General features: G+C 38.5%; 1 protein-coding gene across 1 annotated transcript; it reads left to right on the top strand.

Moving 5' to 3' along the window:
* Positions 1-7734: 7734 nt before the first annotated feature.
* On the top strand, positions 7735-114292 carry inppl1b (inositol polyphosphate phosphatase-like 1b). The gene is made up of 27 exons (XM_028815817.2): positions 7735-9026; positions 33975-34038; positions 48026-48170; positions 58013-58163; positions 63846-63986; positions 64069-64150; positions 73568-73657; positions 77832-77942; positions 78024-78138; positions 78991-79091; positions 82180-82282; positions 90922-91118; positions 91265-91382; positions 92086-92182; positions 96416-96554; positions 96662-96761; positions 98197-98285; positions 100387-100468; positions 101598-101687; positions 101813-101926; positions 102018-102106; positions 102193-102280; positions 105238-105393; positions 105953-106019; positions 109798-110644; positions 110734-110849; positions 113662-114292. Exons 1-27 carry the CDS (start codon positions 8890-8892, stop codon positions 113753-113755), a joined length of 3723 nt encoding a protein of 1240 aa, XP_028671650.2. The 5' UTR covers positions 7735-8889; the 3' UTR covers positions 113756-114292.
* The last annotated feature ends 13483 nt before the right edge of the window (positions 114293-127775 follow it).

Raw genomic sequence — 127775 nt, 5'->3', positions numbered from 1 at the left:
TGAAAATATATTGATGATATTGGTTTCCGCGAAATAATGTTCGTGGCCCTGAAAAAATTTATTAGATTAGGCAGCCTGTTAAAACTGGGACATTTTGATATGCTTTTTTCACTGGGACATCTGGTCACCCTAATAAATTACAGTGTCAGTGAAATAGTCAAGTCACTGGGTATGTCATTCATATTTAGATAATGTTTTGTTTTCCTTGCTAATATTATAGAATTTTACAATTTGGAAGATGCTTTAGGTGACAGTGTTTTTCAACTTTGTCAAGTAGACCATTTTTATTTAGAGAATTTCTTTGTGAAATTCTTAGTGATTCTCTGTGGTGTTTTGAGCAGCTTGGGGCACAGCTTGGGATAGGGGGTAGATATTGTATTTGCCAGGTTTGAGAGGGAGTCCCTTTCAGTGTGCAGAGTGTCTGCTCCTTGACTTACTACAATGTTGCACAATGAGTAACTTTATACCCTTGCACAAAGTCTGCTGGTGTTTGATTAACTTGTATTGGGGATCTGTTCGCCATCAGTAGTAGCTATCAGAGGTACAAAAGAGGAAAATATGCAATAAAAAAGTTTGTGTAACCACTTTTAAGGTAATTTTGAAATAATAAACTAATTTGATGTTTAAGTCACATGAAATGTTTTTTTTTCTGTTTTAAGATAGACAAGTTTGCAGATTCAGAAATGCTTATCAATGGAGGATTTTGAAATTTCCAAACTTTGTGCAAGGTGATCAGTTTGAGATATCTAAATGAAAAATGAACCATCAAGACAAATTTCCTTGAAAAATAATTGTGCCACATTCTAACAAAATTGGTCCACTTGGGACTGAGGTGTTTCATGTGGAAAGAAGGATGAACAGACAGACATGGACTATTGCAATAGGTGCTTCACACATCATATGCAAACGCACCTAATAAGGTTACAAGAAATTATATTTTTGGCATTTGTTTTAATAAATGAATGAATAAGCAAACAATGCAGTCCTGCATCTTTACCTTGTGTTCAGTTCTGACACCCCTGTAAAAAAGGCTTTGCATTCAGGCGTAACATCAGAAGGAAGTGATATTCAAATATTTATGACACTGCAGAATGATGAAGCGTAACAGGTGTGCAAATGTGCTTCCAAAGATATCCTTTGGTGCTAAAGATAAATATTTAAATTATGATGATTATTTGGTGGTGGGGGGGTGAATTTCAGCAAATACCTTAGTCAGATGATGAAGAGTGGGCTCATCAGTGTGGCAAGCCAAATTAACATTTAGAGATGTCTCATAATAGCTCATGTAAGTGAAAAGGAGCATTAACTAGGTATTAACATATGATTAGGCTCCATGTGACCGATCCAAAGCAGTGCTGTAGTAAAGATTGCAGAGCTCCATTAATCTGCAAACTATTATGTGACAATCTGATTACTTACAGTGACATCCTAAATCTTTAAAATAACAAAACCCTAAGAAATGTAATTTTAATGCTGAGTTTACCTACTTACACTCAGAGTTCAAGATATTATGTTATTTGAAAATCATATCTGGAGCCATGCAGAAAAGCCTCAGAATTCTAATTGCATTAATATTGTTAATTAAATTAATAAAATTAAATTAAATTGCAAATGGAACTATTTTGACATCTAAGCTCCATCTACCAGTGGCTGTAAAAAGTTTGATATGTAAATAAACTGATTTCAAAACAAAGATAACACCAGGACAAATTTAACAGGGGACACTGAATTTTTTTATGGAGGCTGTAGATGCCACAGGGGCTGGACGGGCATCCCGGCCAGAAGAGGGGATGGTTCCTTACCTGGATGGGGAGCTCCTAACAGGCAAACAGGCATCCCAGCAAAGGAGGAGAAAGGGATTCGACCTCGAATTGAGGACCAGATAAAGATGGACGAACAGCCCACTGGAACTGGAAGATGTCTCTGGGGACTTTTTACTCCCCCAGCACATTAGATGGCAGTTGTCCTAAATAGTGGTGCCCAGTACAGAACCAGTAAGGCATGCTGGGAAGTGTAGTCCAACAACACAGCCCTGCTGGAGCCCCTGGGTGCCACAAGTGGGTGGTGCAGGAAGATGTGCCCCTAAAATGGGACTTCCGTATGACCCAAAAGTACTTCCATCAGGCAGTAGCCTTGGCATCGGAAACACTCCTGGGTCCTTAATAAAAGGGTTAGTCGGAGCTGGGAGGTAGGAAGGCAACACTCAACTGGAGGAGGGCAGTGCCATGGTGAGAGGAGTTGGAAGAAGAGATTGTTGTGGGGAAGAGAGAGAGAAACCTGTGCTTGTGCTACTTTGAAGTATTGTGAGAAGGAATTCTGGTTAATAAACCATTCTTTATTTGGACTCTTGATGTGTTTGTGTTGGGATTTTTGGGTCATTGTTGGCCCAGTATCCTTCACAAGGCCTAATACATGTTTACAATTACAAATATAAAAAGAAAAAAGCCACATTATTTTCAGTTCATAACAAATATCTCTAATTGTGAATAAGAAACAAATTACAGTAAACAGACCTTGAGCCTGCACAGTGCAACATCTCAGGACTGCACTGTAACAAGCCACAAGCCAAACACAAATTCCCTTTCATCTCACAAGATCACACAGCTCTGGGGTGGGGTTCGATTAGTTTTCAAATTTGTTGGGTTATAAATTGATCTGTTTGTATGGAATGATTACAATGAAAATTAATAAAATAAAAATATTAAAAAAAAAAAAAAAAGATCACACAGCTCTGCTACAGCTGTATTAAAGCATGTCAGCCTTTCCATAAAATGTTAATCTTGTTCCTTACAAATTATTGAAGTTCCAAGTTTCCAAGTGTAGTCAGGTAACTGAAATATGGAAGATGTGGTCAGAGATAAACTGCATTAAGGAGAGTTTGCCAGCACAGCTTTCCACAGGTGAAAAAAGTGTATCCACTCTTAACAAGCAGAAATTAAACTTCATACCTGACCCCATCTGCACCTTTTAAAGTTCCTTCAATTCCAGCTTTAAACCAAACATTAGACTTACAGTAAATTATAGTGCCTGAATCATCACTTTTAACATGCTAGTAAATAAATAAATAAATAAATAAATAAAGTAAAACCATTGCCTTGCATACATTAAAGTATGGATAATTGTATGCATCCTCCTCATATACTGTATTACATAATATTGCATAACTTAATTTAACAATATTAAACCAGCTTAATCCAATTAAGTGTTACACAGGGCCTGGAGATTTTCCTACCAGTGTTGGGAACAAAACAGGAACCAGCTATGCATGGAATGCCATTCTATGTAGAGCCCATTCCCATGCACAAAGGGAACATTTAGAACTGCCAATTAACACACGTGTTTTGAGGATGTGAGAGGAAAATTGGAGCAGTCCAAGGAAAATCCACCCAAACATGGGGCGAGTGTGGAACATCAACATTAAAATATCATCTGGTTGAGGATGCAGGAACTGTGAGACAGTAGGTCTCCTTTAATTACAATTGCAACCATCAGTCTGCAAAGGAAACAAATAATTATTCATGTACTATTCACATATTAGAAAATTTAAACTTTCAAGATGAGAATTTAACAAATGGTTTATTGTTCAGCTAATCAGTTTAAAGCATTGACTTAAATCATGTAATCAGATATTTGCAATGACTTATTTCTTAGTTCCTGTTATTTAATGGACTGGTATGGGATCTGTATGCCAGTTACTATATGAGAAAAACAAGACCAAATATAAAAGTGACACATCTGTCCAAACAAAAGTGTTAGTTTTTATTTAAGAAGAATGCTTAAGAAGCTTACTATATTAATGTCAAGAAATCAAAACTGGCAAACAATGTATCCAACAAAGACTGATCATTGCTGATTTGCTGTTCCAACACACCAATACTGGGAACAAAATTAATGAATGTATTGGGTTCAACATTGTAGGACACCTTGATACCTCAGCATGAGGACATAAATATATTCTCGCCTTCGTAGATCATGCTACCTGCTATCGCAAGGTTATCCTATTCAGGGTAGCCAATTCGAAAGGTAATGCATGGGAACTTGTAGGGTTTTTGTGCCCATCACCAAAAACATCTTAAAAGACCAAGGGAAGCTTTTTACCTCAGAGACGTTCAGGAAAGTTGCCATGTTGCTCAAAATCAAACACCATCAAACTGTTGGTCTCTTAGAGAGTTTTAACCAGACTCTTAAGCAAATGTTACATAAGGTGGTCAGAGACGACGTGAGGAACTGGGATCAGCTTCATACTTTTTGCCTATCAGGAGGTGCCTCAGGCCTAATCGGGCTTCTCTCCTTTTCAATTACTATATCGATGTCAACCCCAAAGAATATTGGGCATTCTAAAAGAAGGATGGGAGGAACAGGCTCTCCCTTCCACTAACATTCTGGTGTATGTTGCACAATCAAATGATAGATTCAACAAAATTAGACCAACATTTAAAAGAGAATATGGAAAAGGGACAAGCAAGGAAAGGCCCAGTGTTAAGATCATGGAACAGTACTTCTGGAGTTCCACCCTGGAGACTGTGTCATGGTACTTGTTCCTACCTCACACTCCAAATTAATGGCTCATTGGTAAGGCCCATGTAAAGTTAAGGAAACAAAAGGGCTTGTTGATTATCTGGTTAATAACCAAATCATCAACTGAGTGAACGGATTTGTCACGTCAATCTGCTGAAGCTGTGGAGGGACAGGAAGCCCAATCCTTACTTCAGCCAGCCCCGTTCTCTTTTTTCCTGTAAAAACAACCTGAATGTCAGTCCTAATTTAACGCCCTGACAGAAACAGGAGCTTGAAGCAGTAATCCTGTCTATCCCTGAGGTAGTGAGTGAGAAACCTGGTTGGACCTTGCTGATTGAGCATTATATTATAATAGACTCCAGGGTGATCGTCCAGGAGCACCCTTACTGCCTCCCGGAAGCAAAACGTGATGAAGAAGAGCTTAAAATCAAATGTATGTTGGAACTAGGTGTAATTGAGGAAAGCCATACTCTCTAATCCAGTCCAATTCTATCGGTCCCTAAGCCCAACAGAAGCTGAAGGTTCTGCAACAACTTATGTCGCCATAATGAAGTCTCTCGATTCAACGCTTATCCAATGCCACAAGTGGATGACCTCCTTGAGCAGCTCAGAAAGGTGAAATATTTGGCCAACACTTGACATGACGAAGGGGTACTAGCAGGTCCCTTTAATGGATTCCGTGTGGGCCAAGACGGCATTTTGTGACTTGAAGCAGGCCCTTATGTTGTCACCTGTTTTAAATGGCTCCTAACTTCTCTTTGCCTTTTATACTCCAGACCGACGCTTCGGACATAGGACTGGGTGCTGTGCTAAGCCAAAGCATTGATGATGTTGAACACTTGGTCTTGTTCCTGAACTGGAAACTACTAGACAGGAAAAACAGGTATGCGGAGGTGGAACAGGGGGCCTTGGAGATCAAATAGGTAGTAACACAACTGAGGTACTACCTCTTGGATGATGAGTTTACCCATGTCACTGATCATGCCATTTTACAGTGGATGGAAGTGCACAAGGAGTCCAATCCAAGCATCACTTGTTGGTTTTTAGACCACCAACCTTATAAATTTTCTGTCCTTTATCGTTGGGGTTCTCTCCAGGGCAACACCAATACTCTTCCTTGGGTTCATGCTTCCAAAACCGATGGATCTGGGCTGATTTGTGTCAAACACGTGTTCCTGGGAAATGTTTACAGGCTCAAATAGTGTTATTTCTTAGCCAGACCAGGGGTTGGCACTGTCATCTGATTCTTTCTCCTATTGTCCCTCTGCAGTCCAGCCAAAGACCATGCCTCTCAGTGACATCACCACCAGTCTACCCACTGATGACTTCACGTCCGGCGTCTTCTGATGGCATCACTTCTGGTACCCAGACCCATCTACCTGCCACATCAGTTCCTGCTCCAGCCTCCATGGCTCCACCACTTCCTCTAAATTAGTGCCCAGATTCATCCTGTTAGTTAGTTCAGTTTTGAACTTTGCATTTTAAACACTGTGGCAAGTGGCTGGGGGCGGTACCCAGCCGGGATGCCCGAAAGGACCGGAAGAGAGACTACACCTCCTCCGGACCATGAGAGGGCAGCTGACCTGGATGGAATGGGGACCACGGGAACAGAGCTTGGAAGCTCAACCCTATAGGTGCCCGTGGTCACCGCCAGGGGGCGCCCGGATGCCTGAAGAGTCCTGGCCCTCAGCACTTCCATCACACCCGGAAGTGCTGGGGGGACGAAGAACAGGGACACCCAGAGTGCTTCCAGGTGCGCAGTCGGTACTTCCGCCACACCAGGAAGGGCCGGAGGAAGCTCATCGGGTGGCACCTGGAGCACGTCTAGCTGGGGATAAAAGGGGCCGCCTCCCTCCATTCGATGGCTGGAGTTGGGAGCGGAGAAAGACAGAGCTCGGAGGAGAGGAGTGGAGGCAGACCTGACTAAAAGGCATTGAGGAAAGAGGCCTGGACTTTGGGGTGAAGTGGGTTGTGTGTGTTTTCACTTGATATTGTAAATAATGTAAATGTGTTGTGGTGCTTTAAACGATGTCTGCCTGTCTGTGTCCGGACCATGCTCCACAACATGATTTTTCAGTATATGGGATGGCTATCCCAAAACCTTTTTCTGTCTGCTGCCTATTTTTTAGTACAATAGATAGATAGATAGATAGATAGATAGATAGATAGATAGATAGATAGATAGATAGATAGATAGATAGATAGATAGATAGATAGATAGATAGATAGATAGATAGATAGATAGATAGATAACTTTATTTGTCCCCCAAGAAGAAAGAAAAACTTTAGAGAAGCTTGAGATAGTGAGAAGAAAATATATACAGTTTAAATAATAGATATAATGAAACAAATAAACAAACAACAGCCCCCCCAAACACACATAAGAACTTCAGGCTTAGATACTGGAAAGCTGCTGCTGTAAATAACAGACTTGTAAGTGGCAGTAAGATACCATTTAGAAAACAGCAGGTCCAGCTTGTTGTGTCCACACAAGGAACATGCCATGCTAACAATAGTGCTAACTACTGTACTATCCCAAAAATATGCTATCAGTGAACCTTTATTAAAAATGTATTTTAAATGTTGTTGACTTTTGGCTAATTTAATTAAATAATATGGCTGTTTATTTCAGAGTTAAAGAGTTAAAACTTTCAGCCAGTGCTGTGTGCCTCTCAAGAGTTTGGTAGAAGAAGTTGTGTGTGTGTGTTTTAAGGGGGGTGTACTTCACTCCAGAGATGAGGAGGAATAAAGAGAGGGTCAATACACACCAGGACAGTCTGCATGGCGAGTAGCCAGACTTCCTGTAGTAACTAAAATGGGAGTCAGGAAGAAAGTGAGAGCAAACAGCCAGAAATCCATGTGTGGTGAGTGTGTGCGTGTGAGGGATGGGGATAGGCGGTGGGGTTGTGGGCTACAGACGGAAATAGAGGGGTTAAGACAAGAGAAAAAAATGCGTTATATGGATGCAGACAGGGAAGATAATCAAAAAGCAGACAGAAAGTCTCACTGGAGAAAAATTGTTGGTCTTTAATGTAAAGATCAAATCAGCAGCAGGAAACGGGGCTGGGAAATGTTAAAGAGAGAAATAAAAAGTGAAAATTTATGAGGATTAGTATTCAAAAGAACTGGCAGTAAGAAAGAAAGAAAGAAAGAAAGAAAGAAAGAAAGAAAGAAAGAAAGAAAGAAAGAAAGAAAGAAAGAAAGAAAGAAAGAAAGAAAGAAAGAAAGAAGGGGGTTGTGAGCACATTGTGCACATCTGGCTTTGTCATAATGACTGCTTGGGGGAGTGGAAAGCGGCTGGTCCAAGCAGAGAGGAGGAGGAGGAGGAGGAGGAGGAGGAGGCTGACTCGGGGAGGAGTCTTCATGCTCTCTGTGATGCTTTTGTAAACTCATGACTGTTTTTTTTTTCATTGTTTGCTTCCTTAATATTTGCTCTGCCGCCTGTAACATCTGCTAGTGGAGGGTGCTGACGAGGTGGGGAGGGGGAAAACTGGTTGTCCTCTTTGCTTGATTTAAAAAAAAAGGAAAGAAAAAAAAAACAGCAAAGGCAACCTGATGAGCAGACTGCTGCTGGATGAAGGAAAGTAAGGAGAGAAAAAAATAAAATAATTGAAGAAATGCATTAGCGCTTACTCATTTCCTTGGATACCAAAGGCGGCATTTTACTGGGCTTGGTGAGGCCTCTGCCTGTTTTATTGCTAATCCCCAAACTTTGTTTCTTTACTTAGCTTCAATGAAGTTCAGACATGATATACTAACTTTGGCATAAACGGCGTGTGGCAGCAGAGATTTGACATTGCAGGACCAAATCAGTTCTACCTTTTTAGCTTTTGATTTTTTTGATTTTTTGATTTTTTTTTATTTCAGTCAGCAAGAGGAATCTGTCTTGGCTGTCTCAAATTACTCCTTTAAGAATGCCAGTTGTACAGTCCAAAGTAAAGGCAGCAGGACTGGCCCTTGTTTGTACCAGGAATGAGGGCCAGTAAAGCTCGGAGGTTGTTTTGCATTTTAGGAAGGAGCTGCATGGAGCCAGGCAAGCTATGTAGCTGCAACCAAATTTCTGCTATTGGACACAAACCTGCTCTTCCAATCTGTTGCATGTCATCAATAATGGACCATCTGTATGTGTTGCCTTTCAAATGTGCGTCACCTAAAACCTGGCCTTGGTACAAAAGCCAGAGATCCTGCTGTTAAAGAAACTGGAGCTTTCAGTGTGAATTAAGGAGCTACACATCCTACCCTTAAAGTGAATCAGTTTACCTACACACCTTGGAGCATCACCTTCTCTGTGTTCTTGAGCAGATGGCCACCCCCTACTGGATGGTTCCGCAGCAATTCAGGGATTGCTATTGGATTAAGTGAGAATTGAGCATGACAACTGCAGCCTGGTACCACCGTGATATCAGCCGAGTGCATGCAGAAGATCTTCTGGCCAAAGCTGGCAGGGATGGCAGTTTCTTGGTGCGGGATAGTGAGTCTGTGCCTGGTGCCTATGCACTCTGCCTGTTGTAAGTAAAGTTTGTTCTCTCTGTGCATGTGTCCCAGTGTCGTCATCATTATACTCAAAACAAATTTACTGGCTTCTTTGCTTTAGCTGTCAAGTGGACAGTCTGGCTGCAAAATTTTAACCAATAATCAGTGAATGAGTTGTGTCTTTAATGCTTTTCTGATCCATCTTACAGTATATGTTGTTATTAAAAAGTGCCTGTTAAGTTTTAAACTTAAGGGTATGAGACTTGGATTTGCTTGGGCACATGCAGGAGGTCTTGTAACTCCAAACTGGCCAGTCCAAGAGGTAACAGGCTTGTTTTGTGAGTTTTCTCTATGATGTACTGGTGCCCCACCCAGTTTTGCACCCACCATTGGCAGTATAGTGTCAAGTTCGCTGCAACTCTGTAATGGAAAAAGTGAATAGAGAAAAAGAATGAAGTTCATAGGAATGGTAGCCACAAAGCTGAATGACCTAATGGTCTAGTGTAGGGAGTCCTAGTACTATGAGTGTTACACAGATGTTTATGAAGGAAACAGTGAAGATGTTATCTAGCCAGTGTCCCATTCCATTGACAGGCTTCGTAATTAGGAGCAGAGTTTGGCGGAGGATTTAGAAATAAGCAACAGAAATGTAGAGCAGTCCTCGGTGTGGTTACATGCATCACGCAGATTCAGGGCTCAATAAGCAGTGATGCTTTGTACGAATTGTAGCTTAATTCTTTTAAATTTTCTTGGAGTAAGAGCCAACTCATATAGGAGGCAATATGAGCGGATTTTGTAATGTTGGGTTTTATTCGTTTTTCTGATATTGATTATCTTGGTATCTTTTATTTTAACAATGCAGTTTCTAGCCATTAGATGTTCTTTGTGTCTTTTAAAAGTAGTCAAACTAATTTCAAGAAAGAGGGTGCTAAAATGTAATAATAATAATAATAATAATAATAATAATTCTATATATTAATTTAATTTTAAAAATGCAATAAGATAATCAGTCTCCGAAACAGCACTCTCCCTCTACTTTTCTTGTTTCATTTTACTTTCATCGAAGAACTGACTCATAAATCCTCTTATTATTTTGCCCTTTAGTTTCATTACAAAAATCTTTAGTCATTTTGTTTGCAATTTCCTACACTTTAACAAAAGTTAAGATTTCAGAATTCAGTCTCAATCCTCTTTGCTTCCTGCTTCATCAGCATGAGTCTGTGTGTAACGTCACATCTTGAATTCCTAAGACACAGCAAGCATGAATGTCCACAGGGGCAGGAGGACCTTAGTGTTTTTTACTTTCTGTTGATTCTTAGAATTAAAAACTTGTGTCAGAATTACATTGTGATCCAAAGTATGTATATTACTTATTTCCATTCCAGCAATGTTTAAACAAAAAAACACACCAAACCATATTCAAAGTCCACTTAATCCAGAAGCTGAACCCAGCAGGCTCAGGATACAAAGCAGGAACAATCCCTCGGACATCGTGCCAGTCCAGCGCAGGGCAACACACACACACACATTTGTGCCAGTCCACCTAACCTGCCTGTGTTTGGACTGTGGGAGGAAACCCATGCAGACACGGGGAGAACATGCAAACTCCATGCAAGGAGAACCCAAGAGGTGAACCCTGGTCTCCTTACAGTAAATTAGCAGCGCTATCACTGCGTTAACAAAAAAAAAAAGAAAATTTACAAAAAAATGGAGATGTTCATTAGAATAGCTTGAACAATGATTTCAACATTCAAACTATTCTTTAAATGTCCATTATCAATTTGTTTCAAGGTTTTAGAACCAAAATGTGAAATGGCCCTAATACAATTTTGAGTGCTCTTCTTTTGAGCTCACAATTGTATCTGTAGATCGTAATGGCCTATCCATAGAGATTGTCTCATTGCCCACTTGTCTGCAGAAAACCTGTGATCTGTTGATCTGTTCAAGCTGGTGCGTTCCTTGCTATTCAATAGGACTGCCTCATTCAGAGTGCTTATAAACCATGCTGTTTTGAAATCCCTTGCACTGTGTTTTGTTTTATGTGCATATGGTATTCCCTTTACACATCGATAGACAGGTGGCACCCATATCTGTGCTTGCTGTCTGTCCAGTCCAGTTTAACCACTTTATGTTATGCAGTGCTGTACAAGAGATGCCCATCAGACACCTCTGAAGGTTAACCCTCAACTTTTCTTCTTTCCCCTTTCTTCTTTTCTCTTCAGAGGAATAATTGCTGTCTTTTGGATGCTGGTTCATTTGCAGGTAGCTTGTCCACCCAGGATTGGTTCCTCTACTGGGCTTTCTAAGTCTTTTAATGGTAACTTCTCAGTCACTCCTTTGCTCACTGTGTTTTGCTGGCAGGCACCTGTTGGTTCAAATACTTGCTTTGAGAGTGTAATCAAAGGATGATTAACAGCAATCGTACCAGATAAAAAGTGGACAAGTTTGCCTGGTACTAAGCATTTAGTATTTTTATTATTAGTAGTGGCAGTGGCGGTAGTGATGTACTGAGTCCAGTGAGATTCTGACTTGCATGCCCAACCAGCGTAAAACACAGAGCCACTCTCTGGCATCATGGTATACAAGTTAAAACAGACTCAATATTACATTTATAAAAAGCAGATACATAAAAATTAAATCAACATTAAGACTTAATGTATGAGAAAATATTAAACCCATAACATAAAACCTGTGGACATTCAAATAAAATTTATTATTAAGGAGATTATCTGCAGCTGGAATGAAGATGTATTTGAAACGGTTGTTTTTTGCTTTCAGCACCTTGAACCTGTGGCTTGATGTCAAGCACTAGAATTTTGAGCATAGTGGATGAGTTCATGCTTGCTTATTAAACAGGTTTTAACCTCTGACCAGGTTAGACTTTCAGTATTGCTCAGGGTGAATCTAAAGAAAAAGCATTTTATTTTTATTATCTGAAAGTTTAGCATGCTACAATGAAGATAAAGGTGAAAAGCCACTGCCCATTTATTGACGATGTTGAAGACCTTTTGCTGGGATAAACAATCAAATTAAGCAACATGTTTTAATAGAGCTATTATTAATTCAAATAAAAATTAATAACTGATTGGAGACAGTCCTATGAGGGTAGATACTTTGTGTGTGGATTCTGGCAACCAAGCAATGTTAACAGAAGTAAAATAAATGAAGAAAGACTACAAAAGCGTAATAATTAGGTATAACTGTGTAAACAGTAGCTTTACGCCACTTGGGTTTAAGGCTTGTTCCTACAGCTTTGGGCACAAAGAAGGACTCAGCACTAGTCTACCTCAGGACACACTCACGTATGAACACCCACACTCACTCATACAGAGTCTCTGATTAACATAACAACATGACATGCATGGCTAAATAAAAAAATATTTTTTTTTTTTTACATTTTTCATAGTTGAAGTAAAGAATACCTTTGAAAACTACATTTCAAGCCTCTTTAGTATTATATTACATTAAAAGGTATTGTATAGTAATAGGGAGTAGAAAACGCCTAATTTGTAGTCATGTTTGATCTTAACAAACAAACCTTTATTTTGTAAAATGCTTTTCAATTGTGAAAATCATTCCAAGTTATTTTTGAAGTACAGATAGAGACTGCAACTGCTTATATACAAAGACATTTTTTACATCTGGAGCACAGGAATTTCAAATGACTGGATCTGTGGGGCACAGTGTGCCAGATGTGGTAACTCAACAAGTAACCTTGGAGTTTAAAGTCCACTTGCATAGCCACAAGGCCACATGGTGTCTGGCAAAACAACTAAACCGCTCATCCTAGAAACGTACTCAATAAGCAGTCCATGTAGCAAATAAAGCTATTTGTTGCCTTACAGTTTCATTATATTCTCATTATTATAACACTTTGCAAAATTGTACTTTTAAAAAGAACTGTAGAATGTACATTGTTATGTCATGTTTGATAGACATTTTCCCTCACAGCAGGGACTGAACTCAGGACCAACACATTAACCACTAGGCCAGACAGCTTGAAACCACAGCATATGGAGCTGTGTACCTTGACAGCTCATGCACATTGGCCTATGACGAGTGTACTCTTGATGGGTGCTTCTAATGAATAACGTGGCAACACTTCAACTGAATTGATATATTCATACCACATTAGTCTGCTCCACTACCTCATTGTTTAATATTGACAATAGTTCAACTACAGAAGAAAAATGAAAAGAATATAATTTAATGGGGGGCGGCACGGTGGCACAGTGGGTAGCGCTGCTGCCTCACAGTTAGGAGACCTGGGTTTGTTTCCTGGGTCCTCCCTGCATGGAGTTTGCATGTTCTCCTTGTGTCTGTGTGGATTTCCTCCAGGTGCTCCGGTTTCCTCCCACAGTCCAAAGACATGCAGGTTAGGTGTGCTTGGTGTGTGTGCCCTGCGGTGGGCTGGCACCCTGCCCAGGGTTTGTTTCCTGCCTTGCGCCCTGTGTTGGCTGGGATTGGCTCCAGCAGACCCCCGTGACCCTGTAGTTAGGGTTGGATAATGGATGGATGGATAATGTAATGGACAGCAGACATGGACCGGCATTCTGGCCTGGACTAAACAAGGATTCTTACCCGGCTTGGATGAGAGTGCAATGGAAGTACCCCTAAATATTTTCTCCCCCAGTAAGTTAGGTGGCAGAATCCCTGGGTTGGGATTCCCACATGAAAACCCACGGGGCATGCTAGGACCTGTAGTACCATGGGGCAGCCCTGCTGGGCTCTGCCGGGGCCTCTAGGGGGAGCTGCTGGGATTCACAGTCCCTACTTTCAGGTTCTTCCATTTGATCCGGAAGAACCTTCACTGGAACTGCTCAACCTCATCCAGGCCAGTTGGAGTCGGGTGTGGAGGATGGATAAAGCTCACCTGGAAGGTGTGGAGTAGAAGAAAAGAGAGAGAAGAAGATTTGTATTGTATTTATCTTACTTTTGAAGCCTTTTGGAAAGGTATTTGTGAGAATAAACCTTTTATTTAAACCGGGACTTGTTTCTGTAAGGTTGTGCCTGGGGTTTGAGGTGCTGCAATGCCCCCTACTGCTCACAATAATTAATGATATCTGATTGAAAGCATCAAATACTGTAAGTAATAATAATAATAATAATTCATTACATTTATATAGCGCTTTTCTCAGTACTCAAAGTGCTATCCACACAGGGAGGAACTGGGAAGCAAACCCACAATCTTCCATAGTCTCCTTACTGCAAAGCAGCAGCACTACCACTGCGCCACCTGTGAGGTAAATTAATACAATGTATTGTGGTAGTATTTGGTTATACAGTACTTTTTTTATTCATATATTCATATTATAATCTGTGCATGCTAAAATATAAGACCAGCCATACTTAATAAATATGCTTATTTATTTCCCATTTTTAAGACAAAAATCCACCCATGTATTCATTTTCCAAACCTGCCTATACCACAACAGGGTCATAGTGAGTCAGAGCTTAATCTGAAAACAAACAAGAGATGGAAAGTAGAAATCAAACTTGGACCTGGAGCCAGCACACCATGCCCACTCATACCAAGTCAATGATGGTTTGCCCATCAGCTTAGTGGGATATGGGTGGCAGAACAGGTGTACAGGAGAAGAATCCTCAAATTCATGAGGAAAATATGCAGAATGCAAACACATAATTCATTTGATTGGAAGCCATTCTTCTGGAGCAGTGTTTGAATTTAATACATTATACTTGTGATGCTCTTGCAATCAGCCTGGTCCACTATATTTACACAAAAATCTGTAATGGAGGGTAAAACAGCATGGACTTTAGTAGGCATAGAAAAGATCAGTGGCTACTGACTGCAGTTTTATTTATTTTGTTCATTTGTTGTCCAAAAGAAAATATAATGTTGAGCAGCAATAGTTGCTTAGTTAATTGTATTTATTAATTTAATTATTAACAGAACAGAGCATAAATTAAATTACATTTCTAATCATGAAGACTGGAGTGTGCACTCACTATGGAGCAGAGCATAATGGTGGATTTCATGTATTAATAAATGTTTATGAACATTTGCCAGCTACATAATATGGGAAAAAATGTGATTAAGAGCCAGGTAATCATTAGGCTTTTGAAATCTGTCCAGCATTGCAAGGGCAACAGAAAATTTGCTAAAATAATTTTTTATAAAACAGCTGTTGGGAAAGATAGAAATGCTATAAATGAAAAATGGCTATGGAAAGTGAAGATTGAAGAAAAATATACCAGTAGATGAATATTTACTGGTGCAGGAAATGGGACTTTGAGCACTGTGAAGAATTTAAGAAACAAGGGTGCAAGGGTTCAGAGTATCAGGCCAGATAGCTCTCTTTAAATGACAGAAAATAGCTTACTGGGTTCAACAGTAGTAATAATAAGAAAAGGAAAAAAGTGTTGTTGAAAAAGGTGCACTTGTTAATTGGAAAAAACTATACTGAATAGCAGGTCCAAAAGTGAGTAGGTCTTCTAGTTAAATAGGTCCAAGTCCTGAAGAGGCATACTTTGGAAGGTGCATCAGGGGTAGAGTTAGGCATCATCTTTCTGGGGTTGTTCAAAGCGGCAGAGGAAACAGGAGATGCGGTTAGTGACAGCGTCCCTTCTTTCTTTGGAGCGGTGTTGACAGGCTTATCTGAACCTTCCAGGTGGTCCCAATGTGTACGTGCATGACAGCGTGTAGCTGAGCCTATTCGCCTCTGTTTCCTCTGTGCTGTGGTGAGAGGCCCACTGAGACCTCTCCAGCTCTGTGAATGTTGAGATGGTAAAGAACGGTCATTGTAAGCTGCCATATGTTCAGGGAGGTAATCATTTCATTTCATTTTCATTTCACTGGAGTGGGCTTAAAGCTCAGTGTTTACAAATGGAGCTTTTAGTGTGAATTGAACTTGTGCAGTTATCAATGGATCTGAAATCTGTCTAACAGTTTAATCATATCTAAAACATGTCTAACAATTCCTAACAAAATGAAATGTTCCCTGTCGTTTCCCTCTAATTCAAAATGTAATAAAGAAAGGAGTATTTCTTTAAAAGAGGAACAAAAAATAACATCATAAAGTAGTAAAACAGACTGGGGCAAAGCATTGGGCTATACTGTATATACTGCTCAAAAAAATTAAAGGAACACTTTTTAATCAGAGTACAGCATCAAGCCAATGAAACTTCTGGGCTATTGATTTGGTCAGTTACTGTAAGTAGCAGAAGGGGTTGTTAATCAGATTCAGCTGCTTTGGTGTTAATGAACTTAAAAACAGGTACACTAGAGGGGCAACAATGAAATGACCCCCAAAACAGGAATGGTTTAACAGGTGGAGGCCACTGACATTTTTCCCTCCTCATCTTTCCTGACTTTTTTTTCACTAGTTTTGCATTTGGCTACAGTCAGTGTCACTACTGGTAGCATGAGGTGATACCTGGACCCTACAGAGGTTGCACAGGTAGTCCGACTTCTCCAGGATGGCACATCAGTACTTGCCATTGCCAGAAGGTTTGCTGTGTCTCCCAGCACAGTCTCAAAGGCATGGAGGAGATTCCAGGAGACCGTCAGTTATTCTAGGAGAACTGGACAGGGCCATAGAAAGTCCTTAACCCATCAGCAGGACCAATATCTGCTCCTTTGGGCAAGGAGGAACAATACGAGCACTGCCAGAGCCCAACAAAATGACCTCCAGCAGGCCACTGGTGTGAATGTCTCTGACCGAACAATTACAAACAGATTTCATGAGGGTGGCCTTAGGGCCCGACATCCTCTAGTGGGCCCTGTGCTTACTGCCCAGCACCATGAAGCTCGATTGGCATTTGCCATAGAATACCAGAATTGGCAGGTCCACCACTGTCACCCTGTGCTTTTCATAGATGAGAGCAGGTTCACCCTAAGCACATGTGACAGACATGAAAGGGTCTGGAGAAGTAGTGAAGAACGTTATGCTGCCTGTAACATTGTTCAGCATGACCGGTTTGGTGGTGGGTCAGTGATGGTCTGGGGAGGCATATCCATGGAGGGACGCACAGACCTCTACAGGCTAGACAATGGCACCTTGACTGCAATTAGGTATCGGGATGAAATCTTTGGACCCATTGTCAGACCCTATTCTGGTGTAATGGGTCCTGGATTCCTCCTGGTGCAGTTCCTGGAGGATGAAGGAATTGATACTATTGTACAACTGAACACCAGCAAAACCATGGAGCTGATGGTGGATTTTAGGAGGACCAGGCTCCTCATGGACCCCATGACTATCAGAGGTGACTGTGTGCAGAGGGTGCAGACCTATAAATACCTGGGAGTGCAGCTGGATGATAAATTGGACTGGACTGCCAATACTGATGCTCTGTGCAAGAAAGGCAGAGCCGACTATACTTCCTTAGAAGGCTGGCGTCTTTCAACATCTGCAGTAAGATGCTGCAGGTGTTCTATCAGACGGTTGTGGCGAGTGCCCTCTTCTAAGCGGTGTGGGGAGGCAGCATAAAGAAGAGGGACACCTCACGCCTGGACAAACTGGTGAGGAAGGCAGGCTCTATTGTAGGCATGGAGCTGGACAGTTTGACATCCATGGCAGAGCGACGGACGCTGAGCAGGCTCCTGTCAATCACGGAGAATCCACTGCATCCACTAAACAGTATCATCTCCAGACAGAGGAGCAGCTTCAGTGAAAGACTGCTGTCACTGTCCTGCTCCACTGACAGACTGAGGAGATCGTTCCTCCCCCAAACTATGCGACTCTTCAATTCCACTCGGGGGGGGTAAACGTTAACATTATACAAAGTTATTGTCTGTTATACCTGCATTTTTATCACTGTTTAATTTAATATTGTTTTTTATAAATATGTTGCTGCTGGAGTATGTGAATTTCCCCTTGGGATTAATAAAGTATCTATCTATCTATCTATCTATCTATCTATCTATCTATCTATCTATCTATCTATCTATCTATCTATCTATCTATCTATCTATCTATCTATCTATCTATCTATCTATCTATCTATCTATCTATCTATCTATCTATCTATCTATCTATTGACTGGCCCCCATGCTCGCCTGATCTAAATGCAATAGAACACCTCTGGAACATTATGTTTCTGTCCATCTGACACCGCCAGGTTGCACCTCACACTGTCCAAGAGCTCAGTGATGCCCTGGTCCAGCACCTGAGTGAGTTTGATAGCGGCTGAAATGATTGGTCTTCATGTGGCCTCTTTGTGATCTTAATACACAGTGTCACATATGTGAAGGTGGGACACCTGTTTTATCGTGGAAAAGTTTTGGGCTAAACTTTGTGTGTTACACTTACCCTTCTGAAAGATGACATAGCCGAAAGCCACAATGCACTTGTAGTCAGGTATACAGCCTAATATCACCCAGGACGAAGTGCTACCATGACTCTTATTTATAGGAGGCATCTCTCCTTTTATTAAACCCTAGATCAGCAGAATGGAGCAACATGGCAAGTATGGCAGCAGGATTAGTTACTGTATTCCATCACTTATAGTCATTAACATCACTCCCTATACCAAAAGTGGAACCAAAGCAAGTGAGTGTGATAATTCACACCATGCAGCATGGATGTTTAGCAGCTTTTCATGGACAGTGATGACCAAAGCACCCAATACACAACTGTAATCTCATTCTTGTGATTACTTAGATTACTTGGATTTTCTTCATTTCTGTTCTTAATTTTGAATGTTGGATTGCATATTCTGCGGTGGGCTGGTGCCCTGCCCGGGTTTTGTTTCCTGCCTTGCGCCCTGTTTTTTGGGTGGGATTAGCTCCAGCAGACCCCAGTGACCCTGTAGTTAGGATATAGTGGGTTGGATAATGGATGGATGGATTGCATATTGAAACGTGGTTGCTCTAAATTTCCTTTGTGGCCAAATCCTTTTGCCTTATTTGTTCACCTTTTTGAGCTTCTTTTGTGATTTTCAAATAAATATCTTTACTTATTAAAATTCCTCATTGGCTTTATGTTTCCAAGACAGAGGTTTTAATGGTTCCTCTTCCTTGAAATGCACTTTTAATATACAGTATTTTGGAACATTAAAGTAATTTTAGAACTCAGAGTTCCATTTTAGGCCATTATAGGCTGAAGCCTGGCTGTGGAGTTTGGGGACTGCCTGGTGTGAGACCTGCTTGTGAGGCTTTTAGAGGCCTCACACCATTTTGCTATTGACAGCACACTTGAATCATGATAATGGTGTGGAGATCTCTTAGTGGCTATTTTCTTCCTGCACCTGCTGCGATCAGTTCATTGTCTAACCTTATAAAGCTGGTCTAACGTGGTTCTCTTCCTGAGACTGTGCACTCTTTTTTTTTATAGAATTGCTGTGCCAAACCATGCTTCTGACAGTAGTCACCAGCTAATTGACATATTTGGTGCTTGTGTAACTAGGTAGGTATACATACTGAGCAGCTTCCACCAAGCAAACAATTCTGCTTAATCAGCTGGTTCAGACCAGTTCTTACATTAACAAACACATCAAAGGACTCAAGTGGTCAATGCACACTTCACAAAATCTAAAAATATGGTAGTGGAGAGAGCTTACCTCCATATGACCTACAAAACGAATCATCTTTATATTTCCAAAATCTTAATGCTGAAAAAGAATAGCTAAAATACATTGTTAATAATATCATACTTCACATCAACACCCATTAAGGGATCTGGGAAGCTGATATCAAGAACACTAATAGAAAAAAATGTAGATATCTGCATGTGATAGGCTAAGATACTGACTCCATCATTGCTCCTCCATCGATTAAAGGGTAATGGCATGGATCACAGAACAACAGCTTTTAAAGTGTGGGACTCCATTCATGTTATTTTTTATAACATCTGCTCTTGACTGTGTCTAGACTGGTGATTGGATGAATCAATCTGAAATAGCATTTCACCTTCCACAAAGAGCTCCACTCCTCTTGAAGCTGATCAATGTTAGAACTCTATATGGAGATGATGCTGATAACTTTTCACAGTTACACGGCATTTGTTACTGAAAAACATTTGGCACCTGTATGACTCAATGCAACTTATATCAACAAGCACAAAGGTTTACTATTGTCAAGGACACTCCTTATAGCCCCAGCTCCAATGAAAGAATCGTTCTATATATTGCTTTTTATGCTTAGTGGAGCACTGTTTATTTTTTTTAAATCACACATTGCATCTAGTTTTCCTTTTCCAACTTTGCATATTCCAATGCATTTTTATATCTACAAGCTTGTTAATATAATGAAAATATACAAAACAGGATGTGATCATGATACCTAGATAATCAAGCTGCTTGAGTTTTTTCTTCTTTTGGGGCTGTTAAATGCTAAATGAGAATAACAAGTTATCAATTAAAACAGGCTATCATGGTATGGGGGATGTTTTAATTTTTACCTTTAAAAGCTTTAATTTTTCTCTAATTTTCAGTAATGGGGATATGTGATACTGGGATGAGATGCTGAGAACTGATGGGATACTATAAATTCCTCAAGAGATTTAAAGTTTTTTTATGTTTTGAAATATATTTGAATTAATAAAGTCCGTATGCTGAATCATCTTGATGTCATTATATTAAAGTCAGGGGTTGTACCCTGGCTTAAGTTTATCTTTCTTTTGTTGTTACTGGTTTGAATTAGTATTTTTATATTGTTTGAATATTTTTTGTTATCATGTATCATCATTTTATGTTTATTTACTATTTAGTATTTATGTATTGTGTATTTCCTTATATTCCTGGTGTTTTGTGGGTGGTACCCCAAGAGGCAGGGCCACCATGATGTCACTGCTGAGGGACCGCCCTCGGCTTGTATATTTCAGGCTGCAGGCGTAGGTCCGTCAGAGATTCATTGTGCATTGAGAAGCTCAGACCAAGTGTCATGTAAGTTTCATTTTGATTTGTGGTTACTTATTTTACCTGTGTTCATTGGATTTTTCCTTTTGCTTTTATATTTGGATTTTTTTGGTATTGGTTTCCTTTTTAGGTAAATCCTTTTGCCTCTTTTTGCTTTTTTTCCTGTTTCTTTCATGCCAGAGGTTTTACAGTTTTACCTTCTCCCTTGAAAGACATTTTTGTGCATTTTGAGTATTTAAAGTAATTTTTGAACCCTTAAAGTCTATTCGCAATTTTTAATTATGCCTTACGCATGTTATTCAGGTTGCAGTGCTGACAGTTTTAATGTGTATCTTCATATTTTCTAATAAAATTTTCTTTCACAATTGCTTATGTTTTTTTCTTAATTTTTGTGTTTGCTGTTGAAGTTCCTTGTGTCTCAGTTAAAAATGAACGAGATTATTAGACTTTCAGTTCTACAGTATGAAAAATAAAGAAAAATCAAGCTACTGTTATCAGTTTTTTATTCTCATTAATGATATTAAAAATGAGGGCCTAAACCTGTCTCAACAGTACTGAACATAAGACAGGAATGAAACCTGGACAGGGTGTCAGTTCATTGCAGAGTACACTCATGCATACAAGGCCACCTTAGAATTACCAGGCAGCCTAACATCAATGTCTTTGGAAGAGTGAGGAGAAACTGAAGTACCTGGAGAAAAACCCACACAAACACAGAAATCTGCAAACTCCATACAGCTAACAAGCAGTCACTTTACTTGACCCAAAGGGGCGGTGTGGTGGCTCTGAGGTTAAGGATCTGTGCTGGTATCCCAAAGGTTACCGGTTTGAATCCCCGTCACTGCCAAAAGAGATGCTACTCTGCTGGGCCCTTGAGCAAGGGGCACTGTACAATGGCTGAACCTGCGCTCTGACCCCAAGGGGTATGCGAAAACTAACAAATTCCTAATACAAGAAATTGTATAAGGCGAAACAAAGAACAAAAAAAATAGCACTATGTCCGTACATTCACAGACAACAGCCACTGAAGGCTTTGCAGTGCTACTGCTTGAAGTTGGCTCATGGAGTCACTGTGCACTCAGTGGCTCTTACATTCACCAATATACAGTTAAACATTATAGAGCTTTGTCTAAGAGACTCTCTGCCAGACAGTAGAACATGGACTCTGCTGCCATGCACTAGTGCATCCAGACCTTGACTTGGGCTGATGTTTTTCACACTGGGCATAGAAAATGTGGGGAAAGGATCAAATTAATGTTCCACATGCCTCAAGCATGGCAGATGAAGGAGGAAGCTTGTACTTGAACATATTTTGAAAAAAGCTGTCATTTCTTTGAGATGGAATGTGTTTTGGGTGGGAGTTAACTGTGTGTTATACATTAATGTGTACTTTACAGAAATTATTTCATTGGGAAAGTTCAGGATTTGAACACATAAAATCAATAACATATGGCTACTTTCTTGGTAACTTGGGTACCTTGTATGAAAAAACTGAACTGAACTGTAACGTTTCTGTACTCAACTGCAGTTTAAGGAGCAGACATACCAGAATTTCTATGAATAGTTTGCCCTACGTGGAATCCTCAAATAAGACCACAGTATTCATCTCTTGGTTGTGAATGTGCAAAATACCCAATAAGATTGATGTGACATACACCTCTCAAGATATAGTCAGTTTTTCACCATAATCACTCCTTACTGCTGCACTTACAAAAACTGAAGGAGTAATTCTGAGTGTCCGCCTTATTAAATACAAGATCTAAACCCCAGTTACTCTGGTGACTCTGCATCTGATGTGCAAATTAAAGAATAATTGAGGCTAGGATTTTGTCCTGGTATATCTTCTATATTACTGAGGTTTCCCATTTCATGACCAGAAATCTTCTTTCCCAATTAACTATTCAGAGATTTGACATTTATGTTTCTGTAGTTCACTTTTACTCTATAGAATACTGAATGTTTTAGTCACTAATAATCAGCAGGACCACAGAAGCCATGAGACGACTAAAGTTCAAGCTTTTCTGTCTCCTAAAATATTTACAGCAAGAAAAAGACAGCCTCTTAAAATTTTATAGACAGACATAGTCTGTTATTATTGCAGCAGAAGAGACCCTCCCTCCATAGCAAACTGCATCCACAGCTGCCTAAGGACGTCTAATAATTTTACATTACCTTGGCAATGGCAAGAGAAAATCACTCCAAGTCAATGCGGCACACTTTCCACAAAAACACTTTCCAGATGCCTGCATTCTTGTTTTTTGCAGAGCACTTTTGGAAAACTGTCTTTTGTTAATTTTATTGCTCTTGAAAATGTGCAAGAGTTGCATTGGCAAAAAAAGCATGATTAAATAAAAGTTCAGCAGGACTCTTTAAAAATAACAACATCATGCACAGAAACAATTGAGGCCAAATAATGTTAGATACACCTAAAGAAAAAGTCATAGTGCACATATAACGTTTGGCATTGTTCATCAATGGATGTATTTTAGTATTCTATGTATTTTATTAAATTATATAATCCCAAACACTTTAAGAAACTCATTTTTACAAATGTATGCTAGAAGCTTTAGTTACTTTTTCTTTGCATATTGCACTTAGGACATGCATATTTGAACAAAGCAAATATTTTAATATTGCAAGAGCTGAAAATGTTTAAATCCTTATTAAAAAGGAAACCTTATTTTACATATTCTTTAACTCTCATTACTAGTTTAATAAAGCAATTAATGATTATTCCATAAATGTAGGAAATATAGGTATACAATAAAATAAAACAAAAAAGTGTAAATATCCAAAGTTTTATGTTGTATTGTTTTAAATTACTGAACATGCATTTGGTATTGGATACTGGACACACTTTATTTACACTTAATGTGTAAATGGGCGCTGAAGTAAAATCCTTGAATCCTTGACTGAAATCAAATGTAATAATTCATGAATGACTGCTGAAATTATATCATGTCTCCTGTCTGCAGCATGGACTGAACCCACACATGCTCTTCAAGAATGGTGAAAACTGCTTCCACTTCTAAATGAAGACTGTGGCCTTCTTATAAATGACTTATTATGTCGCGTTTGGGTTATACATGTATACCAGTTATCTCATGACACCCCTCCAAAAAATGATGTGTCATGTTGTCTGCACCTTATTTAGGTGAACAGATCTACCTTCCCCAAAGAATGGAGCTATCTTATATTAAGGATTCAATTACAGTGAAAAAATTACAAACAATTAATATTTGCACTATTACATTTTGCACAGATCATGTCAGGTATTGTCTTGAACTCTCACTGTAGACAGCAGCAAAAGAAAATATATTAATATAAAATGACAACTCAAAACTACAGATTACTTTTTAAAGTAACAAGTGACCTACCACAATACTTATATTATTAAATTAAAATACCATGTTATTATTATCCCAGCTGCACTGAGTGTAATACAAGAAGTACCGATACAGCACTCCTTGCAGCGCTCAGTCATGCAGAAAAGTAGAAAAGAGTGAGCCACATGCAATCCAGTAATAGAAACATATTAATTAAGTGTCATCCTATTTTTAATCCTACTATTTGCTATAGATATGTTGAGACAGTGTGATCAGTTGACACAGCAGGCAGTACTCATACCACCAATCATCGATGGCTCATGTCGAGAATGTGAAAGGGGGCTGAATGGGATTTACTTCACAGTACATGTATTTATAAAACACAGGAAAATGATCACAACTGGCTGTGTTTCTGGTCTGCTTCTTGAAGGTTCATGTATAGGCTTAGGATTTAATAGCAAATGCTGGCAAGTCAGAAGTGCAGTTTTTCATAGAAAAGAAGAAAAAATAGCACAAAAGTAGTACACTGTACCACATTATATTTTATAATAAGTAACTATATCACATTTGTAGTTACATTTTTGTAACTTATGGGTAATGTAACTACTGTAAGTTACTTTTAAATGCAATGTTTCCCAAACTGCTTTGGAAAATGTTGGCATCGGCTCGATGCTTGTTTTCAAACTGATGCTGGAGGGTTGATGCTGACTCATTTTTCAGCGCATTTCTATGACATTGAAGTGTTTTGCAAACGGTGGACACTATAGTGGGACTTGTGCCTGTGAATAGGGGTGTTTAAGAAAGCAGATTTCTGCGTTAACTGAGTAATTTACCTTTTCCTGGGTTTTGTGTGTGCATGTAAATGTACTCAATGCCAGGTGGTCGGAGCCTTTGAAGAATACAACAATATTTATCCATCCATCCATCCATCCATCCATTTTCCATTGAATCTGAACACAGGGTCACGGGGGTCTGCTGGATCCAATCCCAGCCAACACAGGGCACAAGGCAGGAACCAATCCCGGGCAGGGTGCCAACCCACTGCAGACAATATTTAAGACTTTGAATTAAAAAGGTGTGACCAGTGCTGTGTCCATGGGCAGAGAATGACAAAAACATTGCAGTAGTTTTCCTCTTTTTATTAAACTGATTCCTTAAGTTCAGGGATGTGGAAAAATGTATGCTTTTTGGCAGGTATGTGAAGGTGTCTGTGGTGACTGTTTTAATAATACACTAGCCAACCCGCGGCGTAACATACGCCGCATAATTATGTATTGATGGGTGAACACTTGCTGAACGACACAGTTGTCCAAATGGGGTGGGTTTGTGGATACCACTGTGAGTGAATGAAAAGATGGACCTCTGGAGAGAGCAACATACAATTGTCCGTGACTGAAAGCGGGATCGTCTGTGACGATGGAGGCCACGCTGGTGAAAGTTACTTCGTCGGTAGGGATAAGTTTCAGCACTTGTTCATTAAGGTGTAGCGAGTCTTCGTTGTTGACGCTTAATATAGCTTGCGTAGTGAGTTGTTCCGGAGTCACAGTTGAGAAACACTTTTTTAATGTCTTTTAAGCACAGGGAAAAAAATTAACATGTGAAACATCCGTAATGTAATAAGCCACCAAGAAAAGTAACATTGCAACCATGAATGCTACGATCCGATTGCTGTAAACAGAAGTGAAAACAAAATCGAGGCCGGTGCATTCTTTAACTGCCTTGTAGCGCAATGGTAGTGCTGCTGTTTTGCAGTAAGGAGACTGTGGAAGATTTTGGGTTCGCTTCCCGGTTTCTCCCTGTGTGGATAGTGCTTTGAATACTGAAAACACCGGTATATCAATGTAATGAAGTATTATTATTCTTATGCGTCCAGCGCTCTCTCTCTCTCTCCCGCGCCTGTATGCGTGTGTGTGTCGCTCGCTCTCTCTCGCTCGCTGCACGTGTTCCTGCAGGCATACCAGTAAGTGAATGAAAAGATGGAACTCTGGAGAGAGCAACATACAACTGTCCGTGACTGAAAACTGGTTTTGGCAGATACATGCACATCTTTTTGAAAGTTTGGCCCTGTGCCTTATCAATTGTCATCGCAAAGGCAAATCTAACAGGAAATTGTCTTCGTGTTAAAGTAAAAGGCAAATTATCCGCGACAAACTGTTTTACACGCTGCATACCAACCCGCGACGTAGTATACGCCGCATAATCACGCTGCTTTTTTAATGTTTTTTAAGCAGAGGGAAAAAAATGAACATTTGCAAAATCCGTAACGCCACTTTCAGTAAGTACAATGCACACGCGTTTAATTTGTCAGCCACTTTTTGCCAGCAGTCTTTTCTGGTTTGGGCTACTATTGCAGTGTTACCACTTGTGCATATTAAATCTTGAAATCCTTCGAGTAACTAATTAACTAACTAACACCCACCCAGCTTGTGAGAAAAAAATGTGCCCGTTCTTTCATCATTTTGTTGCAGCCTATCAAAGACTTGCTGATCATGTTTTCTAGACTCAATATACAGTGGAACCTTGGTTCACAACCATAATTCGTTCCAAACCTCTGGTCGTAAACCAATTTGGTCGTGAACCGAAGCAATTTCCCCCATAGGATTGCATGTAAATACAATTAATCCATTCCAGACCATACGAACTGTATGTAAATATATTTTTTAAAATATTTTTAAGCACAAATATAGTTAATTATTACACCATAGAATGCACAGTGTAATAGTAAAAACATTGAATAACACTGACATAAACACCCAGGCTCCCTGCTCAGCTGCATGGCATGTGCAGTGCATGCGCAGGCTCTCTCTCTCAGCAGCATGCAAGCCTCCCCAGCCCCCCCACCCCCTCTCTCTCAGCAGCACGCGAGCCCCCTCCCCCTCTCTCAGCAGCACCCGAGCCTCCGCAGCCCCCCCTCTCTCTCAGCAGCACGAGAGCCTCCCCAGCCCCCCCCTCTCTCAGCAGCATGCAAGCCTCCCCAGCACCCCCCCTCTCTCTCTCTCTCACTCTCAGCAGCACTGCGAGCCCCCCCTCTCTCTCTCAGCAGCACGCGAGCCTCCCCAGCCCCCCCCTCCCTCTCTCCTCTCTCTCTCAGCAGCACGCAGCCTCCCCAGCCCCCCTCTCTCTCAGCAGCACGTGAGCCTCCCCAGCCCCTCCCTCTCCCTCTCTCTCTCAGCAGCACGCGAGCCCCCTCCCCCTCTCTCAGCAGCACGTGAGCCTCCCCAGCCCCCCCCTCTCTTTCTCAGCAGCACGCGAGCCCCCTCCCCCTCTGTCTCTCAGAAGCACGTGAGCCCTCTCTCTCTCCCCCAGCAGCACGCAGCCTCCCCAGCCCCCCCTCTCTCTCAGCAGCACGTGAGCCTCCCCAGCCCCTCCCTCTCCCTCTCTCTCTCAGCAGCACTCGAGCCTCCCCAGCCTCCCTCTCCCTCTCTCTCTCTCAGCAGCACGTGAGCCTCCCCAGCCCCTCCCTCTCCCTCTCTCTCTCAGCAGCACGCGAGCCCCCTCCCCCTCTGTCTCTCAGAAGCACACGAGCCCTCTGTCTCTCTCAGCAGCACACGAGCCCCCACCCCCTCTGTCTCTCTGCTTCGGACATTTCTCCCCTGTGTAGTGTGTGGAGCGAGTGAGGAGAGAGAGAGAGAGCAAGCCAGTACCTTACAGTGAGCGAGAGCAGGCTCGAAGGCAATGTGTTCCTGTGGTATAGCTGGTCCATAGCTCCCCTTCAAAAGGCCATTTTTTATCAGGCGACTGACAGTAGTGGAGTCAGGCACAGAGAAGGGCTTATTGGTTTTTAAAGACTGCTTCCTTCATTGTGTTTTAACTTCAGTTTTAAAGGATTGCGCGGCTCTCTCTTGCGCTGCCTGTGTGTGCCTCTGTCTCTCTCTGGTGTTGCCTCTCTGTGTGTGTGTGCGCACCCCTCTGTCTCTCTGGCGCTGCCTGTGTGTGCACGGCTCTCGCACTGCCTGTGTGTGAAGCAAGGTTCCACTGAGGTTGACTAATGAAAAGTCAACGTGGCTCAGAGCTGCAAGTGTACTGTGGCACAGACAAACAGAAATGACGGCATGTTTCCCTTGGCGTCGCGTCCGAGTTGGTGGGCGTGGCTCTGTAATTCTTTTGTCGTATCCAATGGTCTAAGAGTTGGTGGGCGTGGCTCCTTCCTGCGTGCGCCATTGGCGTCTTACTTGTCGGCGGTTTAGTGAATCCATGCCCCTTCCGGCGTGCTTTCCATGGTCGGCTACTTGTCTTCTGGCTTAGTGAATTATATATATAGATTTTTCATTGTGAGGTGCAACTAAAGAAAGAAAATTCTTTATTATGTCTTTTTAAGAAAGGGGGAAAAGGTATATTATATATAAAAGGTGATTATATCATGGTTATTTAGGACTGTCAGTTTAATGCTAATTAAATTTATTTAAATTTAATTGTATAACTTTTTTAGACTAAAAAATTATTCTTATAAATCTTATTTTAGATGCGTTTTATTATAGTGTTTTAAGATCTGAGCATCTCTGGTGCAACTGCATTTTCCTTTTATTAATCCTAAGTAAAATCTAAGAGTGTAATTTTCATCCAACATTTTCTTTTTCTCTGAACCTTCACTGTTTAAATATTAACAAAGGAATTTTAAAAGTAAATACATATAGGTGCCTATCTAGGTGTGGCATGGTGGCGCAGTGGCAGAGCTGCTGCCACACAAAAAGGTGACCAGGGTTCATGCCCTGGATGCTACGTGCATGGAGCTTGCATGTTCTTCCAAAGTCTACTTGGGTTTGCATCTGCGTCCCCCCAAAGACATGCTGCTTATGTGAATTGGTGCTGATAAATTGACCCATGTGTTGTTCCTGCCTTGTGTCTGATGATTGTTGTGATAAGCGGGTTAAGTAAATAGATGGATGGATGATACCTGTCTAATTTACATTTTCATCTGCTGTTGAAGATTCTGTGAACAAATAACAAAAAACAGGGAGCAAAGCATAGTGACATAAAATGCAGCCAGAGCATTAGTGGAGGCTTTAACACAAATGCTGCATGCTACAACACTCACGGCTAGTCCACTGGATGAGTGCTGTGGCTTTCAACTACACAACTGAACATGCAAAATATGAAATTAACTTAGGTTATATGGTTACATGTAGTGAACTGCATTTATAATTATTGATTTATGTTAACAGTTAACCTGTGAATTTTGTTTTTGGAATAAACTTAATTTTGTATAATACAAAATTTTAAAAATATTTTATGGAACTGCAGTAAGGGAGACAATGTACTGGTAGCAGAGGATGCTAGGTGATCTTTTCCCTTAGAATTGGTTAACCACATTTAATCACCAATCATTTTCACTCTATTCAAATCAGACCAAAGATCCAACCAATCAGATGTCCATGTGAAAAGATTACATCAAATGTAAGAGATAGGTGCCTGCACAAAAACACACAGGTACTTGTGCTTTGGCTGTGGTCTTTGCATGTTTTTTATGCAGTTTGTCATAAAAGCAAGTCTTGCACGAAACAAAACAAAGGGAACCTCTGTAAATGCAGAGAAATAATGTGGAGCATAAAGCAAATCAATTATGTGGGCTGTAACCAGTAAATGACCAGAATGCTGTCACAGTATCCTTGAGGTATTCCTAGGCCAGGACAGGGTCCACATAACGTACTGCTGGTGAAGATTTGCATGCAAAATATTTGCAGTGCAATGTCAGCATTAGAGATATGAATAAGAAACTACACACACTTAAAATACACGTCATGCGAAATCTTTTTTAAAAGAAAAAGTCTATGCACCTAAACAGAGTTTCAAAGATTGAACAGTTCAGGGAAAAATAACGGGACATGTGGACTTCATAATCAGCAACTATATGGAGGTGATGAGTCCTTGGGGTAGAAAATGTTTATACTTCTCCTGAAAGTTGAAAGGTCCCTTGGATGGAGAAAGCAGTATGCAGAATAATGAGAAGTGCATTAATAACATACAGTATATGGAGTATAATTACACGTGGGAGCGAGTCTCTGTAGTAGCACTGTATTCTGACTCTTTTGGTTTTCTTCTCTTGGAAAGACTGTAACAATCAGGTCTGTATCAGAGTCACTCAGCTGTAACTGCAATGGAGGCTTAAATGACACTAAGTCACTCAGCTCCTGAGCTAAAATTCTGTTTGAAGCAAGCGATAAAGCTCCACATTTTCTTTTCTAAACCTTATCTCCAGCATACATAATACTAATTTATTTTAATTTCTTTTTCAAATACTAAATAGGTCTGTCAACTTGCATACATTTTTGTGAGCTTCTTTTCTTAATATTCTATGCTTTTTCATCTAATTAAGGGTTTTACTCCAGACATGACAACTCACGCTTTTAAACTTAAAATAATGCACTGGGACTTTTATACATTAAGTATTGTAACTGTTGTGACCACTAGGGAGTGCTGCAGAATTCCAAACCCCAGACACAACTACTCGGACACTAGTCCTGCGTTCAAATCAAAGCATTATTAGAACAAATTACCTTAACAAAGTCTTGTTTTTCATATAATAACCTTAAGACAAGCACAAGCACAATTACTATTCTTTTTCTTTTCTTCATTCCTCCTCCACTCTTGAGCTTTGTTCATCCTCCAAACCTGACTCCAACTCCTCTAGATGAGGTCAAGCGGTTCCTTTTGTCTTGAACCCAGGAGTATTTCTGGTGCTAGGGCATAGGCCATTGGAAGCACTTATGGACCAAACAGAAGCCCCACAAAGTAGGGATCACGTATCCCTGCAGCAGCCCCAGAATCCAACAAGGCTGCCCTATGGGACTACAATTCCCAGTATGCCTTGTGGGTGTCCGTAGAGGTAACGTCGCCTAAGAATGCTGCCACCTAGCGTGTCGGGGGAGCATGTAGCCCTGCCAGGTTGTCTCCCCCTGTCCTTCCATCACACTGGCCATCCTGATAGGGACACCAACCCATGCATGCTGTCCATCACACTGTGCATTGCATATTGCTAGTTTTCACAGTGTCACATTTATATAACTTACTTTAATATGCTTTCATCTGAAATACAGATTCATTGAAACCTTAGTGATTTTTCCAGCATCTGTTAAGTACAAATATATTAAAATGGTGTTAACAGGCTTTAGAACTAAGCTCTACAAATACTGTTTATATTAACTGCCTGAACTGAAATGTCCTATTTATATTTTTTGCTGATAGAGCTCCAGAACAGCATTATAGTAGCTTTAAAACTGAATGGATTTTGAATTTAACAGAAATTGAAGATTGTGGATTATGAACATAAAATGATATTTTAGAGATGCCTTTGCTAAAGTAACAAATCTCCTGCTTTCACAATATTTTAACAATTATCATTAGACATTCCTAATGATGTGGCCACATAATGTATTCATTTTTCTCTTAATTTACAAAGTTTAATTAATTTTGGACAACATGATGCCACAGGGGTTAGGGCTTGTATTACTCATCATCTCACACTGTTTATGTTTAAAATCCTGACCTGAGCACTGTAGACTTTATACATTATTTCAAATTTGGGTGTTTGTTTCTTAATATTCAGTTTTTATCCCATATCCCAAAATTGTGCACCATCCATCCTCTTCCGCTTATCCGAGGTCGGGTCACGGGGGCAGCAGCTTGAGCAGAGATGCCAGACTTCCCTCTCCCCGGCCACTTCTTCTAGCTCTTCTGGGAGAATCCCGAGGCGTTCCCAGGCCAGCCGAGAGACATAGTCCCTCCAGCGTGTCCTGGGTCTTCCCCGGGGCCTCCTCCCGGTTAGACGTGCCCGGAACACTTCACCAGGGAGGCGTCCAGGAGGCATCCTGATCAGATGCCCAAGCCACCTCATCTGACTCCTCTCGATGCGGAGGAGCAGCGGCTCTACTCTGAGCCCCTCCCGGATGACTGAGCTTCTCACCCTATCTTTAAGGGAGAGCCCAGACACCCTGCGGAGGAAACTCATTTCAGCCGCTTGTATTCGCGATCTTGTTCTTTCAGTAACTACCCAGAGCTCATGACCATAGGTGAGGGTAGGAACATAGATCGACTGGTAAATTGAGAGCTTTTTCACCACGACAGACCGATGAAGAGCCCTCATTACTGCGGATGCCGCACCGATCCGCCTGTCGATCACACGTTCCATTCTTCCCTCACTCGTGAACAAGACCCTGAGATACTTGAACTCCTCCACTTGGGGCAGGATCTCGCTACCAACCCTGAGAGGGCACTCCACCCTTTTCCGGCTGAGGACCATGGTCTCGGATTTGGAGGTGCTGATTCCCATCCCATCCGCTTCACACTCGAATGCGAACCGATCTAGAGAGAGCTGAAGATCACGGCCTGATGAAGCAAACAGGACAGCATCATCTGCAAAAAGCAGTGACCCAATCCTGAGTTGTCCTGAATTGTGCACCAAGTAGGTTAAAAAAATAGATGGTGTCTCTGATGAGGTATCCATTCATGACAACTTCAGTCTCAAAGACTCAGTCTCTCTGAGACTACAGCAATTTGAGGACTTTGAATTACAGAACAGTCCTTTTCAGCCACTGTTCCAATTAGAACTCCTCTGACCCAGCGACCAGTAATGGCTTCTGTCTGTGATGGTGCCATTTACACACTCTCCCTCTTTCAGCCACACTCTGCCCAACCTTCACATTGCATTCATCCCCTAAGTGAATGTGGATCACAGCATTCGTCTCTGCCCAGGAAACTGTTCCAGATGACTTTCCTTGACTAATCCCCCCACCTTCCATATTCAACCCTAGAAGACCTCATCCCATCTATGCATGCTCTCTGAGACAACAATGACAGAGCCTGAACTCAGTGGTGATGAACATACAGAACAGCCTTCATAGCCAGCTGCACAGAAACAGAACTCACTTGATGTGCAGTGCAGAAGGCTGCTGTCAGGGAGGAAGAGCACAGTGGGGACTGGGAGGGTATCTCAGCTGATGGTGGGGGTATTGCCCTGAGTTAATTCCATAGCAGAAACAGATGAGATTTATTTTTATCATTTTTTTAAACCATTTGTAAGTGAAAATGGGAGACATAATAATTTGGTTAATGCTGCTGCTAGTGCCTTAGCATCCAGTCCTAGCCCAACTCAGGAGTTATCTTTGTGTAATAAAATGGTTCTCCTTCTCCGTATTGATTTATTTCCAGGTTTATTGTACCAGTTTATTCCCACATCCTTAAAATGTATATGTAGAGCAGGTTGAGAGGTAACTCTAAACTGGACCTGTACAAAGTGTATGCGTATCAGCGTGTTCTGTGATAGACTGATTCTTCATCCGGGATTGGTTCTTGGTTTGCACTCAGTGCTGCAATGAAATAAGAGGCAATGGAAAAAAAAAAAATATTTAGACAAACCGAAATTGGAGCGACATGGTGGTGCAGTGATAGCGCTGCTGCCTCGCAGTAAGGAGACCCAGGTTCGCTTCCTGGGTCCTCCCTGCGTGGAGTTTGCATGTTCTCCCCGTGTCTTTGTGGGTTTCCTCCAGTTGCTCCGGTTTCCTCCCACAGTCAAAAGACATGCAGGTTAGGTGCATTGGCGATCCTAAATTGTCCCGTGTGTGTGTGCCCTGCGGTGGGCTGGCGCACTTCCCAGGATTTGACCCCTTGACCCTGTGTTAGGATATAGCAGGTTGGATAATGACTGACTGACTGACAAACTGAAATTTGTCAGAACAGGATAGGAACAGAAATTACTCTTGCATAATCTAAATTGCTATCTAATCTCTTCTCTCGCTTGTGTTTATGAGCATGTTTTTTCCAAATGTAGATGAAAGTTTCTATTTTTGGACATTTTATTTAAGTTGGCTTGGGATAAGTTTGTAATGCAATGTGTTTCTCCTGCAGATTCCAGCGTCATGTTCACACATACCGAATTCTCCCTGATGAGGACGGATTGCTGGCAGTGCAGGTGAGTTTGCCTTAACAAGACCATCTCTTTTATCAGTTTTTGCAATTCACTGAAAAAAGAGACTTTAAAATACAAAAATTACAATAAGGTCTTTACAGATCTTATAAACAACAGTCTAAATTGCCCATAATTCTCATTTAGCCACACAGGCTTAGTCTTAAACATCAACCAGTCCAAGATGAAACATCTGATATACATAGTAATGTATATATTTATTGTAAATTCAAGCTCAGATTTCTTGGCAAAAAAACATTCCAGAAATGTCACAAAACTAAAGGTGCAAGGGAAAATAATGGAGGGGTGGGGTGGTGGTTTTGTTGATGAAGCATGATTTTTTTGCCCTAGTGAACCTGTATGGATGCCATTTGAAAACAGGCCATTTTCATTTTCACTCAAATTTTTCATTTAATTTTTCTAACTCCAGACCGGGCAAAGCCATTTAGTGCATTTCAATTATTAAATAGATATAAAAGTGTGTGCATTTGTATAGTCCAGGGGTAGGCAACGTCGGTCCTGGTGAGCCGCAGTGGCTACAGGTTTTCATTCCAACCCAATTGCTTAATTAGAAACCAATCATTGCCAATCTCAGACCTTATTTAATTTTATGGCTTGTTAGTCTGTGCAATGTAAGGCTCTTATATCATAGATTTTTTTCCTTTCCAAAGATATCATCCAAATGATATGAAGCCTAAAACAGATCATTTTCAGTCTGTCACATTTTTCTATTAAGTGTTTTATTAAATCAAACAGTGCATGATGAACACACACAGATGTAACTGGAAAAAAGCTAGCTGGAGAACTGCTGGCTGCTTTGTCTTTTACATCTTATTGCTAATAAGGAGCAATTAAAACACTGAATGCAGCAGTTTAAGATTGAAATAAGCAATTAAGGTTGGAGAACCTTAACAAGCGAGACCACTAAAATGAAGCATCAAAATGTCACTTAAGCAATATGTGCTTCATCAGCAATAATTGAGTTCTCGTTAAGGAACTGGGTTGGAACAAAAACCTGCACATACTGCGGCTCACCAGGACCGACGTTGCCTACCCCTGGTATAGTCAGATATCAAAGAAGTATTACAGTTTATAATGTGACTTAATCAAGAACATGGGGTTCTCAGTCAGATAAGGGGCAGAATTAGGCAACAGAAAAGCATGGAATCCTTATAACCAGAAAAGTATGGAATCCTTACAACCAAAGAACCATGAGAAGAATTTATTGGCGCATGGCTTTACTTTGAGTGATAGTTACAGAAGGGGCACCCTGAAGAATAGATTAGTGGCCAAATATCAGACAGGGAAAGAGAGCTGAATCAACATTTGTTTTTGGATGCATTTCCATAAAATCCTAAAGTGCCTATAGTATCTTCATCATGTACTGTATGTCTGTCCAACTGTCTGTATGTCTGCATGAAACAACTCAGCTGACAGTGGACTAGTGTAGAATTTTGACTTTGGTGTTGATGCCCGCTTTTGGACTTATCCACTGCACAACAGAATCATGTGCTTCCCAGTTGCAGTGCATAAATGCCTCCCTGCCTTGCTGCACTCTACGCGTCCCATTTTGAATAGTATACTGGTATACTGTGAAACCCTACAGTGGACTGGTTTTGCTGGAATTCGGTACTATTATCTTCATGAAAATGCATTTTTCCTTGTGATATTGTAAGTAGAGCAAATCCATCCATCTATCCATCCATCCATTATCCAACCCACTATATCCTCACTACAGGGTCACGGGGGCCTGCTGGAGCCAATCCCAGCTAGCACAGGGCACAAGGCAGAAAACAAACCCCGGGCAGGATGCCAGCCCACCGCAGTAACGCAAATCATCACAAAAATTCAATTTTCCTAGTAATATTGCAGGTAGAGAAAATCACAAGTGTTTCTGAAAAACTCAAATTTTAAAAAACATTAATGAATTTTCTAAGTCATCTCATTTAAATCAGGGAAACATTATCTGCAACCTCAATTATTGATTGATTTACTCTTTCAAATCTACCTTGACAGGTATTATTTCAGCTTGTATATTTTCCTCTTTGACATCTGATAACCACTCCTGCCAGTAAAAGTATAAGTTAACGAAATTGAAACAGAAACAACCAAGGACTCACCATAACTTCAGCTACTTGCTTGTGCACCAGCAGGCCTTAACCTACATTTTTAGTATAAATTGGGTACTTCATCGAATAATTTCATGTGTAAGAATTTTAAACTATAATTAGCCATATAACGTCTACAATAATCAGCTAAAATTCATACATCAAATGATGGAATTTTTATATGACTTCAGCTGGAATCTGCTGTCAATGAAAGCTATTTCAGTTACCATAAAGCTATTTGAGCTGGTTTATACAGTAACTGTGTGATACTGTACATTTTGAATAAGAAGCATGTATTTTATGCACTTTACCAAATCACATAATCACATTCTATTTATTCTGTTACTTTTAAATATGAGTCATTGTACCAAAAAATGCTTAGTGCACAAAAACATTGTACCCTTGTCTCTGAACCCACCTGAATGTTATAAATTAGTTTATTCATGGCATAAGAGACCAATCAAACTGCTATACTATAGTTCTGTTGCATTGGCCTTACAGTATTGCTTAAGGGCAATGTGATAGAACACCGTTGTCCCCACCCACTCTAAGCACTTTAAAGGAGTTCTCCCCTTGTATTAGTGACTATATGTGGATCTCACTAAAGTGTCGGCGACATCTCGCAATTTGTAACAGACTCATGTATACAGTATGAGCTTGATGTCACTTTCCCATTGGGATTAATAAAGTATCTATCTATCTATCTATCTATCTATCTATCTATCTATCTATCTATCTATCTATCTATCTATCTATCTATCTATCTATCTATCTATCTATCTATCTATCTATCTATCTATCTATCTATCTATCTATCTATCTATCTATCTATCTATCTATCTCCTGTGCATCTCCAGCAGACATTCTTTCTGACCTGATAACTCTGAATTCCACAACTAAACACACATTGCCTTGTACATATGGATAGCACACTAGGAGGCAAACTCGGGTCCTGTGCTCCATGAGAAGCTTAAAAAACAGGCCTTTTAACAACACACCAAAGACAATGTCAGACGCTTCTAAGAATACAATTAAATCATGCTAAATTTGTGTGTTTCTGAACGTAAACTTATATTCAAAGTATCCATCCATCCATCCATTGTCTCCCGCTTATCCGAGGTCGGGTCGCGGGGGCAGCAGCTTGAGCAGAGATGCCCAGACTTCCCTCTCCCCGGCCACTTCTTCTAGCTCTTCCGGGAGAATCCCAAGGCGTTCCCAGGCCAGTCGAGAGACATAGTCCCTCCAGCGTGTCCTGGGTCTTCCCCGGGGCCTCCTCCCGGTTGGACGTGCCCGGAACACCTCACCAGGGAGTCGTCCAGGAGGCATCCTGATCAGATGCCCGAGCCACCTCATCTGACTCCTCTCGATGCGGAGGAGCAGCGGCTCTACTCTGAGCCCCTCCCGGATGACTGAGCTTCTCACCCTATCTTTAAGGGAAAGCCCAGACACCCTGCGGAGGAAACTCATTTCAGATGCTTGTATTCACGATCTCATTCTTTCGGTCACTACCCATAGCTCATGACCATAGGTGAGGGTAGGAACATAGATCGACTGGTAAATTGAGAGCTGAGCCTTGCGGCTCAGCTCCTTTTTCACCACGACAGACCGATGCAGAGCCCGCATTACTGCGGATGCCGCACCGATCCGCCTGTCAATCTCAAGCTCCATTCTTCCCTCACTCGTGAACAAGACCCCGAGATACTTGAACTCCTCCACTTGGGGCAGGATCTCGCTACCAACCCTGAGAGGGCACTCCACCCTTTTCCGGATGAGGACCATGGTCTCGGATTTGGAAGTGCTGATTCTCATCCCAGCCACTTCACACTCGGCTGCGAACCGATCCAGAGAGAGCTGAAGATCACGGCCTGATGAAGCAAACAGGACAACATCATCTGCAAAAAGCAGTGACCCAATCCTGAGCCCACCAAACCGGACCCCCTCAACACCCTGGCTGCGCCTAGAAATTCTGTCCATAATAGTTATGAACAGAATCGGTGACAAAGGGCAGCCCTGGCGGAGTCCAACTCTCACTGGAAATGGGTTCGACTTACTGCCAGCAATGCGGACCAGGCTCTGGCAATGATCGTACAGGGACCGAACAGCCCTTATCAGGGGGGCCGGTACCCCATACTTTCGGAGTACCCCCCACAGGATTCCCCGAGGGACACGGTCGAATGCCTTTTCCAAGTCCACAAAACACATGTAGACTGGTTAGGCAAACTCCCATGCACCCTCCAGGACCCTGCTAAGGGTATAGAGCTGGTCCACTGTTCCACGACCAGGACGAAAACCACACTGTTCCTCCTGAATCCGAGGCTCGACTATCCGACGGACCCTCCTCTCCAGGACCCCTGAATAGACTTTTCCAGGGAGGCTGAGGAGTGTGATCCCTCCCTATTCAAAGTATTATACCACTATATTTTTTAAGGAAACCCACATCCATGCTACTAGTCTTCTAAATGATCTTTTTAAATGGTATATTGAGGGTTAAGTTGTTGGATGTTAATTGATGTTTATATGGAAATAAGTCATTCAAAGTGATTCATATACTTTGGCTTTCCACAGAAACCCCAGAATTCCCAGGAAGTAACAAGAAGAATCCTCTGGAATGAAAAACCTCTAATAGAAAGCACATGTGCAATGACGAGCCTCCAGGACAGGCCTTTTAATGTGAAACAGACAAAAGTAAAAAAGACAATTATGAATCTGATGCTGCTAACTGCAGAACTACTGAATAATGACACATAAGATTTATGAAAATTAATATTTATAGCCAATTTATGTTTCCATAACATTATACATAGAGGACTTCCTGAGGGTGCTGCAAATAGAAAAATATCAACCACTTGAGAAATTCAATCAAACAAAAAGACAAAAACAAAAAGCATATAGAATACACTACAGACTGGATAGCAGTGGAGAACAGGGAGTTCACAACATGACCTCTTACAGACCTTTAGTCGCACCTAGAGCAAATGACGGACTGCTGCAGTGTCCAAAACTGACACAGTGACATATTTGTCAGGGAGATTGTTCAGTTCAGAAATCAGTTTGTAATGACACCATTTTTTCAAAATGCCATCCACAGGTAGAAGAAGTGGAGGATTTCCTAAATCTGTAAAACAAGGATAGTTATTGTAGTATCGTTTCTGACCAAGACTTGTCCAATTGTTTAAATAAATTAAGTTTCAGGTAGAAAATAATCAAAACATAATTCCCTTCACTGTATCTGCCTGTGTGTTTCTCTCTTTTATGGGTATTTATTATTTCAAACAGAAAAAGTGTAATTATGTCAAACACCTTGATTTTTCCAGTGATTTTCAGTTGCAAACTTCATTTATGTAATCTTAGATAGCCTGAGGCAGTCATTGCACAGTGCTGTGATCATGGCCATGTAGTCTGACATCCCAAGTGAGTCAGTCCAACCAGTTTGTAACTCTTAAGTCGTAGGAGCAGGCTCTGTGCATGCAAGGGCTGACAACCAAGAAATATAATGCATACAATGTGGTACCAAGGAAACGGGAGAAGCATACATTTTGGACCTTCCACATTGAAGAAATGTTCATTTTTCTGATGTATCATATTTTATGCTCCACAGCAGTATGGAAAAAAGAAAAGAAAAGAAAAGAAAGGGCTGAGGTTTTGGCTGAATTTGCTGTACCTGGAAAGCATTCCTATAGCACAGGTGTGGTCAGGTAGAACATAACAAGTTGTCCGAAGAAGGGGCAAGCACACAATACTTAGGAAATGTGAAACTGCGCTGCAAAGTTGTCACAGAGTCATGCAGCAATTCTGAGCCATGTAATGTGACATGCTTGGGTGATGACAACAGCAATTGTAATCATCAACTTTGACATTCCCTCTATACACGGATGTAGAGCCAATCAAAATGAATGCAGATGGGGCTCCTGGACCATTGTCTTGGAAGGCTAAATCTAAGATAATGAAATCAATGTGCCAGATAAGAAGAACAAAAGAAACAGTAGAAATAGCAGAACTGCATTATCATTATTTTCAAAATACTGAAAGAGTGTAGGAGCTTTGTCAATCACAGTGGGTCAGTCAGATACCTAAAGAAGTTACTGGAACACACACTCAAGAGCTTGATCACTAAAATGCAATCCAACCGGTCAATCATTTAAAAATGTGTCTGCCACATGGTCACAGTAGTACCTTGAAGTCAGCTTCATTAGTTGCAACAGCAAAAAATGTAAAATGTATTTTATTTTTCCTATTATTTTGATGGATATACATTATTAGGAAAATAAATATGATTTTCTCATTGAATTCAGATGATTTGAAACTTCATGTAATGTGGTTAAAAGCGTAGCATAATGGTACAATGTACAGAGTTGCGTTTGGGATTAAATGGGAATATAGGGTCCAGCTCCCCTATCCAGTACAAGCAAAATCAGAACATACAGTAAGTCATCATTTTTTAGTGCCATTTCCAAACTCTAGTTTACTGGTTCAGAGTTCATGTACTCATTTTCAGCATATCTAGTCTCCTAATCACATAATACCATAACCAAGTTATGAACCTACTTTCTCTAGCACTGTGTTGAAGGGAGCTGTGTCTACTGCATCAATAACCAAAGATGTATGAAAAAGTCTGGTGAACACAGAGTGGCCATGCAAACTCTATACTGGAGATGGGAATGAAGTGACCAAATTATCTGCCGCACCATCTCGCTGTCCTCTAAATAAAACACCAAATAAAGCTGATGACAGCAATGCAGCTGCTTAGGACCTATGGATCATCCTTCTCTTGTTTAGGTCATTTCCGCGTGCTGACCCATTAAAGTGAAGAAAGTTTTTTTCAATGTCATGAACTGGACTTGGAACTTGTGATGAGCTGCCCAGTGTGTAAGGAGTTGCTAAGCAGGAACAGTTAGGACAGGGTCCCTAGGGCTAGAAGACAATGAGAAAATGTGCACTGGCAGTAGCAATGTTACTTTTTATGCCAGCACAATGGCAGGTCCTGTGCATGTGCTGACTGCCCCCAAAATGACATTAGGCAGAGGCACCACTGAAGGAGAGATTTGTGAACAAACGATGTTAACCCGGGACACTGGAAGCAAGATTACGCATCAGGTTTTACAAATGCCTGTCTGTTAAAATAGATCAGAGTTGGTAGGAGTTCACAATTAGCGCTGTCATATACTGGGCACTACATGCCCCAGCTGATTATTGGGACTTTACTGTATTTTTAAAGGTGGGCTGGGTAGATTTGTTCTTTTTTTGTCTTTTGTTGAACTTATCCCTTATGTTTCTGTAATAAACGCACCGTTTTCATATTCTAATCTCCTTGGCATTTATTCTGCCTGCTGAGTGTTGACATTAAATCCCCTCTTATCTGTTGATTTTAAAGCTACTTCCTAAAAATTTTGTATTGCCTGGCAACCCTTTAGAATAAAAGTAACCAGCTGTTACTGAGCACCATTACTACTAAATAAATGTTTAAAAGTCTTTCCGGGTCACATGTGTAGTGAAAAAAGTTTTCTTTTGTGTTCATCATAGGTTGACTAAAAGCAACATGTTTTATCAGGAGACTCCTAGTTTTTAGCTTCATGTTTTGGAGTCCTGACATGTTACTGAAAACTGGTGGATTGTCACAAACTTCATACATTTTCAGCACATAGGATGCCTAACTAGCAATCAAACTTTTGTGAGATTGTTGAGCTAGTAACAGTAGGTGCTGTCCATAACCTTCATGATGCTTGGGTTACTGGCATAAGAAAAGGGTAAAAGGGTCTTTGTTAGATACTGCAGTTTGGAATCATCCAATGTAATCACCACAAGTCCTCAGCAATCTGTGGCTGGAAATTTCTTTATAAAACTATAACCCCACCTAATCGATTGCCTAAAATCGTATCTTCGTTTTAATACACCAGTTATCAGTGTTTACAGTGTTTAAATCTGAGCTAGGGTCTCATTTACAAAGGTAATAACATCAGAGGCAGTGGCATGCAGCAACTCTATCTTGTATGCTCATAATTCTGAATGCATTGGACTGTGGGAGAAGCATTTGTGTCAGTAATTTTCTAAAGAAACAATCGTTTTTGAGGTGCACGTAATTACTGTTGTATAAAGCAATCACAGAGAGGCCATTTTTCTAACCACATGAAAGAATGCAGGAATTTACTTAAGAATGTTATGTTACTTCCCTATGCCTTCCCTGTGCTAAGTCTGATTATTTTCATCCATCCATCCATTTTCCAACCTGCTGAATCCAAACACAGGGTCACGGGGGTCTGCTGGAGCCAATCCCAGCCAACACAGGGCACAAGGCAGGAACCAGGGTGCCAACTCACCGCAGGACACACACAAACGCACCCACACACAAAGCACACACTAGGGACAATTTAGAATCGCCAATCCACCTAACCTACATGTATTTGGACTGTGGGAGGAAACCGGAGCACCAGGAGGAAACCCACGCAGACACGGGGAGAACATGCAAACTCCACGCAGGGAGGACCCAGGAAGCGAACCCAGGTCTTCTAACTGCGAGGCAGCAGGACTACCCACTGCACCACCATGCCACCCTCTGATTATTTTGTGATGCTATTTTCTTAAAAATCTAATCATTGTATTTCATGAGGAATTTGCAGGATGTCAAATGAATCTTCTGATTCAACTCTGAGTTGATCAAATGTAGACAAGTGCTGACTGCTTAAAAAGTTCTCCTAGTGACACTGGCTGGTTCTCCTTGCTCCATTTCTTCACTGGTCTTGTTTAGCAGGTGTTAAATGAATTTTTGTTGCAACTAACACTCAGACTGTTAGTTACATCTATCAAATGAACTCTAACAAGAGAAGTTAAAACATGCTAATCCAGATAGGTTTACATTAAAAACATAATAATAATAATAATAATAATAATAATAATAACACCAGGTACCACCAGTTGAACATCTTTAAGCAGTAGGTTGACAGCACATGTAGAATGTGAGGTCAGGCTGAGTAGACAATCAGCCATGTCATCACTGGATGTTCAATGCTGGCTTTTACTGAACACATAAACAGGTACATAAAGGTTGCCAGCTAACTGCACTGGTTAATCTTTGGAGCTACTGTATGTGGACAAATCCCTGAGAAATGATACCAATGCATGCTGACTCTACCATCATGTGGACATGGCAATGCCAGCTGCTTGAAAATTTTTTGGCTAACCATCATGATATGATTGTCCATTGAAAGAAGGAAAAGCAATGTCTGCTGATTGAGATAGTAGTCCTAAATGAAAATGGCATCATCCAAAAATAAGCTGAAAAGTAGAGCAAATATATAGATATGGAGATTGAGATCAGCAGGATGTGCCATCAAGAAAGGATTCAACAAGAACAACACACAGTCCAAGAAGTGCAGAAGATTGCAAGGATCGCAATCGCACACATTTTCAGAAAATGATGGATTAAACCGTAGTCCTCCAAACACAGACACTGCAGCTATGATGCCATGAATAAAAATAATAATAATAACAATAATGCATTTCATAATATGACTCTTTTACTATGTCGAAAGCGCTTCACAAAATTTCAAATAAGAGTACAGTTGACTGATTTATGAACTCACTCACTCACTCACTCATCAACAAAACCACTACTTCCCATTTAGTTAAAAGCTGAAATTTGGCGGTATAGTACATTTAATTCAGTAGGTATCTGCTAAGAAAGGATATTTCAAAATATAAATATTTTGGAGGAACACTCCTACAAAAATAGAAAAACTAAATGCCCCAAAATCTCAAAAATGCCTTGATGGATATTAATGAAATTTGGTGATGATATAGAAAAAAGAAAATTAACCAGGACATATTTTTTATTTCTTGATATTTGTCTGTAATAATGCTGTAGTGAGTAGGTATCCTTGGGAAATTTGTCTTTTTTTAGCTTCGGGGTGATCACATGGAAAATGGGGTGTGCAGTTAGGGTTAGGGTTAGGGTTAGGGTTAGGGCAAATGAACACCAAAAGCAGAACATTGTCACTGTACAAACTGACAGAGAGAAATGGAGCTGCTGGCAAGTGAAAGAAAGGCCACTGCCCTGCACAGGAAAATGAAATGAAGTGGCGAGCTGCATGGAAAATGAGCTGTGAATTGGACGAAAGAAAGTTAGGCAAAAATCAAAGCAGACATGGTTATCAGGTGGCCTCCTTGGGTACACGGAGCACTCCCTATTCTGTGAATTTATATAAATACGCTTCAAAGAACCAGGCGATGTGTTGCAGCTTGGTGGCAAAATACATACAATATTGCAGAGAACTGGGGAGTCCCCTTGTGCCACTGCGCTTTGGATCACAAAGCACAAACAAAGATCTGCTTAAACAGCACATTAGCCCACTCCAAGCCCTAAAAACACAAGCCAAAATAACTGAACCAAAATAATACACCGCGTTCTTTGCACTTTCTACTTTAAAATTATGTTTCAGACTTTTGGAAAAGTAGTAATAAATATATAAGACTGACACGTAAGTGTTGTTATCATCTACAGACTAGATCCCATTCGACTGTCTAACCTTAAAGAGTGCTTTACTTCTTGCTGACCTAAACTCATCCTTGGCTCTTTCATGTCACTCGGGACTTCTCATCCACAGCACCTCCTTAGCTGCTACAACTCACCTTGCAGAAAATCTATTTGTAGTCCTAAATCCTTTACCTCCTATATGAAAAGCAAAATGCCTCAATACTTATAAGCATTGTCTTCAGCTTTGGTCTCTCTTGTCACTTATATTTTTAAAAGAAGTGCCTGTTGAGGGAAATTAAAAAATTTTTCTGTCCCAGAAGCAATCATGTTTTTTTTAACATCCAGATACATCAAACATTGCTAATACCCACTGCAGTCTTTTTCATCTGTTCTTTAACTATTCCAACTATTAATTTTGATTTCCCTATCAAAAGTTTTCTTGAGAGCCAACATTTTCTTTGCTTCATGAAATTCAAGCATTTAATTATGGGTTGAAGGAAGCAACGACAGATGTTAGCAACATACAGTATAATGGTCCACATATGGCACTTTGTAGTACAACAAGACTTAGCATAATATTAACAAATGCACTTTGTTGAGATTATTTTTAAGGAGTGACCAGAGTCCATCCTGGAAGCACTGGACTCCCAGGCAGAAAACAGCCCAGAACAGGGCCGACTTGCATGCACCCACACCTACACTCATACAGGGACGTGTTTGGGAATGTGGGAGGAAAATTGGAGTATCCAGAGGAAACCCCATTCAGACAAGGGACAAAGTGCAAACTGTACTCAGTCAACAACCAGGAGCAAGGTTAAGGCGTAAGATGCTGGATCTGTAAAGAAGCAATACTAACCACTGCACTGCTCAGATACCCTGTATCATAAAATATTTATTTATAAACTAGGTTACTCCCGATTCCACCTCAACCTCAGTTGTCATATGCATGTCACTAATCAACATGCTGGAATTTCATATGAATTTCTGATGCCTGAATAGCATTGCTGCAAAAGTTGTTGTTTACTTCTTTTTCTTCAGCATTTGGCTTTTAAGTTTATATTATGTATGCTCATTCTGGTATTTCTGATGTTTATAAAAGACGCTACTAACCCCACCTCCTTTCCTGCTGATTCTATCAATAGTACAGAAATGTATTTACCACAGCTCTGTTTCTTCATTCCTGCAAGCTGTTTGTTAACAGTGCCAAGATACTCAGCTGCAACCAATGGAAGGCACTATTGGGATATAAATTTTAAATACAGCCCACAAGAAAAGTACATGAGCAATGTTTTTACTGAACAAACTCTAGGCACGCATGACAATTGTATCTTAAAGCTTTTCACATTTTTAAAAACCACAGAGACTTCATTTCTTCTTTTATTAATTAAACTTTGCTTTAGAACAAACAAGCTCTTATTTTTGTCTCCCAGCTGAATTACAATAACAGCACTCTAAAAACTAATCAACTTGAATACATTTTGCACAGAGCCATTACCCTGCATTCTGGATGTCATCACTTTAATTACTTTTCTGTTTCAGAATATTGGTACCCCTTGAATACACTATATTTTTAACACCAAATATACTTATTATTGTCTTCTTGCTGTAATTACATTATAGATAATGATACCCCTATGTAGGATTTGGTGTCTCTCCATTTCTGTCTTTTTGTTCTCTGGATATGATTCCCAAAAAATTCTGCTTTATCAGACTTTTTGGTAGAGGAGAGAGAGAGAGAGAGAGAGAGAGAGAGAGAGTGAGAGAGAGAGGTTGGGAGCATGCACTAATACAGCGTGTTGCCATACCCACCACACGACAATCCACCTCAACATCTCAAATTTGGACTCGAGTGTAGCCAGGCAACAGGTGAACGTTTGCACCACACTAGGTTGAATGGAATGGAACAATGTAAGATTTATTTAGTGGCTAGAGTGCCAGTCCTACCACCATCCACTAAGTTTTCCCTACAAGTTGGAGGACCTGCTTGCAGGGCTGGATGGAAGTTAACGTCACACTCAGGATGGAGCAATTGCAGGTTAAGGACCTTGCTCAAGGGCCCAATGGAGTGGAATCACTTCTGGCATTTACAGGATTTAAACCAGCAGCTTTCTGATTGCCAGAGCAGATCCCTAGCCTCAGAGCCATCACTCCACCTTTGATGGTAAACAATAAAAAATTATAAAAGCTAGTTGAATGCCTTCAAAAGTTACTTAAGCCAGTTTCACATTATGCAATGTCAAGGCTTGGGGTATGTCAGCCTACCACAGTTGCTGATCTCGTTGCCTGACCATATCAGTTTGAACGAATGAAAATCTCTGCCCATACCATGTTTACCGACTGAATGCCAATCTTCCAGTACAGTTGTGCTTTCTTCTCACAGCCTAAAGCGAGCTGCCTGACAGAACCAGAAGTGTACAAAGGATTAACAGGTGTGGCATGTTCAAGCACGATCTCTGCCTTTTATTTCTTTTTCCATTTCTGTCATTGTATATAACACACACAACATCAGACAAACAGGCTTCTTTTCTGTTGGCAAAGCCCAAAACACCCACGTTAAGCATTCTTCATCAGTGCATTCTATGCATTGTACTTCTAGATGAGCATTTATTGGTTGTCAGCTCTCATGCACACAGAGTCCATTTGTACGAATAAAGACAAAATCAAACCTGAGTGAGTTATGGACAAGTTGGAGTGAGTCACTGGTATGTCACATTATGCAATTGAATTCACAGATGCTTATAGATGACTGCCTCCAGTTTGCTGAGACTTTGTAAATGAAGGCTATGACTGAAAACTCACTGGAAATGTTGCGTAACATGACATAGTCTTTAATGGTCACAAGGGGTGAAGCCAAGGAGGGAAAATTTTTCCAGCTTTCAGACACCTGAAGTCACTTGTAACGACTGGAAGTCACACGTTTTCTAAGCAGTGACATATTGAAGGCCCTCACCTATGGAATACCTTTGGGCTATGAACGTCTCAGAACATAGGCTTTAAAATAAGCCATTTACATATCTATAAAATCATACACGTGTACACTTTGGTTAGTTATATTACAGAATATGATTATGTTACACAATTATTCAAAATCTTGATAAACTGAGTCTTCATAAGCATAGTATGAAATTCCTGATGTGACTAGTGGCATGTCAAAGAATCCACCAAAAGACAAAAGTCATGCTCAGTGGACCTGGTTAACAAAAACTGCCTTTAGGATTGACACAGGAAGGGAAATTTTATGTAAAGGGCCAAGGTCTGCATCCAGTTTGACAGCCACGTTGAAGCAAATACCATGACTTCCAATTTTAGATAGTACTAAGTGAAATATTTTAGAATTAGGAAGATCTCATATTTTTAAACTTTTGCAGCTTACAGACAAAAAGTTCAAATCTTTGTTTTTTTGTTCCAAACTTACCAGACTTCACAAGGAATTCAAGTCAACTGCTTCAGGACGCTGGCGGACTTAGTCTTAGGGTACCAGCAACCTCATAAAGGTCTGATAACCCCTTTGTTGTATCCAGTGCTTCGCGAGACTGATCCTGGAGATGAAGGAGGCAGTTCAGGTGAGTTGTTCCCAAGTTTGACTTTACTATTGATAAAACCTTAATATGAAGTACTGTAGCATAATTTCATTTTAGCAGAACCTTTAGTTTATAGTCTGATACATTTAAATTGATGTATATGTAAAAATGTGATGTAAATCTGTGTATGTGAGAGTGTGTCTGGGATGAATGGGTTTAGGCTAAGACAGACATGGCTCCCTGAAGTGCTATTACGGTATGGACTATTTCTGGAAAATGGATACTTCTTAATGTTGTTCTGAGCCTAATGATAATAAACAAACATCCAAAGTAAGGTGTTATTGTGGTGATTAGATCTGCTATATCAAAGCTTCCAGAACTCAAGTTTGATTCCTGGCTCACTTGCTGTCCTGGCAAGAGCTGGAATATTTTACCAAAGACGACTGACAGATTGCCAACTGTAAAATGGTCTATGAATAAGTGTTGGTAAAAGGATGACCAGGACAGTTTTTTTTTCTTTGCCTTATAGCAAATTCTGCTGGTATAGCCTCTGTGTTTATGCAATGCTATAATGGAAATTGGTGGAGTACTCCACAAGGCAGTGAGCTAGATAGTGAAAAAGAGAGAAAAAAAACTCAAATGTGTTATTTACATACTGAGACTGTAGAGACTATAAATAGTTCATCAGCCATTCAAAGTCAGTGCATCAAAGAGATAAATTCTGCCTAATGAAAGTTCCCATCTATTCCTTTTGTCAACCAACACTCATTACAGGCTAATTGAACTGATAGAGACTGAACCTTATTCTTTGAAGAATAAACACGATCAGTAAAAAATATTAATACTTACCTTTGGAAAACAGGAAAGATGTCCAGTAGAATACAAGGAACTTTTAAGCAGTTTTCATCTTCAGTGTTTGCTTTTTATTAATGTCTGCATGTAAAACAAATTACTGTAATGGGGCTAATAACACAATTACTTCCTCTGTGCAGCTGAAAAAAATTACCTTGATAAAATCTTTTAGGAAAGTATTTATAAATTAAAAAAACCTGTTTAACAGTTTGGTGTGATTTCAATACTGTTCCCAATTTATTATGGTTCATTATAAAAAAAAGCACATTTGGATATGGATATCACCGTCAGTGCACTGTTCAAGTTATCATCAGAATGGTTTCTCACCCATGGCCCTGATCTGGATTAGGTGCATTGCAGAATGGATGGATGGATGACTGGATGAATGGATAATACTGAATGCACCACAAGTCAACCCCCATGTTTTTGTGTTCAGATCTTACTGGCTCACTGGTCGATCCCTAAACAAGCTACTTGGGGTATAAGAGTATAGATATGTATTTTCTCAAAAAACAAGGCACATATAAAGCTCTTGGGTTTGTATAAACCATGTGAAGAAGTAAATAAATAAAGCATGCCATTTTATAGTAGTTTGAGTTCAGCCTGAGCTTTAATATAAAACCTTTCAATCGGACTATCCCAGACAGCTGCTCTTGACCACATAATTAATGCCACCATGCAAAATAAAAAATAAAAAAACAGTCAAAGACAAATTAAAGAAATAAAAAACATACCACACACACCAAAAACCAAATACTTGGCAAAGCAGAAAATAAAAAACTTCATCATGAAGTGTATACTGGAGAAAACATGTCCTGGAGTGTAATGTCTAGATTTCTACAATCTGCAGTTTAGCAACAGGCAGGAATTACATTAGAGCTTGATGGACTGTTGTGTGAAACCTAGAAATGTCAGCTCGATGGAAATGTGTTGTTGTTAAAGGACTACACAAAATTAGTATGTATAAATACAATTTTAATGAAAAGTGTAGGCCCCCTATCATGTCATATTTAGTCCATTGACACATTTTGTTTCTCGCATGTTACCAAGAAGGGGAAAAGGCTGAAAAGGACTGAAAGATACAACTGCCAAGGACCAGAAAGGGAGGCCAAAAAAATCATAATTTTTTAAACGTGCCATGGTTCAAATGCCAGAAAATCAAAACAAAACTGAAAGTGCCAAAGCCAAAAGACATACCAGAAATCGTATTTAAAGAAAAACAGGCAAGGTTCTTAATCCCTATATATTTGCCAGAAACTAACTGCACACACTGGATGAAACTGTTTTTATTATCCAGAAACATGGACGTCGATCAAAGAACACCACCAGTTTATGTAGAAAATGGAGTGTGACATGATCCCCATGATGACAACCTCCAGTCACATGACAGCAACAGCCCAAGCAGAAAAAACAACATGGCCGCTACCATGAAAAAATTGCATTCAAAATTAGTAAATTATGACACTTAGCACCTATCATATCTTTATTTTAGCCCTGTGATCTGCCTCTTTTCATTTTGCTCCAGTGCTAGCTAAAAATATGTGTTAAAATTTGTAAAATAAAAAATGAATTGGTTTGCAGACAGGTCTACAAAAAAAAATAGAACTCAGGTTAAATTCAAATCTTTTTTTTTAATGAACAATAATGGTCACCTATAGTATGCAGAGTGAACAGAACAGTTTATTAAAATCACTACATTTAAATTAATTTCTTGTCCATACTCAAGACTTTTTGTCCAGCTGTTGTTTGCCTTTAAACAAAATATAAAATCTAGGAGTACTTCACACAAAAATGCAATTCAAAACAGCAAAATAAACAGCGTAAAGGAAAACCCATGCTGTGTAGTAGGACAGCATAGAAAATAAGGACATAAGCCTTTTTTAAATATGTAAATTTAATTAAACTGACCCTTAAATGCTGAGAAAATTTAGTATGTAATTGTGGTCTTTAAAGTCTACTAATGAAGATTCGGCTTAAAAATGAGAAAATGCATGGAAGAAGAAGTGAGTTTTCAGGTACAATCTAAAGGTGCCTCACAAACATGCCTAGTTTCACTACTCAGCTGGCAGAATAAATTATTATTATTATTATTATTAGTAGTAGTAGTAGTGGTAGTAGTAGTAGTATAACATTTTGGAGGCAGAGACTATGTATGCTTCTGGTTTGACTGGGTTTAACAGTGTTGGAGAGACAAAACAAAAATACAGCATGTAGTGTTTTGCTTTAGAAATTCCAACCACTAAGTTGAAAACAAGAAGTAAGTTGAAATTCTACCAAAGAACCTGTGAGGGTTTACTATTCTCAACCAGCTTTGAATATCCTGAAATGAGGTGCCTGCTCATGACTACCTCCAAAACCAGCACAAATCAACACCACAGTGCTAAAAATAATGAAAAGCAAAATAATAAATAAGAGCTGACAATCTTACTATGCTTCAATGCCTCTTTTTGCGATTAGAAACAGCCATCTTAATGGCTGCATATTGTCTCACATAGCCATGCCCTGTGACTTCACAATTGCTTAGCCATCATAGATCCTAAAAGAAAGTGGAAAATCTTCAGAGAGACAAACAAAATGGAAACACTAAAACAATGAACTGGCTGTAGAACCTCAGAACCAAGCAAAGTATCCCAGAAAATAGGAGCCACAAAGCTAAATGACCTAAATATGCCATCAGCAACTATCTGGCTCTAAAAGCACTTACTCAGCAAAGGACACAATGACCACACTTACATCTGGTTATTTGTATAAACAGCAAAAGAATTGCAACATATTACCACTTGTACAACATACCATAAATTAATTAGAATTAATTAATCCAATTCAGAGGTGTAGGACATCAGAACTGATCCTGGCAGCATTAGCTGAATGGCAGGGACAAGCCCTGAAGTGTGTGAATTCATTCTGGAGCATAGCATCGCCTATATAAGCATGTCATTTTTAACAGGCCAGAATTTGCAAGTAATTATTTAAAAATAATACTTCCAAAATTATAGGTCTTAAAAATAATTCCTAATTTTCCACATTTACTGCAAGTGGTTATCATGTCTATATACCCACAGGAAAATTTTACTTCTCACAGGTTGATCTTTGATGGCTCACAAAATTTAAAAGAGATTCGCATTTATGTTTCATGTAAGAATCATCTTTGTCACAGGTGTTTCGTGTAGAACTCCTTATGAGAAATAGTTTGTGACAAAAAGGAGACATGAGATGCAACGGAGGGAAAAGGAGTCAAAATAAAGAACTTATTTCGAAGAGCATGGTATATTATGTGAGATCTCATTCTAGTCTTGTTTTAAACTCTTTCAAGACTTCATATTTTATTTATTGCTGGACTCATGCCTTTATCCAGGTGACTTAGAACATATGAGATATGATTACAGTAATCCCTCGCTACTTCGCGGTTCACTTTTCGCGGATTCACGACTTCGCTGGTTTTTAAATACAAGTGATTGCCCGCCTATCACGGAAGTTATGTTCCAGACCCATCAGCAACAGGAGAAAATCCGCGATATAGAAAGACCATATAAATAAACATTTTTATAGTTTAAGCCTTAAAATACCCATCCCACATGCTTTAAACACATGTAAACTTATAAAACACACTTTGTTAACACATATGATATGTGGATGTCGGGCTAAGCATATGAGTAACATCTCACTATTATAAAACATTTTAACTTCACGCAAGACAAGACAGTGAGACAGGAAAATTGGTGATGTACAGGCTTTTAAATTATTGACACGCAGAGCGACAAGCAGCACAAAGCCAGCACAAAGTCGACTTCTCCTTAGCGTTCATTCAGCTCCCCACCCCCTTGACAATGCGAAGTGGCAGGAGCTACTGCGCCTCCGGGGAGGGGGGTTTGAGCGAACGTGCGTTCAGCCCTCACACCCCCACACACACACACTCCTCCTCCTCCTTCCGAACGCGCAGAGCGACAAGCAGGCATTTTGGCAGAAGCAGCACAAAGTCCATTTCTGCTCTGCTCAGAGTTCAGCTGCCCCCCTTCACAAAGCGAGTGCAGACACATCGACATCTGATCGCTGCGTGCAGTGTGCAGTGTTGGTCTGCAGTGTTTAAGAATGCAGAAAGTGTTTAAGAGCATAGGAAGTGTTTATAAGAGCGTGGGAAAGGTTAACAAGAGAGTGAGAAAGGTTTATAAGAGTGTGGGAAGGGTTTATAAAGCCTTAAAATATGTATAAATAATAAAATAAATATAGGTCGCTACTTCGCGGATTTTCACCTATCGCGGGGGGCTCTGGAACGTAACCCCCGCGATAGGTGAGGGATTACTGTAGTTACATTTCTTTTGTTTTGCTAATTAGAGCACAGGCAGGTGAAGTGACTTGCTCATAGTCATCAGTGGTGTCAGTAGTGGGATTTAAACCCACAACCTCAGGGTTTAAAGCCTGAAAGTCTTAACCACTATGCCACACTGCCTACCTTTTCTTCTAGAATAAGTATGATCTAACTGGAGCAGAGCAATAGACTGAATATTAGTGTAACTAATAGTATTATTCAAGGACAACAGCTTTGTAATCATAGTAAAGTGTTTTATTACTACCGATAATACATTTTACCATATACAGTATTACTGAGCACACAATGGAAAAACTTTGCAAAAACAATGTCAAAACACCACTTGGAAGATCTGAGACCACTCTTTGACTTTGCTAAGATCTCTGCTGAAACTCAAGAGGAGACCCTTATGAGAACACCAGGGTATTTTTTCTCAGAAGAAAAATCTGAGAAGCAAGAGACAAAAGGCATTGCCCACATTTTATTTCTTTATGATTTCATTGTTGTCGAGAAGAAACCAAAAAATATATTACAGAGATTTCTTTTTGATTTTTCACTCCTATGGGTGATATTGTGTCACTTTGGCATCACATTACCATTACATGTGCATATTTTAGTAGCATACAATTAAGGTAAAAACTGACTGAGGCCCTGAGTATAATGAATCAAAAAAAGCTGACAAATGATTTGACTAAATCCAAACATTTTTCTGGAACAAGCAGGAGTCAATCAGTGTTTCAGGAATCTTACTAGGACCAAAGTTAAATATGAGCATTAAACCAGTAAAGCAGTCAAAATCACATGAGGTACAAAAAAAGTTTTTTAAAAAAACTGAGAAAACTTTAGTATGCAAAGCATTAAGACTGAGCAACCAGAAAGCAAGAAAGGCTCCTTTAAAAACTACTCTAATGAGCAATTAAATTAGCATGATTTGCCTGAGAAAGCCACAAACAATGTCAAATGCACTAAATTTGCTTCATTTTCCTCTCTGCAACTGTATTACCCTGGGTTGAGTAGATGTCACTAAATTTGTTATGGATTGGGCTATTCTCACGCACCTTTTACTATGTTCACATTACAAGCCTCATTGTTCAATTCCAATTTTTTGCCCAGATCGGATTTGCTGATAGATCTTGATGGTTCACATTCATAACAGAACAAGTGGCCTGTATCTAACTATAATGTGAACACATCTGTCATTCGAAACAGAACATGTGCGAAAATTGATATGTTTGAGCACAAGTCATCTACATCACCAACAATAAAAAAATGTCATATTGATGTGACAACTCATGGTATAAAATTGACTTGCTAGTCGCTAGTGTGCATCCCATTTTGCTCTGGGGACAGTTCGTCAACTGTATATCGAGAAGGCGAAAAAAGACAAACAGCTAGCTTTTGCTGTTTTCTCAGATATTGCTTACATTGCTACATCAACAGATATCTTGGTATTGTAAAGGAAGCAGCAAGTGTGGGATTGTGACTGTTGTCACACCTGTAGCTCTCCTCCATTGTTGTATTGCTGCCCTGCTGGTGCTGACTGATGATGACAGCACTCAGCCAACGCATATACTGTAGGTAAAAAAACAAATTAATTCTTTACTGTCCGTTCTCATTCATGTCACGTGGCCACAAATCAGATACATATCCGATCAATGGACCACATTTGAAACTGACTCAAATCAGATTTGAATAGATCATCATTTCTGTGTCCACACAGTCCTGAAGACATCTGATTTGTGTCACATTAAGGTGAAAAATCAGATCTGAGTCACTTCAACCTTGTAATATGAGTGTAGTCTAAGATTAACACATACAGTACACACAGACTGACACATACACATACTAAAGCAATGAGTGAATCATAGAGTAACTTTAGATTAGATGTGAGTTTTATACCGAGATAAAGTCTTCTTCTTCTTTTGGCTGCTCCCGTTAGGGGTTGCCACAGTGGATCATCTTCTTCCATATCTTTCTGTCCTCTGCATTTTGTTCTGTTACACCCATCACCTGCATGTCCTCTCTCACCACATCCATAAACCTTCTCTTAGGCCTTCCTCTTTTCTTCTTTCCTTGACAGCTCTATCCTTAGCATCCTTCTCCCAATATACTCAGTATCTCTCCTCTGCACATGTCAAAACCAACGCAATCTCGCCTCTCTGACTTTGTCTCCCAACCATCCAACTTGAGCTGACCCTCTAATGTACTCATTTCTAATCCTATCCATTCTTGTCATACCCAATGCAAATCTTAGCATCTTTAACTCTGCCACCTCCAGCTCTGTCTCCTGCTTTCTGCTCAGTGCCACCATCTCCAACCCATATAACATAGCTGGTCTCACTACCATCCTGTAGACCTTCCCTTTCACTCTTGCTGATACCCATCTGTCACAAATCACTCCTGACACTCTTCTCCACCCACTCAACCCTGCCTGCACTCTCTTTTTCACCTCTATTCCACAATTCCCATTACTCTATACTATTGAACCCAAGTATTTAAACTCATCCACCTTCGCCAACTCTACTTCTTGCATCCTCACCATTCCACTGACCTCCCTCTCATTTATACACATGTATTCAGTCTTGTTCCTACTGACTTTCATTTCTCTCCTCTCTAGAGCATATCTCCATCTCTCCAGGGTCTCCTCAACCTGCTCCCTACTATCGCTACAGATCACAATGTCATCAGCAAACATCGTAGTCCACAGGGACTCCTGTCTAATCTCGTCTGTCAACCTATCCATCACCATTGCAAATAAGAAAGGGCTCAGAGCTGATCCCTGATGTAATCCCACCTCCACGTTGAATACATCTGTCACTCCTACTGCAGACCTCACCACATTCACACTTCCTTCGTACATATCCTGTACAACTCTTACATACTTCTCTGCCACTCCTGGCTTCCTCATATAATACCACAACTCCTCTCGAGGCACCCTGTCATATGCTTTCTCCAGGTCCACAAAGACACAATGCAACTCCTTCTGGCCTTCTCTAAACTTCTCCATCAACACCCACAGAGCAAACATCGCATCTCTGGTGCTCTTTCTTGGCATGAAACCATACTGCTGCTCACTAATCATCACCTCACTTCTTAACCTAGCTTCAACTATTCTTTCCATTAACTTCATGCTGTGGCTCATCAATTTTATTCCCCTGTAGTTACTGCAGTCCTGCACATCCCCCTTATTCTTAAATATCGGCACCAGTACACTTCTTCTCCACTCCTCAGGCATCCTCTCACTTTCCAAAATTCCATTAAACAATCTGGTTAAAAACTCCACTGCCATCTCTCCTAAACACCTCCATGCTTCCACATGTATATCATCTGGACCAACAGCCATTCCATTTTTCATCCTCTTCTTTGAGATAAATGATACACTGAGATAAAGTAAATCAGAAATATGTGTAGACTTAGACAAAAATACAAACAGTGATAAACTAAAGCAGAGTTTCACCATGTTGCTCTTAATGAAACATCTGTGAGTAAAATCCCAGATCTGTAGATAAAAAAAAGTTCAGATTTAAGTTACAGTTCACCATAGTTCATCTCAGCATAACCTGTAGCCAGAAACAGTCAGTTGTGGTTTTTAATATTTGTCATCACAACTACATTCAAACATTGGCACACCTAGGCCAGTAGACTGGCTCCTTCCTTGGCGCTGTAATACACAAATAAAACCATAATGACAATTACTGAACTGCTGTCTCAGGAGTTTTTTTTTTTTTTCACTAAGGCAACTTATAATGCATAACACAATTTTCAACATTTTACCTCTAGGAATCATGATAAGAAAGCCCTTACAAAGTCTCTCATATTCCTAAATATAAGAAAACACTTGCAGTTATATTAGCATTTAAAAATGTAACTGTGGGAAGTTGAACTACCTTGAGCTGCATAATGAACACCCATACAATTAATCACAACACTGGAACATAATGTTAAAATTACAAGAGCACCCTTTTCGTTGTATCGGCATCCTGTCCATTTTTTTCTTATTGCTAGAAATGTGTATGTGGATCAAAGCTAGTCCTTAATGGACATTCTGTGCTTTGATTTTGACAAACATCTTACATTAATGTGAATGTGCAAAGCAATTTTAATGGAATCTACTGTCAAATCATAGTTGCAGGATTATTGTTCAGCTGTACGTGGCTGACTATTAGTGCTCCAGAAGGTTCTAGTCTCCTCATATTTGAGGAAAAGCCTTAATACCTTCGGAAATGCTCTTATAAGTACATGTATGGTTTAAGGCTAATGCCTAATGATGTGCTATGCCTTAGTTATTTTCACCATATTAATTTAAATTCATGGAGGTAATAGGACCTTAGCACATGGAAGACTCAGTCATTCTAGGTTTACCAGATTAATATCATTGGGACAGAGATACTGAAAAGAGCACATTTCTCAATATGCTTGTTGAAAGACCCCAGCAATCGGGCCTAGTTCTGCTCATGTGGCCTAATTCCTATCATGTAGCCATACAGGTGGAAACCACCAAAAAAAAAAATTAGTAATCTTTACTTCTGCATAGTAAAAATGCAAAAGTTAAAGGCAAGATTTGATTAACAAGAAGTGACATATTCTGTTAACATACTTATGTTTATAGACTTTTACAAAAAATCGTTTTGCCTTTTCTTGCATTACATAAATTTTAATTCAATAGCTTTTTTAACTATTTAACAACTTCCTGCTCTTGGTTTCTCTTCACTCCCCCATTCCTTAGATGTTGACGATGACCGTGCTGTACCTACTACATCCCAGAATGTAATACAAGTGACATCAAGTATGAGGGTTACATCTGAGCAGCCACCAAGCAGTAGAGTGCCTCTACCCCACATCCTTCAACAGAGGCTCCAAGATCTCTCAAGCACTAGGTACTGTGCCTGTGTTAGTAAGACTCTGGACTGTTTGTTTTTATAGAAAAATAAAATGGAAAAATGTGTTAATCTCACAAATAATGCATCAAAAAATATGTTTAGCAATAAAATTATTTATGTCATTTCAATGGATTTAGCAATGAGATTTATGTACAAAAAAATTTCCATTTTTAATTTGGAGACTGTAGTAGGACAGTGTCATAGGAATTGTCTGAATGGCCTTTCTTTCTCCTCTATGACCCATAGAAATGCTCATGAACAAAATCCTACACCCTCAACAACAACTGATGGAGTTCAGAAATCTGAAATAATAGGGATTATTGGGAGAAATATTAAGGGTTTAGAAGAGAGAAAACAGGAAAGTTGTGACACAAATAAAACACAGCATAAACATAGCTAAGCCACTTTGAGCCTTACTAGATAAACCTAACTGGCACCTAATGAGAGTTCCAATCTAATCTCTCATATCCTTTTCAACATGCTTCCTCACACCCCTGAAACTTCTTTTCCAAAACACTAGCTTCATTTCCATCTCATCCTCCATGTCAGACAAGCCCTTGCCTCCACATCCACCAGACTCTAACTTCACCTGGATGAGGGCTAGGGGGACATTTTAAGACTTGACACTGAAGTACTTCTGGTTAGCATGAGAAGCTCTTCTGGGTCAGCCTGACTTCCACTAAAATAAAATAGATTGGCTGCAGTATTGTAACTCTAAGGTGAAAAATCAGATCTGAGTCACTTCAACCTTGTAATACAGTATAAGTGTAGTCTAAGATTAACACATACAGTACACACAGACTGACACATACACATACTAAAGCAATGAGTGAATCATAGAGTAACTTTAGATTAGATGTGAGTTTTACACAAAGATAAAGTCTTCTTCTTCTTTTGGCTGCTCCCATTAGGGGATCTTACAAAAGTGTCCCTCGCAGCATCTGTCTAATTGGCTACAGGAGTCTAAAGTGAAGTTGCATGTGCCGGTTACTGCCATTTAGGTACTTGGAGGATGGGTAACTCCTTAGGCCAAGTCCTCCAGCCTTTATTTATTTTACCATCCTGTCTGGGGAGTGTATCAATGCACATCCCCGAGGGGTCTTAGGCATGCTTTTCTGAACCACATCCTAGACTGGATGCAAAACGTATTGCAATAAGTTCCTCTAGCCTGCTGTTTTCCACATCCTAGTTCTGGACTTGAGAAATTTAGGATAGAGAAGAAAATGAACAAAAAAAGTAAAAAGGGACTAGTTAGAAGTGGAATTGAAATTATTCTTATGTCTTATGCATACATGAGTGTGGAGGGATCACAATTTTACCACTGGACACTTGGTAGTGGGCTTGGAACAATGCTGTATGTGCTCTGCTGAATTGTTCAGCTCTTTTTTACTGTTCAAATTACCATCTCTTCCTGTGCCAGGTTTGGTTATAAGCTGTGGTGAGCAGTGACTAAAAAGATAATAACTTTTACAGGCAGAAATAAAGAGTTTTTAGACAAGGTTGCTCAATTAAACTCTGTGTAAAATAGAATGAGAATAGCTCTTCAAAATTGCAACCTCTGGCTGAGCCACTGCTTCTGGAAATTGAGTGGAACTATTTCAGGTTGTCTGGGTGTTTGGTGATTGTACCCCTTTGTTGTTTAATAATCCTCCAACAGAAAACCTAGGGAAAGGTTAGGCATGCCGGAAGGATAGTACCTCAAAACTAGCCCAAGAACAGCTAGAAAATCCCCAGGTATAAATGTAATCAATTACTAGAGAAAAGAATGTTTGTCAACTCTGCTGAACGTTCACTAAGTCCAAATTTCAAAATATGAATAATTTAATAGATAGAAATAAAATGATTAATTCATAAATTCCCAATATTTTTCAGAGTATAGATATTGTTTCAATTATTAAGGTCTAATGAAACCTTAATCAGTGTATGGCACTGATCTGGCATTGCTCCCAAACCTTTTGTTTCAGCTTCTGGGTGGTAAGCTCACATTTTGGCACCATGTGGGTTTTGAGTTCTGTGGGTCAGTCTGACACTACATATATGCCAATCAACACAACTGTAGGTAGGAGTGCCACCCGATATGTCTTGTCTTTCCGAGGTTCAAATATATTTCTTTAGACCATCACAGGGGTCTCATTTTTCAGTTGCTGTTTTTGCCTAGCAGAAATGTACTGCGCCTGACAACAAAGCTCATAGAATCATTTGGGGCAAGCAAGTTCCAAACACAACCTAAGGTCACAATCTATTTTCCCAACCTCACCTGTCATTTTGGGCTCTGGGTTGTAAAGGAAAGAATGACATAAAGGGGGTAAGCTGCAAAAATTAAGTTCTCTCTTTTTATGCCAACTGTCTGTGAGAGGGTGAGTTGGTAGGACCTTGAAATAAAATCACTGCTCCTCTGGATCTGGAGGAGTAACTCGCAGTGGTTAAAGCAGGTGGTATGGACCCCTCCTGTGTACCTCCTTTGGGGTGTTAACAGGCATAGACCTCTGGAAGAAGACCCAAACTGTTGTTTGGCTTCAGAGGTCCTTGAAATTCCCCAGAAGGAGCTGGAGGCTGTGTCCTCGGATAGGGTAGCCTAGGGTGTTCAAGCAGGAGTATCGCTTCAACTGCTCTCACTGCAAAAAATACATATGCAAAAAACTAGGGAAAAAGAGTTGTTTTGCTTTAATGTATCAAAAAAATCTATAACAAGGAAAACTAGTTCTAATGGCTTGAGCACCTAAAAAAGTAGGTATCCGTCAATAAGGGCGTGCACATAAAGGCGACCTTCAAAAGGGCGACCTCAATTGGGTGCGGCGAATAAAAGCGCACATAAATAAAAGCGATCTTCATAAGGGCGACCTCAATTGAACGCCGAATAAAGGCACGCATAAATAAAGGCGAGCTTCAAAAGGATGACCTCAATTGAGCGCCGAATAACTGCGCGCATAAATAAAAGAGTGCTTCAAAAGGGTGACGTATACGAATAAGCGAATAAAGGCAAACGCAACAAAATTATTACAGAAAATTTATTAGATAAAGGCAATGATTGAACGTATAAAAAGGTGAAAGCAAGAATATTAAAACATCCAATTAATTAATGCATGCACTTCTAACGAACTACTTCTAACGAACTATTTCTAAAGCTCTCTATATTTCGTTGTTTTCAAAATTACAGAAAATTAGATTAAGGCAATGACTGAATGTATAAAAAGGTGAAAGCAAGTTTATGTGCAATGCCACGTAGATATTCGAGATGCGGTCTATTAGCATAATCAAGGACAATTAATTTAATTCGCTCCGAAGGTCATCCTTTTGAAGCTCGCCTTTAGTTACGCACGCCTTTATTCGGCGCTCAATTGAGGTCGCTCTTTTGAAGATCGCTTTTATTTATGTGCGCTTTTATTCTCCGAGCCCAATTGAGGTCGCCCTTTTGAAGGTCGCCTTTTTGTGCGCGCCCTTATTGAATAGAACCAAAAAAGTAAAATACATAGAAACAAACATGGTTTATTTTACATGGCATCTTTATATTGAATGTAAACTATAAAGAAACAAACATGGATTATTTTAGATGGCATCTTTATATTGAATGCCATGCCAAGCCATTTTACCAGTACGTTACCAGTTTTATCTCACTCAGGGTCAGATAGAGAGTCACAGTGTGAGACTAAATTTAAATCCTTGTGGTTTAAAGTTGAGAGCCTTAGTCAAAAGATCACACTGTGGTTATTTTTTAATAAGGTAAGCACAGTAACCACTTCATTCCTAGTTCCTGAACCCATTTTAAAATGTGTTGATGTGTTTCTGAAATGTCGCTTCATGTTACAAATTGCTCTCCACCCATATCGAGCTCTACATCATGTCACTCCAAAATGAAATATCCACTGCTCCTCTTGTACTCATGTGCTTGTCCTTTCCATATAAAATACAGCAGTAAAGTTGATGTGAAGATGAGGACATAGACTGGCTGGTAGGCCTAGAGCTTTATGCCAAACCTCAGCTGTGCCACAAGCTGACACAGGGCCAGGCAGTCTGAATGTCATCTCACACACCCGCTATTTACCCTTGGAAACATATCCTAAGAAATGTTTTTCTCTTCCACTAAGGATAGGTGATTTTGCCACCAAGGATAAATCAATCAATCAAAGAATATTTTATACTGTGCCACACAAAGCATCACAAGGTAATTGAATGAAAGTATGAATACAATACAAATGAACACACAAAGACAAGTAGAAATGTTTACCTCACCTAAACATAACTACAAAATCATGTTTTTCACTGGCAAAGGAGTGCTGTGTAATTTAATAAGAGCTGAAGAGAATACTGAAAATTTTAAGGATACTTGCAGGTTAAAAAAAGGCATCTAGCTGTATTCAGATGTACATTTGCAGGTCTCAAGGTAGAGTTTAGTCCAATGGTAAGCAGAAACACTCATTTACTGTACCTGACAGATAATGACCTGATTTTCATTCTCTCCAACTTTTCAGAATCATTTTAAACGAGCGACGAGATGGTCATATTTTGCAGTCCCACACTTATACAAGCAATATGTTTTGAATCAAATGCCCTTTACAATCATTCAATAATAATAATCCAACAAATAATACATTTTAAATAACTAAATTTACAGCACTTGTATGTGAATATTCTCACAGAGCATTCTACTCATAAACTCATAAATTGGATTGATATGAACATTAAGGGATAAAATTAATTATACTAAAAATTGCACACATAAGTCTGAAAAGTAGCTTCTCATATTTTGCCATGTACTGTTCAAGTAATTTTGATTTTTAACCTGAGGGCTTCTTATAAGCACTGCTAACTTAAAACTCTCATTGCCCTTAAATCAAATTTTACTGGGACTCCTTCCCAGTGAAGTGCACATTTGCAAAGAGGGCGCCTTAAGTTTAATGCTCTTTTAGATGGAAAAAGCATGACTGAAACACGAGCACATATGGACATGCAAATCCAAGTACTGTAGGTGTTGTCCAGTTTCAATTTTATGTCAGTAATGCAAAGGCGGCATTGGTCATGTACATCTGGTGAGGGGCATGTGCTTTACACTTGAAACAGCTAAGCTAAGATCCAAATATTTAAATTTGACTCCTGCCATATTGGGAGCACCACTTGACTTAAAAACATTTCTTGCTTTGTGTTTATGGGCGTTCTTAATGTATATCTAATATGTGAAGAACTGCAGTTATGCAATGTAGCAATGACACTGTACTTTCAAAAAGACCACCCACTAGATTGCTCGGTGACGAATATCTGTTATGTGTGTGTATGTGTTTTTTAATGTCCTGTAAAAGATGTTTCTACAGTAATGCTGTGCGACCTGAATGTATTCTGACATACTGTCTATATGGATGGATTTTTCATGGATTAATAATAAAAACCAGTCATAACTTTAGGGCAAAATCTAAAAGTCCCTCAGTAAAAGAGAACAGTGAGAAAGATTTGTCTTTGAGAATTGACAGGTACTTAAATGCTAGAAAGACATTGTTTGGAGCGGACCTTCCTTGTGTAGGAATGTCCTTTGAGTTTAAAAAACATAAAGGCAGGAACTGATCTCCTGTCCCAAAGGGATTTTTGCCAGCAACAACCTCAGTGGTTGAAAAGCACGTGGCTGAACAAGACACACAGGGGTGAAAAGAGACTGTCAATCATTATAGTAACAGCATATTATATTTATAGCATGACAAGTGGAATGGTTAGTCTGGTGAATGAATACCTCAGGACTCAACTGCAGCTGGACCTAGACGGCCTAAGGAATGGCAATCCGAATCTGCAGCACTTTAATCGGGCTTTAGCTACTGCCTGTAGGAGCCTTCACAGGTAATTTTCAAAGCTTAATTCTTTTTATGCCCTCATTTTTAGTTTGCTCTTTCTGACTATGGTTTTTCTCTTCTGTCACCAGTGAAATTGACTTGACTCTTTCCAGTCTTGAGACTTTGGCCAAAGTCTTTGATCACCCCTGTCCCAATGTGACTAAAATGCAGGTAAATGTTCTTATTAAATGTATATTCTTAGAGGTTAGTGTCTAGCCAAAAATTCTGACAACTGTTTATGAGTACTAAGACAGAAATGGATCCACACTTTGACCCCTAAAAGAATGAGTGCTGGGCAGCATCTCATCCTGAAAAACGTGCAGTTTGCACTTTAAGACATACAATAGAAGGTCACACCTCATCTGTCACAGATTGTCTGGGACTTGAACATTGAACCTGGCAATTACAAGTAGACTGTTGGAACATAAAAATAACTGAGCTAAAAGATATTCTCTGGAAATTACAGTTTCTCTTTTTCAGTGAGGGAGTGGTGATGCCACTGCACCCTTGAAATGATTTCTCACCTTAGTCATATATGGCAGTGTGCTTCAGCATTGATGTCATAGTTATTTTTAGCTTTGATTAATATGATTTATAATATAAAACATGGATCTGAAATTTAGTTATTGAAGGACTGCTTTGATGGCTGTTTTTTATTACAGACAAGTACTTAACTAAATTAAACATCCTTCTCTTTGTTTCTGTAATAAACCTTATGCTCTTAGACTTATGTATGTCATGCCAAAAGCAACTTGCATTGCCTTGCTCATTTTAGACATTCATAACCATCTGTGCCAGCTTAATAAATTTTAATATGTCTAATTCAGTAACCAGATTGTCCATAAAATAATAGCCCAAAACAATTCTGAAAGAAGCATTAAACTTCTGATATCACTGGTCTACAAAAAATATTTTTTGTTTGCTACTGGGAACTTCAGAGCTGCACTTTATTACGTTTTTTACACTGATTTCATATATGAAATCGGAATAAAGGTAGCACGTCAGATTTTTGAAATACACATCATTGCCGTTTTGACACTTTTGAATATCAATATAATATATCAACACAATATCTAGAGTTTGGACTCTGTCCCACCAAAATTGTTTTGATGTGTTTATTCTGAAAACAAACCAGAAGACGATACCAGAGACACGTTTAAGCATATTTATGTCAATTTATCTCAATATAAAAGTGAGGTCAGTGTGCTCCAAAATGTTGGAGGCACTCGCTTTTGCGCTTGTACTGCACATCTGTCTCTCTTTATAAGAACCAGCAGTAGTCTCCCATCATGCTCAGAGTGAATTTTCCCCAATATCAGTTTTCCATCACCTGTATATCTTGATGAAATCTTTCCCCATGCTCATAGCTGGCATCGCCCAGATTTGGTGGAAGAAAGTCGAGATGATAATGTTAAAAATGTGTCTTCAGTGACATTCTGGCTCTCATAAGCTGATACACTTTCAGCAGGTTCTCCACAAGCTCAGCATTATTCTCTGCTCTGTGACTGCCAAGAAAATTCTGGACAACCTGCACAAGTGCTTCCCATACTGCTGATTCAGTTAGCTTCAGTTTCCTTTTGAACTCATCATCAAGCATCAGTTCACGGATTTCAGGAACAACAAAAAAACCTTCCTTAATTTTGTCTTCACTATTCTTCAGACCAAACTTATTTCTTAAATGCATTGCTGTTTCTGTCCATCACCTTGACAGAATTTTCAAATTAATGGTGAATCTAACGAACGAAATGTCCTGAAATGCAATGTTATGTTTAATAGTAAAACCGACTACCTACTGCAGTGTCATGTCTGAGTTGTGTCATTAGATAGATAGATAGATAGATAGATAGATAGATAGATAGATAGATAGATAGATAGATAGATAGATAGATACTTTATTAATCACAATGGGAAATTCACAGTTACGCTTTAGAGTCATATAAGACTTGGTAATCAGTAACAAATATTTTTTCTGCTAATTAAAAATTAACAATTTAAAAAAAAAAAAAAATAATGACAAGGTAAACAACTCACAGTTGTTAGTAATGTGTGGCCAAATCATTTATCTCAATGGCATCCCTAGTGGAATTACTGGTATTTATTACGTCCTTATTGTTCAGTCACCCTAGTTGTCCAAGACCTGGAACATCATAACTGAAAAACGGGACATTGTGAACAAAAACGGTTTTCAGATTTGGAGTCAGCAAGTGAAACCTGTTAAAGTGAAAGTAAAGTGAAAGGAGAAAGACTCCCAGTAGCAAAATGCTTTTTGACCAGTGTACTCAGAAGACATCATTTTACAGTTTTTACTTCTCTTTGCCACTCTCCCTAACTGTATGTAGTAATTTGAAATGAAGATTGTTTTAGTATAATTGTATGTTTTCACCTTATACAATAAAACCCAAATCATAGAAAGAATTCTGTAACAGGATTTCAACCACCCAAATCCATTGTGTCTGCAGAAAACATTCAAAATTAGCCCTTCCGGATGGAAAGAATCACCCACCTAGAGACCTGAATAAACTGTTGAGCAGAAAATGTGTCTGCTGCCTTCTTTCCATGTACGGATTTTTTTTGCAGTTTTTATGTATATAGAAAGATATACAGTATGTGATCTCAGCTAATGTGATGTTGATGTTTGTTGACAATCATCATTTGTTGGAATCACATTAACTCGCCAGTGTGGTGAAAAATAAAATTTCCATACAAGAACATAGCATTTTCTTCTTAAGTAGGAGCTGATTTAGAAAAAAATAAATAAAAAATTTGTGTGCTACATTCTAAAAATATTGTGTCACTGCACAAGACAGTGATTAGTAAAAGGCATCTTTAGTATATGAACACTCAAGACATGCGCCTGTGATGTGGCATCCATTCATATTATGGGGCAGCTCCTCCACTGGCTTTTGCAAACCCTTTCTCGGGTTGTTATTTTTGGGGATGGTTTTTCAACTACACTCATGTTTTGGGCTACTATTAAAGGAAAATTCTTAGTTAGTTTAAGGAAACTGTCCGTTTTGTTTAAAATGATCTTTTATAATGGATTCTCCCTTGAGATTGCAAATGTGTAGAGAGGATATCTCCTGACCCAATATCTTAATTAAGACAAAGTAATGCTCATCTTCCCCTAATGTGTGCTGAAAGAGTACCAAACCCAAACTGCTCAAAGAGATAAATGACGCTCATTACTTCCTGATAGCATTGTTTCTAAATGAGCTACAGTATTCCAAATCCAAGTTGGCTATTTTTGAATCCATTGTATGGGGAAAAAAACTTAAGTTGAGCTCCTTATCTTACTCTATTTTCATCAAAAGTGTGCATTTTTTGTGGACACAAATTAAATGCTTTTTCGCATCCTTCTTAGCACATAGCTCTATCCCAGAATGAATTAAATTGGTGTCATTTAGAGCAAACATTCACTGAGTAGACCCCACACACTGAATAAAAAAGGGAATCAACTGAAGAATGCTCTGTGTTACTGTGCTGAGGAAGACAATCTTAGAACTGCTTGTCAATTAATTTATTTATGCATCCATCTTCTGAAATCATCTTTTGCATTTAAAGTCAATAGGACAGGAATTTCACACTTCAAAATCAACAGTCTGGCATGACTATTTGCATGAGCCCATCAACAAGACATAGAACTAAATTATGTGTATTGGTTTCTAATCATGAAATTGGTTGCAAAACAATGGTGGCCCCGCAAGAACAACATTTGAGAACCTTGAATAAACTGATCATGTGCTGTTTTGCATCTCATTGTTGTTGGTTGATGTTTAACAAAAAAAAATAATTAAGGGTTCCGGGTCTGTAAAAAATAACTTAATCAAAATAAGCAATAAGTGCAGCTAAAAAAATGGCAAAGATGAAAACCTGCAACCACTGCAGACCCTCAGGACCTGAGTTGATCACCGTGCCACTGAAGAACACTCTCATTTATATACCATTTATTCATACGTGGTTAATTTACAGTCCCAAATTAGCCTACCAGACATGTTTTTGGGACATCGGAAAAAAAAAAAAAGCAGATACAAGGAGAACATACAAACTCCACAAAGAGAGAGGACAAGCCAAGAAGTCAAACCAGTGCTCTGTACCCACGATACAACAGCAAAGCTGTGTGTCTGTCAAGAATGCTTGACGCCTTGTTTTTTTGTGGCCTTGTGGGGCACTTTGCACTGTTTTTACTTCATCAATGAGGCAAACCTTCTCTCTTTCTCTTGGTGGACAAATGCAAAGTCACAACCAAATGGTATAAAGTCATATTTTTATTGGACAAAAATTTGATGGGGGGCCAACAGTCACCAGAGTGAGTCTAAAAATATCATTAATAATAGAGATTCAAATGTATGGATTGAAGCAGCATCTAAGGTATAACATTAAGTTTTAAAGTTTCATGCTTTTTTAAAAAAAGAGTTTTGATTGATATTTTAAAATTCCATACATATTTTTCAATATTCCTTTATTTTAGAGTATTAGGGGAAGCTAAAAAATAAAAATGCTGTAATTGAAAAAAGGAAGAAAGAAATAAAATATTCAGGTCCACTAAATTTTGTTTTGAGGTTATTCTTGGACTTTACCAGTGCAGCTACTTGAGTTCATTGCATGTCTGATAGACTGATAGATAGATATGGTCAACGTCAACTGAATGTTTTGCTTTGCACTCACTGACAATTGTTTCTTCATAGTATTTTGGACTCTTTTACAACTCTTGTTGACAACCTTTATATGGGGCTTTAGGTGTAGTGTCAGTTTCCCTGTGTAAAACCCTATGACAAAAATGTTGACGTCTTGACATACTTTGCGTCTGTAATATTAATTTTGTTATCATTCAAGCCAATCTTAGTGTGGCCAACTTTCCTCCACCATGATACTTGTTGTGTCCCAGTTTAATCGTAAAACCCTTTCCTGATTTGTTTTTACTTCATAGAAAGGAAAGCTTACATATTGCAAAAATGAAATGGGGGCACAGCTTTGTTGTTGCATTTTCTGCATTAATCAGTCTGTTAAACCCTAGATTTAAAATGCAAGAGTACACCTCCTCCTATATATTGATAGTGTTTTCCATTTTGTACATTTTTCTGACTACAAAATGAATGAAAAGTGCTGCACAATGTTATGCACCTGGTATTGTTTTTCCGAGCTTGATTTCTCTTTCTACTGTTTATACATTACCTGAATCCTGGTCAGGTCTGGTACAGCCACTGATAATCATTCTGTCAAAACCTTCATTAGTTATCTTACCTAACTTTATTCAACCTAGGAGTCTTGAGGTACACTCCTAAAAATAATGTTTTTTTAATGGCACTTTATGGTTCTTTACTGGATTGCTCATAGCACCATTGCTTGGCAAAACACCATTTCATTCTGGGATGGGTTCTTTGCATAAGAAGTTGGTTCTTTGTGCTTTTAAAAACTGCCTAATAACTAGAAAAAAACAAAAATCTTCAATGTATGGTAGGCTACCTAACAGGACAGCCTGTATTGTTGTAGGTAGTGAGAGTTCTTTTAAAATCATGACCCACTGGTATTTCACAAATCTTTTCATGGTTATTTACTGTATGCAGCCTGTTAAAGATCTAAATAAATAAAGATTCTTTTTGGAACCTTCATGTGGATGGGTCTTTTGGGACCTGGCATCGCTCTGAAGAACCACCCTAGCACCTTTAATTTTAAGAGTGTATGAAGCAGGAACCACCTTGCAATGGGATAAAAGCCCATCATTGGGCACATAGACATACCCATGCTAATTTATAGTCTCTAGAAATTGGAGACTAATAAGGTATGTGGCTCACATTGCCCATGACAAGCCCAACCAAAATTATTTAAATCAGTTTTCAAAGCACTTTAATAATATATTTTATTTTATCCAGTGCCTTACTTACTACAGGAGGAGCTGCTTTTGAGACCATCTATCATTCATTGGCTTTACACAAAAAATAGCCTATAAATGTATGGATTTGGGACTGGCATTTTACATGCTAGGCATTGTTTAATTTTTGGCTTATTTGAGACACTTCTCCATTAATCGCATGCTTTCTGAGTGAAGCACTACATTGTGGGTGCACCACTTTGTCAAGAATATTTGTGCTGTTCTGGGCCTTAGATAAACTATACCCCTCACCAAATCATCAATCTCTTTCACCCTGTACAGCAAAGTCCCAATTAGTCCCATTTCAGCCATGCTTCAGACTTGCTGAAATGCACCTTGAAATGCTGCTGATCATACAGTTACAAAAAATCTGGGCACTAATAAGTATACTTCTTCATTAGTTGGAGTCAATACAAAATTATTTAGACCCGTTTTTCATTGTGCCCCGTTCTAGACATTTATAGAATTGTTTTCTATAATTATTAGCTTATTGTGCAGGTTGAGAAATTCATCTTCTTCATTGTGTTCATTATGATTTGTGTTTTGATCAGTCCCTTTATTATTGTCTAATTTTTGATTTGATTCTTCGATTTGTGCTTGCTGTTCTCATTTGATGCTTAAATAATTTAAGAGAAATAATTCAGCAATAGCATGGAACGAACCTATGTCTGCTTTTGTTCAGACTCTAGAGTTTTGACAAGATATCACCTTAAAATGTCTCCTCATTTCTGATTCTCAACTGTCTCTCACTGTGACACTGCCTAATATCTTAAATGATTACCTCTGCCATTCTACTAAAAGAAGAAATTACTTCATAATAATGTTATGTGTAAACATTTTTGTTGACAACACCATTTTTTCCTTTTTTCACAATGTTAATGGGCTATAATTGAATAATGATTTGGTCAGAACTGATAGAGACACTAATAATCATTCTGTTAAAATCACCTTTAACTATGTCACCCAACTTTACTCAACCTTTTAGTCTTGAGGCATTAGGCAGAAACCACTTGGAGTAGTCAGGTACAATCAAAAACACACATAGACTTGCACGTGACAATTTATAGTCTCTAGGAATTGTGGAGTACTAAGGGATGTGGAAGGAAACTGAAGTGATAAGAGGAGAATGTGCAGCTGCCACTCTGACAGTGACCTGGCTGAGAGTCAAAGTTAGATTTCCAGAGACATTGAGCCAATCACATCGTCACAATGGATACTAATGTAAGATTTCATGAAAAACAGTACGACATTTCCTACTACATAACTTTGAAATGGAGAAGTAACACATCTATAGATATGGAGGTGGAAATAGGGAAATGAGAAGTCTAATTATATAACTCACTCAATTAGCAGGATGTTAGGTGGAGGCTGGAATGAAAACCTGCAGGCACTGTGGCTCGCTTACACCTGAACTTGACACATCTTCTGTAATTTGTTGGAAATGATGCATTAAAAATAAAACGAACTTTCACTGGAATTTGGCATGAGAACACTTAAAATCTGAACCCTGAATCATATTGTGGAAATATGAAAACTATTGCATTTACCGGCAAATGTTGTGGTATAGAACTTAAAACTTATTTTATTGTTATTCGCTTTTCAGGTAACATTGTTCTGCTTTGCCACACACTGTAAATTTGGAACTTTTATAGAATTCTGTATCTGTCATAGCTAAATACCATGTTTAGAAATAAAAAGGTTTTGTTAATGATTTTACCAAGTAAAACTAAATAACAGAATGAGCTAGAGAAATACAATTTTTACAAAATACCTTTGGTTATTTGTTGGAAAATCATATAAGTATGGTTGATCTAGGATCAGCAGCCCAGAATAAGTGAATTATTGGAACAAACTTCCAAGATGGTGAGCAGGGAAACAGTAAGCAATATAACACCCCACATCTGCTGGATGTGTCTGTCTCCTCACTGCCATCCATATTTTTCTGCTAAATTATTATCATTTTGGAGGTTCACTTTCATAAATTACAATTTAGTGACTGCAAACCACTAGTTACAATTGATTAAAAAATTCCAACAAAAATTTAAATATATTAATAGCCTGAATTGATTTGATACGTTTTAAATACATTTTTATGAAAAATATAACAAAAACTTTTTTAAGCACAGAGTGCTTCATATTAATTATCTATAAATTCCTTTCATGCTTCTTTTAAATACAGTTCTTAAATGACTTGAGCTGCCATAAAGCGTCGTGTTATTGGCTTCCTCAGGCTGCTCCTATGGGCCACAATACGTGCATCGGTGAATCTTTGGCGCCCCCTAGTGAATACACTTGATTTCATTTTGACAGGCCATTTTTAAATGAAAATGCAAAAAGAAAACCATAATCCTAGACACTGATTATTTCTGCCCTGCTTCTGTATTTTAAGGTAGCTTCTGTGTTATGAAATACAATATAAAGGTAGCAGAGGGGTTTGTTTTATATTTTCTCAAATTACACAGTCTTTTTTTTATTTTATAGCTTCTTCATGCATATGTTTGATATATTCACTGATCAATATAAATTTACAATAATTTACATTATAACATCCAGTTTTACAAGTGAACCCTTTCTGTGCCTTCAAGATGTTCTAAATTGATAGATAGATAGATAGATAGATAGATAGATAGATAGATAGATAGATAGATAGATAGATAGATAGATAGATAGATAGATAGATAGATAGATAGATAGATAGATAGATAGATAGATAGATAGATACTATGACCTGAACACACACCAGAATGACTAAAAAGGAAGAAAATTAAAAAGAAAGAAAAACTACTGACTTGCTAGTTACAGTCATAGTGAGGTGACATGCAGGCATTATGGTCCAGAGTTAAATACAAGGAAAAAGTTCACAATCAAAATGTAATCTTTGATCATAAGATTGTAATTCCAACTGTTTCCACTTTTGTAGATTTTTAGATAGGAACATAAAAAACATTCACAAAGTGCTTCCAGTGAAATGGACATTTGGTTTGTACTTTAAAATTACCCAAGTCACAGCCCATAAGTAGCTGGAAGGTTTCAGGAGTGTGGGCTGCAGCAGAAAAGAATGCCACTGTGAACCACTAACACAACACCTTGTGACAGGTGCATTATAATAATAATAATAAATTATTATTATTATTATTATTATTATTGATTCCATACATCCATTTTCAATGGAAAGTGACCTTGGCAATTTCTGGCAGCAGTTGGTAGGAACCAACCGTGGAGGAGAGCCAGGATACACTTATGCACACTTACTCACACCAAATCTGTTTAGAACTGCATATTCTCAACACACAGGTCTCTGGAATGGGGGATGTAGTAAGAGAAACTACAGAAAACCAGTGCTGTCACTTGCACAATTTGGACAAACACATGACAAAAACAGTTTCTGAGATGGGTCTCCAACCCAAATCTCCATGGCTGTGATTAAGAAGAGCTAATCATTCAGATAATGCATGACCATATTTATTATTGTTATTCTCTATTTGTCATAGTCCTTTAACCAAGGTGCATTAAAAATCAAGATATGTTTAAAAAAAAACATTCATCCATCCATGAATTGTTGTAACTTGCTTGTTGAGTTTAAGGTTGCATGTTATAAAAAAACATAAAATAAAAACCTAAAACAGGAAGTCTTTTCAAATCTGTTTCATATTGTCATGGAAAAGAAGCCATTTTTCAGCTTCTCTTCTCTTCTTTTCCTTTCTATTCTTTATCTTCAGGGATCAGCAGAGAGTGGTGAGTCTGACCTGGAGAGTCTCCTGAAGAAAATCTCTTCCCTCTGCAGCCTACTTTCATCCTTGGAACAGAAGGTGAAGTATCAGCAATAATTAGAAGGCCTGGTAGACTTTATTATAATTATTTAGATTTTCTGTTTAAAAGGTCTTGTATTCCAAAGTATAGCCTGATGATTACTAAAATGAAAAAGCTAGATGTTAGCAGCAATTTACTGACTGTAAAATAACTTCAGTGGTGAGCTAGTTGTATTCATATGAAAAAAAAAAATTAAGACTAAAAACTAAATTTAAAAGAGGGCACCACAGCCATTAAGCAGGTAGTGTAACTACCTCACATTGCTTAGGTCCAATTTCAATTCCCTGCTTTCAATCCCCTCCTTTGACAACCCTGATTTCACACCACAGCCCATGCTATTAGGGGATCATGACACCTGGTTTGCTGTTAGTAAGTTTGTGTAATTGTGCCTTGCTATGACTTGTTGTCCCTAACAATGATGGTTGTGTAGTTTGGGACAGTCTGATCTCAACTATGGCAGAGATATATAACATCTTCTAGTCTTCTCTTTTCGGTTAACACTTTATTTTCGGCGCTAATTATTATTTAATTATTATTATTGTATATTTAAAATAGTGTATTGTGTTGATGCTTTGATTCCTCTCAATTTGGTCCCTCTAGACTGGTTAAATGAATAAGAATAAATAAATGTGTAAATACTATTATTTGCTAAATGATTCATAGCCAAAAAAGTTTGGGCTTTAATTAAATAATACAGTCTTCTTCTTCTTCTTTTGGCTGCTCCCATTAGGGGTTGCCACAGCAGATCATCTTCTTCCATATCTTTCTGTTCTATGCATCTTGCTCTGTTACACCCATCACCTGCATGTCCTCTCTCACCACATCCACAAACCTTCACTTAGGCCTTCCTCTTTTCCTCTTACCTGGTAGCTCTGTCTTTAACATCCTTTTCCCAATATACCCAGCATCTCTCCTCTGCACATATCCAAACCAGTGCAATCTTCCCTCTTTGACTTTGTCTCCAAACTGTACAACTTGAGCTGACCCTCTAATGTACTCATTTCTAATCCTGTCCATCTTCGTCACACCCAGTGCATCTTTAACTCTGCCACCTCCAGCTCTGTCACTAATCATCACCTCCTTTCTTAACCTAGCTTCCACTACTCTTTCCCATAACTTCATGCTGTGACTCATCAAATGTATCCCCCTGTTGTTACTACATCTCTGCACATCTCCCTTATTCTTAAAAATCAGTACCAATACACTTCTTCCACCACTCCACAAGCATCCTCTCACTTTCCAAGATTCCATTAAACAATCTGGTTAAAAACTCTCCTAAACACCTCCATGCTTCCACAGGTATGCCATCTGGACCAAAGGCCTTTCCATTGTTCATCCTTTTCATAGCTGTCCTTACTTCCTCCTTGCTAATCCATTGCACTTCCTGATTTACTATCTCCACATCATCCAACCTTCTCTCTCTCTCTCTCATTCCCTTCATTCATCAGCCTTTTTCTATCTGCTCAACACACTCTCCTCGCTTGTGAGTACATTTCCATCTTTATCCTTTATCACCCTAACCTGCTGCACATCTTTCCCACCTCGGTCCCTCTGTCTAGCCAATCGGTACAGGTCCTTTTCTCTCTCCTTAGTGTCCAGTCTCTCATACAACTCATCATACGCCTTTTCTTTAGCCTTCGCCACTTCTCTTTTCACCTTGTGCCTTATCTCCTTGTACTCTTGTCTACTTTCTGCATCTCTCTGTCTATCCCACTTCTTCTTCGCCGTCCTCTTCCTCTGTATACTCTCCTGTACTTCCCCATTCCACTACCAGGTTTCCTTTTCCTCTTTCCTCTGTCCAGATGTCATGCCACGCACCCTTCTTGCTGTCACTCTTACTACTTCTACTGCAGTTGCCCAGCTCTCTTCACTGCCTCCCAGTGCCTGTCTCACCTGCTCTCTAAACTCAACCTTGCAGTCTTCCTTTTTCAACTTCCACCATTTGATCCTTTGCTCTGCCTTCCCTCTCCTCCTCTTCTTCTTCTTGATCTCCAACGTCATCCTACAGACCACCATCCTATGCTGCCTACCTGCACTTTCCCCTTCCACCGCTTTGCAGTCTTTAATCTCCTTCAGATTGACTCTTCTGCATAGGATATAATCTATCTGTGTTCCTTCACTCTTGTATGTCACCCTATGTTCCTCCCTCTTCTTAAAATACATATTCACCACGGCCATGCCCATCCTTTTTGGAAAATCCACTATCCTCTGACCTTGCTCATTCCTCTCTTGACACCATACTTACCCATCACCTCCTCATCTCCTCTGTTCCCTTTACCAACATGTCCATTGAAATCCACTCCAATCACCACTTTCTGCCCCTTGGGTACACTGTTCATCACCTCATCCAATTCATTTCAGAAATTTTCTTTCTAATCCATTGAACATCCAACTTGCGAGGTAAATGCACTGACAACATTCATCATCACACATTCAGTTTCCAGCTTCATAATCATTACTCTGTCTGACACTCTTTTCACCTCCAAAACACTCTTGACACACTGCTCCTTCAGAACAATCCCTACCCCATTTCTCCTCCCATCCACACCATGATAGAACAATTTGAATCCACCTCCGATCCACCTGGCCTTCCTCGCCTTCCATTTAGTCTCTTGCACGCACAATATATCAACCTTCCTTCTCTCCATCATATCAACTAACTGTCTTCCCTTATCAGTCATACTACCAACATTCAAAGTTCCTAGCCTCAGTTCCACTCTCTTTTAATTCCTCTTGTTCTTCTGCCTCTGGACATGTCTAACCCCTCTTCTTCTACTTCTTCGGCCAAAAGTAGCCCAATTTCCACCAGCACCCTGTTGGCTAACAATACTGGTGGTGGCTGTTGTTAACCCAGGCCTCGACCAATCCGGTATGGAAATTTGTATCATTGTCCCCATTTTGATCTGGCAAAATTAGCAACACCGGTTGCCCTTCCTGACATAACTCTCCCCATTTATCCAGGCTTGGGATCGGCACAAAGAAACACACTAGTTTGTGCATCCTCTGTGGCTGGGTTAATTAAATAATACAGTAAAAGACTGCAATTAATACTATACTATCAGCCAGGTGTAGCGACCATGGGCAATATAGGCATCTCAGCACACTAATACAAGAATCGCCCAGAAAGTTTTGTTACACTTGTTCATATCTAGTTAATTATTATCGCACAGTTCTAAAATCCACATAGTAAAACTAGAATAATTCTCTACATGAACTTCAACAGCTATGAGCCAGTAAGAAAAAAGAATATGTGTTTAATTCTTATACAAATCTGAACCATGCACTTCCTGCCATTTCTTCATCTTTTCACTTACATAGGTGGAATCTTCGAGAGCGCCAAAAGAGGTAAAAATCTGAGGGAGCAAGGGTGGATTGAGAAGGACAGTAAACTTGAGTGTTGTGCTTTCTTTCCAGGTTTAAAGCACATGTCCTGCAAAAAACTAGTTTAAATTTTAACTATGCACGTTCTGGTCAAAGCACAGCAGGAGTTTAAGAGAGTAGGCAACAATTCATGATGATTGTCATGCTGGTATTTTCATGTGAATGACTAACAAACAGAAATGCAAATGTGTTTAAACACTGAGACTGAAAAGGCAAATCTTACATAAGCAGGTAGATCGTTCAACATCTTTGGGGCCCTGTAACTGAAAGCTAATCTGTTGTTTTAGTTGTTTATGAGATCCTTAGTAGGTTGGCATTTTGAGATCAAAACTTATTATTTCATATATCTGGTGTGTATGCAATGATAAGTTCACATAGGTAAGCAGGGTCTTGACCACTTCAAGCTTTATTTATTAGAAAATGATTTTGAAATGATCCCTATACTTAACTGGAAGCCAATTTAAGGAGTTAATGGCAGGTGTTACGTGGCTGTATTATAATTTTAGTAATGAATCGTGCAGAGGCTTTCTGAATGAAACAATGACATTTGAACAACCTGTGAATAATGCATTACAGTATTACATTTTACTAGAAATAAATGCTTGAATTAATTTCTGTGTACCACCTAAATTTAAAAACTTCTAATGCATGCTGCATTGGCAATAAAAACCAATACTGACAGCTTTACTTGTCGTCCAACTTTATGCCACTTTTTTTTGACACTTTTGTTTGCACCAGGTAAAACATAAACATTGCTAGTTGTAATGTTTGTAAACTCTTTCTATCCATTAGGTGTTAAAGGCTCTACAGGAGGCAGTGTCCAACCACAGCTTGGCTATTTCAGAAACAAAAACCCGCTTACCTGGTAAAGATGTGAGGTCAACACATATGCACACCTTTGAGGTAAAGACCTAGACTAATGTGTTGGGTAGCTAAACTCTGGACTGCATGATCTGGCAACATCTTTTGTTCTTGTATGTCTAGGTGAAAGTAGGGAGATCTGGAAGACTGATAATGACAGTTGATGTTGATGGAGGTCGTCTGATGGTTGGGAAACATTCAGGCGCCCTGCAGGCAGAGATATTTTCTCATGACAAAAGTGAGTTGGAAAAACTGGTACAGATGTTTTTTCTCCTTTTCATCACTGAATAAAAAAAAATAGTTTGTAGCTGGTGCCAGTTACATTGCTATATAATTACAAATGCAGTTGCAGTATCTGTTTTCTGACCCACTTATCGAAATTCCACTTTTTGTGTTTGCATAATCTTACTCTACAAGCTTTAAATTCTTAACATGTTAGCTGATCACATTTCTGAAAATATTACACAGCTACAAAGCTCCTGGCCAAGAAAAATATAATGAAAGCAAAATCACTATACCTGAGGCTGAAAGACATTTCCAGACATATCTTTCCAAAAACCAAATGTTACAGGGTAATTCATTCATTCATTTTGTGAACCTGCTTATAAAATGAAATGGCCACATGAGCTCAGAAATTACTATGACAGAGCTGGGCTTAACACAGGAGCCGACCCTGGAGGATGCAAGAATCCATTGCAGACACATATTCGAAAAGCTGTTAAGTGTACTGTATATAATGAAAGTTGTAATTTTAACTGGCCTTAGTGGACATGAATGACTAGAAGGACTGACCACCATCAGGAAGTGTCACTGTTTCCTATGGGTGTGGTGCTGCTACTGACCTGTAACAGTGGATCTGTTAGACTTATTTGTAATTTTGTCATGTAAAGAATTTTATGCATTTCTTAACTGGTATTCTATATGATTGTCAAATGTTGTGTCTTGGTTTATTTACTTGCATCTGTGTAACAATGGCTTATAATTTTGTACTGTCCTGCTGCATACAAATTTCTCTCTAGGATAATATAGTCTACCTAAGCTAACCTAACTTAATGATACGAATATAATCTTATGCCCCTCTAATGATAAGTTTTACAGCTTGTCAAGTATGGTCGTTCCCAGAACCGCCTGCAGATTGTCCTGGATACACAGAAGAATCAGCTACGGGAAGTGGTATTTGAAAATGCCAGAGTAAGTATCTCCAGTAGAAAAGGAAAAGTCATTAAATGTTTATTTATAACGTACTTTGTTCTGAGATGACCTTTTCACAGCAGATTGCAGAAGCCAAGTCAGAGAAAACAACCTAAATGTAAAGGACAAAAGGCAAAATCACATTTAATAAGAGTGAAAATACTTTAAAATTTAACACAAACAAAATTTTAAAATCTTAATACAATGAAACTGTACTTCCCCTTTGTATCATAAATACACTAATTACATTTAATGAATTACTTATGCTGTCTTTTGTCACGTCCAAACTCCATTTGTCTGAATTAAATAAATTAGAGCTACATCTGTAGAAATGACACATCAATACATTAATCTGAACCAAGTATCGACAACTCAACAAATCTGTTTTGGGAATGCAGAAGAACTGGTAATGACCTGAGTCTAGAGTTTACAATTTTGAATCAGAAGGTGAGGAGACAAATAAGGAACTGAAATTCTAGAACAGTCACTCCTTCTTTCCCTGAGCAGTGACTTGAGACAAGAATGATGTCTGATTTGTCATCTTAAGTGACTGTGGAGCCTAATTCTAGAGTCACAAACTTTGAAGATTTCAAATGAAATTGATTTCTGCAAATGTTGGTACTTCTTCATGTCCCAAAGAGACAAGCATGCAATGCCATGGCTAATGTGTCCCATCTAGTGATGCTAATCCACAATTTTCTAAGGCAGGCTTTGAGGGTTTCTTTGAACTGCCTCTCCTGAACACTTTGGTTTTGCTGACCTCTGCTCACCTGAGAGTAGAAGACTTGTCTGGAGAGACAAAAGTTTGGCGTTCTGATGCAGTGGACTGGACAGTGCAGCTGAGTCTTCAGTCATTGCTTCAATGTGATTTGGGTTTGCCTCAGTAAATACAATGAAACTGATCAGAAATCATCTTTCTTGGGCAGCACTGTTGAAATCTGTCATGAGATCTCTCTCATGGAAATGATGCAAAAAGCCATACACATCATTAGCTTGGTAGTGTTCCTAAAGGAGGTACTAAAACAGCTGAAGAACTTGTGAACATTCTCAGTAATGGTATCCTTTTGAGCCAGTTGGCTTCCAGGATATGCATAACTTGGTGGTTGGTTACCTGGCTGTTCATATTTTGGTAGAGGAGCTAGTTCTTTCCAGTGTGACAGAACAGTCCTAGATTACTGTAGGCCTCAGGATAGAGTTTTAGGGTAGACTGGGTGTCTTCCATGGACTAGGCAAAAATGGTGAAAGAATCTAGATACTGGAGGTTATTGGCTATTGTTGCATATACTTTTGTCTTAGCCTTAAAATAGAATAAGTTGAAATATTTTGTGTCAAATTTAAATTTGGACTCAACACCACAGGAAGATTGATTGGAGATCAGAAGCAGACTGTTATGGAGGCAGATACTGAAAGATATTGTTACAATCTTCAACTATGAATTGGAGTGTGGAAACCACCTTACCAGTAAGGAGAAGCCTGGCAAATGTAAGAGAGCTATAAGGAGCAGCAATAAGAGCTATACATAGTTTTCATTGACTTGAAGGAAGGTCTTTGACAGTTGGAAAGCCCCAGAAAGATCTTGTCTAGACTCAGATGTCCAACCAGGATACCCACCTATTTCTTATTAGAACATTATCATACTTTTGACAAGAACTGTCCATTCAGAAATAAAAAAGTAGCTCATCAGTTGTTCTTAAATAACTTTGAGTCAAATGTTGAAACTCTCTAAACTGCCACTCTCTACGGAATCTTTTTTCTTAAAAGACTGCATATCCTTCACATGTTCTGTAATTCAGCCACAGCCAGTGTGATTTTTTATGCTGTGGCCAGACTATCTATCTATCTATCTATCTATCTATCTATCTATCTATCTATCTATCTATCTATCTATCTATCTATCTATCTATCTATCTATCTATCTATCTATCTATCTATCTATCTATCTATCTATCTATCTATCTATCTATCTATCTATCTATCTATCTATCTATCTATCTATCTATCTATCTATCTATCTATCTAGTTGTCTGTAGTTCAAAACACTTTCCAATGTTTTTGTGAGACCCACCCTTAATCCGTTTCCATTGTGAGGCAAGTGTATAATGTCTACACTCAAACATTAGAACAGCTCTTTCAAATATTATAGTACAGTATGTATATATCACCCTTATCTGTCACTATCCTGAAGCTACTGCACAACCAAAGATTGGCAGCTTTATTTTGCAATAGGACGAAAACAGATTGCAAACACTGTTGTGTCATCTTATTGACCCTTTTAGCCCCTCTTATCTGATTTTAAAAATCCAGGAAGCATTAGGACGGAATTCCCCCACCAGTGCTTTGAGATTTAAGACAGCAAACAGGCTCTCATTGAATGCCTTATTGTGCTGGTTATGGTCACAGTCTTTGATATTTTTGAGATGAAATCATAAGTTAATTTAGGGCCTGAATTTGTGCAGTTCTGTGTGGAACCGTAAGGACATCTACTCTATAGAGAAACACCAGAGTCAGTAAAATATAAAAGTAAACCCATTTCTTTCTGTGCTTTACAGATCTTGACACTGAAATACACCTCAGCACACTGTGATATCAAACATAAAACAGAAGATAATTTATACCAACGTGTTGTTGCTCAAGCAGACTGATTACAATAAACAAACTGGCTTTGGAAATTTGTAGCATTATAAAATTAGTATTACACAACAGAATTAGACATAATCACTTTGCAGGGACTTCAAAATGAATCATAGCAGGAAAAAAATTATTTTGAGGCAAATGAATTATGGTTGGGTCTCTAGACCATTTATGGAAATATAATTGCCTTTATTAACAGGCAAACTGGAGATACAAAGGCTTCAGTGTTTTCTGTCATGTCCTTTTGGTTTTTAAGTTCTGGGGACTAAGATAACCAGACATTCTAGCAAAAGTCAGAGCAGAACAGATATGGGCTTGATCAGCATCAGATATCATTTTAAAATATTGCCTTTTTGAAGATAGAAAGGCATTTGTCAGTTGAGTAATCACAAAACTGCATATACTGAGTTGTCTACATTATTTTAAAATTTACTTTTTATCTTTCCAACTCACTCAGAAGCGGGAAGCGTTTTGCCAGCTACTGCAAATGATGAAGATGAGGCACTCAAATCAAGATGAACCAGATGTGATCTCTGTCTTTGCTGGCACTTGGAACATGGGTAAGATTGTTTCCTTGTCTCCTGCAAAATAAATCTGGCTAGTTGTTAACCCTAGCTTCTTTAAGATGTTTTTCATCTCTTTGCCAGCGTAATATTTACTATTGACTGGTTCTCAGCCATGATTGTGTGTTGCACTCTCTGAGAGGTTTTTTTTTTAATTCTCAAGTTTTTTATGGTCTCCCTCTTTTTATATCAGTATGTGCTGATATACCTAACATCTGCAGGGTTTTTGGCCTTCCTGCATACTGGGAAAGCAAACATTATTTCATCCCAAACTACCCTTCTCTCTGTTTTCTCCTGGGTACTCCCTAGTCTCACCCTTCCTTGTCATCAACTGCATTTCCTAAAACAGGTATCATAAATATTTGAGAACACCTTTAAAGAATATTTAAGGTCTATGGCACTTGATCCTCATGAGCATTTCTCATGGTTATAAATTAATGTTTTTCTCAACAGAAAAAAGGACTCTCACTATAGCTGTTACTTCATAGTTTAATTAAAATTTTTAAAAAATTGTCACTTTAACATGAGAAGTTGAATATTTATGATTTTAGAAAAGAAAGTAAGAATGAGATTGGCTCCAGCAGACCCCAGTGACCCTGTGTTCGGATTCAGCGGGTTGGAAAATGGATGGATGGATGGAAGTAAGAGTGAGCATAATTTATTTTTGCAGAATGGACTGCTCTAGCTGTAGGGGTTTTTACCTTTGGTCTGCACCTTACTTATTATATTTATATCCAGCAGGGGGTCCTTCCTCCCTATGAATTCAGCTGTTTTAACTTCTACTCAGTACTCAGTTTATCCCGCATACCAACTTAATAATAATAAAAAAAATTAAAATGCAATGAAAATGTACACTTAGTTTGCTTTAATGCTGATGTTAATGGCCGACGCTGTAACTGCAGCTGGAAAAAGTCCATGGAGAAACAGAAGAAAGCAAGCATTGAGCGTAATATTGCAGTGTTCATTATAAAGATCATGCTTTCATTATTATTATTATTATTTTTTGGTTTTTTGGTTATCAGCCTTTAAAATTCCCCAAGAATTTACTCTCTGATTTATAATCTCTACTCCCTTTTTGTTGCACAGTCAAATAACCAGCTTAAGACATATGTTTTACCATTTCTAAGAGTATGTAGTTTCTGTTCCCCAGCTTGCTAGAATTCCACAGATGTTGCTAAAAGCATCTAACATACCCCAAGTTTAATGCTTTATTTTCACTTCTTTTTCTACAATATTTTGTTTTTAGCCTTGTTACTTGTCAAATTAATTATGTTCCTCCAGTCTTTAGTTAGTTATGTTGTTAAGTGTTTTATTTGTATTTGGTTGAGAGGAAATGAGACCTTTAATTGGATGCTTTAATCAGCGTCACATCACCACTTGGGGATCATCTGAGCTTCTTGCTGCCAATGAAGTTCTGCAGTGGAGGTACTTCATTGTCGGCTTTACTTGCTGCTCCTTGTTTTACTCTCTTTTGGGTATAAATATTGGTTTAGCTGTCTTTTGCTAATATTGTGTTTGATTTTCAGGTTTTTGGAATGTTGAGCTATATTGTTGGGATTTTACATTTTTGAATGTTAGACTTTTTGGCTAGTTAAATTGTATGACTATTCACAATAAAAACCCAGTGAATAGCTTTAAAAAATAATTTAATGAAAAATTAATTTAGTGAACTCAGTATTCAACTTTCAATTAACTTGCTTTGTTTTATAACAAGTTAAGTATGTTATGTGAGATAGATAGACAGATCTATAGACCTGGCAAGCATTACCCTTTGAGAGCATGTGGAACTCCCTTCAAGCAAAATATGTTTTCCACTAACATCAGGAACCAATACAAGGCTTATGGCTTGATGTTATAATAAAGATCACTTACAAGAGACATTAATTATACATTAATTGTATCAACACTAAGCAAAGAATATTTGCATTCTAACCTTAAATGGACAATATGGAGGAAATTACTGGGGTGCTTATTTTTTTTTAACTCTTGTTTCAATTTTTTTCCAACAAAGCCAATCATTTTCTCTTTAGCCATTTCAATTTTTTTCCAACAAAGCCAATCATTTTCTCTTTAGCCAATCAAAGATAACAAAGTCACATTAAATTCATTTATTTGCCCAGACTGCAATATGTGCTTACAGTACTGCAAAAAACAAAAACAAATTAAATATCTGTACTAAGTATCTAAAAAATAACACAAGAGAAACAATGCATCAACTGCAATTTTACTGTCTAAGCAACTGGGAACCAGACAGTGATTATGACATCACCACTGTCTTGTACAAGGAGTTCCCATCTACGTGGCTTCCAAGTATAAAGCAAGATTTTGTAGAACATTAATTTACTAAAAGAAACTACACAAGGGAGGAACAATTGCAAGGAAAACACATAAACATTTCAAATAAAGAAACAAAAATCAAACTCCATCTGAAATGACCACAGTAGGAGGTCATAGGTATGAAGAGTGGAATTGGGACACAGGTTTGTAACCAAAGAAAAGCAAAGATCGTAACAGGAAAGTCTGAGATACAAGAAGAAGTTCACAACATAAAATCAAGTTGTATATCAAATAATTTAGCAAGAGATTCAAAAACCAATAAGGGTCAATTAAGAGGGCCAAACTGAAAGACATTAAGTCTTAGTGAGAAAACAGTTAGTACTTTCACTAGGATATCTGACAGAAGCTCTTGGTAACCCTATGCCTTAATTTTTGGGACAAATCCACAACCAGGAAGTGTGTGATGCTGAACTTTAAACAAGTGATAATATCAGGTGCTGCATACTCCAACTCATCCCGCATAGCAACAACCTGCCAAGCCTGTATCACAAACATAAAAAAATAGTAGCACCCAAAATTAAAATAAAATTTGACAGCTAGAAGATGTGTTTCATAAATAACATCTTGAGAAACATTCTAAATCAAAAAACTATCTTGATTACTAAAATACAAAATCAGGATGATGACAGTATCTGCCAACAGTGACAGACAAAACAGGTTTCAGTCTCTTTTGATTCGGTGCAGTGGTTTATCCAATCTTCCACCATCCAAAATTAATGTCACAAACATTATAAATTTGCTCAATCACCTTTCAAACTCAATAGTACCTTCACAACACTATGGCTGCTGAACCACGACACCCATCATCTAGTGACTCCAAGTTCAGTGAGCCCCTGGCAGGAAGCATCTTTTAAACCCCATTCTGTAGTTACTTACAAGATCAGGGACATCCACTGAAAGTTATGCTGTCTCCCCTAAAGTTTCTCTGGTACATGTAAGGACACTTCATTTACCAGTGTGGAATTACCTTTTACAATATACACTTTGTCTGAGAGCTACCTACTCTTATCCTAGAGATGACCATGACCTCAGAGCTGGAGGTGCTGATCCCTATCTCTGGCACTTCACACTAAAAAGTGAATCACTTGAAAGTGTGCCAAAGGTCATAGTCAGATGAGGCAAAGAGGACAGCATCATCTGCATAAAACAAAAATGCTACCTTAGTCTCCCCAAGCGGACATCCTTACATCTTTGGCTGCGCCTTGATATCTTGTCCTTGAAAGCCACAAACAGAAGTGGTGGTAAGACACAGAGTTGATGGAGTCTGACATTCACAGTGAACAAATTCAGCTTAATGCCAAGTTTGCAACACTGCTCTCACTGCGTTCATATAGGGCACACAAGAGTGGCCCTGTTACCCCATATTTCTGCAGCACCTCCTACAGAAGAAGCTAAGGGACAGAATCGTATGTTTTTTCCAAATCTACAAAACACATGTAAACTATATTATAATATTTCCATGAACCCTTCAGCAACTGTGATAGGGTGAAGAACTGGTTTAGTGTACCTCTGTGATTAAATAGAGAGTTCCTCAGCACAAAGTCCCAAAAACAACAGTATGCCATAGAAGACAAGGGCTGCCTAACACCCCAGCCAGAATGAATGGCTCCCTACCTGGCCAGGATGCCTTGATAATGGAAGAGTGGAAGGAGAGTGCCACCTAGTGACTCTCACCTAGTCTGATAGGTGGCAGCAGCTCTCGGGTGTGTCTCCCATATACACACCCATAGGGTTTCATGGGAATTGAAGTTCCAATGAGTAGCCCTGCTCATGGGAGCAGCCAGAGAGAGCTGTGGGGAGGAGGTTTCCTCCTTTTAAGAAGGTTCCACCCGACCCGGAAGTGCTTCCAGGATGAAATGTGGTGGCACTGGAATTACTTCCAAGTCTGGTATAAAAGAAGCCACATCTCCTCACTTGGTGAATTAAAGTCAAGAAGATAAATACAAAGTTCACTAAGGAGGAGTGGGAAAGAGTGATGAGAAAAAGAAGAAGACTTTTGCTAATAATTGTGCTTGTGCAACCTTAGAAGAAGCCAGTGAGAGGTATTTGTGCACAGTAAATCATTTGTTTCAATCTGGGACTTGTGTAGTTGTGGTTGTGTTTGGATTTTTGGTATGCTGCAATGCCCACATACTGATCATAAGTAAAAAAAACCCACAAATGGAAGAATCTATCAGCCTTTAGTTTGTAAAAGAATAGGTGAAGAATCTTTACAAAACAAAAGATTTATTTTCAAAAAGGAAAAGAAGCTCCAAAGAGCACAAAAGTCCCAGAAGGACATGCCTTAAACTACAGTTCAAAGCAATTCAAGTCAAACTAGTCCCAAAAAACACAAATACAGAAGGCAAAGTTATAAACAGAGCATAAATGTTAAAAATCCAATAGTTCTACAAAATAACAGTAATAAGCACAAGAGAAATTCACCAATACCAGTGCATTTAATGAACCTCACAGGTGCCCTCATCTCTTGTGGAACAGCTAACAAAATATATGGAACATAACAGTAAAAGCATAGACACATAGAATTTAAATTACACACAAAACAAATAAAAACTAAATAATTATCATTCATTAGATTAAAACAAACAAATAAATCAAACATGAGCAAAAAAGAAATAAAAAAGGAATTTGAACACCAGCCAAAGGAGGAATCCTGGCTGAAACGTAACAGCCACAGCCAAGACAGAATCCACATTGCTCCTTCTATTTCTTAAATTCAATTATTGAAAGAGTCTCCCATCCAGCACCCTAGCGTAGGCCCTACATAGGCTGAGGAATGAGATCCCTCTGTACTTGGAACACACCTTCTGGCCGCCTTTCATAAATATGGGGACCACCACACCAGTCTGTCAGTCCAAAGGTACTTTACCTGTCTTCCATGCAACATTATATCGACGCATTAAATACGCTATTCAAATAGTGTCTAGTGCTTTCAACATTTCTGGTTGGATCTCATGTACCCCAGCAGCCCCACTACTATGGAGTACTCAAACCACCATAGCAACTTTGGTAACAGTGATGCCAAACCCAAACACTGCTTCCTGATAGAAGAGCATGTCAACCATTTTCAGCAGTTCCTCAAAGTGTTTTTCTATTGCTTTACAATTTCCTCAGAAGAGGTCATCCTTCCATCCATTTTCCAACCCGCTGAATCCGAACACAGGGTCACGGGGGTCTGCTGGAGCCAATCCCAGCCAACACAGGGCACAAGGCAGGAACCAGTCCCGGGCAGGGTGCCAACCCACCGCAGGACACACAGCTTCTGAGGCATAAGTTTGCCAGAACCGTCTCAAGGCTGTTTTTCCATGGCCTCTCCAAATTCCTACCATGCTTGAGTTTTTGTTTCCATGACCAATTTTGCAGCATATCCTCTTAACATTTTGGCATCTCTCAGCTAAATAATGAGATTCAACATAGAAGATTTTCCTGAAGTGCTTTTTTCCATCTGATAGTTTCTCTCACTTCTGGTGTCAACCATTAGGTTCTAGGGTTCCCGCCATGCCTTACTGACTGCCTTAAGACTGCAGCTTTTAGCAGCTGCTTCCACAATTTAGGTCTTGAATTGGGTCCATTCATACTTAATGTTCCTGACCTTGCTCTGGACATGCAAAATGTTCTCCCAGAGTTTGAAGTTGATATGACTTGGAACTATGAATTAAATATTTTTTTCATGCTCCTAAGAAACTTTTTAAATTTTGAGACCCAGTCCATATGTTAATTGACCATGCTGCAACACAAGTATTTCTAATTAGACATGTGAAGAGTGCTTGTTATTGGAGAAGACTCAGCTACATTTTTAAAATACACTTGGATTGCATTTATATCACTGAAACAATAAAATAATAAAGATTTCATTGTCAGTATCATATAGATAATATTTTGAACGGTTTCAGTGGCTGCAGGACAGAATTTAACTTGTGTCAGTAATAGAAAATTACACTTCATTTGACTTTATGCCCCTTGATCCTGTTATTATTCTGATATGTTGATGTGTATTTTACTTTTCTGAGCACATCAACAAAATGCTTTGTGAGCCTCAGTGAATAAGAACTTGTTATTTTTTAAATTGCTATTGGTTTGAAATTATTTCATTGAAAGAACTTTGAAAATAATACTGAGCTGTCTACATTGTTATTTTCTACTCAATATAAATTGGTTGATGGCTAGAAAAAGGTACAGTAATCCCTCGCTATATCGCGCTTCGCCCTTCGCGGCTTCACTCCATCGCGGATTTTATATGTAAGCATATTTAAATATATATCGCGGATTTTTCGCTGCTTCGCGGGTTTCTGAGGACAATGGGTCTTTTAATTTCTGGTACATGCTTCCTCAGTTGGTTTGCCCAGTTGATTTCATACAAGGGACGCTATTGGCAGATGGCTGAGAAGCTACCCAGCTTACTTTTCTTTCTCTCTCTCTTGCGCTGACTATCTGTGATCCTGACGTAGGGGGTGTGAGCAGGGGGGCTGTTCGCACACCTAGACGATACGGACGCTCGTCTAAAAATGTTGAAAGATTATCTTCACGTTGCTACCTTCTGTGTGCAGCTTTTAAGTATGCTGCACGGTGCTTCGCATACTTAAAAGCTCAAAGGGCACGTATTGATTTTTTTATCTGTCTCTCTCTGCTCCTGACGGAGGGGGTGTGAGCTGCCGCCTTCAACAGCTTTGTGCCGCGGTGCTTCGCATACTTAAAAGCAAACAGCCCTATTGATTTATTTGCTCCTTTGAAGAGGAAGATATGTTTGCATTCTTTTAATTGTGAGACTGAACTGTCATCTCTGTCTTGTCATGGAGCACAGTTTAAACTTTTGAAAAAGAGACAAATGTTTGTTTGCAATGTTTGAATAACGTTCCTATCTCTCTACAACCTCCTGTGTTTCTGAGCAAATCTGTGACCCAAGCATGACAATATAAAAATAACCATATAAACATATGGTTTCTACTTCGCGGATTTTCTTATTTCGCGGGTGGCTCTGGAACGCAACCCCCGCGATGGAGGAGGGATTACTGTATTCATATTCCAAGCTTGTTTATTCTCATTCAGGATTATAATGGGTAGAACTCTGTCCTGGATGGCACCACCTTTGGATGGGACACACACACACATTTACAGATGCACACAGTGAGCTAATTTAGAAATAAGTTAATTCAATCTACACTTCCTTAGAATGTATAGTATTGTAGGAGAATATTGATGGTTATCAAAAGATAGATAGATAGATAGATAGATAGATAGATAGATAGATAGATAGATAGATAGATAGATAGATAGATAGATAGATAGATAGATAGATAGATAGATAGATAGATAGATAGATAGATCATTGTAATCTCTCCTTGGGAGAAAGTCAACATTTGAAAGAGGTTGGTCTATGTTCCCCCTACCCCATAGCTAATTCTCTCTCGGAGTTTACATTTGTGACTCTTCAATGGTGAAGTTGTTAGGAACTCCAAGCTTCACTTATGAGTTGAACATGAGGTAAGCTTAGTTCTCAGAGGTTGTGTTTGGTTGGTTGGAGATTCCAGACTTTTGCTCTTTTCAAATGCGTCCTTGAAGCAAAACATTTATGAAGACAGCATTGACCAATGGCTTTACTAGGATGTCGTCCCTTAGTGGGCATTTGGATATATAGGGAGGGCAACTATATGTCAGATAAGTTAAAAATTTATTTTTCTAATTTTTCATTGGGTGATGGAACAACCCTTTTCTGTGGAATTGCGCACAACCCTGCCACCTGCAGCCATATCCACAGCTTTCATAGTAGAAAAATGGATTTCTTGGAGAACGACAAAACTGTTCCAGGAAAAATGAATATGTAATAGAGATCATTTAAAATGCAAATTCTTCTTAAGCACATAAGTAACAGTGGAGCAAAATGTATAAGCTAGGGAAATTTCTTTGCACCAAAAACTCTGACGGCAATGAATATTTTTGAAATTTAAGTGCATGACCAAACATGAATTTCAAATACTGTAGACTGAAAGCTTGTAGGAGCCATGACTACGATGAACAGTAAGTATTAACATCAAATTATAAAACTTGTTGGAGGGAAAGACTATTACCACTTCTTCGAAAAACAGCACTGACCAGCTCTAATACAAACGTAAGGAGACTTGTTCTTGCAAGCAATCTGTTCAAAAAGTATAAGGTGTGCCAGTCTTTTGTATTACATGAAGTGTAACCACTGATTTCAGAAAGTACAATGAATATACAGTATACTCAAAATGATTTGGTTTCACATACCTCTCGAATGTCACCACTAATTGGATCGTTGCTTTATCCCATCTCTCTCACAGGGAGCACGCCTCCTCCACGTAGTCTTGCCTCTTGGTTGACCTCAGCTGGTCTGGGGCGGATTTTGGATGAGACGATGGCCCAGGTGCCACATGACATTTATGCAATTGGGACTCAAGAAAATATTTTGGGAGACAGAGAATGGGTTGAACTCTTGAAAGCAGCCTTGAGGAATATTACTAATATTGATTTTAAGTTGGTAAGTATGGACAAGTCATTGAAAGTCATTACTTTTGTTATCTAATTTATATTTCTCGAATATCAGGATCTGAATCATCAAAACATAATCATATTTGTGTTCTTTTAGTTCCAATGCATTTTTTTTTTCATTTGCTTGACTTATAGGTGGCACTGCAGTCCCTGTGGAATATCAGATTGGTGGTACTGGTGAAGCCAGAACATGAAAATCGAATCAGCCAGGTAGACACGGCAAGTGTTAAGACTGGACTGGGCAACACTTTAGGTACATATGCTGATTACGTGGGATTTGAGGGGCTCATTGACAAAGACTTTTGTGAAGGTGCATGACAGACCCTGAAAAAAGGGGATAAATGAATTTGGAAATATATTTGTATAATGGCTTGGAATTTTTAGTAAACTGCTAAATAGGTATGAGATTACATATATGTGTAAACAAATATTGTGAGTTAAAATATAAACACATTATGTGGATTGTTAATGCAAAAACTCAAATGCAAATGCATGTGCAATTCTGATAAGTATGAGTGTATGACTAAGTGAAGAGTGGGAGGATTCAAAGAATGCACAGCAAGTAAATGGCATTTAGTGCTGGATGAGGAATATCACATGGGATTTAAAATGTTTTCTTACTGAATGTGTTGAGTAATGCTACTGGAAATGTGAATGAATGTGTCTGAGATGGCTGAATCAATTGAAGTGGGTGTCTGATTAATGTGACTGGGTAAACAGGGGACTACTACTATGTGAGTGATTCTGACAGAGCGTCTGAGTGGGCATTTGAGTGTATTTGTCTGCATGAAACAGGAACATAAGGGTGTAGGTATTGTCCAGACTCCAGCTGAGAACTTGATTAATGTGAATATCAACAGACTCTCACGGAGAGTGAATTTTTGAAGCTGACGAGCTAGTGATCTTCATAACATTTTTTACTAACTCAGTTACCTCATTTTGCTTTCTGCCTTTAGGTAATAAGGGTGCTGTAGGTGTGTCTTTTTTTTTCAATGGAACTTCATTTGGGTTTGTCAATTGTCACCTGACGTCTGGCAGTGAGAAAACTATCAGGTAATAAAAAATATAGGAAATATTATTTATTTTCTTCAAGCAAAAAGCTTTAGTGGTTATATATTCTTAGGAAATCACAAAATATTTTATAACAGGGACGTTTCGTTCGGTATTAAAAAGAAACATCATGGTCATTTCTTAATTAATATTTATTTTAGATGAGAGAGTTTCAGAGGGGCTGTCTCAGGTGCATTTGTCAGAGAAAAAAATAGGGCATAATTATTTCCAAGAAGAACAAAATAAAAACAATTCTGCACAACATTTATAGCTGAAACACAATGTGTGGAACCTTTTTGATTTACTCTTTAGCATGAAAATATCCTTTATCTGTTCATTTTATAATACCTGGCCCTGTCCTTGATAATTTGGGACTATTGTTGTAGTGCAGAAGTACCAGCTTATTCAAAAGAATTACCCAGGGCAGGGGACGTGGATGTGACATATCTGACTGTCAACTCTAAAACCATTCACTAAAAGTGCAGCAATTGTAGCACCTGTAGAGGCAAAAATAAAAGAGCTGTTAGTTGTTATCTAATATTTTGATTTGATTTGATATACTTTGTTACACCTGAGGGAAAATTGGCTTTTCACATGACCTTAGGGGGACACATTTTACACTCCATGGCATAATTTTCATTAATTTCATTAAAAATTCTGGGTAGCTTTTCAGCTTTCCTTTTCTGACAACAGTCAGTGAGCTCTTCGTCTGCAAAGAAATGCAAAATTCACAAGAGATCTGTGGCACCCCAGTAATGCTCTAAGATCATTTCTTCATTTGTTAATGTATATTCTGCTAGATTTTTTTGGGGTCTCTAATCTTTGCTAAATGAGATTTTGTGTTTACAAGCTATCTTTGTCAGGAAAGAGACATTTACTAGTAGGAATGGAATGTCTAGGCTCTTTTTAAAAATCAATTTTCCTGTTATCCAGGGATAGGGGAGCCTGGATATACAATTATGTAGAACATTCAGTTAATTAATTTTGTGCACAAGAGCATTAAAAAGAATTTACTGTATGCTGCATGTTCTTTGGCACTTGTGCACTCATTGGACTCAGAAATGCTGACTAAGGAGCTTAAACTTGAACTTTATTGCTTGGTAACTTTGTATATGTAACACTACCACTACCACAAAGATGATAGTGTTGTTGTTAGTGTTATAGTCATAGATACGAAAACTGGAACACAAGAGGGGACGTCATAACAGTATTATATGCAAAAGCAGCAAACAAACAATACTATAATACATAATAATACACAGAACAATATGAAACTATGTAGAACCACACACCTCTCTAGTACAATGTACCATAAGTGAAGTGAACATAATTTAGGCTGAATTTAGAGCTGCTATGATTATTCAATACATTTAACTAGTCAAGGAAAAATCTGAATCTAATCATATCTTCTTAATTGACTAATCTTTCCTGTACCTCTCCACAATTGCACGCCAGCATGTTGTTTTTGAATAGGCTCATCATGGAGGCAGCTACACTACACTCTTCAGAGGAAAGTCTCTCTAAATATCAGCCACTCTTCTGTATGGGATCATTTCACTAAAAAAACTGACATAACAATTGTTTGTTCACTATGTAAAACACAAATGGAGTTCTCTAGCAGCAATATATCCATGCTTCAATCCTGAAGAGGAAATGCTCTGAAACTAGATAGATAGATAGATAGATAGATAGATACTTTATTAATCCCAATGGGAAATTCACAACTACATCACTACCATCCGTAATCCACTTACATACACTTATCCATTTTTCAGCCAATGTGCTAGCAGTGACACAAGTGACATGTTTAAAATAAATATCCACTCACAGCATTTATGAAATATTTAAATGTTTTCCAGATTTTGAGCACATCACAAGATTTAAAAAACACAATAGGGCAATGAACAATAAAAGCAAAACAATTGTAATGCCCCGAACGTTACTTTTTATGTTATATAAAATTGCCAGGAGAAACTTTACAAGATACAAACAAACATGTTAATCTGCTAAAGGGAAGGGCAGGTCTGCCTCAAAAAATGAGATGTCTATGTGTTTTTAGACAGAAAGGTTATGTTAACATTACATATGAAACACACACTTAGATAGATAGATAGATAGATAGATAGATAGATAGATAGATAGATAGATAGATAGATAGATAGATAGATAGATAGATAGATAGATAGATAGATAGATAGATAGATAGATAGATAGATAGATAGATAGATAGATAGATAGATAGATAGATAGATACTTTATTAATCCCCAAGGGGAAATTCACATACTCCAGCAGCAGCATACTGATAAAAATGATATTAATTAAAGAGTGATAAAAACACAGTGCAAGTTAAAAAGTGCAAGGTGGAAAGTGCGAGACAGGTATAACAGTGAATAATATTGTATAATGTTACCGTTTACCCCCCTCCCCCCCCAGAGGAATTGAAGAGTCGCATAGTGTTGGGGAGGAACGATCCCCTCGGTCTGTCAGTGGAGCAGGACAGTGACAGCAGTCTCTCGCTGAAGCTGCTCCTCTGTCTGGAGATGACACTGTTTAGTGGATGCCGTGGATTCTCCATGATTGACAGGAGTCTGCTCAGTGCCCGCCGCTCCGCTACAGATGTCAAACTGTTCAGCTCTGTGCCTACAATAGAGCCTGCCTTCCTCACCAGTTTGTCCAGGTGTGAGGCGTCCCTCTTCTTTATGCTGCCTCCCCCGCACACCACCGCGTAGAAGGGGGCGCTCGCCACAACCGTCTGATAGAACATCTGCAGCATCTTATTGCAGATGTTGAAGGACACCAGTCTTCTAAGGAAGTATAGTCAGTTCTGTCCTTTCTTGCACAGAGCATCAGTATTGGCAGTCCAGTCCAGTTTATCATCCAGCTGCACTCCCAGGTATTTATAATTCTGTTCTCTCTGTACACAGTCACCTCTGATAGTCACGGGGTCCGTGAGGGGCCTGGGCCTCCTAAAATCCACCACCATCTCCTTGGTTTTGCTGGTGTTCAGTTGTAGGTGGTTTGAGTCACACCATTTAACAATTTAACATTTAACTTCGATTGCTGTCTTAAAATATATTTTGTGATTAAATCCAACATGATCCATAATTTGCTTAATTTTTATTGTAATCTCACTGACACAGCACAATGAATCACTAGATAATGTTTTGATAAGTATTTTAGGATTTTATAGTGAATGCACACTTCTGTCCCAGGACATTTTTATCCAAGAAATCCAAATGTTATGTTGTTTTTCCTTTTGAGTAAGCTTGAGGGAGCTAAAATATTTTTTGGGGTTATTCCATGGTACCATTTTTATGGGTGCCACCAGTCTTCAATGATGTATGCGGGTACCATAGAGTTTCCAGAAAGAGTCATGTGACATTACCAGACAGCCCCCTTAATGCCCCCTTAAATGTATTTCCAGATCATCAGAAAACTTCTAAATACATGTGGTGTTGGTGTGTGAATATACAGTGTGGTTTAACATCTTAGCATTTTGAAGTTAGAGACTTTGGTTCCTGATTAGTGAATTGGGCTTGATGATAGACTGGCTGGACATTCAAAAATAATTTAGTTTTTCCCCTCATTCACTGGTATCACCTTCAATGACTGGCTAGTTGCATAGTCTTGTGCCTGTGATGATTATAAAGTGGTTTCTGAACATGAAATCTCTACAAGGACATTTTTAGGAAAACCAGTGAAATAAAGCACAACATACATATTCACAGATGGGTTAGGAGAAATGTCAAATGTTACAAAGCAAATCAGGGTGCAAAAGTATACTAAAACTTCATTTTTTTTAACTTTCTCCCACTTTAAAGCCACTAGATGGTGAAAGTGGTGTACATGACTGACTTCATTTATTTTTTAATCATTTCAAACAAAACATTCTGCTCTGTGGAACTACAGAGGTACTGCTATGACTACCCACATATGCAGTAAATTCATTCTATGTAAATACACTCACAGAATCTATAATGCCAGGATGCAGTCAAGAAAATGTGTAAAGTTTCACAATGATCCATAACATGCTGTTTAGTAAATTGTTCTCCAAAAACTGCAATAATTGTAGATATCTGTTGTATGAGATTCAACAAATCAAATTCCAACAAGTGATGTTGTTATGGTTAAAATGTAAAGTAAATGTTCATTCAAGCGCCTAGAAGCAGTGTTTTTAAAGCACTGTGTGCTTGAGTTCTGTATGTTTATGAATGACATTTTTATTATTTGGACAGACGTAACCAGAACTACCAGGATATTTTGCGTCTTCTGTCACTTGGGGACAAACAGCTCAACTCCTTTGATATTAGCCTGCGTTTCACTCACCTCTTTTGGTTCGGAGACCTTAACTATCGGCTTGACCTGGATGTGCAGGTAAGTCTTCTTGGAATATATGTGTTTCTTATTTAATCTTCCATGTTTAAAGTTTTCATTTTTTTCCAGCTGATTATGTGTGCTTATGTCTATCTTTCTGTGCCTAGGAGATTCTCAGACATGTTACCAAACAAAACTTTGCAGAGCTGCTATGTGCAGACCAGTTATTCAGAGAGCGTGAGAAGCGAAAGGCCTTCCTCCAGTTCAGTAAGTGACTCTTGTCACATATTTGCCATGTTATTTTCCACAATCGTCTAGTAATAGGACATGAGAAGAGAAGAAATTGCTAATACAAAAATATTTCTAACATGAAATGAAAATTGAATTTTGATTGGTCTAGCCAAGATCAATGACAGACCCACAATTTCCATTACATGATCACAGTCGCCTGGAGCTTATGCCAGCATGATGGATGCAAGGGAGGTGCAAGGAAGCAATCAGTTTCATATGCACATTGGCTCGATTTAGAGATGAAATCTAACCTGACATAAGTAAATGTCATTGGGTTGCAGAAATAAACCAAAGTGCCTGCAGAAATTCCACATAAACACAGAAAGAACGGTGATTAACCTGTGAGCTGAACCCTAGTCCTGGAATTGTAAGGTCTCTGCACTAACCATTGTATCAGTATGCTGCTCTGGAAATAAAAAAAAAAAAGAATAAGATTAATGAAATGTTTTAAATGGAATGTCTCTTCACTTCGTTGCTAGGAAGATGATTAAAAGACCCTCAAGATTCTGTTTTGTAAATAACACAGGTCTTAATTCCAAGTAACTTTAAATTAGTTAAAATGTATTTTGTTAGTTTATTACAAATACATACTAATTTTTCCTTTAGGAATGTCAAACCTTTGTTTAACAAGTCTAAAATACCTATATGAATGAGCCAATGAACTTTAATACTAATAGGTACACCAGAGCGCAATATGGCCTTTGAGGACCAGAATTATGTACTCCTGCTGTGGAACATTTTTGTTCTGATACAGAGCATACTGTAACAAATACTTGGCACAACTATGATGCAACTGTACAATTCCTTGAATGGGATACTAATCCATTTTTGAATATACCTAATTTAGAAGTACCAGTGGGCGGCACGGTGGCGCAGTGGGTAGCGCTGCTGCCTCGCAGTTGGGAGACCTGGGGACCTGGCTTCGCTTCCCGGGTCCTCCCTGCGTGGAGTTTGCATGTTCTCCCCGTGTCTGTGTGGGTTTCCTCCGGGCGCTCCGGTTTCCTCCCACAGTCCAAAGACATGCAGGTTAGGTGGATTGGCGATTCTAAATTGGCCCTAGTGTGTGCTTGGTGTGTGTTTGTGTGTGTCCTGTGGTGGGTTGGCACCCTGCCCGGGATTGGTTCCTACCTTGTGCCCTGTGTTGGCTGGGATTGGCTCCAGCAGACCCCCGTGACCCTGTGTTTGGATTCAGCAGGTTGGAAAATGGATGGATGGATGGATAGAAGTACCAGTTGAAATACTGTACACAAGGTGGCAGCAAAAAAATCTTGGTTTCACGGAGAAAGCATTGCTTTGAAATGTGATGTAGTGATCCTAAACACCCCTTCTTTGTTTAGGAAATCAATTCAAAACTTTACTTCTACACTACCTTCCCACTCAGTACATGATTATAACTTAATTTTCTTTGCAGCTGAAGAAGAGATTACGTTTCCACCAACCTACCGATATGAGCGGGGCTCACGGGACTGTTACCTCTGGCAAAAATGCAAAACTACTGGGGTAAGATATGCCTACCATTTCTATGTGTGTTTCTGTTTTGAAAAGAAAAGTTTCAGTTGCATTTCCATATCCAGCAAGAATGGAAAATGTAATCAGAAAAATGTGATAAGAATAAAGTAAATGATTTCCAGTTGAACAATGTAACAATTTTTCTGTCACGGATATAGTGCCCTGTAATGGACCAGCACCCTGATTTATGCCTAATGTTGCCGAAATTGACCCTGGTTCTCTACAACCCAGAACTGTGTAAGCAGGTTAGACAATAGATGGAGGGACAGATTCAGCTATTGTCTGAGAAGAGAGGGAGAGGGAGGGAGGGAGATTGGTAGGGTAGTAACAACCAAAATACAGTTTTGGTTCACTTGGATAAGTAACATAATCTATCTTGTTCTGGTATCTTATTCATTATATAGATTTTAAGGACTTCATTATAATTAATAAATTAAAAAGAAGTACTAAATATACCATTATTTCTTAGTCAGATCTGAAGGGGTGTCCTGTCTGTTACCCATCTGGAAGCAGAAAAGAAAAGGATTTTACATAAAGTAATAACTCTAAAACACAGAAATACTTTATGCAGTAAGTTAGTAGTATTTCCACTGCAAAATTAATTGTCAACAACACTTACAAATGCCACCCGGATTTGAATATACTTTTAAACTGATGTCTGTACAGTGAATTTCATTTTGCCTCATTTTATTTTCATTGAGTTAGGATTCTTCCACTTGATTAAGAATGTGTGCTAACAGTGAAATGAAGAGTTCATTTAACAGTAATGTCCCACTAAGTGTTATCAGAACAAGAGCATTTTAAAAGATTAGGGATTATTGTGATTCCGGAACTGTCATTAATAAGCAAAGGTTTTCAGTAAGGCGTGAGAGTGCACTTTCCCAGACAATGTGACATAAGTGCCTAATGACATCACCCAGAAATAGGATCTTGACCCAGGTGCATTTTGGATAATCTGAAAGGAGCAACATCTGTGCAATACACTATTTGAGTTGAGTTTGAGCATGTCACCCACACCTTGAGTAAGGCTGTATTTTGTCAAAAGTTGATTTCCATTCACTATTTGAAAATTTAATTAGAAGGTCCTGTTTTGCCACTGCTGTCTCTGATTATTGATACAGTAGGTGTGTCTTCGTAAAAACCTGGTATAGTCTGGAGAAACTGCTTTTACCTGTATTCGACCTCTTTATATCACTGCTTCATTTCCCTACTTGAGCTGCTCTCTGCCACCTCCTAACTTCATCTTAACAGCCCCTAAAATATGGTTCTTTGATGCTGGCTATACAACACAAGGCTAGCATCCCATTAGCTACTCCATGACATAGGTCAAATTATAAAGACCTCTCTCTCCTGACCCAACACACATGAACATAAATGGTACCAGACATAAAGGCTTTTTGATGTATAGACAGTTAATAACCTGTTCCTTGGTATTGCTGATGTTCAGTTGCAGACAACTCTTTCTGTACCCAGAAACAAAGTTCTCCACCTGATTCCTATTCTCAGTCTCACCCTCCCGTATCGATTCACCCCATAAGTGCAGCATCATCTGAGAATTTCTATAAGTGACATGACCTAGAGTTTTATTTATAGTTGGAGGTGTACAGAGTTAAGAGAAAAGGAGACAGGACTTTTCCTAGTGGTGCTCCAGTATTCCTCACATCCATATCAGAGACACAGTCCTTGAGTCTCACAAACTGCGGTCTGCCCAACAGATAGTCTGTTATCCAGGACACCATAGGCTCGTTCACCTGCATATCTCTGAGCTTACACCTTAACAGTGATGGCTGAATTGTATTGAAGGCACTGTAATGTTTGGTTTATAATGGAATCATTGACTAAAATGTGAATGAAAATTTGTGGTGAAGAAGCTTCAAGGAAAAAAAAATGTAAGAGTTAAGTGCCTTCTTTTCCTGCTCACTTTTCTATTTGATGTTACTGCAGCAGTATTTAGACAGGTTAATGAATCATTGATCCTCATAAAGTATTTTGCATTTTGGGCCATGAAGTGTCTCCATCACAACTTTTGTCTAAATGTTTTATAGAAATATTGAATGTCTTGATATCTACAGTATTTCTATCTTCTTCCTAGGTACGAATCACTGCTCCATCATGGTGTGATCGTGTGCTTTGGAAGTCATACCCTGAGACTCACATTACCTGTACTTCTTATGGTGAGTCCAGCTTGAAAATATTTGCAATCAAGCTAAATATTCACTAATCTATATATGTATGTCTGTCCACTTTCACGAGAGAACTGCAAAACGGATTTAGATCAGGTTTTTTTCGATAATTTGCTTGAAGATTCCAGTTGATTTTTTGCAACTTCTCTCTTCGCGCTAAGTATCATAGTTCACTTGCAGTAACGATTTATTTGACCGAATCTGAGAGAGTCACTGTGGGGCGAGGGGAGATGAGTGGGACCCCCTCACTCACGCGCAGCCTCCGTTCAAGTCGATCTACCTCTCACCATGTGTTGGAGTGTACCTTGCCTCTGTTTAGCTAGTGATACCAGTTTGTTCAACAGACATTATCATCTACAGATTGTTAAGGAGTAATGTTTGACATTTTTGAGAGACAAAGAGAGAGAGAGAGAGAGAGAGAGAGAGAGAGAGATCAGAGCTACGTGTGTTTTAGAGGGTAGCTGCTGATTGCCAGAGATATCAGGTCCACATTCTTATCTCCACACGCAGGGGTGCTCTCCTGTCAGAGCTGAACATGATCAGATATAGTGCTAATGTTTGCCATTCGAGTATACCTACCATCTGCTTGCCCAGGGTTACATTTTTTAAACATTTTTATTGATTTTTAAAGTTTGTCCTATTTCACTACTATGTGGGTGGAGCCACAGGGGACATCTAGTTTATTATAAAATAAATTCTATGGGACACAAATCTTTAACTTGCTCTACTAGATAGATAGATAGATAGATAGATAGATAGATAGATAGATAGATAGATAGATAGATAGATAGATAGATAGATAGATAGATAGATAGATAGATAGATAGATAGATAGATAGATAGATAGATAGATACTTTATTAATCCCAAGGGGAAATTCAGATACTCCAGCAGCACACTCTCGGCGGCGCTTGAGTCATCCTAGAATTATTTTTATTGTTAATTCCTGTGAATGTGTTGCATCTATCTATCTATTGAAATGGCATTCTTTATTTAATTACCTATTATTTAGCATTAAACATTACTACAGCTTAAATGTCAGCACATCAATGGTACATGAAAATTTGAGCAAATTCTGGAGGTGCACTCATTCTGACTCCTTATATCTTATATTCTTCCAGGCTGCACTGATGACATTGCTACAAGTGACCACTCTCCTGTCTTTGGAACGTTCCAGGTTGGAGTAACATCTCAGTTTATATCCAAGAAAGGTAACTCCACTAAAAAGAAATGTAAATCTTTTCGGGTAACAAGAAAGATTAAGTGGAATGCTGAGATGTTAACTCTAGGTTATATCTCATACTATTCAACCTCTCTTACATGTCTTCTGAGACAGACCCTACTTCAAATACAGAACAAGCCTGTATTGTTTTAGATGGAATTGATGCCATTCTCAAGACAAGCAGCAAATCAAAGTTCTTTATTGACTTTCATTCCTATAGCCTGGAAGGTGTGTGCACATCCTCTTTTATCTTATGTGTACTGATCGCTTTTCAATATTCAATGTCTAACACAGAGTAAATGAATCACACTCATTTCAGAATTCAGGAGATCAGGGGAGAACGACTCACAGAGCAGTGAGATGACGGGTTTTCTGAAATTGTCCTGGTCAGCCAAACAGCTTCCCAAGGTGCTAATTGAACAAAACCTTTAGAGTAAAACACAAGAACAGGTCTTCTTTTGCTCCGTACTCACTGTCTTGCCTTCCTTTTACAGCTCATTCCAATCTTGTCTGACATGGAGTATCTTCGTGGTCAGCATTTGCTGATATCTATTAAATCAAGTGATGGATTTGAGTCATATGGTACGTATCTGTTTATAATTAACACACTTACTGGGAACAGACATCGTTATAAAATGCCAGTGTTCTCAGTTTCCGAGAAGTCTTTTCATTTTATCCTCTTCCTTTTTTCTGCTTCTGTCTTTGTCACCATTGGTCACTTGGTGTTGTAATTCATACTCTTTTGACCTTTTAATTTCATTTTGCATTTTGGGCTTTGCTGATCTTCTGTTTGACTGTTTGACATTGACCTTGGGATGTTTCCTGCCTATTATGTCGCCTAGTCTGTCACAGCTTCATTTCCTGGTCCACTTATCAGCCTGTTAGCCTTGCTAGTCAAATTTTCAGTGTAAATCACAACACTTTTGCTTACTATCTCCATACACCAACCTCAAATGATCGTATCATCAGTGATACAATGGTAGAAAAATTTTCATGGATTGGGTTCCATTCCAAGTGGTGCTGTGATGTTCCTTTTCATTCAAATAGCCAGACCTTTAAATTTTCTCCTTGGCTGCGTGTCTTTGTCAATGTACACTTCTTCTTCTTTCAGCTGCTCCCGTTAGGGGTTGCCACAGTGGATCATCTTCTTCCATATCTTTCTGTCCTCTGCATCTTGCTCTGTTACACCCATCACCTGCATGTCCTCTCTCACCACATTCATAAACCTTCACTTAGGCCTTCCTCTTTTCTTTTTCAACGTACACTATGGTGATAATTTTTTTTTTGAGGATCTATAAAGATACTCAGCAGAGACCAAACATGTACCGGGCTTTTGAAGTTGAAATGGATTCATAAGATCCAAAGCTCTCTTGACCCACAAGATCTGTGTTCATATTTATCAAGCATTGAAGAGTAGGGAAACAGTCCCAACTGTGTGATGCAAATTTCAGTGCAGAATAAAAATAAAGGTGATCATGAACACAAAGTGTTTTGTAATAGCCATCATATTAGTCTGATGATAATCAGGACTGCATGGGTGATTGGCAGCAAAATGTTAAGCAGTTACACTGAGCTCTGCATTTCATGAACCCCTGGACCATTCACTTTATATCCTACCACCCTGGGAAGCTTCTAGAAGCCAGGTGGAAACTCCCGGGGCACTGAATAAATAAAGAAAGCCTTGCAGAAAATAAGGGGGGGGTTATGGATAGGGTCATGAGGGACACAGAAAGAGTGAATGTGACTTCAGAAATTGCACTAATAGCAGTGGCTAGTTACAGTAGCTGTTATATTACCAGACATTTTCTGTAGCCATACCAAGGGCAAGGTGATTCTTCTGAAAGTAAGGTTGTGGATCATTCATTGTTAAATAAACTCATCTGTTACTAGGTTTAAGCCTCATTCGGTGTATGTGTGTCTCATCATCTCGGTGCTTGTTACAGTGTTATTCTTGATGCTGTTCTGAAGTGCCCACAATTACCAGCTGCTTAGCACAATATCCTACCTTATTATGTTTTCCTTCTTCTTCTTTTAATAGTTTTATTAGTATTATTGTTATCTTTCTGGTGAAGTAGTAACATTAGCATCAGAAAACTACAAAGCGTTACCATGATTTTCAACAAAACTACAAAATGTCATCATGAGTACCACTTTGTGGCTTGGGCTGCTGTAAAATCATGATGTCATTCATTCTCAAACGTGAACTCTTACTCCTAGCTGTGAGTAAGATGTTTCATAACTGCTTGTCATGTCCCGCTCTGATGTAGGACAAATTCTTATCCTAGTCTGACTTTTAGTGCAATTCGTAGGAGTAATTTTGAGATGCCTAATAAATATGGACCCTATTTTCCAAAGACAGCTGTAAATCCTAGGTCTCCATGCACATCAGGGTCTATAATTATACACATTATCAAAACCAAGTTCCCAGCTAGGAAAGACAATGGGGCTTTTCTGGGCTGACACATGTTAACATTGGATGTTTTCTCTTGTGATTTAAGCTAGAAACATCAATTGCCCTACCCTAGTGTAATGTCATTGACTTTAGTCTGTTTCCACTTAATCTATAGTGTGACTAGACCATATCCCTTGCACTTTCTAAAACCTTAAATCACTAAAGTGAATGCCTAACTGTAAAAATATTCAAATACTGATGTATCTGAAGCATTTTTAACTAACTGGAAAACTGTTAAATTATCAGGTGTTTGCAAAACTTACAGTTTCTTATAGCAAAAAAATTAGACTTTCCTAAAAAAAAAAATCAGGAGTGGTCTCCTCTAGACTTTCTCGTATACTCAGATATTGGGATGGATAGTTAAAGAGTAAACCGCAAGACAATGATTATATTTTTATATTATGTACATTAAAGAACCATCAACAACAAATCAAATTAATAATATATTGAACAATTATTATAAAAGTAAAGTTGAATAAATCGGACTGTGCAGCTGCATGAATAAAAGGTAAAGTACCACTTCCGGTTAGCAGACATAGCCCAAAAGTTGATGGAAATCCACATTTTATACCTAATACTTGTATGCAAAATTTTGTTGACCTAAGTGAAAGTGTTTACATACACACACACACACACACAAAGACTGACACACAGACATAATTCCAAAAATGGAGGAATTTTTGGAGGATTCCAATACTTTCCCTATACTTCATATACAAGAAAGTCAGGGAGGTCTAAAATGTTGAGATTCATCAAAATCTCGACATTGAATTTTTGGACGATTACAATGCTTTCCCTATACTTCGTATACGAGAAAGTAAAAATCAGTTTTAGGAAAGAACCTTAACCATTATTGTGCTTTACTCTTAACCATTAGTGCTTGATGGAGACATGTTCTGTTTTTCATATCCTTGAGGCATCTGTTTATCAGTCACTTCAAGTTTCTAACTCAGACTATAAGCTTTACACACATCTTTAGCGTATCTTGAATGACATGTGACATTGTGCTTTTTTTAAGTAATGCTAATATATTTGTAACATTAACTTCTTGAACGATATTTTGTACACTTTCCAACCCCCTGTGCAGGTGAATGCTGTATTGCTTTTCGCTCTCTAATTGGCAGCACACCACAGCAGTTTGAGACGTTTTTGATACACCGTGGGGAAGAAATGGGCTCTATTCGTGGCTGGATTCAAGTCTATGTGCCAAAGAACCACTGCAACACAAGGGAAAGGATTTATGGTAATTCAAGAATCTTTGTTGCCTCCCTCATACTTTCAGAAACTATAAAAAAGTGTAATCAGAAATTCTGTAGTCATGTCCATATGAGGCATTATCTATCTCTCATAAGGTGAAAATCTTCCATTTTCAAGGCAATAAGCTGTGGTATGTGAGCCTAAAGATTTTTCAGAAACAATGATTCCGCATCATTTATTTGTAAAGCAATCGATTTCAAAGTTAATCGTAACCTTGGGACTTTTAAAAAGGATAGAGAAATGGATCCTATATGTTCTATATTGGAAGATATGCACTTCACTTGTTGACATGCCATAGAGTCTTCATGCAAGATTACTTGTTCTAGGTGCAAATTCCAGACTTTCAGCTCAGTGCCACTTATTGTTGACACTCCCCTACCTATTTTCCTTAAGACCTCTGGAATGCTATTAGTCCAATAGTTACTGTACAAATGGTATATTCAAAAGTCACTATTTGCTGCTTTAGTGTTTTGTTTCAGTGTGCTCCTTAAAATACAGTACAATTACAGCTATGGGCATGTTATTGCATGTTTATCTTTGTACAGAATGGTTTTGCTTTGAAAAGGATGAAAGCAGTGGGCATTTATCTTCACATCAAGCCAACAGTGACAGGTATGATCTTTTCAAAGTATGTGATGTTGAAAACCTTTTAAAAATTGGTGGATGGGGGAACATCATATTTAATCAATGGCAAAGGGAAGCAACACTGATTGATTACAAATTAGTAAAATGTCCATTTGATTAGATAGATAGATAGATAGATAGATAGATAGATAGATAGATAGATAGATAGATAGATAGATAGATAGATAGATAGATAGATAGATAGATAGATAGATAGATAGATAGATAGATAGATAGATAGATAGGACATCCTCATCATAATGTTTAAAGCTTGGCTCTGTCTTGAGCATCCTCAATTTTCATACATTTCACCTTCATATTGGCGTGCATAACTTCACACCATGTTTTCTTGAGTTTGCCCTTCGGACACTTTCATCTAAAGTTAAACTTTTTATTTTCTTAATCTGTACATCATCTGCTCTTCTCTAAACATGCCCAAACCATCTGAGTGTGCTCCGTTGCATAATTTCTGCAATATCTTCAACGCATAACATGTTACAAATATCGTCATTAGTTCTATGTTCTCGTAAAGACACACCAGCCATCCATGCCAGCATTCTCATCTTAGTATGTCTAATTGTGCTAATTTCTCTAACTTTCACAGCCCACATCTCACTCGCATACACTAGAGTAGTTCTAATACAGCACTTGTACACAATACACTTCATGTGCAAGGAAACATCTTTGCTTAAAATAACACTAGAAAGATCCCTAAACGTATTCCACGCACTTCTTACTCTGGCAGCAAATGCACAGGAGCAACATCCTTCAGCACTCAGCATATCTCCAACAGTAATTGTCACATGAATCAAACCTATGTCATTTGACCTCAAGAAACGTGAAAGGTGTATTGTCACTTTAATCGCCTAAGTACCTCTTGCATACAAATGAAGCCTTCAACTGTCCAAAAGACCCTCTGATACCGCTACATTGCCTATGGATCCACAAGTCACAATTGGTGCATAAAATGGAGTTCACCACAACACCATCTTCACACACTCTACAGGGATATTTGCAATTTAATGGACCAGTACCCTGCCTTATGGAAACCTTGTCACACATTATTTTTTTTCTTAGCTTTGTTAACTTTGAGGCCTCTTTCTTCAAGACAATGCGTCCACTTGGTTAGCATCTCCTTTAATTTTGCTTCACTGTTTTCAACTAGTATCAAATCATCGGCATAGAGGAGTTCCCATGGTTGACCCTTTCTGACATTCATCATCAGGGATTCTAACACAATTGTAAAGAGAGATGGACCCCCTGATGAACTCCCACCTTGATGTCAAAATAATCGCTATAGCCTGTGTTGGTTCTGACTCTCATTTTAGCACCTACAAACATGGTCATCACTGCTTGCACTAACCATTCCTTGACACCAGATTTTCTCAGTACCCACAAGACCACTAATAAGGTACCTGACAAAAGCCTTCTCAAAGTCGAGAAATGCCCACCAAAGTTCTTTACCTTTCTCACTGTGTTTTTTTCTTGGAGTTATCTGGTGACAAAGATTAAATCTGCGGCACCTACACGTGGCCGTAAACTGACAACTTTCATTGCTTGTTCCAAATGTTTAATTCTTCTGTACGAGCCACATTCCATAGGGTCTCCTTTGCCTTTAAAAATGGGGACCATTTCACCAAGACACCAACTTTGAGGCAATTTAACTAGAGAAACAAAGTTATCTCAGACTTCTGTCAATGCATCATGTACAAAGTTGCCGCCCACCTTTAGCATCTCTGCATCAATACCAGTTGGGCCAGCAGCTTTTCCATTCTTCATGCGTTTCAGAGCTTCAACAGTGTCCCATCTGCTTATTAACTCAGCAGGTCCTTCAACAGGCTAATGCTTTAAATCATTATTTCAGTCGTTCTCTTGATTCAACAATTTGTCAAAATATTCCTGCCATTTTGACACTTTTGCAAGTGAGGATGCTCCCTCTATTGTCTTTCAAGAAATGGATAACAGAAATATCTTTGATGTTCTCTTTTCTTCTGCTTTGCTATTTTGAAAACACTGCATCTCTCCTCTCTTTGATTTAGACTTTGTAGATTTGAGCCTGAATTCAGGCAACACATCTTTCAGTTTCCTTTTTTGCCTTAACATACTCAACATGCTTTGAGGCTCTTTCTGCATCTTTAGTTTTTTGCCATTCTCTGAACTTAACCCTTTACTAGTTACCTTACATCACCACCATCGCTCAGTATGCACTGGCTTATTACTTGTTACATCACAGACATCCTTAACAACGTTCACAAGCATGTTTTCAAAGGAAACCCATCTTAGACTTTGGCTATTCACCTCTTCTGCTTATTGTGCACCCCAGTCTTGCCTTTTTTTTTGCAAAGTTGTAATGAGTTTCAAGTTCTTGAAGTCACCATGATTTAATTTTTGGATGGAAGTTTTTGTTCTTTTTGGTTTACCTTTGATTTTCCATTTCAGGTCAGCAACTACTATATGATGTTGGGTCACACATTCTTCTCCTACAATTGACTTGACATTGTAAACCTATTTCTTCTGTCTAGACATAACAAGTATCATGTCAGTAGTGCTTTTCATGTCTGCTGATTTATAACTTAGTAAATGCACTTTCAGTTTGTGTTCATCACTGACTTATTAATGGCTTCCACGAATTCTTAGATACTATCTCTTTCTGTATTTCTGTTACCAAAGTCAAAATTTCCATGAACCTTAGTAAAGTTTCCTGCATTTTGCTTTAGCTGCCCATTCAAATCTCCTGCAATAAAAAGGTCCTCATCATCGCTAATTTTCATAACTGCATTTTCTTGCTGTTCCCAGAAGAGGAACGTATCTTCAGTGCAAGATACTGACACTAACTTTGCTGTTGCCTAGGACAAAGGTGACCATGAGAATACGGTCATTTAACATTTCTACACTAAATATGCAGTCGATTAGCTTTGTGGAAATCAAAATGTCAACACAATTCATACCATCTCTACCTCTAGACCACAGCAAGTATTAACATTTCGCCTTCTCGAGGTTTTACACAATTCATCAGAGTGACCAGGTAAAGATCCAATATTTCAGGTTCCTAAATGAAGTCTAAAATGAGGTACCCCTTTCTAATTTCAGCAGCTCATCCGAGGTTTGCCCCATCACCTAGCCCCCAATTGCCAGACAACACTAGCCAGGGGTGGTGTTTAGTGCTGTGCCCCTGATTGCCAATCGATGGTCTGGAGTCTCAGCCCCCCATCTTTCAAGTTAGTTCTCATTTGCAACATGATCATATTTAAAGCTTTGTCAATAAGATAGTGTCCAGATGACCTTCCTGATGACAGCCAGTATTATTGGTACTGGACCTAGTATTTGGCTCAAGAGCCTAACCAACAAGGCAGCGGGTGCCAGTATTATTGGTACTAGTCCTGGACTAGATACATAGATGTGTAAAATGTAATTAAGCAATCGTCAGATGTGAGAAATTTGTATGAGCTCAACATTTCATGTGACCTGCAGGTTACACTAGTGAAATACATGGCATTTGAGCATTTACCTTGTTGTCCTTTTAATTGTGATTGAAACCTACTGAATTAGATTTTGATGAGGTGGAAGGCTCAAGTGGTCCTATAAAACCTCCATTATAAATCCTCACAGAGTTTATGTCATGAATTTCACTGGGGTATTACATACACAGCTAAATAAAATTATTTTAACTAATGTTTATGCTTTACACTGTTTTTCTCTTTAATGTACCTAAATATTTTAAAACTCAAAACTCTGAACATCTGTCTCTATGCTTTTGCTGTTTTAGGACTCCTTCTGCCCCACTGGCTGCTCTGCCTAGCAGTTACATTAATCCTGCCTATTACATGTTTGAAAATTTTCCTCCACCAAAGATGAAGCCTTTAGATGCCTGTAGCTTTCCTATGTCTTCTGACTCAAATGCAGTACCCAGCAAAGACTTCATATTATACCCAAAACTTATTTCAGGAAGCAATAAGGGAGGTCAGAAAACCTGCAACTCTAACTTTGCCGAAATTGAAATCCCAAGCTACCCATCAAATTTTGAGCTTTGTAAAGACTTTGGAACTCAATCAAGTAAGTCCTACCAACTTTTTCCAAAAAAAGAAAAACCTCTCCTTAATTCAGGGCAAAGAAGGGAACATGTGGAAACTAGTCATCACAAGGATAAAGCCCTCCTTTCCAAGGAATTCTTCACAGTCCATAAAAATCAAGATGAACTTCTTTTACGGAGCCACAGTAATAGCCGTAGGGATCGCCTAAAGGTGTATAATGATCATCTGCCCACACTGTATAAATCCCAGCCTCTTTCAGTGTACAAAGACAAGCCTAACTCTTCTAAGGATCTTCTGCTTCCTCTACACAGAGAACAATTTCAGAGATCTGCAAGATCAGAAACATTTGTCTCTGGGATGCCAGAGCCTCTGCCTGGACCACCCATTGGTGACCACTCCTTCACTGCTTTGCAAATTGCAAAATCCCTAAGTGATATTGACTTTAAACCATTTAAAAATGATTATTCTGTTCCCAAGCAGCAAACTCAAGGACGTAATTTAGGGTGTGAAGTGCTTGATCCCACAGAGGGGTGGCAAAGAATAGTCAGAATGAAGCAAGGACTTCGTCAAAGTGAAAGAGAGGTACAGAATGAAACTTTTGCCTCATTACCCTTGTTATTTTCATGCTAGTCTCCATTTGTAAACTTCTGTTGATCACCTACTATCTACAGGCATTTTCAATGCATTGTGTCCCCCGGTCAGTGGGAGAATGGCTGAGGTTGCTGGGATTGCAGAGATATGAGAAGGTCCTGTATCTTAGTGGCTGGCAGGAACTGGATTTTCTCAGGTAACATCAAAACAGATATTGTAAAAAAACGTATATTCTAATATTCCCAAGTTGACACAATACATAATTCTTTTTCTTAGTGTAATTGTTTTGACGATCTTCTGTTATTATTAAGCATTCCCTTTAGCAAGTCCATCCTTAAGGAATCACATAAAAAATTTAAACTGAATTTCTTACCCAATCAAAAGCAATTGTGTGGATTTGCTCACAGTAAAAATGCACAAAGTTTCAGTTATTTTCAGTCAGCTACTGTATTTAAAAGTGATAGATAGATAGATAGATAGATAGATAGATAGATAGATAGATAGATAGATAGATAGATAGATAGATAGATAGATAGATAGATAGATAGATAGATAGATAGATAGATAGATAGATAGATAGATAAGTACAATATGGTCCAAACACACACTAGAATGACTAAAAAAGAAAATAATTAAAAAAAAAAGAAAACTTCTGACTTGGCTGTCACAGTAACAGTGAGACATTATGCGGACATATTGTTGTTGGTATAAAGGAGCCCCAATTTTGTTTCTGCTGAATAATTTGTTGGGTGAAACTTCTCAGTGTCAGTGAGTCCGAGAGAAGATGTGTTCATAATGGCGCTCAGTTTTGTTTTAATACTTTCTTTTGCTACTACCTCCAGGGTTTCCAGAGTGCATCCCATAATTTAGCCTGCCCTTTTAATTAGCTTGTTGATACAGTTGGTCCCTCTTGAAGTGATTTTACCAGCCCAGCATACAACAGTATAGACAAATACACTGGCTGTCAAGAGCTGTAGAAGTTGTGAAGGACGTTGCTACACACGCAGTCTCCTAAGGAAGAAGAGCCTGTTCTGCCCTTTCTTATAGAGCTCCTCTGTGTTATGAGACCATTCCAACCTGTCATTAATGTGGATCCCTAAATGCCTGTAGGAGTGCAGTATCTAGACATCCACTCCATGAATAGTGACTGGACATAGAGGCTGTTTGATGTGGCGAAAATCAATAACCAGTTCTTTGGTTTTGCCACTTTTAAGTTGCAGACATTTCTCTTTGCACCAAGAACCAAAGTTCTCCACCTGTGTCCTATACTCTGTCTCATCTTATAACACATAAGTGCAGAATCATCTGAGAATTTCTCTAAGTGACCTGACTGGGTGTTACCTGGGTGCACAGAGTGAACAGAAAAGGAGACAGGACTGTTCCTTGTGGTGCTCCAGTGTTGCTCACATTCGTATCAGAAACAGAGGATGAGAAATCCTCTAAAGGTGCTGTTTTCTAGATAGTACATGCTTTTCAAGAACTCTGCCTAAATGTTGAGCTGCAAGAGACAGTACAGCAGAAGACTTTTTCTTGAAGGGAAGTTGTCAAGTGAATTTAAGCCATTTACTGCAGAACTCTATACACAAGTACGAGGTTTTAAAATAGTCTCTAAACCTACCTGGAGACCACTGTAGGGTTTTAAAATCTGGAGTAACATGTTTGTACTTCTTAGCTCTACTTATGATGTTTTCTTCCATGCTTTGACATAAGCATAGAGAGAACATTTCAAAAAACTTGAGAAAAAAGCATTGTGGTACTTAAGCAATGAATGAAATAGGCTAGCAAGATCCTAGATGTTAATACAGTGAATTTGTTATTACTTACAAGCTGGTATATTATTTTTAATCAGTGTAAGAAATAACACCTGAATTTCATATATATTTCAAGTGAATTCAATCAAACTAAAATTTAAGCAATATGAGATAAGAGTCCTAATGAATTATTGTTTGCAGAATAACAGCAATATAACTTTCTTTTTGTCACAACTTTACTGTTCCTCGGTAAAAGCAGTTGATTATTAATATACAGTAACTGAAAAAATATAATTATACAGTATTTTATTAATGAATACAAGTGGATACAGATACAGATGAAAGATAAAATGATGTTGCTTAATTACATTTCATATTAGCAACATATAAAGAGGTGAAAAGATTTGTTCCAGCACAAAACACAGAGGTGTTCTATGTCTAACTGCAGACAGTCTTTGGGCTCCTGAATGAATTGAAAATGATCTAAAAATCTGATGAAATCCACCTAAGAACCAGGGGAGTCCTACACCCCACAACATACACAATAAGAGGAGGCTTGACAAGCAATCTCTGTATTATCCAACCATTGGCTCCATAAACTTTCATGGTGGTTAAAGAGGCTCCATCTGTTACACAAGAACTAAACCAAAGGTATTGTGTCAAGTCTATACACAAAACGCAGATTCACTAGTTAGATAATACATTAAGTAAAACCAAGTAATTATTTCAAAAGGTTGGTACCATAGTAAATGAATGTGAAGTCCACAATAATAGTGACAGGTAGGCTGTTCTACCACACTAGCGATGTTAGTCAGTGTTCGGTTAGCTGTATTCAACAGATGTATTGCTACTTAACAGTGTAATCATTAGAAAACCAGAGAGAGTAATATTACATCCAGGAAGGCGCATGTCTGTAAGTACACAGGACCAAAACATCTACTGGCAAAGTAAGCCAACATTTGGGACTTCTTTAAGACTGTAAATTTTCCTTTACAGAAAAGTATTGATCAACTTTATCATGAAACTATAATCACATTCTCATAAAAGCCCTTAAGGGTTAACCCAACTCAGTAAGGAGATGATTCCACCCACTTATACAAATAGCAATAATTAAATCTAAAGTGAAACTCTGCATTTTTGTAACATGTAACAAACAGACCAATTTGGTTCTGAATAGAATAGAGTATATACTGACACATATTTTGAATAGCATATCTACTAGTATGAATTAACTCATTCATTCATTCCTCCTTCCAGTGACCTTACCGAAGAAGATTTGCTTAATGCCGGCATCATAAACCCTGCTCATAGAAGAATGATCCTGCAAAACCTACCTGATACCTGGGAGTAGCAGAGACCAAAATAAATAAATGCCAAGGTTCTCTTACTTCAAACAGAAACACAGCAGATGAAAAAAATGTCTTTGTGTAACATGTTCTTCAAGAAACTCTGCACATGATGTTCCTGTGAAAAAGTCAATTTTACAAACATGCTCAGTGCACAAATGCACAATATTTAGGAGAATGTACACAAGACCACAGGCTCTAATCAGTCTAACCTGGGGTCTAAAAAGGTATATGGTAAAAGAAGCAGCTGGAACTAATTTCGTCTTTTGAAAGCAAAGTGCCTGCTCCGCTCAAGCTGCTTATGAATACTGAAGTGTTGTGCATGCTGTGTAAAATTAAGAAGCTAATGTTGTTGCTACAGGGTGATCTTTCTAAAACCACTGAATGTATGCATTGTTGGCCTCTCAGGAAATGACCATAAAGTGCCTGGAACTGGGACTATTATTCATATATTTGCATTTTCTGTCTTTTTTAATTCTAAGCTGTGCTTAGCACTTTCTTTTACAATAAAGCCACATATTCATTGTGCAAATAAGAAATAACCTGTTTGTTGAAGACTTTATTTTGTTGTTGTCCTGCTGTTCTCTGTAAAGCTGTTCAAGTTTTGGGTCATTTCTGGTAAGTAGGATTATAAGCATTAGTATTACAGTATTTACAGGGAGTTAGCTTAATTATCATCCATACTGTACACTGGCCTTCTGTGTGTGAGGGTGAGGTTGCATGTTCCTTGCCTGTCTGTGTGTCCCATCTGTGATGATTTGTTTCCTTGTGTCCAAAATCTGGAAGGTTGTCAGTTCAAATTCCTTTACTGCCCAAAGGGTTCCAATTTGAACCATGCCCTTAACCTGACAATTGCCCTGGGATGCTGTATATTGGCTGACCCTGTGCTCTGACCCCCAAATATCATGCAAAAAGACAATTTTCCCTCAGAGATTAACAAAATATATCAAATCAAAATCATATATTGTCAGGACAGACTCCCAGGGGCCTTCCCCCACAGCACTATACTGCAGAAAGTGGTTATGGAAAATGAAAAAATCAATGACTTTTAATCAGTAAACCAATCTGTAATGGAAGAATATTTTTCACTGTTATCAACTTGTCCCCAGTCCAGGAAAGGTTCTTGCCTATCTGTTGATTTTGCAGCCTCACCCTCAACTGAGTTATGCAAGCCTGATAATGGATGAAAGGATGGATAAAATGTTGCACATCTTGTAGCCTTTGATAGCACGTAGGCAAATATTTAAATCCCTATTTGCATGTTCTTCATATCATTTAGTGGGTTTCTTCTTAAGGTTATTGATGATTCTAGATTGTGATCGATAGATAGATACTTTATTAAGTAAATTCACAAGTATGCCTGCTGTTGACAGGATGGGGGCTGACTCCTGCCTTGTGTCTCCCAGGAGTGATTCCATCTGACCATGATGCTCTTTACATATTTAAAATATCAATAAATGAAAGAAATCCTGAGCGAAAAAGTAGCACAGTTAAAGTCTGTACTAATATGATGACTTTGTTCAAAATTTCCACACTAAATTAACAATGTATATGCTACCATAAAATATTTACCTGAAAATGAGTGAGACAATAAATTTTTCATTATATTAAACATACTTATGTTTAACAAATGGACCATAAGCACTTTCTACATATATCATATTATTAAAAATTTGATTATAAAAAAGAAATAAAAATCATGTATCAGTGTGTAGACCTCAACCATAAATTTTACTGCATGCTAGCTAGTATGTGTGTTTAATCTGTGATCATTTAAAGGAAATAACACTGAAGTAAACATCTATGTCCTGAAAATGAAGACTGTAATTCTAATTTAATGTATCTCTGGACACCCTGATCAGAAACAAACTGCTTCTAAGCTTTTCTGCAAACTATAGCTTTGTTCATGTCATCATACAGGACACTAAGAGGTTGCCAGGTGAGCGTGTCCTGTTATGATAAGCAACAGGGAGGTACACACACAGTCCTGGTGCTTTTAAGATATGGTAGTAAATTAATTTCACCACCTTACTGAGCTCTGTCTCCCGGTTGCAGTCACACCCCTGGATAAATTAACTAGTGGCTGTTGCTTGTCAGCATTGCCATGTCCCTGCTTGTCTTTATAACATTTCCAAGTTTTTTCTGTCCACATTTTCCCATTTCGTGTTTTCATGCTTTGGTTTATACCAGTTTTTGTGGCAGTTTGTCATATATGAACCACTTTTGAAACTAACCAGCTTTGTTTTTTAATCTACTGTAATTTAATATATTACAAGAAAAATATTGGTAGAAGATTTTTATATGCAGTAAACATAAAATATTTGTGTCTAAAAAGACAGAATGGATATATCATATACAGTCATATGAAAAAGTTTGGGAACCCCTCTTAATTCTTTGGATTTTTGTTTATCATTGGCTGAGCTTTCAAAGTAGCAACTTCCTTTTAATATATGACATGCCTTATGGAAACAGTAGTATTTCAGCAGTGACATTAAGTTTATTGGATTAACAGAAAATATGCAATAGGCATCATAACAAAATTAGACAGGTGCATAAATTTGGACACCCCAACATAGATATTACATCAATACTTAGTTGAGCCTCCTTTTGAAAATATAACAGCCTCTAGATGCCTCCTATAGCCTTTGATGAGTGTCTGGATTCTGGATGGAGGTATTTTTGACCATTCTTCCATACAAAATCTCTCCAGTTCAGTTAAATTTGACGGCTTCCGAGCATGGACAGCCTGCTTCAAATCATCCCATAGATTTGCATGAGCATTTGCATACAACAAGTGACTGTTTGTGGCGTGAGTGCAGAAAGGGCTTCTTTCTCATCACCCTGCTATACAGATGTTCTTTGTGCAAATTGCGCTGAATTGTGGAAAGATGTACAGTTACACCATCTGCAGCAAGATGTTTTTGCAGGTCTTTGGAGGTGATCTGTGGGTTGTCTGTAACCATTCTCACAATCCTGCGCATATGCCGCTCCTGTATTTTTCTTGACCTGTCAGACCTGGGTTTAACAGCAACTGTGCCTGCGGACTTCCATTTCCTGATTACATTCCTTACAGTTGAAACTGACAGTTTAAACCTCTGAGATAGCTTTTTGTATCCTTCCCCTGAACCATGATACTGAACAATCTTTGTTTTCAGATCTTTGGAGAGTTGCTTTGAGGATCCCTTGCTGTCACTCTTCAGAGGAGAGTTAAAGGGACGCACAACTTGCAATTGACCACCTTAAATACCGTTTCTCATGATTGGACACACCTGTCTATGAAGTTCAAGGCTTAACAAGCTAATCCAACCAATTTGGTGTTGCAAGTAATCAGTATTGAGCGGATACATGCATTCATATCAGCAAAATTACAAGGGTACCCAAATATTTGCACAGCCAGTTTTTCACATTTGATTTAATTTCATACAACTAAATACTGCTTCACTTCAGTACTCAGATGTTCCCAGGAAATGAAAGACTTACCACTGTTATCTTTTTTGTTGAAAGTAGAGTAAATTATTCTGCAGGCTGAGAGGGGTTCCCAAACTTTTTCATATGACTGTAGCTAGGGAAGTAGGAACAGACCAGAATGGAAATAAAAGGCAGCCATTAGAGATAATCTAAATTAAAGATTAAATAAAGTACAGTTTCTTCAGTATTTTTTTGAACAGTATCTTTGAAACCATACGAAAGAGCACATGTGACATAATACAGTATTATTTAGGATTAATAAAATATACTAATTTTTAATTCAGTATTTTGTTGTTATCTACTCTATATATTATAAAATCCTAAGCCTAAAAGTGCAACGATTTTGTGGAACGATTTTATGTCACGTTTTTTGTCACACTTTAAATTGGGCTAATTTTAAAACCTACATATATTTGTTTGGTATCATTCTTTTCAGAATTTATCAAACTTTAATGTGATGTTATTAGATTTGTCCCGTGAGATAAGACTTTGTGCCAAGAGATTTAACCACACCAGGGGCTGGAAATAAAAGACAAAGAGTAGGACAGCTGGTGTAAAGGCTTTTAAATGTCTGAAGCGCCATGCAAGACGCAGATTGCAAACTTTGTAAGTGTTGCTGACATTTTTCCCATACTGCATTGCTCTTCTTGACTAATAATCCATAGCTGCCAGTTCTGGTTTGACCAATGAATCATAGGTTCAGAAACATGTGCCACGTACAAAAGTGATTTTAAAGGCTAATAGGACATTGGATTACATTGCGCTCTGTGCTGTGTGCAAGTCACAAATGAATATTGTTAACCAATACAATGGATTTATGAGTCATTATCTGGAATTTTTCAAATAGCTTCTAGGTGTGCATTACAAAAAGCAGATTTAACGGCACTAGATAAAATCCAGTGGGAAGCCTGTAGATTTATTCCATAACGTAGATATATACATAAATATGAAACATAAGGAAGAACCCTGACAAAAAACACAACAATCAATTAAAACAATTAATAATTCAAACAATAATTAACCATCAAACTGAAAGAATATAAAAACCAAAAAATCAGAAGAGAAAGGATGTAAAAATAAGCACAAAGGTAAGAACAGAACAAAACTAGAAATAAACAAATTAATAATCATTCTATTGTTATAATCTAAATATTCAACCTCCTTTATGTTATCCCACCAAAGGACATTAGAATAAGGTTGGTGAAATGTAGATGGACTACAATGAAATGTAAATAATTATGTATTGTGTGTTTCCTATTTCTCATGTACATGTTGATTAGACCCTTAATACTATAGTGATAAAATACGCTTTGTCAAACAATTACTCTATTATAAAATTTGCTGAGCTGCTTGGTTTTCCTCATAACTGGCCAGAACTGGTAAAGAGAGGGATTAAAGGTCAGCACAGGCTGAGGGTGTAAAAGTACGAGGTACAACCAGTAAGACTGCTGTAATGGGAAAAACATTGACTAATGAAAGACGAGAGAAGAAAGGTATTAGCTGGACAGGATTGGTCGATGGGCAAGTGGTCACAATGGGAAGGGTGGCAGCCCCATTGGCCTGAAAATCCTACAGGAAAAGGGTGAAAAAAATATTAATGCAAGATCAAAATGACAGACTGGGTTCCACCCCAGCCATTGCAGCTGGAGGCCCTGCAATAAAGACTTGACCAGTTCACTGCATAATGCAAAAAAAAAACCTTCCACCTGAGCTTTAGGCACTTTAGGTGTCTAGGCTTTGATGAGAAGTGCTGCTATCTGTCCAGGTTGTATTTGAAGAAAATGCCACAAATGTAATTGCTTTTCTTCAGTATTAGACCCCTTTTAGGAATTAAGAATATGCATGGTTAAGATCTATGATGAATGAATTAAAAAAAAGACAGTACCCACTCCCTGGGTGATTCCTGTACACTTGTTTACTGTCTCTGAGTCAGTTAATGGTAAATGACATTCAGTCAATCCTGGTCTGGTCTGTCTGTGATTAGCAGAGTGAAAGATATAGCAGTCTGACACCTTATTAATAGATAAATAGGTAGAGATTAAATTGAGGAAATTATAGTAATATAGGTGAGGCAATGGCCTTTTGTAACACCCCCACAACAAAAGAAATGGTTGGACATTATCTGAATAACTAATTAATTAATTAAAGACAAGGAAAATGAAATTCTTAAATCAGGCAAATAATTAGGGAACACAAATAAACTGTATAGGGGAAAAAACACAACATAAGGGACAGCCTGGCAAATACGCCCCGAGGATGGAAGGATGGGAGAAGGCAGCTACGTTTGGACACTGCTTCCCCCAAAGCACTAAATGGCAACTTCTCTACAGCTTAACGGTGCCCCAGATTCCCGCAGGGCATCATGGACTTTGGAGTTCAGTATCGGAGCCCTGCTGGGTACCATGGGCACTGCCAGGGGACGCTGTGAGAAGACGATGGGACTCTTATTTTTTACAAAGCCTGGAAGTACTATCAAGTCACGAGGACGGGAGTCCAGAAGTACTTCTGGGCTAACAAGAAACTCAAGTTTTCCATCTGACCTGGAAAAGCGAGTAAGTCATGTGGACGGAAGGACGGAAGCACTTCCGGGTGCTGAAAACCCAGCAAGCGAGTCAGGTAGAGGTGGACAAAGCTTGCTGGGAGGTGTGGAGGAGATAGAGAAAGAGAATTGTGTGTGATTATTATTGTATTTACTGTACTTGCCTGTGTATTGTGGCTGTGGTGCCTAGGGACACTGAAAAAGAAGAAAAAGAAATTAAAATACTTCTTGGTGCTTTTATCTGGTGTCTTGAGTGTCTGTCTGTTGGGTTTAAAGGGGAAACAGTGACCCCTAGCGTCCACAACAAATAGTCAAAACACAATACAAAAGTCAAAAATAACTAATGAAGAATCTATCTGTTTTGCCTTCCCCTAACTACCCCCTGAAGAAATAGTTTGCTTGATTCAAAGAGAATCCAAATCTTGGATGCCTGTTTCAGCATGACACCATCTTTCATAATGGTGTCCTAATTACATCACATATTGCAATGGCAACAAGAACCTCAACTGGAATTTTGCATCAAAATAGATTCACTCTTGAAAAACAACACAATAGTAATGTCTTTATAAAAGCAAAACCTAAAAGGATGCCAAAATGACATGATAAAACTAACAATCAAAATAAACATGAAAACATAAGACTAACAGTGCAAAAACAATGCAGAAATAGTTTAGAAAGCTCTGAAACATAATCATGATATATACTTGTGGATTCCTTTTTTCCAAAACACTAAAAACCAAATACTAAATCCAAAGTTAGACATCCTGAAGATTACACACTGAAAATGTCTTTCCTAATACACCTTTGATTGTTTCAAAATGTGAAAGTTCATCTTATATATCATGTCTACCATGAAATCAAGGACTGCATGATATGTGCATCACATGCCCAGCAGCCACACAGCATTTCAGTGACCACACAAAGAAATGCACACAAAATGATAACATGATGACATCAACAAAATAATACCAAAATAAGTGAACACAAAAATAAGAATATTGCACAAAAATGACTGCAATTATTTCAAATGTGGCTATAACAAATTCTTTACACCTACAATCAGGGCCATTCATATTTGGACAGTGACACAGATTCATAATTTTGGCTCTGTACAGCACCAAAGATTTGAAACAATTCAATCAAGATGTGAAAGATAGACTTTCAGCTTTAATTTAAGGGGTTTAACAAAAATATTATATGAGCTGTTTAGAAAAGACAGACATTTTTATACATGTCCCCCCTATTTTCAGGGGCTCAAAAGTTTTTGGACAAACTAATAAAATCATAAATATAATGATCATTTTCAGTATTTGGTTGAAAATCCTTTACAGTCAATGACTCCCTGAAGTCTGGAACACACGGCCATCTCGCCATATCCAAGTGCTGGCTTTCCACCCTAGTGATACTTTGCCAGGCCTGTCTTCAGGTGCTCCTTGTTCGTTGGACTTTCTGCCATCAGTTTTGTCTTCAGTAAGTGAAATGCATGTCCAATTGGGTTGAGGTCAGTTGATTGATTTGGCCATTGAAAAATATTCCACTTCTTTGCCTTGATTTTGTAGCATTTGGCTGAATCTACGCAGGCAGTATTTCTCTATATACTTTAGAATTCATCCTGCTACTTCTGTCAGAAATCATCAAGAAACACTAGTTACTGAATTCCATTCGCAGCCATGCATGATTTTGCCTCCACCATGTTTCGCAGATAATGTGGCTTTCACCGGATCATGAGCCATTACTTCTCTTCTCCATACTTTTCTCTTTCCAACATTCTGCTATATATTGATCTTAGTTTCCTTTGTCCAAAGAAAATTGCTCCAGAACTTGGCAGGCTTTTCATAATGTTGTATGGCAAAGTCTAATCTGCCCTTCCTGTCCTTGAGGTTTACCAGTGGTTTGCAACTTGTGGTAAACCCTCTTTCTTTACTTTCATGAAGTCTTCTCTTGATTGTAGACATTGGCAATGATACAGTATGTCTACCTCTTGGAGAGTGTTCTTGGTTTGCCTAAGTGTTGTGAAGGGGTTCTTCTTCAATTATGACAGAATTCTGCAATCATCCAGTACAGTTGTCTTATGAGGTTTTCCATACCTTCTGGTGTTGCTGAGCTCACCAGTGCATTCCATCTTTGTAAAAATGTTCCACATGGATAATTTGTCCACTCCCCATGTTTCTGCTGTCTCTCTAAAGGGTTTGTTTTGTTTTCTCAGCCTAATGAGGGCCTGTTTTTACTTCTATTGACAGCTCCTTGGACCTCATTTTGGGCATTCACAGAGACAGCTTCCAAATGCAAATTCCACACTTGGAATCAATTCCAAACCTTTTATCTGCTTAATAGATAATGAAATAGTGAAAGAATTGCTCCCCACTGGCTGTGTCAGTCAAATATCCAAATACTTTAAAGCCGCTGAAAATGGAGGGGGCTATGCAGAAAAATGTCTGTCATTCTTTAACGGCTCATAACGATATATTTGGTAAATGCTTTAAATTATTATTATTATTATTAATAATAATAATAATTACATTTTATGTATATGGCACATTAAAGCTGAAAGTCAACACTTCAATCACATAAAGATTGCTTTATTTCAAATTCATTGTGGTGGCACAGAGAACCAAAATTATGAAAACTATGTCATTGTCCAAAAACCTATGGACCTGACCGTAAATAAGGCATTTAGTTACAAACATAAACATTTCAGATAACAAACAGAAAAAAATCAATACCAATACCAGTGCTCAATACCAGAGCACTGACAAAATGCAGTAGTCTTACATTTCCTTAAATCTCAAGAGGAGACTGAAATATAGGGGTTACACCTGAAGGACTTTAATATGGCTTCATTTTTATTTCACCAAACAACTAATAATTAAGTATAAAATCAAAAGGATGAAAGAAATGAAGAAGCAGACAAAACGAAGACTAAGCAGAAACTGGACGCGAACCAGACTGAAATTAAAAAGAACATGATTGAGCTGTTCAATTGTGAAAGAAAAATATTTTCATTGCACAGAAATCCATAGATATATGGCATAATTTACCAAACAGTGAAGTGGAATAGTCTTTTGACATTCAAATCACAATTTAATTATTTTTTTAATTAAGTAAATAGATATTAATAAGGGCGGCGTGGTGGCACAGTGGTAGCATTGCTGCCTCGCACTTAGGAGACCCGGGTTCACTTCCCAGGCCCTCCCTGCGTGGAGTTTGCATGTTCTCCCCGTGTCTGCGTGGGTTTCCTCCGGGTACTTCGGTTTCCTCCCACTGTCCAAAGACATGCAGGTTAGGTGCATTGGTGATTCTAAATTGTCCCTAGTGCGTGCTTGGTGTGGGTGGGAGTGGGTGGCGCCCTGCCGGGGGTTTATTTCCTGCCTTGCTCCCTGTGTTGGCTGGGATTAGCTCCAGCAGACCCCCATGACCCTGTGTTAGGATATAGCGGGTTGGATAATGGATGGGAGGATGGATGGATATTAATAAGCTGGAGATAGACTGAATGGCCTTTTCTCTTCAAAACCTTTCTTATTTTTATATGCTCTTTCAAAATAATGGAAATAGCTCAATCCATGATCAGAATATACACAGTGAATATCAAAACTCAATACCACCATATTGAAATTTCACATTTTGTTGACATCACGGATGAAATGAAGGCAAACTATGTCAAACATTTTTCCATCCTTAAAATTACTTAGTAACTAATAATACTTAAGTGAAAAGTAACACACTGCAAAAAATAGACAAAATACTTTTCACTTACTTAGATTTCAGTTTCTGCAGTGCAGGTCTCTATAGGGAATATAATTAAAGTATTATAGTGGCATTCCTTTTGAGATAGGGCTGTAATTGTGTTTTGCATTAGTCAACCACAGATCAAATCATAAACAAAAGTAATTTGTTCTCACCTGACATCACCTGAAGTGATCATAATTAGCCATAAAAAGCCCACTAGTCCTGCAAGATTTCCCTAAGGTGTCTTGATTGTGAGATAACCAGTCTGCAAAGAGTAAGTAAAAGATATATAGGGCCATATCATTGGAAAGTACAAAGATATAAAAGTAACTTGTATTTTAATAATTACAAAATGTCATATTCATAACTTTTTTTTATACATTCAGATTTTTGGAAGATGTCATTGAAATGTAGACTCCCAACAGCAGAAGAACTTCATCTAAATAGAGAACAGAATGGTATCTGTTGTATGGTTTCACCACAAATTAATAAGTAAAAATAAAATGATTTACTGTATCTGCATTCCAAGAAAAAATTGATTTTACATATTTTCTTTAAAATGCATCTTATTTTGTTTGACTGTTTTTTAATATTGAGTTAGCCTCTTCTCCAAGGATGGTTTCTACCTTGTATTCTATACAGCTGGAATAGATTCCAGCTCACTGAAACCACAAAATTAGATTATAAGGCAACATAAATATTTTATAATACAGTATTTCAATCTAGATTTTCATGCTGTTCAAGACAGGTTTGTCCAAACACCTTCCGCCATTAGGAGAAATCTGTATATTCAACTGAGTTTGAGGGAATAAGATTAACATTTAAATTTATGTTTATAGGGGTATCAGAGTAATGACATCCACTGCAGTATAGAGTCTTGGATTAAGTTTATCAAAAAATCATTTATGGACAATTAAGAGTTGTGAATACAATCAGGACGTTTAACATTTAAACAATTAAATCTATAAACAAAGTAAAGGGCTAATCACGAGTGGTGTGGTTACACTCAGAGCAATGTCATCTTCCAGTCAGGTCATGTGCCTTTGGTTGATTGACAGTACCTGCCCGTGTTGTGATTACTGGTCTTCATGAAAACTGAGGCTGAAGACTTTCCTTTTTGCTTATACTTTCAAACTGTTCTTACAAAATTATACAGAAAGAAATGACAGATACAAAAGAAATGGATGAGCATTTAGAAACAAAGAAATATTAAAAAAGAATGGTGTAGCAGGACAGTGGTTAGTGCTGCTGCCTAAGTTAAACCGCCCTTGAAGTCGCATCATTGTCAACATCCTTTCTTTTATATCGGAATCTATCAGAATTTGGAAGTGACATTGCAGAGGGCTGTTGTCACGCAAGCAAACCATCAGAGAAGCCAGAGTATGATCAGGTAAATTAAGAGATATAATAAGCTTCAAAAGAAAACAATTCATTAAAAAAATGCTGAGATACAGTTTACCTTTATGCCCTTCATACATTAATTTGTCCACCCACAACTGGAGTCAATACTGAACATTTGTTGCAATAAAGTTTTATTTCTATTGGCTCTGTACTCACACTAAGTACATGATGGCAGGCAGAGATAAAACATCTTTGGTACTAAAGCTTGTGTTATCCATATGCCATCTTTATGGAGTGACTACCAAGTATCATCAACTTTCCACAGACGCCATTCCACATTTACATTAGTTGTGACGAGTATGAGGATTTGCCAGTACTTATGGTGTAGATCTCCCAATTTAGAAGGCCAGATTGCCTGGGTTTGTGTTCTCCAAAGTGTCTTCAGCAAGAAAGATGGCCTCTACACAATGCATTTTCAGTTCTTTTCCCTGTTGAATTTTTAAGAAAGATTTTACCCTTTATAATTTTTTATCAAGCATCTCATCTTGCAATAAATGCTATCCATCACTTTTTACAATCCAGACTTCACTATATAATTCAAGCCTTTTATGAGCTAAATACAATCAAGCTGTTTCTTTATAAGCCAACATGATAAGCACTCTGCAGTAATGTTTGTTTGGTCAAGGTCAGCATAAAGTCACATGTAATCAGGCAAATGAAGTATCCACCTTAGATTAGATAAATTAAACTTAACTTGATTTTTGTTTTTAGTATTAATAATAAATCACTCTGTTAATTAAATAAATATACATTGACAACTGATAGGAAAATCAAAATGAAGCACTGCATGCAGTAGATTAACATTTAAGCTTTCTTGATTTTAAAGTCTTTATCAATGTCATTATTTTTCCAAAATGAAGACCAATTTGTTTATGTTTATGACCGCCCCAGTCTCTAAATCACCATCAGCCGTATGGCCATATGCTGTTATGCTGGGCAGAAGATCTTGAAGGTTTCTATAGGCAAAGCCTTTTTTCCCTCACTACAATGAAGTGTATGAGGTCAGAGAACATGCAGAATGGAGAATTAATCTGATTAATTTTACATGAATATTCTTCACATCAGTAAAAAAAGTTTTTATTCCAAACTGTAAATCCAAACTATTCATGATTTCTATCTTACCTTAAGAAGGGGCCTGAGTTGCCTCGAAAGCTTGCATATTGTAATCTTTTTAGTTAGTCAATAAAAGGTGTCATTTTGCTTGACTTCTCACTACATTCATAATGGCTAACATGGTACAACACCCTAGTACTACTAGTATACTCAGAAAATGCAGAAACACAATCTAAACATTTTGAAATCTATTCTAGAATTTATGCTTTCAGTTTTAAGACACTTCACTTTTTTTAACAGAGCCACACCAAAAGACTGACTATCATGTTTTGTTTTTTTAAATTACTCACATATGGGCAGTTAACCCTAGTGAAAGGGAAGAGCTGTGTTCTGCCCAACAGAATCGTAAAAGGGAGAGGAGAGGCCAAGTAGAGGGTGGAAAAAAGACAGCAGGAAAAGGGCGTGCTGTTTTGTGCTCATTAGCGTATGGTAAGGTGGATTTACTTTACATTAGAGTTTTTATTTTGTTACATTGCTAACACAGTGCTTTCTTTTAATTTTCAGTGTTTAAGCTGAGACATGATCAAGCTCAAATTCAGGTCAAATATTTTGCAGCCCCTTTTTACCCACAGGGTGATTGCATAACAGTGGAAAAAGGGTCCTAGAAATCAAAATTTAGTTTTTCAGCCCTGAGGTCACAAATTCAAACCAAGAATCAACATTCAGTACACACCTGTCAGAATCCCAAACTATATAAGATGTCTCCTAGATGTCAAGGTTTCCAACATTGTGACTGTATTGAGGCTCCTTGGCCACTAAGGATATGTCGGCCTTATTGGTAGAAGTGAGCCCTAATGATACTGGTTAACAGCAATCTGCTGCATTAAAAAAGACCTTCTTATCTATCTCTACCAAAGCTAAAAGAAAATGTCAAAATTTAATAGTGTCTGGCTCCTTATCAAGATTATATAGACCTGATGTCATTTACAGCAAACTGAGTTCCCTTCACTGCTGTTTAGTGTCCTATAAGCAAATAACAGCACATCCTTTTTTAGATAATTGGAATATTTTTTGATAAAAGCCTGAAGTTTTCAAGAGAGATAAATGACACCCTGACAGATGTGCATTTTACACTTAATCCCAAAATATGGCTGTAAAATGTTCCCTGATCAGAGCACCATCTAGGCTACATTCGTGTAATCTTATTTTAAAGGCTGTATTTATCCCATTGTTGTTCTCCAGTGTTGTGATGCCAGGATCACAAAAATCAAAAATGCTTCCATTTTAAAACTTAGGCATTGAACTCAAAGAATGTCTAAAAACACAAATGTACACTCAAAACAGGACCAAGTTTACAAATACTAAATGGGAGAGAGAAACTATAAAAACCCTTGCCCATCCAAAAGTGCTCATTTTAATGCTAGGAGTCCCAAAAATATAACAAGTGAATTGGAGTTGCATGTAGTTGAGCAAAATTATATTATAGCAGTAAAACAAACCTGGCTAAATAATAGAGATCGGAATTGATATGATCTTGATGGTGACACATTTTTAAGGAGGGACAGGCAAAACAGGAAAGGAGAAGGAGTCACAATTTATTCAAAACAAAACTTGAATGTATGTCTTCTACAATTGGATAATGAGCTACATCTTAGTGAGGATGGCTGGATTTCACTAGAAAGCATTAGGGATAGTGACCTGATATTTGGAGTGTATTATACAATGTACACTTCATTGTGCATTTTGTTACTAACATTAAATAAGAACATTTGGAGGATGATATCACCTGTATAGTAATGGAGGATTTTAATTACAAATAGCAGAGTACAAAAGCAGGA

Source organism: Erpetoichthys calabaricus, chromosome 12, assembly GCF_900747795.2.
Source record: "Erpetoichthys calabaricus chromosome 12, fErpCal1.3, whole genome shotgun sequence".
NCBI classification, from domain to species: Eukaryota; Metazoa; Chordata; class Cladistia; order Polypteriformes; family Polypteridae; genus Erpetoichthys; species Erpetoichthys calabaricus.
This window is presented reverse-complemented; position numbering and strand designations above follow the sequence as displayed.

What these genes read in the sequence shown, in the direction of transcription:
- inppl1b (XM_028815817.2), top strand. Translation starts at nt 8,890, where the DNA reads ATGACAACTGCAGCCTGGTACCACCGTGATATCAGCCGAGTGCATGCA. An exon ending in TGGACTGGGCAACACTTTAG is followed by an intron (nt 91,383 to 92,085) that starts GTACATATGCTG and finishes TTCTGCCTTTAG; the next exon opens with GTAATAAGGGTGCTGTAGGT. An exon ending in CAGCCAAACAGCTTCCCAAG is followed by an intron (nt 102,107 to 102,192) that starts GTGCTAATTGAA and finishes TTCCTTTTACAG; the next exon opens with CTCATTCCAATCTTGTCTGA.